At 38.0% G+C, this 118,831-nt stretch overlaps 4 protein-coding genes and 1 long non-coding RNA gene across 7 annotated transcripts; 3 read left to right on the top strand and 2 right to left on the bottom strand.

Moving 5' to 3' along the window:
• Positions 1 to 2,191: 2,191 nt before the first annotated feature.
• proca1 (protein interacting with cyclin A1) lies at positions 2,192 to 7,012 on the bottom strand. Its single transcript, XM_052107591.1, has 4 exons — positions 6,284 to 7,012; positions 6,061 to 6,193; positions 4,674 to 4,808; positions 2,192 to 4,579 (listed from the first exon to the last, which is right to left on the bottom strand). The coding sequence occupies exons 1-4, from the start codon at positions 6,810 to 6,812 to the stop codon at positions 3,040 to 3,042; spliced, it is 2,337 nt and encodes a 778-aa protein (XP_051963551.1). The 5' UTR covers positions 6,813 to 7,012; the 3' UTR covers positions 2,192 to 3,039.
• Positions 7,013 to 13,955: 6,943 nt separating this feature from the next.
• Positions 13,956 to 15,551, top strand: LOC127629892 (uncharacterized). Its single transcript, XR_007968815.1, has 3 exons — positions 13,956 to 14,093; positions 15,004 to 15,071; positions 15,426 to 15,551. It is a non-coding gene; the product is annotated as an uncharacterized LOC127629892 (long non-coding RNA).
• A 1,168-nt stretch (positions 15,552 to 16,719) lies between these two features.
• LOC127629891 (ras-related protein Rab-34-like) lies at positions 16,720 to 23,222 on the bottom strand. 2 transcript variants are annotated; one of them, XM_052107187.1, is made up of 11 exons: positions 22,958 to 23,222; positions 22,186 to 22,249; positions 21,988 to 22,079; positions 21,783 to 21,851; positions 20,531 to 20,632; positions 20,383 to 20,447; positions 19,849 to 19,900; positions 19,687 to 19,768; positions 19,469 to 19,559; positions 19,054 to 19,161; positions 16,720 to 17,380 (listed from the first exon to the last, which is right to left on the bottom strand). In XM_052107187.1, the coding sequence occupies exons 2-11, from the start codon at positions 22,237 to 22,239 to the stop codon at positions 17,313 to 17,315; spliced, it is 783 nt and encodes a 260-aa protein (XP_051963147.1). In that variant the 5' UTR covers positions 22,240 to 22,249; positions 22,958 to 23,222; the 3' UTR covers positions 16,720 to 17,312. The 2 variants fall into 2 exon arrangements, with proteins under 2 accessions (XP_051963147.1, XP_051963148.1); XM_052107188.1 differs by having other exon boundaries at positions 16,724 to 17,380; positions 21,783 to 21,848; positions 22,958 to 23,220.
• A 1,859-nt stretch (positions 23,223 to 25,081) lies between these two features.
• Positions 25,082 to 60,944, top strand: LOC127629986 (serine/threonine-protein kinase Nek8). 2 transcript variants are annotated; one of them, XM_052107341.1, is made up of 15 exons: positions 25,082 to 25,126; positions 44,947 to 45,152; positions 45,810 to 46,042; positions 46,127 to 46,258; positions 46,543 to 46,751; positions 47,031 to 47,110; positions 47,304 to 47,491; positions 47,711 to 47,858; positions 48,810 to 48,886; positions 51,885 to 52,002; positions 52,139 to 52,289; positions 53,787 to 53,950; positions 55,987 to 56,139; positions 57,024 to 57,182; positions 59,081 to 60,944. In XM_052107341.1, the coding sequence occupies exons 2-15, from the start codon at positions 45,017 to 45,019 to the stop codon at positions 59,107 to 59,109; spliced, it is 1,977 nt and encodes a 658-aa protein (XP_051963301.1). In that variant the 5' UTR covers positions 25,082 to 25,126; positions 44,947 to 45,016; the 3' UTR covers positions 59,110 to 60,944. The 2 variants fall into 2 exon arrangements, with proteins under 2 accessions (XP_051963301.1, XP_051963300.1); XM_052107340.1 differs by lacking the exon at positions 25,082 to 25,126 and adding an exon at positions 42,828 to 42,895.
• Positions 60,945 to 61,444: 500 nt separating this feature from the next.
• On the top strand, positions 61,445 to 103,670 carry LOC127629943 (TNF receptor-associated factor 4-like). Its single transcript, XM_052107265.1, has 7 exons — positions 61,445 to 61,913; positions 89,415 to 89,466; positions 95,900 to 96,004; positions 96,640 to 96,801; positions 98,173 to 98,334; positions 99,889 to 100,044; positions 101,211 to 103,670. Exons 1-7 carry the CDS (start codon positions 61,771 to 61,773, stop codon positions 101,841 to 101,843), a joined length of 1,413 nt encoding a protein of 470 aa, XP_051963225.1. The 5' UTR covers positions 61,445 to 61,770; the 3' UTR covers positions 101,844 to 103,670.
• Positions 103,671 to 118,831: the final 15,161 nt, after the last annotated feature.

Genomic DNA, 118,831 nt, shown 5'->3' with positions numbered 1-118,831 from the left:
TTTATTGTACATAGATGTAGTTTAATTTTGAAAAAAGGATCGACAGTGCAGTTATATCCATGACAATGAATGTAATTTTTATAAGTCATTATAGCCCTGATAATGACCCAGTTTGTGCATTTAAAATAACTCTAAATTTAAAACTCTACATGTTCTTTCTTCTTAAAATGTATGTGATGAAATTATCAAAAATCTTCTTACCTGTTCTAGTTTTCTTTGAAATCAAGAGTGAAAACTGTTGAATAAAGTAATGAAAGTACCGCTAGCATTGAAAGCTGTGGACAGAAAAACTTGTGTTGATTTATTTTTTACTCTATTTTATAAAAAACTACACTCACTGAGCACTTTATTTGGAGACTCACATTTTTCCCCATTCTGATGGTTGATGTGAACATTAACATCATAATGCCATGTTTACCCCAAATATATAATTGGCATCTCAACAAAAATGACCTAGCAACCAGAAGTGTTTCGAAAATGTTTTTGAGGGCAGTGAGAGAAGCATGAAGTACCCATTGTTTTGGTGTAGCAGTGTGTCAAGAGAAAATATGACTATCAACGGGAGGCACAGAATCATTATCATACCCTTCACTTTAAAACAAACATTGCTAGAAGAGTTCAATTATTCAGGACATACATACTAGACCCCCTATAGGTGTTTTTAACAAAAAATCTAGTTGTCCTTACACACACACACAAAAGTATTCGATCGAATGCACTCAAAGTGCATATATTACAATGTACCTACATTAAAGCACATCTGTATTTACAGTTGACCGTACCTTAATCTTGGAAGTAGCAATTGTGAATCTCATGAGAGTTTCACAGAATAACATATTTTACACAATAAATACATTACTCTATAGATAGATATATATTAGTGTATATATATATATTAAATGCTTAACTTTATTAATGTAAGTACTGTACATAGATAAAGACACCTGATATAATGTTGGACCTACCTACTGTAAAACTTCATATTTTCACATTGATTCTGGTGCCTCTGCAGTCTTTAGGTGACCCCTTGCATTTCTACTCAGCATGTGAACACAAATGTGCTGTTACTCAGCAAAAGCCTCTTGTTCTCATGGGAACATGAGCCCGTCCTCTTAACTCTATTTCCATGATGTAACAGCACGTAACAGTGTGAAATCAATGATGAATTGTCTTTTATACTTTGTAAGTGATACTATTGTACTGTTTTGGAATGTATATAATTTCATAATGCCTACACCCTCTGAATGCTTGATTATTATTCTTTGTCTGAGAACCGGGACACTGGTATGAGACTCCACATTGTTTTCATGTGCTTTTTCTGAAAATGCTTAGTACAGCAGGGTCATAGAGGAGGAAGTTGGTGATGCAAAATGGTGTGATGTTCAACTGAGACCAGAATATGAATAAAATTGGGAGGTCCATCATTTGAATACTGGAAATCCCATGGTAGTCACCCTTCAGTATAGACAACTAATATGTATTGCCTTTTTACTTTGAAAATCTTACATTTTCATGAGAAAGGGTTGTAGGTGATATTTCACCAGCTAAAACAAAAGCTAAAAAAAAAAAATTAAAAATTAATACATTTTTAAATATGGTTTAAGTGTTCAAATACTTTTTGGGGTCACTATTTGACTGAAGATAAATGTCAAAACCTTTGCATTAATTAATTTTGAATATTCAAAACGTGCTACTCCATATTCATTATTGTAACACTCAACACCGTGACTTAAATCATTTACATCAAATAGGGCCTATACATATTATGCTAACTGCACACACATACTTCAAACTGTTTCTGCGAAGGCACCTTCCAACAAGAGCATGTGAGGGTCAGCTGATGGAAGATTTGAGTGTTACAATACTCATTTAAAGTTGGAGGGTGTGTGAAGCACCTAAACCAGATTATCCTTAGAGAAGAATGTGACCCCCTTCTACTGTGTGCCGTAAGTCCCCTAGCAAGGGCCTTGCAAGGCCAAAGTCTCCCTGCTAGAACAAAGGCCATCCTAAATGGACTCAATGCACTGCAGATACTTGGCTTGGTTTCTTTACAGTAAGAGGAGGGAAATACCATATATAATCAGGTTACCTGTGAGTACACTAAACACACACCATTTATTAAAAACAAAGCCACATACAGTGGTGCAGAGGTATGTTTTTTTAAACCATGCTATAAGAGAACCGACACTGTTTGTGTTTTCTTTATTCAGCAATCATGTTGAGAAACACATGCTTCATAACATTAATCCGACTGTCAATCTATCATCACAGGATCTATAAAAACAGAGTAGGTTAAACATACTGCTTATTAAAACAACTTTGCTACACATCATGTGGCAACCTAAATAAATACAGACCATTAGGTTTCGGCCTGTGAAGCCTATTGAATATCCAACCTGGTGTCATAGAATCACGTTACTATACCTACATTTTTTCAAAATTATTTTTGCGTGGCTCGTTGTGCGTATTGCGGCAGTTTCATAGACAAATGAACACTAGTAGCGCTACAAAAACAATGACTTTTATGCATGCTCACGCGCATCATGAGTAAAACGGCAGATTATCAGTTCATAAACACTTACTTTTCAACCTGTTCCACATGACTTGTAAGGCCATACATTTCAATGTTTGCATTACATGAGTGACTATATTAACAAGATCAAATAGCGAGGTAGATCAACTGATACAAAAAACCGAGGAACGAATCCTGAAGGGCACGCAATTCATAGAAGAACTACAAAATGATGTGGTTGCTTTGGCAGTTGCGTATTTCATGTTACATTTGCTTTTAACGACACTATGAGTTTGGTTTAAGTATAAGGTTTAGGGTAGGGTGGTAGGTTTTGTTGACTTATATCTCAATATAAAACTAACCTTAAAAACCTCATATGTTCAGAAGAAACTTGAACTCCCTATTAGCGCCATACAGTGGACATTTTATCTCAAAACTGCTGTGATACGAGTAAGGAACCATGTGATATAATTTAACAAAAATGTCACCACAGTCATTACATTTTCATGAGATCAGGCCTGTGAATATCACTCTCGTTTAAGTTTTCCTCTCTTTTCCTTGCTTCCTCGCTCCCTGGCTCTCTTTGTGGTTCTAGGCCTGCGTGTCATTATGGATGGAGTGTTAGTCTGTACAAGAGGAAACGTTGTTGCCGTTTTTATCTCGGTATCTGTCGACTGAAGCACTGTGTCTTCCTCGATCAGAGTAGGGTGAGGTGTTGTGTCGGTAGCGTCAGTCAAAACAGTTTCATAGCAGATTCGGATTACACGCCTGTCTTTGGAAGGGTTGGAGTATCCTACTTTAGATTTCCTTCTTCCCTTAGTGTCTTTGAAACTTTGTTTGTTTTTCCTTGGAGTTAGAGTACTTGATCTTGCTGTTGCAAAGCTTTCCATTGGGTTTTCAAGACGGTCCAGCCCCAATCTCTCTAGTTCGTTGGTCGCCCCAACTGTTACCCCCCTTGTCTCAGATCCAGTAACCAATAGGGGATCATCTGTAGAGGAACTAATGATTTTCCTCTTTCTCTTTCTTCCTACTCTCTGCCTCGAACTTGGTCTTTTGGTTCTAACAATGGGTGTATTTTGTATAGCGGTAGTGGTGACCACGGGTCCCTTTTCATCCTTGTGCTCTGCACTGTTTGGCACCTCCTTTTTTACTGCTTTAATGGGACTCACTTTTGTTGACGTTGCAAGGCTAACGCCTTCTGTTGGACTGGCTGAGAGAGTCTCTCCATTCAGAGAAGGTTGGTTGACATCTGTGGAGGGAATGTTTTTTCTCTGCTTTCTCTTTCCAGCTCTTTGTCTTAGATTAGGGCTTCTATCACGTATAGTTGGGGCAATGTGAGTTGTAGGTGAGAAAGTTGCTAACTCTGTATTGTTTGCTTGTCTGTTCTCTAAAATCTCTAGCTCTTTTTCTGTACTTAATGTGGTGGCTACAACCTCCTGATTGCCATTCATTGCCCTCTGAGGTTCATCTCGCATCATCTTATTTGAAAGTGGCCCGTTACCCACAGCGTCTAACTCGCTGTTCATGAAATTGTCTTTGTTTGTGCTAAACCGATTGATCTTCGTAGGGTTATCTACAAAACTGTTCTTAGCCATGACCTCCTCTGATTGGCTGGGCGATGGTGCTGGTCCTTCGTCAACCTTTAACACTACGTCAAGTTTTTGATTTCTCGTTCTTCCTTTACCCTTTCCGCGTCTCTTCTTGTTTTCTTTTTTCCTTTTGCCAGAATTTTTCTTCCTCTTCTTCTCTGACGCCTGTGTCTCTCCTTTACTGGTATCTGTGGATGAGCTTTGTGAAGTGGAGACAGTGGCGAGCACTTTGAGGAAGTCCTCTGCAGCTGTGACCACGTTTGTAAGCGAGGGCTCCTCAGCGGTATTGGACTTAGATTCAGAGAATGTTGTCTGCGTTGTGCTCTCTGTATTCTGAGTCTTGTCCTGCTTTTCTTCGTCTGACTGTTTCTCGTTAGGAGGCGCTATTGTCAATACATCAATGACATCAATGCCCCCAAAGTCATAGGGGATTGATTCTTTAACCACTGCAATAGGTACTCTGTCATACCTCTTGCACCTTAGTGATGGAAAGAAAATGATTGCATTAATTTGGCTATGGTAGAGACTTCTGTAGCATAAGAGGATAGATTTATATAGAATTTGATACTTACACCCCATACCAGTGACGCTCAACACACTGCTCTTCAAAAGAGAACTCAAAGCAAGGCGCTTCAATCACATTAAAGAAGGCTTGTCCAACCACTCGGGATGAGGTGTCATTTACAAGTCTCAGGCATTCTTTTAACCTGTAAGGTGCAAACATACAGTATGTGCTCTTAAGCTCGAATACATATTGAGACATTGATTTTGAAAATGTCAGATTTATTAATATAATTTCAGTTTTTATAACTACAAATATTTTTTCTTGGTGTATATATCTGATTGCAGCTATAGTATATATATATTATAAAAACAGTTTAAGAAAATGTCCATTTTAGCCTATATAAAGTAGTGAAGACATGATAACATGAGTAAGAACTTTTGTTATAAGATTATGTTAAAATACACACAGAGAGAGAGAGAGAGAGAGAGAGAGAGAGAGAGAGAGAGAGAGAGAGAGGAGACTATGTAAGGGAAAGTGTATATTTTAGACTGGTCAAAATATAATTACTTTTCTTCACCATATTTGTCAGATTTTAGCTATAGCCTACTTTTTTTACCGTATTTTAAGACAAAAAAAAAAAGTCATTCTAGACTACTTTTAGTAGGGTATTTTATATATACTGTAAAATGGTCAAAAACTTTTTTAACATCAAGATTATAGGTTACAAATTTAAGTATAGGCTATTTGTAAAGGAATGTATATTTTAGGTGTATGTTTTAGATCGGTCACACTACACTACAACTACGTTTTTTTTCACCGTTTTTGTTACATTTTAGCTATAGCCTACATTTTATAAAAACAGTTTAAGATACATTTTTCCACTCTAGACTACATATAGTTGACACATGGGGTAGTTGATAAATAACATGGTCATCAAGAACTTTTTGATATCAAGATTTTAGGTTACATTTATATATAGGCTACATATGGGGAAGTATTTAAAATGTACTGTAAATTTTAGATTAGCCACCAAGTTTGTTTTCACCATTTATATCACATTTATTTTTTTTTTCGCAGTTAATAAATCATGCAGTGAGACAATTGAATTTTACAAATATTACATCTCATAATATGAGGTCATAAAATCAATTGCAATCATATTAATTGCATGTCGGCTAATTATACAGGAGATTCAAGCATTATTAAAGTAGTTTTAAAGGAAGTATCTTCACACTGTAGGGCACTGCTGTCAGCTATCGATCTAAAAAGTGGTAACCTGCAATTGATACCTTTAGGAGCTATTTCTAATTGAGCTCCCACTTATTATTATGTTTTCAGGTTGATTCAGAGATGATAAATACTATTTTTGACTTGAATTCATGAATTAATTATCAACTATTTTATTAATAGTTAATAATATTATTATTATTTTACTGAAGTTATTTCAAACTTACGCATTGTCGCAGTCGCAGTGACTGATGGAGTGCCATTTAAAGTTGGTGTATCCATAGTTGGAGGAGAATGCATGGATGACGTATGGGCAGTGGTCATGAACTCGGCAGCATTTGTCGGTCTCTGCAAATTCGCCTGGAGAAAGAAAATTCACATGCACATCAGAAAATGACTGAATGCACCTGCTACAATGCTCAATCATCATTTGCATATAAAACTACTCACCTAATTGATCATAATGATTAGCTATGTTCCCTGCACCGCACCAAAGTGTCCCAGGATACGTGAAGCCTCGTTTGGATCTGCGGAGAGTCTTCTTATTGTTTTCAGCATCCGAGTTTGACTCTTTTAGTTGTTTTATTGTCACTAGCACGTTTCTGTCGCCTTTTGATTTCATCTTCTTGCAGTTCGACTTAGCTTCGGACACCCCAGTCAAAGTCATCTTTAAATCAGAGTTAAATTTCTGCTCTCTTAAACCAAGTCTACAAACATGCATGAAGGATTTGACTTGCATTTCGTTTTGAATCACAGAGCAGTCGACCAATCCGCCCTCGGAGTCGTGCACCGAGCGGACCTCTTCAATGCCATCGGTGACCTGATGGAGATGATACTCTCCTGCAACTGAACTTTTTGCGCAGAGAGTGTTGTTGAGCATGTAAAACAGCTCTTTGCTCTCTTTTTCTGCATCTAAGAATTCGCCTTTGACAAAGTTTCTGTCTAGATAAGACAGAAAGACGAAAAGCACGGACCACATCGCGACGGAGCGGCACTTTCAGCACCACGAACGTCTCAGACAGCACCACAGCCTCTCCTGCCCGACAAGTACCGGCTTCTTTCAAAGTCTGCTGGGGGTATTAATATGTTGTCGGTCAATAATGGGAGGGGTCTGTCATTGAATTAACCCTTTCCTCCTCGAATGAACTCGAATAGCCGGTGTGGATCAGTTTCCACCTCGTTTGGTCTCTGTGCAATAATTTCCAATGCAAGAAAATCCTTTCCCAGCGCATCATATATTCCCAACTATATTTGCAAAAGGCAAATTCATCTTTCTCTTATTTGCAAGAGGCAAATGTTGCAGGGCCAACCCAGAACTGACTTTATTAAAATAGAATCAATGCTTTTTTTCTTCCTGATAATACAATCCGTTTTTTTATATATATATATATATTTATCCAGGTCCTTTTAGGCCCATCGCATCTTGTATTTAGCCTATGTATTTATTTATCTATTCAAATGTGTAATTCTACATAATGGATGTGGATAGGGTGTAATGGATATGCGTGTTTGACCGCCAGTAACCCCCATCACTCCCACACCTCGAGATTTACTTTGGTGACGCAGCAAGGAGGAGGTTCCTGTCGCGCTTTCCATAGTAACAAGAGATGGGGTGATTCTTCCGACCCAACGAGATTGGGCATTCTAATTCGACAAATAGAATGGGTAGTGACCTAATTTGGAACAGTGGGCTTTTTCTATGCAGACGGATGGAGATCTCCACGCAGTTACATTTGTTTTCATCTTTTCCTATGGTTACATTGATCTTAACTTTTGGAAACAGACAGAGCTAAGGCGCCTGTGAAGTAAAAAAAAAAAAAAATATATATATATATATATATATATATATATATATATATATATATATATATATATATATATATATATATAATAAAATAAATAAAAAAGAAAGAAAGAAAGAAAAGTGAATTAGGGTCATTTAAGGAAAGAAATGCATGCTTTTCCATATGTAAATTGATTTGCATTATAATGTGCTGCAAGCAATCAAGCAAGTCCATTCCTAAGAAAGAAAGAAAGAAAGAAAGAAAGAAAGAAAGAAAAACAATACTATAACATTAAGTTTCTCTATTTTGGATTCAGCTTTTGGAAACAGATCTTTATTAATAATTAATTGGTTTTAGCTGACAGGGGTTCAAACCACAAACTAAATAATAATAATAATAATAATACGATATGAAACTGCGAAGAGGAAAGTGTGCAAAGCCAAATGCACAAAATGTATGGTCAGCTTTCAAAGACCCCCATTGAGACCCGCAGTTTGCTTTGGCAAGAAATCGGATTGGTGGGGAGTGGAACATGCGACATTGTTGGAAAATCAGCCTGATGTATTATTCATTTAATACTACGTTTGCCAGGATGTTAATAATCATGTTCCAAATACCTGAAATGTTTGTTTATTTAATCAAAATACATTGAGAAATGTACAAATCCTTGAGGTATGACCACAAATAAAAATCTTCAGATTGTTTAGGTGCTTTTGTATTAATAAAACAATAATAAATGTAGAAAAATAAAATAGGCAAATTGCAATATATCTGCATTAAAGAGGCTGTGTTTCTTTCCTATCTTTTTGAATTGCTTTAGTTTACAGTAGCTACTGAAACTAAGATGAACTCGTTCATTGCCTCATTATTTACTATGATAATGAATTTGCCTATCTGTTATGCTCAGTAAACACAGACACTGCCCAACCAAGGGGGTGCTGGAGGACTAAGGGATGGCAACACCAAAGAAAGCACATATAGTTCTTCTGGATTAAGATATCAAACTCCATTGCAAAAAGTAGTTCATTTAAGTCACTATCAAAATACAAATGCCCATGAATTTGCGATACAATTGCATTCACACAGGCCACAAAGTAATACGTTTGCTACTTTTTTGTTAACATTAAGATCATTTATATATATATATATATATTGCATTCTTACATAACATTGAAAATAAAACACAATGTCACTCTCCAGAGTACCAAGACATTCTCTATTAAACACATCAACAGATTCTAAATGTTCCTTGTTCTAGTTGACACACTTCAGAAAATCCAATCACGGAGCACTTTATTAGGAAAACCCGTACACCTACATATTCACGCAATTATCTAATCAGCAGTGCAGTTCATAAAATCATGCAGATATGGGTCAGGAGCTTCAGTTAATGTTCACATCGACCATCAGAATGGCGAAAAATATGATCTCAGTAATTTTGACCATGACATGATTGTTAGTGCCAGACAGGCTGGTTGGAGTATTTCTGTAACTGCTGATCTCTTTGGATTTTCACACACAACAGTCTCTAGAATTTACTCAGAATGGAGCCAAAACCAAAAAACATTCAGTGAATGGCAGTTTTACAGATGGAAACTCATTGTCGATGAGAGGACAAAGGAGAATGGAAAGATTGGTTTGAGCTGACAGAAAGACTACAGCAACTCAGATAACCTCTCTGTACAACTGTAGTGAGCAGAAAAGCATCTCAGAATGCACAACACGGTGAACCCAACACAGACTACAACAGCAGAAGACCACGTCCGGCACTAATACAGTGCTCAGTGAGTGTATTTCTCTGAGTATGTGGTAGGTTTATTTTAAACTCATATATCTGTACAGCCACATACAACAAACTCTTAGCTACAAAAAGCAATTCAACATTTTCACTGTTATTGAAAAAGATACATTTCACTGAACACATCATTTGTACACAAGGGGTTATTTGAAGCAAACATAACACAAAGTAAGGCCTGAATAAACTGCACAATGCATCATATCTAATAATTATTAATTGAAGACCTGGAAAGAACAGAGAAATTCACATTTAACCTCTATTTTTCCATGAAAAAGTCCATATTGTCATTATTATCAGTGTTGATGAAAAGATTACTTGGTTCCCTTGTGACAATCTCACTGCATCTAGTTTCTGAAGAACAAAAATATTAAATTCACATTTAACCTCTATTTTTCCATGAATTTGTCCATATTGTCATTATTATCAGTGTTGATAAAAATGAACTTGGTTCCCTTGTGACAATCTCTCTCCATCTAGTTTCTGAAGATAAAAACAAATAATTATTGCTGCAGCCCCAAATAAGCCCAAAAAACAGCAACCCACGAATTCACTTCAACTTCATAAAAAAAATGTCTAAAGACGCTACTAAAGAACTTGGCATCTATGCATGCCAGATGTACCGTTACTAATTGTTAGGACCCTTGGAAGGCAGCCTAGTTTCACAGCCCTCGTTTGCTACACTCAACAACAAAAAAAGATTTATCCATTTCAATTGAATACAAATTTTCCATCTAATTGAATTGCCTAATCTTTAACTAAATTAAATGTATAAATCTTAACATTTACATTTTCTTCAATTCAATTAGATGGAAATTTGTTATTCAATTGAAATGGATAAATCTTAAAAATAGGCTAAAATATTTTTTTGAGTGTATATTTTGGAGGATACATCAGGTGTGGCTTCAATCACCCACAATGCGCACTAACTAGACCATCTCTTCTAGCACTGAATGCTGAGGAGGAGTCTACCCTACAGTCTCAGAAGGACTGGTCTAGGAAGGACAGTGCCTAATTAGGCAGCAGCCTTCCAATTGAGAAGCAACCCACGTTGCTGATCGGAACACGCACAGTGTGCGTAATGCAAATTTGGTCATTAGCACAGTCTCCGGACAGTCCGCAGGTGCGTTTCAAGGCCAAAGTACTGGCTGCTTCGGTTGTCCACATTGCTGATCGCTCCATGCACAGTATGCGTGACGCAAATTCCGTCATCAGAACAATCTGCGTGGACTGTCTGCGTGCGGCCCAGATTTCCTTGACATGCGGACAGTCCTCTTCTGTGTGCTTTGTCGGTGAATGCCCCTGCTGTTGACTGTACTAAAACAAAATCACAAAGCAGTCATAGTGAGCATGTGTTGAACGTGTTCTGATTCGCTAGCGGTCAAAAGAGTATACTTTGAAAAGCAATGTGGCTGACCGGACGCAATCCGATATGGAATGCAGAAAAAGTATTAAAAAAAGGATACCTGGCCTTCATTTCTGATTGTTCCAGGCTTTGTCAGATTGTGTGAAGCAGGGATGTGCAGAGAGTTCCTCAGGGGCAGGGGCTCAAATGTAAAAAAGGGCTGTCTATCACCACAGAGCTCATTTTAAGTAATACCAATATTACAACTATTATTAATACGTATTCTAATAATTATCACTCTGGTAGACATTGTAAACATTGTGTGGTCACAATAATGAATATGAGACTACTAACATAGCCTAATGGTATTTTATTTTACATTGATAGTAATAATTACAACAAAAAGGCATTTTTAGTGGAAATATGAATCTAATTAATCTTTAAAGGAAAATCTAAACATTATGAAATAAAAAATAATACTGTATCACCATCTGGACTGTGATAGACTATATACAAATGTACTGTAGTGACACACCTACTTTATGTCACTTCCTGTAAAGTCATTTGGCAGCAGTACTTTGTGCACATGCAGAACAAATGATGAAGGTGGGAGATGATTTTCACTGCAGCACTGCTTGCTGAACTGGCTTTTTTAGTCTCATAGTTTTAACCTTCTGTTGGGAATCATCTGTGCAAAGATGCTGATGACTTCCTCTTTGTCAGTAGGAGTGTTGCTCTCTATGATAAATCACAGCAAGTCAGACAGCCTTTCCTATCCACAAAGTCTCCTCAATCTGGACTTGACCAGCTTAAGCTTTGAGAATGAATGCTCCACAGTGGAAACTGGTTTTCACCAGATGATATAAGGCTGAGAACACAAGGTGAACCTCATGTTCTTTGAAAATCTCCTACATTACCTTGGCACTCTTCACTGGGAAACTATAGGCAGAGTGACCTCAGCAGCTGCTCTTCTTCCTCAACTCCAAAAATCTGCAGAGGATACAAGGAGCTTCCTTGGCCTCATGATCCAAAACACATGTCCATTTAGATGTATCTGTCAGTGTATGAAGTGACTTTATGCCCTTGTTAGTCTGTATCAGCATCTTTGGGTTCTGTTTCCCTTAAAACCGCCTCTGGAGCTCTTGCAAACAAACATCCAAAAATGTGTGGAAGAGTCTGACCCTGTAAAATTCCTCCAGTGTGTGTGTGTGGGTGGCTCATGATCCTCAGCTGCTGATGTTAAGCAGTGCATCAACTTTGCAGGAATTGTTCTTCTTCTTCCATGTCCAGGAATGATATCAGGAACATCAATAGCTGCTGCCTCAAAATAGCCGTGGCTCTTTCATAGATGGTCTGATTCCACAAGTACTAAATTTAGGCAGTGTGCCTGGCAATGGACATTGGGTAATGGGCACTTTTTCATTTTGTTGTTGGATTCGTGACTGAAGTCCTTTGTAGTGACCACTCATATCAGCAGCCCAATCGTAGCCTTGGCCATATATGTTTTCCACTCTGAGGTCATTCTCATTGAGAACTCTCAAGACCATTTTCTCAAGCTCCACTCCTGTTGTGGAAACTACATTGCATAAAGGAATGAAACGCTCTTTTATTACAATCGGATGCACAAATCTTACAGCAAATGATGCTTGCACTCTATGGGAGATGTCAGTGGTTCATCAAGTAAAAATAAAAATGGATGCATCTTTGATTTCACTGTGTATGACTTTTAGATTGCACAAAGCAATGGCTGATATGATGTCATTTTATGTACGATTTGAAAGGAGAGACCCTTGTGGTCGTTTCTTGGACTGCTTTTGTTCTTTGACTCAAGATGGAGCTGTAGTGTGCTGTCATATTTCGCTAGGATGTCAACTAGCTCCATAAAGTTTCCCTTAGAAGAACTGTCATTATCACCACTGAAAGCAATTCCTTGTCGTGTCAAGAACAATTTCACATCAATTAAACGAGATAACATGGATCTGTTCCTCTGTCTTTCCTGCTCTCTGTCTGCCAGCATTGTTTAGGTCAGTTCTTTCAAATGCTGTAATTAGAGCATTCCTCTTAACTGCATGCCATTATATCACACTCAACATATGACACTCACTACTACTGTGCTCTTTGATCTTTTGTTTTGCGTTCTTCCAGTTTATAACACCAGCTGTCATCCATCCACCTTGGTGTTTTTGACTTGATGTCATACTGTATTTCTCTACTAACCCTGGATCTGTTGGGTGTTTAAATTGTAAAAGTTTTTCAAATTCTGTGTTGTTTCTTTTTCATCAATCTGTGTATCTGGTGCTTCCATTTCAACTCCGTCCTAGGTCAGATTCCACCTCTTCTCTCTCTCCCGCCTCAACAGGCATTTCTGACCATTCCCTTACTTCTCTCTCTTCATCTCCATGCTCAATCTCTTCTCTCTCCCTCCTCAACCCATGCATATCTGGGTGGTCATATTTTCTTCTAAATTTCATTTTAAATAGATAAATTGAGGTTTGAATGAATGTTGATAGAGAAACTGTCCCTTTCACTGCCTCCTTCAGTTTTTCTTTAATGTTCTGCCATATCTGTTTGTTTGGCATCTTGCATTTACTGACTTTATAACATATAAAATAAAAAGGTTACTTGCAAGACTTGTGTCTGGAAATCTAGCAAACTTGCGTAGGTTACTTACCAACAAATTCCATAAAAAACATTTTTGAAAGAAAAATTATAGAAATGAATTACATCATTTTTTTCTTTTTAATAATTTGATTAAATAAAATAATTTTACGATGCTTGAAATAGTGTTCACAACATGCACAAGCACCCCTTCAGGGAAAAGCCCCCTGGTGTCACCTGATGAAGTTAATGAATAATCTAGGCAAAGGGTGCTAAAGAAGCTGAAATATATGACACTTTTGAAATGTTTTGTCACTACACAATTCCTATATTTCTATTTCTGCTAGTCCATACATTTGCTACACTATTACGGCCCAGCTACGACACTATTATTCGGAAATGTGAAAAATAGCATAGAAAATTAGATTTGATTTGAAAGTGTAGACTGTATGTTACCACACTGGCTTTGAACCATGACAGTATTTGTAAATGTTTTTCCAAGTATCTACTTGACTGGAAAACTTGATGACAGAGATTTAGATGTCAATGAATAACTGAAACACCTATTTTAATTTGTTCTTGCATTTTTATGGTCAGCCATGGCCATGACTTTAGGAACAGGGCTTTTTTGCCATTCAAAAGCAGGACAATTATGTGTTCAATCTCATACTCAAGATTACAATGGCTACTCTGGACAAGAGAAACTCATGGAAGTGCATGTTGATGTGTTAAAGCCAGGTGAGTCTGTGAATATGCTTTAATGTTTACACAAATATAATCTATGATTCATATGACAGTTTGTCATTATCTTACAAATGAACTTTGTCTAATGATGATGATGTTGAAACTATTTGCCTTTGGAAAAAGAATATTTGGAAAGTTCTGATTTAAAGGGATAGTTCACCCAAAAACTTTCATGCAACACAAATGAAAATTTGTAGAAGAATATCTAAGCTCTCTAGGTTCATACAATGCAAGTGAACAGTGACCAGACCTTTCAGGCTCCAAAAATCCCATAAAGACAGCATAAAGTAATTCATGTGATTCCAGTGGTTTAATCCATCCATGTCTTCTGAAGCGATACATTCACTTAGAAACAGATCAATATTTCAATACTTTTTTTGTTTTTGTCTTTTACAATAAATCTCTACTTTCACATTATGAGACAGGTAAAACATTTACCTGTTTCTCACCCACATCTATCATATTGTTTCCGAAGACACTGGATTCATATGGATTACTTTTATGCTGCCTTTATGTGATTTTTGGAGCTTGAAAGTTCTGGTCACCCTTCACTTGCATTTTATGGACCTACAGTGCTGAAATATTCTTCTAGAAGTCTTTGTTTTACTGAAGAAAGAAAGTCATACACATCTGGGATGGCATGAGTAAATGAGTGAGTAAATGATGAGAGAATTTTCATTTTTGGTTGAACTATCCCTTTAACAACCAGAATGGATCACCTGTTTCTGTATGTAATGTTTGCATTGTTTTCTATATTGTCAATTAGCTATTCTGTTTAATCCTTATTTACTATGTAATGAAAAAAGTTACACGTTAGTTCTGTACACTGCAGGATGACGAGTCCTGTTGCAATATGACACATCTGGTCTTAGTGACAGCAACATCATGTTATGATTTACTTCAGGTCTATGTGTACTCATAGTTGACCAGTGAATTGAGACTGGAGGAATTATGAGAGCAGCTATCAAACTGGTCAGTGAGTTGTATGCAAGTATAAAACACCCAATAAAATAAACACAAAGAGATGTTCTGAGACACCCGTCTGTTTTTCCTCTATACCAAGAATTTGATATTTAGGTTTTTTTGATCATCCCTTTAAGAAGCGCTATTAAAATAAATAATGAAACTAAGGTATGACTGGTGTTGAGTTTATTGACATTCTTGTTGCTGTAAGGTTGACACAAGTTGCTGCAAGCAACACAAAGGATTTTGACAGCTGGTTTCTGTAAAAGCTCCTGCTGTTGAATGAATAGCCACTAGGATCACTTATCAGTAGTCTTAATTAATATGATGAAATCAGTGTAATTTTTTTCTCCATTTTTGTAGGCATTGCTGCTGTGGCCATTGAGAACAGTGATGGAGGGAAGTGGCTAATGGAAAACTATAAGAATTCCCACTGCATTCCAAATAAGCTGCAGACAATCAGTACCTGGAATCTTTTAAGAACTTCAGTAGTTAAACATTTAGAAAAAAAGAAAGAAGGGGTTATTAAGGAATGTGAAATTTAAAGAGATAGTTCACCCAAAAATGAAAATTCTCTCATCATTTACTCACCCTCATGCCATCCCACATGTGTATGACTTTCTTTCTTCTGCTGAACACAAATTAAGTTTTCTTTTTTGAAGAAGAAGAATATTTCAGCTCTTGAGGTCCATATAATGCAAGTGAATGGTGGTCAGAACTTAGAAGGCCTAAAAAGCACATAAAGGCATCATAAAACTCATCCATACCACTCCTGTGGTTTAATCGATGTCTTCAGAAACCTTTTTCTTTACTGTAAATCTCCACTTTTACTTTCACATTCTTCATTTTTGTCAATTCACATTTTTCATGTATGTCAACATCTACTGGGCATGGAGGATAATTTATAGTTAAAAAAAGACTTATATATTGATCTGTTTCTCACCCACACCTATCATATCACTTCTGAAGATGACTTCTGAAGTCATGTGGATTACTTTTATAGTGCCTTTATGTGCTATTTGTACCTTGCATTGTATGGACCAACAGAGCTGAAATATTCTTCTAAAATCTTTGTGTTATGCGGAAGAAATGCATACACATCTGGGATGGCATGAGGGTCAGTAAATTATGAATTTAAATTTTTGGGTGAACTATCCCATTAAGCTGACATTGGTCCTTTAGTCATTTGCACTAAAAATGTATAACAAGAGGCTGTGACATGCATTTTTGAAACAAGAGTATGATATTGCAGAGATCAATGGATCTTTGTTTGTGGCCTTTAAATTATTTTTTCCCAATTACCCTTAACATTGTTTTAGATAAGCATTGTGTCATGACAAGTCCCAAGGACTAAATTTTAAAGTAATGCCAAATCCTCACTAAAACAAGTGCAAGTTCAGTCATATATAGTCTGTGACTGCTATGGCTGTTACACTACAACTACCACTAGAGGCCACTATCACATTTTAAAGTCAGATTTCTGTCTGTAGCACTAACTTGAAAATGCAAAATCATAATGAATGCAATTTATATGGAAAAAAAAAAACCATAAATATTTAAATCACAGTCCTAAAATTACTAATTTGATAATACTACCAGTTTATTGTGAGAGGTTTAGTTTGAACTCAAATAAATGGCTCAATTAAGACAAAGAAAAGGCATCCATCTATTTTATTAAAGTAAAAAAAAAAATGCAAATACAAAAAACTTTTCAAACAGCTGTTTTAAGTCCTAATGTAATGTCTTTAGAGCAAATACCATTTTGAAGCTATATGATGAAGTAATTATTATATAACTTCAATCTAAAGGATATCTGATAATTACTGTTTATTGCTTTTTGTGCAACTCATGGATGATCCTCTCGTGTACCTTTTACAATAACTGCCGACTGTAAATTAAGAAAGGATATATGAAACACAAAAATGTATTTTTACAATACTATAATCACTGATACAGAATACACTTGGAGTTAATGAATAAATTGTGCATAGACCTCTTGGGAAAGGGAATACCGCTTTGCCACAAAAATGAAAACCTCAAGATATGTTTTCTGTTATCCAGCAGAAATTCAGTTTGACTCTATTAAAAACAAACCACACTGCTCACTTTACATTCCTGTAGTTGAAATATTGTCCATCCTACTGTTCTCTTCCTTTAGATTCTCCCAAGTACATGTAAGTTTGCATATATGTTTTGCTTTGGTACCACTATACGTCTGTGCAAATTTCATGATTTCCACATAGTCATTCTTTACTGGCAACAGGTGGTCTGTTTCTTCTTGGAAGTTGCACACAGGTTGTTTGAGTTGCTGTTGATTTCTGTGTGGAGAAAGAAGTTAAATATTTTCTTTTTAAAGGGATAGTTCTCTGATCATTTACTCACCCTCATTCCATCCCAGATGTGACTTTCTGTCTTCTTCTTCAGAACACAAAGATTTTTAGAAACATATTTCAGGTCTGTAGGTCCATACAATGCAAGTGATGGTGAGCAAATTTGTGAAGCTCAAAAAAGCAGCATATAAGTGATCCAAAAGACTAGCATCTAGTTTAATCCATGTCTTCTGAAGTTATCCAATTGGTCATGGGTGAGAACAGACAAAAATGTAACTCCTATTTTACTATAAATATTGACATCAGCAGTCTCTTTGATGATTCTGATTTCAAGCTCAATTACACTTCTTAATGACATCTAGTGTACTGTATGTGTCAAGAATGTGTCAAGAATATTTTGGAATAGTTATATTTTGGTCTGTTTTCTCCCAAAATCAAATAGATTATTTCAGAAGATGAATTAAACCATTGGATCATGGATTACTTTTATACTACATTTATGTGATGTTTTGAGCTTCAAAGTTTTGGTCATCGTTCACTTGCATTGTTTGGACCTACAGAGCTGAGATATTCTTCTAAAAAGCTTTGTTTGTGTTCAGCAGAAGAAAGAAAGTCTTGCACATCTGGAATCGCATGAGGGTTTGGCATAAATGACCGTATGACTCAATATTACCCTTACATACAGTATTTGAATAAATATAATTTTTCACTTGGAAATATGTCACATTTTGGAAGTGAAATGTGCTGCAAGCGATTTTTTTTTTCATGCAAAATTTTTTTACTACTCCCTGAAAGATATTAATGTAGTAAGTGTACTGAGAGATCTCACTGGTCTCTGAGACAGCTCTGGATTCTGTGAACAGCAAATTAAAAAAGGGTCTGCGGGCCGCGGACAACGAAGATTTCTGCCTGTCAATCATTTTGCGCATTCTAAATAGTGTTGTATTTGCAGTGAAACATTGAGGCATAATGCCATTTTTATGCCATGTTGCTCATAGCAGTTGTCAGCTGAGGGCGCTATGTTGCTGCAGTTTGACAATCGGCCTGTGTCGGTGTCAATAAATCTAATTTGGTATCTTTGGAGTGCTGGGTTTTGGAAAGAGGGGGTGTGGCTAATCCAATGCCACATCTTTCGAACGGCTAAAATCGCTTACAGCACCTTTAATTGCATTGTGAATGCTGTTTTATGTTGTGCTTGATTCTTAGGCCAGAAACTTTATGCAAGTATGTGTATGCAGATGCAAGAGATTGGCCAAAGCATTACAGATGCGTAGTCCAGTTAAACATTCGTAATGCAAGTTTTTGTGTTACTGTGGCAGTAACAAAACTTTCAAACTCAAAGAGGCTGACAGCATTACCTTCAAAAGTCTGCGCTGTTAAACTGAATGTGTTATAATTCGGGTAAATTGCTGTAAATATATTGACTTTAAGTAATATTCTTTTTAAACTGTTGCACAGTTCACTCTAATGTCTGCCAGAGCACCCCTTGTGGCAACATTTAATGTTTGGCAACTATGCACGAAATCGAGGTTGCATAGCTAGAAGCATCTGTGCTCACATACTTGCCTAGAGAATGTTTCAGCCTTCGGACAGTAGCCCTTTTCCTTTGTTTTTGCAAAATCAGTGCAATTGTGTTGTGAGACGTCAAGCTCTCTACTTACGAACAACTTCCCCAATACGTCTGGATCCACTTTTCTCAAGTTCTGCGAGCACATTTGCCTCAAAAGTTAAAGATGCCACTCGGAAGAAAAACTCTCTCACATTCTCACCTAAAACAATAATTAAACAATGAAAATGTATTAATCAGTAGCAAAACATAAACCCTAATACTTTTTCCAATAATAATATTTACTCTTTCAGAACATTCAGTATAAGACTTTTTATACAAATACAATATCATTATTGCATGCATCAGTTGAGTAAAATGGTACATTGTTCACGTATACACGTATTGTCCCACCCTGACAATGGCAGATACATTAAGAACAGAAAAACAAATGCCATTAAAATCTCATTTTCATCCCAACAAAATGTGTTACGCCACTTCTAATGCATGCTAGTTAAGTAACAACTCACCAGACAAGGCGGAAAGAGCCCAGTATTCTGCTTTCATTTGATCTGCTATTTTAATGGCATCCTGCTCTATTAGTGCATACTGGGCAGGAGACTGAAGGAAAGCACACTGATTAACATACATATACACTGGGAGGAGACCTTGAAGGATTATGTGCATCCATTAATCATATTTTTTTTTTTTTTCATTATAATGATTTAAAATAAAAAGTATCACTTACACTCAGATCTTTCTTTGTGCCAACCAAGAAGAGTAACACACTAGTAGGATCATTCTCCTTCATTGCATCCTCCAGCCATTGCCTTTATGAGAGGATGATACATTTCATTGTCTGAAGCATTCTGTGTAATTGTTAATCAAAATGACAGGATATGTGATTTACCTTGTATGCTCCAGTGAAGCCACATCAGTCAAATCAAACACAATAATTACAGCTGCAAACAGGAAGTTTAAAAATATGGGCTCAATCACAAAATGATGAACAAAGTTTCAACAGTAATTCTTAATAGATTCAGATATTATAATAAAGATACATTATGGAATTAGGTTCTCTATCTGCATCTGAAACATAAATTTGCAAGTTCAGTGTTGAAACACTTTTGTTTTTTACATCAGACATTTCCCACCAATTTAAACCCATCACTTCAGAATGTAAAATAATTATTGTAGGCTTACCGTAGACAAGGAGAAGGCAAGAATGACATTTTTTTTTATGCATTTGACTGGCTCAATAATATTATTAGTTTTTTGTAGTAACAGTATTTACTACATGAGAAATCTTCCTTAATGTGCCTTTAATAATAATAAACTATTAATATTATCTAATAATACAATATATATGACACTATTAGTATTATTATAAAATATTATATTTTATATGTATTATTCAATATTACGTGCTGGTGAGTAACTTTACCCTGAGCTCCTCTGTAGTATGTAGAGGCAATGCACTTAAATCTCTCCTGTCCTGCTGTGTCCCACCTGGAGAGTAAAATAAATAACTTTGAATAACTGTAACCATGGCTGTGATTGCACATGTGACATGTAATGTGGGTCATACTCACAACTGTAGACTGAAGGGCACCCCAAGAACTTCAAACCTCTCCATCTCAAAGTCCACCCCAATTGTGGCCTTGTAATTCTTGTCAAACACATTTTTACAAAATCTAGGACAAAACAAAAAGACTAAATTACTATATTAAGACGAACATGAGGTGGTAAGGTTGCCCCTGTTTGCCTTACATTTTTTGATGTATGTTGTCATTAGGGTAATGAGGTGATAAAAATAAAACTATTTAAAATCTAGTTTAAAACACGCATGACAAGTACAGCATTGGCTACAAAAAATGTATTGAATGACTAAAAAAAGTCATGTTGTGTAACCAGGTAAAAGGAATTAAGTTCTTTCCTTGCACCTTGACTATGAGACTGTACATCTTCTAATTTAATCATTGATTTAAAAAAAGTTGTCAAAGAGTTTTCAAGGAAAAACATATTTTTGTGTAAAGAATATCAAGAACTTCTCTCTCAGTTAAACCACATGACCTGAACAAAATGTGCATTTTCATAAAATTCCAACATTTTTGGATTTTCTTTTTTTTAAACTTCACACTTGGTTTCAGGGTCTAAAGGTTTTTTTTTTTTCAAGAATTTCAGAGACTTACTATTTTTACCTTCTCAGGATGTTTACACCACATGACACTGACTTTAAACTAGGGCTGCATGATTATGATGAAAATCATAATCATTTCCTTTGATGTTGTTATAGCGATTATTCATTTCGTTTAATAGAATTTACATTAAAATACTTATTTTGTGTGGGGCAGTTGTCATATTCTTAGGCTATGCATCAAAACAACTTGAGAACGGTGTTCCTGAATTTCTTTAATATTTTAAATGCATGTAAAACAAAAAGTGTTAATCAAATTTTTTATAAATTGTACACGGTATAATTTAGATAGTGGGCATTACAAATATACCTTTAGATTAATTTAAACGTGTCAGTTTTGCCTCTGCATTCATGCACACAATGACTCAAATAATATGTTGTAATAGAACATTTTGGTGCAACGGTACTACACACAAATGGAAAGTTTTGCAACAGCTGTAATTGTAATCCTAATTATTTTTTCAATTAATTGTGAAGCCCTACTTTAAATTCTAAGAATTTAAGATGTGCATTCAAGTAACTGTTTTGTGTGAATTGCATTTATAATGTATATTTGAATAATTTAATAGATCTGGACAAACAATGAGTCATGTCATTGACCTATTAAACATTAATGAGTTAGTTCTGAATTCTGCAGCTTTGCTCACCTATTAATCAAGCAGGTTTTCCCCACAGCCAGATCGCCCACGACGATGACCTTAGAGATTTTAAACCTACTGATCAAACAGCAGAAAAAGTGAGGGATGAAGTACTGTTGCACGTATGTTACCAATTCAGAAAATATAAAAATGATTGTCTCAAGAACACTGATTCAGCAAAACAGGCTTGTAGGCAATAAAGTTACTATCTCACCCCACTGTACCAGTCCTCTGCTGCTGACAGGCCGTCTTCACCTTGCTGTGGAACTCATTCTCTGTCTGCAAAGCGGCACCTATGTTGAAGCACTAGAACACAAGTGAATATCAGCACTTTAGGAAACACTTGAGGAAATGATCCAGAGGAGCACTCTTACAGAACAATGGATCATAGCATTGAATGTAAAAGATGTACCTTAGGAAGCTGGCCGATTATACGGTCTTTTCGTACAGGGGGCAGCACACTCATGATAAAGTTTCTGCAGGATAACCACAAAGTTTTGAATCACAGTTTGGCATTTTTATAACATGGCACAACAGTAACTGGGAAGGAATGAGTAATGGCAGTATTTGGCTTTTAGATTTAGACTTGTGCTCGACTCATCCAAACATGCTTAAGGAGTATGAAATAATATAAAACGAGGCCTTCGCTAATGACTTTTGAGAGTTCTCAGTCACTCAAAAAAAATATTAAAATTAGTTTTGTATGTGTAACCTAATTTATTCATCTTAATTCAGTGATGTCAAATATTATTTTTTGACTTAATCATTTCGGTTACCACATGAAAAAAAAAAAAAAAAAGTGGTTTAGTTTTTACAGTGTAAAACAGCATGGAAGATGACTCACTAATCTCTATTTCGTTAATCCCTAGGTAAATCTGGGAACAAAGAAACCCCCTAAATATTATTAGCGGGGTGTTTTTCGTATTTAATCTTTTTGTCTTGTCTTGGTGCAATATTTGCAGCCTACAGCTACACACTTCAGAGTTTTGTTTATTAGCTACATTAAGAGTTTGGTGGTTCGCAGTATGATGAACATTAACATTTAAAACGTAACATTTCAAGAACAAACATAAACTAGGCTAAATCTTCATTATCTCCTTCTTAAAGGCAACAAAATCAAAGCAGTAATCGATACATTGTTACTGAAGTAGTAACACTGTTGCTACAAACAAACGTGTGCTTACCTCGGCACGGAAAGTTGTTTTTATGATTGTAAACCGCTCGTTTCCTGAGACAATGGAATTTTAAAACGTTTTTAACGGTTAATGGAAACTAAGAGAAACGGAATAGGGGAAACAAAAGGTGGTTTTAGCATTCATCCATCGCGTATGATTCCCGAGTTTCTGAGAAAACGGCAGGATACTTCGACCACGGAAGTGCTGGGAAGGGCATACAGATGGATTTGGTATTCTCCAGTAATCCCAAACCCCGGTCTCTTCCAAACCTTAGCCCACAAAGCAGTTGTAGGCTGGCTGTAATTTTGTCTCTTCTTTCTTCTTCGCACAGCATGATATTTAACCCCCTCTTTTGAAAGTAGAAAATGTTTTTACCAACAAAATATTTTCTAGGTTTATTCACATTAGTTTTACTCAAAATCAAACACTTATCTACAACCCTTCACTCTACAACCTTGGCAATACAGGTATCATAAATGTGGCGTATTTTATTTTAAGAAATAAATCATATTGCATAATAGCCTATGTTTTTATTAAATTTAAAATAAATATTTTCTCTGATGCTTCAGGATCTCTACCACACCACACTAATATTTCTCCAAAATGGCTCATTCTCTACTACAGAATTCATAATACTGTCATGTTTTCATGTGCATTTAATTTGCTTTGTCAAAAAAAATCTTGCTTACTGCATATTCATAACCAGCATGAAATAAGCAGTTCCTTTTCAAGTCAGTAACTGTGAGGCTGCATCAGTCGCTGACATTTGGGTGCTCCTCCCAGGGGTGGTTACCCTGAAAAACCCTGTTTCAGTTGTTGTTGACAGCCATGTCGCAACACATAGTTTTTAGGCGCCTCCATGTCGCCTAAGCAGCCCTCTCATTTTCCCCCAAGTTGCGAACACAGAACGAGTTGGTGCCATGACACAGGTCACTTCGGTGCCAGTTTTTACTGTTGTTGGAGACATGCCAGAGGACATTTTACAACACAAACTTAAGATCTTGGAGCGAGGCATTCATGCTGGATAGACTCTATGGAGCGGTTTCTATCACATTCCCAGTACAGCGCTTACCTTTCCCCACCATTTTATGCTGGGTTGACTTCTACAGCCACACATTTTCTGGTCACCTAGAAGATCGTTGGGCTGTGGCCCATACTGGACCTGAGGTGTTTGAAAGTGACACTTCTAAGTGTCCATTCCAGGTGGATACTCAAGAGTCATATTTTGTTGTTTTTTTGTTCAGGCACCATACTACAGGCAAGGGCCACTTCAACAATGTGCTCTATGCCTTAAAATGGTGACTTTTTGCTTATTTCTGTTACTCTTGAGGTGAGCACCCAATGCACTGATCTGTGCAGATGATACCCTCCTTCCTGCAAGAGCATTTGGATGCAGGACTCACTCTATCCATGCTCAAGGTTTACGTTGCTGCCATAGCGACCACTCATGACCTCTGAGGGCTTGTCTGTTCACCCTCTGGTCATCAGATTTATGCATGGTGAGGGACGGCTAAGACAATTTTGCACTGCTACCATCATGATCATGGACTTATCACTGGTGTTAAATGCGCTTACAGTACGTGTTCTCTATTTGAGCCCCTAGAGGTGATAAACTTACACATACTCTCTTTGAAATTCACTTTGGCATCAGTCAAACGTGTTGGGGACCTTCAGGCTTTTTCAGTCAACAACTCTTGTTTAGAGTTTGAATCAGGCCTTTCAAATGCCATTCTCAAGTCCAGAGGGGGTTATGTGGTGTGACAACTGTTTCACAAATCGCATGCCCAAAGCCAAGCTCGTTAGCTGAAGCAGCACGTGAGTCTGAACTCGACCTCCTCAGGCCTTCAGAATTTCTTCAGAATCCCTCAACAGTGCAAGTGAATAGGCATCTAAAGACAGATTGTCAGATTCATCAGCCAATCAGATTGATTTATTTGTTCTTGGTAGGTGTTATCTTTAGGATATGTTCCAGTCAAGGCCTACTAGCTGGGCTTGAGTGACACAATCACGCTTTGATGTACGTAATTCAAGAGCGAAAGATGTCTCATGAGTCGACTGTCATCACCATTGAGAAAGAGATCCTTATGGATTTAAAAACACGAGATGTTCAGCATGACTGTGTGATTGCTTAATTTATTAAACAGGAAAGGAGGACTGATTTTCACCTCAAGTAAATTGGTAAGTGCTTTTTGCATTGTTATAGCAACATCAGGAGTTTTCTAAGTGTAAGTTAGGCTGCTTGAGCATTCAGTGTCGGATCAAGATTTGAACAGTAGTGCTGCGTTCCATTCAACTCGGAAAGTCGGATTTTACAATTCCTACTAGGAAATGTGCAATGCAATGCATATTGAAATCAGAATTACAACTTGTAGGCTCATGTAGAAATTCTCAACTATAATTTCGGCAAGATGCAGGGACATGATGTCACACAAACATGTCGACACTCAGGGAGATATACAAAGTGATAAACATTCACTTTATTAAGTAATATCGATGAATGAGTTTGTTTCCACATTACATGATATTAAAGCTTGTTTAATAAACACCTGCAGAAACAGTTGTATAAAACATTAAATCTCTTTTGATAATTGTACACCTGAAGCACAAATGCTATCGCTGCTGCATTGTTTATAGGTTGGGTTGCTAGGAGACATCTCTAATGAGAGTTAAACACCTGCAAAGCTAACAGTTGCAGTTCCGAATATCGGGGAATGGAATGCATTTATGGTCAGAGATATCAAGTAGGAATATCCCACATCCAACATGAATGGAACGCAGCATAACCGTGTACCCTGACGAAATGACATTTATTGCAAGCAACATTTAAATCGCAAATATTATTTGATGTATTATAGACTTCTTTGAATGTCTGTTTGGGAGGCGTTCATTTCACAAAACAGTCATGCTGCAGTTAAAATTATTCTTGCTTGAGCATTAAGTGTCATTTCAAATTCTGTCTTTTGTGCGTCGACGTGTTTTTAAAATGTCAGTTGTTATTACTAGTTAGCTCCGACATAATGTATGATGCCCCAAAGGCATAGGGTGTCTTATTCATTGTGAAACTGTGTTTTCTTAATAGCATGAATCACACTGAAGGCTTAGACTTTAAACGCATGGCCCACCACTGCAAGTCATACAGTGTACCATGGGTGTTAAAGCTCATTCCATCAGGAGGATGATCTCCTCCTGGGCATGGGAATGTGCAAGGGGCGTGTCACTGGAAGACATATGTCTGGCTGCAGGTTAGGATTCCTCTAACACCTTTGCCAGGTTTTATAACATGCATGTATCTTCCCTCACTTCCTATATTTTCACTGAGGAAGAAGGTTGATTATCCAATGTTCACCAATGCCTTTGGCTGGGCAACTGCCCTGCTCCCCTCCTTCCCACTAATTAAGAATATGTGCTGAGACACTGGACCACTACCTGGTAAGGCTATTGTCTCTGCCTTGGCATCAAGCTATATGGTTTATTGTTCATCCACTTTCCTTCCTATTTTTCAATAGGAAGGGGTGGTTAAAGCGAAATGTTTTAACTAGCCTTGTGGCTAGTGGTCATTGCCTTATCAGTAGCACGGCATTATGGTATATGGCTCCCACAGTATCAGCTACTGGCACAGCATCTAATTTACATACTTGAAAGGTAATGTCTGGGTAACTGATGTAACCTTGGTACCCTGAATAGAGGGAACAAGATGCTGTGTAGCTGTGCCACACTACAGATTTTTCACTGTTAAGGAGAGATGTGCCCTCCTCCATTTATTCTGAAAATTATCATGGTGTGGTATGGGGCTCCAACAAATATGCCCACAATAACATAAGCATAGGATGGAGCGCCAATCGTCACCATCCAATCAAATCAATTTGATGATATAGAGTTTCAAGGTCCCCACCCCTGGGAGGAGCTCCATCTCATTCCCTCCTTTCAGGGAACCAAGGTTACATCAGTAATCAAGACAAATCTCTTGCTGGTGTTGCAAGATTGTTTCATCTCAGCCACCAGAGGTCGTTGTATATTTAAACTACCACCAGTCATGTACCACTGTTCTTCACATCTGTCATATAAATTATTTTCTCTTCTGAGCACTGTTTAGCAGGTAAGTCTATAATGCTTAACACTGAGAATTCACTTAACACATTAAGCTTGTTCCACAGCAACAATAAAAATGTGAACCACCTGACTTTGTTTAGTCATTGAGGAACTTGGTGGAGTTGTGTTTGTGTCTTCCATGTTAGTTTATGAGGGCTTCACTGTGGGGGAAGATGTCCAACCATAGCAATCTATAGAAGTAAATGAGAATCATAGTGTTCATAATTATCATGGTGGTGAGAAAAAAGCCACTATGGCCAAGCCAGGATATGTTGTGTATGATGGACCAGGTGATATGTGCATTGAGGCGGAAGCAGATGTAAGTGAAAATATTGAGGGTTTTGTTCATGTTGTAGAAATTTGAAGATTGAGTTCCGATCAGCTTCATCAGAAGTCTAATGTTGAGAGTAAAACTTTTCACCTCCACAATGATGGCAATGACTGATCCTGATACATAACGCTGTGTGTAAAGAGCAAATATACATCTGCAGAAAAAAAAAACTTTGTATGCCAGAGGTGCCAACTCAGATGTTGCACATTTCTTTTTGTACTACATGTAAAATAGTATTTTTGTATTAATTGCACAGTATGAATTGCTTTTATTAATTGGTGGTGCCTCCACTTAGTAATATAAACTATGTTGATTTACCTTACTAAGAATAGTTACATTTACTACTCAATGTATTCAATTTATATAGCACATTTAGAGAACTAACTTGTTTACTGATTAATAACATGGCAAAGTTAAATGTCATTAACCAAAAAGGATTTTGTATTTAAATGAAAGTGAGATAAAAAATTAAATAACGGTAAAGATATTTGAAGATAACAATAATGAATTAGAATAAAGTCAAATAACAATCCACTACTTCAATCTAATTTGTTCAGCAAGAATACAATAAGTAAAATAAACAAATTATTATCAATAAAACAATGTGAATTAAATTTTAGTGCTTTGATTCAAATAGTTTGAACTCCAGTGACACACTGTTTTACAACTTCATGACTGATACATTAATTAAATAAAAATTAAACATAAACAAACTGGGCCCAGACACACACTCTTTCTCTCTCACACATACAGTCTTTATTAAACCCAACGTTTCTGGCCTGTGTTGTTGCTTGAGTGCGGTGTGACTGAGAAAAACCTAAACTGGCCTCTTCACTTATAAAGCAAATAAAATCAACTTAATAGGCACTAGCATTTAGTACACTCACAACCTGAGATGTTGAAGCGTGGAGATTGTATGGTAAATGCTTACAGTTGAATCACCAGGCAACTCAGAAGGCCTCACACCACGAAGAAATTCACTGGAGCACGTGTGAACCCAAGTGCATTGCAACCAAACATTTTAACCCTTTGTGGTCTGTAAAATCTTTGTTATATGCTTAAATCTACACATTTTATAAAATTTTGGTCTAGGCAACATCAGCAAAAAAGTTGTTAAGTCTGACTTAACTTTACACAGAAAAGGTTAGTAAGCAATTTTACACACTTAAATCATGTTAACAAGCATATTGTTTACATCTTTAATGTTTTACTGATTTTATTTTAACGTTTACTGACTGACCCAATTCACTTCCATTATTAGTGCCTCAATGTAAGCCACATTTTTGCTTCTTTTTTTTTTTTTTTAAAGAAAAGCAGGGACGAGTTGAAATTCATTTTAGTGGTAATCAAAATAATATCACAAATGCTGTCGATTGAGCTTAACATGTATTGAACCCAGAATATTTCCTTTAAGGTTCACAAAACCTAATTAGCAAACTACTGTCATTTAGTTTCTTTTGTCTAACTCATGGACCCTTTTCACAGACTGTGAACCTTAAAGCTCGTTTCGGCCTTATTTAGCAGTGTAAATATAGCAAACATTTTATATATACATTTTTTCATTATTATGCTGACTTGAAAAAGCCAGTACTGTTATTGTACAGATTTAGGGTTTTACTAAAATGCTTAAACCAAAACCAAAATGATCAACTGTAACTCTCAGGGCTTTCAAGCTACATTGCTACACCTACCAAACTCAGTACAGATCTTCAGCGCTTGTACATTTGGCATCTTTCTCTCTTCTGACTGTCATAATCAACAGCTCTTTATTTTTCCTATTTTGAAAAGATGTAGAAATGTAATACTGTCTTTATATATATATTATTTTGCTGTTGGAGCAAATGAGAACACAAAAATAAAATAAAAAATAAAAATAAAAAAACAAAAATGTTGTGGTCTCCCATTCACCACTATAGTTTAATTCTGTGTTCCAAACAAGGAAATATAAAAAGGATCTATTGTAACTAAACAGTCTTCAACAATTTATTAACACATGTTTACACACTTGGCATCTCTTGGTGAACATGTGGGCACGCATTTATGGTTTTATGAGCTTGACACAAGACATGTCAATGTTTCTTAGTTTGTGATATTATCAACCATTTGGCAATTTCACCTCTGATTTTTAGCAGGCAAAATGGCTCTTGTTCCAGGGCATACCATAAGATAATGGATTCTTGTAGTTCTAGGTAGAAAATGCTTAGATTTTATGGTGTGGTGTGAAGCCATCGTTGCAGGGAGTAATATATATATATATATATATATATATATATATATATATATATATATATATATATATATATATATATTTAAAGTATTTTCAGTGATTTAGCAAAGAAACAAAAACTATAAAAATATTAATCATAGTAATAAATCCTATTTCTTCTGATGTACATGGATCACAGCAAATGCCACCATACAAATGGTTAAATGTTGTCCTAGCCAGTTAGCGTGCTCATCTGTTTACTGGACATAGTTGTTCTCTGGTTTCAGGGCCTTGCTTATATTTAAGTCTTCCAAACACAGCACATCCTTTTGGCATAGAGAAATGAAGTAAAACATCACTTACATTAGTGTTGCATGAAGTAGAAACATTACATATGCATATGCATGTCATCACTTTAATGCATTTCCCTTCTACAGAAATCACGGTCCTCATTTTTCAAATATTATAGCCTACAAGAAAATAACAGCTAGCTATGTGCTTTATAATACTAAATAACCAAATGGGGTTCTCTTTCATCATCTCGTGTTCGAGATCCACCTATGGGAAGGGCATCCGTACCTGACCTCTGCAGAAGCATCCAATTGCACCAAGTCTGGCTAGACAGACAGAAGCGCGTGTCCTATGCTCGGTAAGGTCCCGCCCCTTACCTAAGGGCATATAACAATCTGCACGCGCTGCTGCTCCTCAGTTGACATTCGCTTCTCGCGACCTCTGTTTTGTACTCAGCTCGGTTGAAATTAGAGTTTTTCACTCACCCGTCTACAGGAGGATACATCGCACAGATCAGCCTCCGCCTGACGTGATTAACCTTTTTCAGCCAACTTAGCTGTTTATTGTTTATTGCAAGCCGCCCAAGCTCGCTCTAAACTACCACCAGGCTGCCCGCCTTTCTCTCTCCTGCTCCACGCAAGGATTTTTCGGAGTTTTCGAACATTTATGGCATTTTCTAAGCCTCACGGCCTCCTCTGGGGGCAGCCTATCGCGTGCCTGCCCGGCCGCGTGCGGTGCCCTCATCGCAGCCAAGGATTCCCATCCTTTATGTGTTGTGTGCATGGGTCTCAAACATGCGGAGGAGGCTCTAGAGTTTCCGGAAAACTGTAGCCACTGCCTGGCGTTGCCTAAAAACTCCGCCGCCGGAGGCTCAAGGTCGCCGCTACCCAGTGCACCGACCTCGAACTCTCCGACTCCGATGGGGGTAACGGTGATGACGACGCTCCTGGTTTCCTCCGGGCGCGGCCTCGCTCAGCTGGGCTGATCAACACAACCCGAATTTCCTGAGGAGATTCTCTCAGTGGACCCCTCGTTCAGCCAATGAGCCGGCTGGTTCTGGTGACTACGACGATCGCGGGCCTTCTTGAAGGTTCGGAGGACGAGGATGCCATCCCGTCTTCTGTGACTCAGGCTAACGCCCCTGCAGCCCTCACCCAGTCTGTCCTCATCGAGGTTTGTGAGCGGCGGCCGCTCGCCTCAATATCGAATGGCCAGCTTTACAAAGTGCCACTGACCAAGAGAGGGACGTGTATGACGGGAAACTCCTGGGACCTCCTCCAGGCTCGAGAAAACAACTTCTCCCGTCCTTCCTGCATGCGCAAAGCATATGAGGTACTTTTGGGGGACCCGCTGGACCTAAAACACGGTCTCGCGGGCCTTGAAGTAAAGGACATGACGGCCCTTGGGATGGGTGACCCCCCGCCATCGAGCCCTCTGTCGCCAGACACCTTAATCCATCTCAAGGTGGTCTACTTGCCCCCCAAACCTGTTCTCCCGAACAAAATGGACCGGTTTTCTGCCTCTATACACCAGGCCTCTTACAAAGCCTCGGCCTTGGCCGTCAGAGCCCTCAATGTCTCCTCTCTTCTGTCTGCATACCAGGCTGAACTCCTGGTCGATATGGGGCAACAATTGGAAAAAGGGACCCCCACACCCTCTCTGTGGAAGGAGATTGTTACGGTGAATGACCTTGTTCTCCGTAATGCCCGTCAGGCCGTCCAAGCCTGCGGGCGCTCTATGGCGTTCTCAGTGGCTGGAGAACGTGCTCTTTGGCTTAACTTGTCGGGCCTCCCTGACAGTGAGAAACGGCGCATTGCGGGTGCCCCTGTAGAGCCTGGCCAGGCTCTATTTGGCCCTGCCGTCGCTTTAATGCAACAGCGTTGCGACGACAAGAGGAAGGAGGACGGCGCTAAAATTATGCCTCCCGAGGAGAGCGGCACCGCGCCAGGCACCACCAGCGCGACCACCCAACCCTCCTGCTTCAGGGCGTCCTTTCCATTACCCCGGTAAGGCAAAGCCTCGGAATAAGCCACCTCATCAGCAGGGTAACCCGCCTTCTGCTAAGCCTTGGGGTAGAATGTCTTTCACGCGGCTGCGGCCAAGAAACCCCCACTCTACCCCTCCGATTCTAAACGAAGCGGCCGGCCTGATCCATGGCCTCAGGGGCTTTGAGTCCACGTTCTCGGGCCACCAGCCCCCGGACTCTTGTTCGACCCTCCAAGTTCTCAAGAAAAGGAGGGTTTCACTCGGTGGGGTCAGCCCCCTACCAGTGGGTGCCCACCCTGTGTGTTCGGTTCAGAACCATGTGTGTTCCCCTGTTCAGCCCATATCAGGGAACTTCCATGTGCTGGAAGTGTTTACAGTGAGAAACAGTATGAGAGCAGTGTCACCACACAGCCCCTATTACATCTCTCCCACACACTCAATAAAGGCTTCGGCCCAAGTGTTTCAAAAAAGAAAAAGAACACAAAAAATCACAAAAATCCAGCACAGAGAGAGAACATCTCTCCACAACCCCTTATGTCGCCCCTATGTTGTCCACTAGATGGCGCCATTGTATTTCAAATGAGCAACTCGGGCATAAACGCAGCAATAAGCGCTTCCCGGCTCAGGTGGGCTCACTTGCGAGCCACACAACAGCTTGGCAGGCTGTGTCGGCTCCCGAGTGGGTGATTCGAACCATAACGAAAGGGTACAGGCTCCAGTTTGCCAGGAGACCTCCACCTTTCGGCGGCGTTATCTTTTCTCACACAGAAAAGAGCTGCACACATTCTGAAAGAAGAAATTTCCTCCCTCCTCGTGAAGGGGCGATTCAAGTAGTACCCGAGATCAATGCAATCAGGGGTTTTACTCCCGTTATTTCCTAGTTCCAAAGAAGGACGGCTCTCTCCGTCCTATTATGGATCTCAGAGTGTTAAACAAACATTTGAGGAAATACAATTTCAGAATGTTAACACACGGCACACTCGCGCTCAATTCATCAGAACGACTGGTTCACATCAGTCGATCTGAAAGATGCCTTTTCCACATCAATATGTACGCCCGCACAGGAAATTTCTTCGCTTTGCCTATCAGGGCATATGCTACGAATTCACAGTCCTCCCTTTCGGCCTCTCGCTGAGTCCGAGGGTGTTCTGTCTATGTCGTGAAGCGGGCTTAGCGCCGCTGAGAATAACGGGTCTCAGGATCCTAACATACATAGACGATTGGTTAATCATAGCCAATTCCAGGGAAGAGGTGGTGCAAGACACTGCGCCGTGTGCTCACGCACATCACATCACTCGGGTTCAGAGTGAATGTGAGCAAGAGCAATTTCACACCTGCCCAGAGTGTTATATTCCTGGGTCTGGAGCTGAATTCAATCTCAATCGCGTGCGCCTTTCACAAGAACGCGTTCGCTCTCTAATGAATTGTCTATCACAATTCAAGGAGGGACGAATGTGCCATATCGCAAGTGTCTCAGATTACAGGGTCTTATGGCATCAGCTATTCAAGTTTTGCCTTTGGGCCTTCTGCGTATGAGGGCATTCATGAAGTGGGTTTTATCCCTCCACTTCAGCCCATTACGCGACCTCTGCCGCTCTGTCACAGTGACGCTGCGTGCACAGCAGCCTTGCGCCACTGGAGGAGTGCAGACATGTACGCACATGGGACCCCTCTCGGGGCTGTTATGTTGCGAAAAGTGGTAACGACAGGCGGCGTCCTTAACAGGCTGGGGAGCCACTCAGGAGGGCAGGGCGGTGAGCGGTTCGGTGGCCGAGCGAACTTCGTTCAGCCCACATAAATTATCTGGAGCTCATGACCGTATGGAAAGCTCTGAATCATTTTCTTCCCCGTCTGCAGGGGCATCATGTGCTCGTTAAGCTGCGACAATACCACTGCAGTGGCACACATCAATCGCCAGGGCGGCATGCGTTCGCCCAAGCTTCATGCCCTAGCTCACAGGCTTTTGGTGTGGAGCAGGCGGCACTTCCTGTCGTTACGCGCAACCCATGTTCCAGGTGTCCTGAACAGGGGCGCGGACCTTCTGTCGAGGGGAACCCGCTCTCACGGAGACTGGCGACTCCACCCCCAGATAGTGGGCATGTTGTGGGAGAAATTCGGGAAGGCTGAACGTAGATCTCTTCAGCCTCGTGCGAAAACTCCCACTGTCTTATGTTCTTCTCGCTAAGGGACGAGGACGCCCCTCGGCGTGGACGCACTTGCCCACCCGTGGCCCAAAGTGCTGCTCTCGCGTTTCCCCCTGTGCCTGTTAATTCCTACCCTGGCCAGGGTGAGAGAGCAGGGCCTGTCCCTAATTTTGATAGCACCCAGGTGGCCCAAGGCACCATGGTTGGCAGAGATAATTCCTCTTCTGCATGCCCAACCGTGGCCCCTCCCTCTTCGCACAGACCTGCTGTCTCAGGCTGAACGGGGAAATATATCACCCACACCCGGACAGGGTGGCTCTGTGGGCTTGGCCCGTGAGAGGACAAACTTAAGCTCGATGGGGCTCCCCCACGGGTGGTTGCAACTATACAGAACGCTAGGGCTTCCTCCACAAGGTCCCTATATGACTGTAAGTGGCAAGTGTTTGAAGGGTGGTGTGATGAGCGCGGTTCAACATCATATCAGTGTTCAGTCTCTGATATTTTATGTTTTTACAAGACCTTATGGATAAAGGCAGGACTTTTTCCACTATTAAGGTCTACCTGGCAGCTATTTCCGCTTGTCATGTTGGGTTTGATGGCTTAACGGCAGGGCAGCACCCCTCATTCAGTAGATTTATGAAGGGTGCCCGCCGTTCTCTCCCAGTTACTAGAAGGACTGTCCCTGAATGGGACCTCTCCATGGTGCTGGAGGCTTTATGTCAGCCACCTTTTGAGCCCCTGGGAGGCGTTTCCTGAAAATTCTGTCTTTTAAGACAGCGTTGCTCCTGGCCTTAGCATCAGCTAAACGTGTCAGTGACCTACATGCACTCTCTGTTCATTCCTCGTGCACTAAATTCTCTCTTAGTGGAGATAAGGTTTTTCTTAAGCCTAACCCGGCCTTTATGCCGAAATGCTTCCCAGCATTCTCGTGTGAGGTAATGGAGCTTTCCGCTTTTCACCCTCCTCCTTTTTCATCTGAAGAGGATCAGAGGCTGAATGGTCTGTGTCCGGTCCGTGTCCTGCGGGCTTACTTGGATAGGACCAGTGCTTTTCGGAAGAGCAATCAGCTCTTTATCTCTTGGGCTCCTCCTCACTCGGGAATCCCATTTCTAAGCAACGCCTCTCACATTGGCTTGTGGAAGCTATAATTTTGGCTTATGAATCTTCAGGAGTGCTGCCTCCAGAAGGCATCAGAGCCCACTCAACGAGGGGCATGGCCGCCTCTTGGGCTCTGTTCAGGGGAGTTTCATTGCAGGACATCTGTTCTGCTGCCAGCTGGGCTTCTCCCCATACTTTTGTACGTTACTACCGACTGGATGTAACCAGGACCCCGGTAGCTCATTCTGTCCTGGGGGTGGGTTCTTCATAGCCCCTCCCCTGTTGGTTCCTTTTTTCTTTATATATGTAATATATTTTATATATATATATATATATATATACATATATGAAGTAGGGAAAAAGGGGTAATGGGCCGGTTGGCTGTACACATTCATGTCACCGAGCATGCATTAACATTCCTGCTGGGTGTTGTCTTTACTGGGTGCTGCTGGGCTGATATTTATGTTTGTGCCACTAACATGTTTCTTCAGCTCTGCCAGTACACAGTTCTCACTTGTGTGCTTCAGGGTTGCCATGTGTGTAATTACGGGACGTGTCAAGCACCGCCTCCTTGGGGCGACCGTTCCCTTTTCTGGCTTGCAGGACCTCACTGTGAGTGTATTGGGCAATCGGGGAGCTGTCCATGTCTCCCATAGGTGGATCTCGAACACGAGATGATGAAAGAGAACAATAGGTTACTCACGTAACCCGGTTCTCTGAAACATCGAGTGGAGAGATCCACTAAGCTTGCCCCGCTTGCTGCACGAGAGCGAATATTCTTACTGAGGAGCAGCAGCGCGTGCAGATTGTTATATGCCCTTAGGTAAGGGGCGGGACCTTACCGAGCATAGGACACGCGCTTCTGTCTGTCTAGCCAGACTTGGTGCAATTGGATGCTTCTGCAGAGGTCAGGTACGGATGCCCTTCCCATAGGTGGATCTCTCCACTCGATGTTTCAGAGAACCGGGGTTACGTGAGTAACCTATTGCTTTTCCACTGCACAGTACAGCTGGACTTGACTTGCATTTTGGGGATTTTCCACTGTGGAAAGTACCTGGTACCTGTTACTTTTTTAGTACCACCTTGGTCGAGGTTCCAAGCGAGCCAAGCCGATACTAAATGTGACGTCAAAACCCTGCAGATCACTGATTGGTCAGAGAGAATCGTCACTACCCACGTGGGATTTGCGACACGGGACATCAACCCGCTAGTTTTAAAGTTAGCAAGAGTATAATTTGATCACGCGACTTTCGTATTGTAAAAAGAAATGGCTGTGCGCAAAACCACACAGCAACGTGAAACAAAAAAGTCGTAAGTGTATCAGCTGTTGGCCACCATCAAGGGTCACAACAGCCAGAGTGGTTCAAACAGAAGAAAGTGGAAGTGGTTCGACCAAATGGACACAATCTATGGCAGTGGGAGGGAGAGTGGCCTGGTCTCGGCCACGGCATTATTGGAGTCCACGATGGAGGATGGTACGTTTTGTTAACTCTATAATCTGCTTGAAAGCTTCATTTTATTTAGTTGACCAGCTACTGCTTCCTTCTAAAACAACCAGGCCAATTTAACTGTTAAACTTGTGTAAAATCACCATGTAACAACTGCTTTATGCAGCACAATGAGCTAGTAGCTAACAGCTAGCGCTCGTGTTAATGTTTATTGTCAGTAATGTTTGTGTCACATTTAAGATGGTGTAACGACAGTAGAGATGGTGCAACTATGATGATCAGCCTACGTTGAGGCAGCTTTAACTACAGTGGAAAAGCAAAAGTTTCTGATTTCTTTCCTTTCTTGGAGAAGCACACATTTTATGAGTGAGTTGTTGAGGGGCACATCACATTCCAAAGGCACCGCTGGCATTCAAACTATGGATCTCCTCTTTTACTAGACAGCCGTTTTAACCAACTAAGCCACTGCGCCAACCTCTGCTTAGCCTGCATTGAAGCATGACTCAGAGGAGCAAAACATTCAGAAGAGAGGTCATAGGATTGTGAAACAGGCCATTGAGAGCATAAAAGATTTAACTTGAGAACTGAGTGTCGGTGGTCAGTTAGCCTTGGGGTTTGTTGGCCAAGTGTGCTTAGCAAAATGACCAACTGTAACTAGAACCCACAACATTTGAATGGTAATTGCACCACAAAGTCAGCCAGCGCCGGCCTCAACACTGTGGAGTTACACACTCTGTGGCAAGGAAAAAGACATCCTCAAGTCTCTGTAGAAATCAACCCAGGTTCAGAAGTCTCAGGCACAGTCACAACTTCCTGTGTGTAGGAGAAGACAGTGATAATAGACAGGCACCAGGATTTGGGATTTGAATCCAGAATCTCTAGTTTACAATACAGGCCACACACCCTGCCATACAAGAGTGTCTGCAAGTCATAGTACCCTTTGACTGCAGCTTAACAGCATGTTGCCCTGGGATGCTGTCCATGTGAGGATTGTTGAGGTGCACAAAATATGTATAGGCACAGCTGGGATTTGAACCCAGGATCTCCTGTTTACTATACAGGCACTTTAACAAACTAAGCCAAGGCTTTGCTTAATCTGCATGGAAGAACAACTCAGACTCTGGTTGGACTCGACCCCACTACATTTATATAGTCTCATTTTGCAATCTAAAAGACCAATCCACTGTCCATTGCACCAGCAAGCGCACCTTCATGTCTTCATCACTGTGAGGTTACTCTGTGGCAAGGAAAGAGAAACGTCATTGAGTCTCTGTAGAATGGAACACAGGTTTAGGTGCTTTCAAGACTTCTTTTCCTCAGGAGCAGCCAAAGATCATAGTCACTGCCACTCAGGCACCACTGGGATTTGAATCCAGATTCTTTTGTTTACAAGACAGACACTTTAACCAGCTATGCCAGAGTGTTGCATGTCAGAGTACCCTTTGACAGCAGCTAAGGAAAGGTTTGCAATTTGTGATTAGACTGCTACCTTTGATCAATGCAACACATTGCCCTGGGTTTAAGATTGTTGTCCATTCTTTGAAAATTATTTTGAATAAATCAAACTGGATCTAACCAGGATTGAGAGGGAAGTCAATTAATTTGTGTTTGTAGAGTTGTTTTTTTTTTTTACAAAACACGTCATTTCAAAGCAGCTTTACAGAAAAGCACACTTTAACAGAAAATGAAACTGTAATATCTATAAAGTCTTAGATCATCATTGTGTAATTGCAAAGTGTGTATAAAAATAAATAGTTAAAAAATAATTTTAGTTAGAACCCCAGTGAGAAAGCCAAAGGCAACTGTGGCAATGAACACAAAACTCAGTAAAATGTTGGTTAATGGAGAAAAATAACCTTGGGTGAAACCAGGCTCATTCTGGGGGCCATTTCCCCTCTGGCTAAACAGCATGAATATAATGGAAATATTAGTTATTTGTGTGCAGTGCAAATTTGTAAAGTAAGCGTTAAGGGCCAGTGTTTAAACAAAGATTTTGAATGAACTGTAAGATTAATGACTAATATCTTTGAAGTTCATCCTGTATTAACTGCAGAAGTTCACATAGATGCAATTGTCCTAGTTTAGTTGGCTGATGAAGGCTTTTGCTGGCAATTAATTGATAGTCTATGTATTCCATTTCAATAGTGTAGTCCAATAATGCTAACAGTATACACATACATGTTTATTTATAATCATATAAGAATTAAGAAAACTTATACACTCATACTGTTTTTTTTTGTTTCTCTGCCTCAAACTCCCCAACCCTGCACCTGTGGAGACAAGAGTGGCCTTGCACTACACCCACATCCTTGTGCTTATCTAACATGTAACTCAAACGGATAATGTGCAGGATGATTGGTCCCAGCTGCATCTTGGGGCCCAAATAGGCTGGGGAGTTTGGGGCCTCATTGCTCAATACCTGAGAGAGAATTCTCTTTATGGTTTTGAGTCCACTTGCAAGTGCGTACATTAAATACTTGTTAGAAAGACACCACAGTCTTTGAATCTTTTATTACAGAATTTCCACCACATACATAATTTTTGTTGGAATTGAGTAGAAGGAAATTCCGGCCATCCAATCTTTGATTTCATGGATACACTCTGCTAATTCAGAGAACTGTGAAATTTAGTCAGGTTTAAGGGAAATATAAAGTTGGGTATCGTCGGCATAACAGTGGAAACCTATTCCACAATTCCTGATAATATCTCCCAGGGGAAGCACATAAGGAGGAAAGCAGAGGCCCTAAAACTGATCCCTGTGGCACTCCATACTTAAATTGACAACTTAATTTGACAATTCCTCATTTACACATACAAAGTGGAAGCAGTCTGATAAATAGGTCCTGAACTATGCTAATGCAAGTCCACAAATGCCAACATAATTCTCCAGCCCATTCAAGAGAATGTTGTGATCTGTTGTGTCGAAGGCAGCAAGCACTAAGATGTAAAAGAACTAGAAGAGAAATGTAGTTGCGATCATATATGAGCAAGTGATTTGCAACTCTGATAAGTGCAGTCTCTGTACTGTGATGGGGCCTAAATCCTGACTGAAATTGTTCATATATACCATTTCTCTGCAGAAATGCACATAGTTGGGAGGACACTTCCTTTTATTTTCATCATAAATGGGAGATTTGAAATTGGTCTATAATTAGCCAATTCGCCAGGATAATATGCGGTTTGATAACTGTCATTTTAAAGTTTCTTGGGTCGTGTCCTAAGGACAGCAAGGAGTAAATAATATAAAGAAGAGGTTCTGAGATTACAGGGAATACCTCTTTTAAGATCTTAGATTGTATTGTATCTAACATATATTTGTGGCTTTTGATTTTTGTTTGAATGAAGTGTACAGTCCAGATGCACAACAACAAGAAAACAAGTACATCTGACTCTCTACTTTGAGAAACAGACTCCTAAACTGGCACTTTTAATGACAGTACATACCAAACACCAGTTTCACCTATAACATTGAAGAGAAGACTCTGGGATTTTGACACTTTAGGCAGACTTTATAAAAACAAAAGCCACATCTAAAACTGGCAAAAAAGCAGAAAATGGTAGAAGGTGCAAAAGAACTTGAGTTGAGGAAAATTGAGTGGCAAATGATTAGAAATGTGTTATGGATGAATAAATCAAAGCTTGGAGGTGTTGAGCTGTTGTTAGAAAAGCTTGGTTGGAAAAGTGCCCTACAAATCATATTACATCTTTGGGAAGTGCTGCTGAAAGCATGGGATGAAACTTTACCTGAGTAAGTTTTCATGGTACTGTACATTATTTAACATTTATTTTATAGATATACTTTTATGTTTAATGAATACATGTTTACATGTCCATTTTGTGATTGGTTAAGGGTAAAAGTGTCGGTTTCATTTAATCCACATCAGCCACTAGAGGACAGCACAGACACAGAGGAAAATGTATCCCAACAAGGGTTCTTCAAGATCTAATAAGTGCAACATTCCCACATATTGACAATGATATGAACAGTTAGAGAGAGACCTGAAAAGTGCTATAAACGGCACTATGGCACTCTGTTTTACATAATGGCCACTTTTAAATTGAGCATCCTTTCATTGTAAATTTGTATTGTTATTTTTATTCTATTTAATTGAATTATGTTCTATTTATTCTAAATGCTTTATATGAGCATATTGTACTCTTTTGTGTGTATAGCACCTGAAGTTTATAATTGTTGCTACGGTTACAAAGAGATATCACTGTGAGCATTAATAAAGTAGTTTATTTTCTTCTTATTGTGTTCTTCGTGAGATTAGCTCCTGCAGTATCACTATTCACTATCATGCCATTCTTTATCTTCATAATGCATGGAGCTGTGTAGGTGTTCGAAACCCCGGTCTTTTAACACTTCTCAAGGTTTGGTTGAGCTGAATGAAGGATAATGATGAATAATCAGTGCTTTGAAAGTTAAAGTGAACTTGAGAAAATGCCATTCATTTGCCCTCATAAGACACACATCAATTTCATAAAGAACAACATCATAAAGTAGAAATGTGCACTGGCATGGAATCATTGATATTATTCTGAATATGCCACACAGAAAACTTAAGTCTCAGTTGTTGCAAAATCTATTTGGCATATATCTACTCAGTAACCTCTGTGTTTCTCTTTGAGCTCATAGGAAATATAAGCTCACACACTGCAAAAATACACTTCTGAAAAGGTAATTTTTGTGAACTTTTCATCTATCAAGCCACTTGAAATGCTGATGTAATCAAATGTTTCTGTTAAAAATCAGTTTCTTTGCCTGAAAATTTCTGTTTATTTACTGCAATGTTTTTGAATAAATCTGTTAGGGTATGACATGAGCACGCACCCTAAATGTATTCAGATTCATAATGTAATTTAATGAATATGACTTATATTTAGCTGTTGAACGATTTATCAACAATATTTGGATTAACACAAAATTAAAGGTATAGTTTGCCCAAAAATGGTGAACTCTTTCTTCTGCAGAACACAAACGAAGATTTTAGAAAAATATTTTAGCTCTGTAGGTTCAAGCAATGCAATTAGCACAAAGTGGAGAATTTATAGTAAAAAAGGATATAAATATTGATCTTTTTCTCACTCACACCTTTCATAATGCTTCTGAAGGTATGGCCTTAACCACTGGAGTCATATGGATTCTGTTTATGCTGCCTTCAAAGTTCTGGTCACTGTTCACTTGCATTTTACGGACCTACAGAGCTGAAATATTCTTCTAAAAATCTTTGTTTGGGTTCAGCAAAAAAAACTGTTCTTTCTAGCCCTCCACTATACAATCATTCAGGCCATTTGTGCTCTTCAGTGGAAGACTAGGCTTAATTGTATGACAAATATACATAATTATGTACTATATAATCTGAAGAAAAGTTTTCTAGAGAGATTAGTAGCCAATATTACTTCTGACCTCACTACTTTGAAACTCTGCTTTGAATATGGTATTTTTCCAGAACCAGTTTGGTTGCATATTTGGTTTCTGTCAACCACATTCAGGTCTCAGTTTGAACTTTCATGTATACACTGTAAAGTCTCAGAGAGTGACAGTCAGTGGTCAGGAATGTGTTGTGTTCACTCTCACTGGAAGTCTTTGCAATTAAATAAAACAAAAATATGTGGCATAAGGGCACTGTCGAAACTCACAATGTTGGTACTCTTTATCAGATCTTCATTTGACCTCCTTTGTAATTCTTCAGCCATTAAATACCACTACTGATAATTTTTACACATTTCTGACCTGTCATGTGATCAATTTTGTGTTTGTATTAGTCTCTACATTTGTATTTGTCATTGCTCCTGGAAGGGTCACTCTTGGTGAACTTTAAGACCTGTGGCCATTTGTAGTTAACTATGATGTTTAACACTTCATTTTAAAGTGAAAAGCAGGCTTTTATACTTCCAGAAAGTTAGTATATTATGTTCATATTATTAAATAAGAAGCACAACAAAATGTCTTCTTAATTGTGCAAAAACTGCGGAGAGAGTATAATTATGATCTTCTTCAGAATTGTCCATTCGCCCTCAATTAATGAGTGCCAACTAAACATAAAAGAGAAACTTAAATTTTTCCAATATGTCAGCTATAAAGAGGCTAACTGTTTCTGTAAAATGCATGCACCCCCTTTTTTTTTTTTTTAGATCCAGTAGGCTGTTTATTGACTCTTTAGCTTAATTAGCATTTACTCTTTTAACAATTAGTCAAAAGTCAGTTCCTCTGACCCTTTGGTGCATTTTGTCCGCTCGTGAGCTCTGTAGGGGTACAGGAAGTGTTGTCTAGCAACAGGAGTCATTTAAGAAGCCAGAAAAGATGGAGAAGTACGAGAAGATTAAAGTGGTCGGCAGAGGAGCTTTCGGGTAAATAACACCACGAGCGCTTTATTGTTCATTAGTTTTGGGGGGTAAATGTTTGTTAGATGTGAACCTTTTTGTTTGCAACATGTCTTTTTTTTAGGTGCCCAATGAACTCAGCAAAAGTTTCGCAGTTTACTTGAGAGACTGTGGTAAAGAAGTTTAATCCACAGCGCTCCGCTCAGAATCACAGCGCGAGCTAGCAGAACATGAAGAGCAGCGTTCTGTTTCGCGTTTCCGCATTCCATTCAGTGTTGTTACAGTGGAACTGAGCCGTTATCTCACTTTTCAAACTACATTAGACGTTTGAAAGAAGATTTTGGTACTTTCCCTTTTTGAGGGAGAAGAATTGCTGAGCAATAGCGGGTCCTACTGTATTTAAATTCCCTGGTGAAAAAAATTATAAAAACATTAATGTTTACAGTATTCCTATCATAGTTTCTATCATAATTTGGAACCATTCCTAAAGAATTCTGATGTCCAGTAGCAAGCAAGTGTGTTACAACTGAGCTATTATACTTAGTTAAAGTGTGGGTATTATGTCAAGTTTTACTTGATTAAAAGTCAAAATATCTAACTAATACTTGAGTGAAAGTAAATAATACTAATACAGTTTACAGATTAATTGTACTTAAGTATTTCAAGGTAAAAACTACTGTTTAAAATAAAAGCTTTTAAAGGTGCACTCAGTATTTTTTTTCTCATTAAAAAAAGTTGCATTCATGTAGAAGCAATTTGGAAACATATGTATAGAATCATGAGAACTCTCAAGACATGAAGACTCTAGTCATATCAGTAACCTTATTAAAGCGATTGAGGGTCCCCTCATGGGGGCTGCCATGTTAGAATCACATGACCAGCCAAATACGATTCACTTAATCTCAGTAACCGCACTGTTATTGGACACTTTTACTCATTGATTCAATTAATCTTGGCTGACTGTGAATAGTTTATTTCTACAATAGCATGTGTAACTGAACATTATTGCTTTTGAATGATGCATCCAAGCCCCTAGGTGTCAGTGTTGAAGTTGATATGCATAAAAAATACATAATAAATACTGAGTGCACCTTTAAAACCAACGGATGAAATCAAAGGACAGTGGATATTATATAAAATTTTTTTCTCCCCTATTTGGAATGCCTAATTCCCAATGTACTCTAAGCCCTTGTGGTGGCGTAATGACACGCCTCAATCCGGGTGGTGGAGGACGAATCTCAGTTGCCTCCTCGTCTGAGACCGTCAATCTGCACATCTTATCACGTGGCTTGTTGAGCGTGTTACCGCGGAGACCTTGCGTGTGTGGAGGCTTCACATTATTCTCTGCAGAATCCATGCACAACTCACCACACACCCCACCGAGAGCAAGGACCACACATTATAGCGACCACGAGGAGGTTACCCCATGTAACTCTACCATCCCTAGCAACTGGGGTAATTTAGTGTGAATTAAACCAGCTGTAACTGCAATCTGTTTCTATAAACAAAAACATGTGACATCCCTTCAACTACATAGTCCATAAAAGCTTTTAATTATTATAATATATATATTTAATTATTTTAATTCCCTGGCTTTTTGTTTGGATCTGGTTAATGCTTGTGTTATTTTAATGTAAATTTGCTGGATCAGATATTCTAAAGGAGTTTAAATTAAATAATAATACAAAGGGCCATTTCATTTATTTAATAAGTGCACTGTACATTTGTTTATTGGTTTCTTTTTTATTACAATAAATAAAACGCAAATTTTTAAACACAAAGCTTACATTCTTCATAAAGTCATAAATATTTAAATAACTTATTTTCAGTTTCTGAAAGCAGTTGGTGATGCAAAATCATGTGTAAATATTTCTGATTAGGTGATGTTCATTAGCGTCAACCTTTGTATGATGGCATACAAATATCTCACTTTCGAATATCTCACTCTGCTGGATTAACCCTCTGAAGGGATTAGGGCATAGTGATCTTCCCTCCAGAATGGAACACACCCGTAATTCACATAAAAGAAAATATCCACACATAGACCTGTACAGACCTCGTTTCTTTATCTGTTGCAGGATAGTGCATCTTTGTCGGAGACGCACTGATGGTGCGCTGGTGATCTTGAAGGAAATCCCAGTAGAGCAGATGACGCGTGATGAACGTCTTGCAGCTCAGAATGAATGCCAAGTCCTCAAGTTACTGAACCACCCCAACATAATTGAGTATTATGAAAACTTCCTAGAGGACAAGGCACTCATGATTGCAATGGAATATGCACCAGGCACGTATTTTCTCACTTTTTGTCTATCACTAGGGGCAAAATAACTTTGGGTGAATCTTACGAAGAACTGTGGGTCTAAGTCCAAAATTAAAATTATTTTTCATTATAGTAATTCTCATTACTGTAATTAGATATGGTTTATACTGTATATTATATATAAAATAATGATATATTTTTTAATACATCATTGGTAGCTTTTTTTGGTGCCACCTTTAATTAATGCTGTCCATCCAGGCTTATTTTCATTATTGCATTACATTAATGAGTATCTAAAGACAATCCACTCTCTGAAAATAACGAGAATAACAAACTCAATGGTAAAACATCTGGACACATTACTCTAATGAGACTTGGGGGAAATGTGCTTAATATTCATGAAAATAATTTCACAATGCAAAAAATCCTAATGTTCCCAAAATAGGCTTAATTTTTATAGGGTTTTGCATCACATCGGGCTGTGATCTGTCTTTCTTGGTTTATTTTGCAATGACTGTACATTATCCTTTACCTATTTTCTTGATAGGATTCAGTGAGATTTACCCCTTTACTTTTGTGGCTAGAACTCAGAATTTTGACATGTTTTTTGACAACATTATGTAGATCAAAGCAAAAGGATTAACAGATTTGTGATCTATGGTTTCTTTGTGATTATTGTAGGTGGAACCCTGGCAGATTACATACAAAAACGCTGCAACTCTCTATTAGATGAGGATACCATATTACACTTCTTCGTACAGATCTTACTGGCCCTTTATCATGTTCACAATAAACTCATCTTACATCGGGACCTCAAAACCCAGAACATTCTCCTTGACAAGCACCAGATGATAGTAAAAATAGGTGACTTTGGAATCTCAAAAATTCTTGTCAGCAAGAGCAAAGCTTACACCGTAAGTGCCATGTAATACTGTTCAAGAATTTGAATTTCACAGCACATGATTTAGGTACAATTCAAAATCTCCTTTTTCCGACAGGTTGTGGGGACACCATGTTATATCTCCCCAGAACTGTGTGAAGGAAAGCCATACAACCAGAAGAGCGATATTTGGGCCCTAGGCTGTGTACTTTACGAGCTTGCTAGTCTCAAGAGAGCTTTTGAAGCTGCAGTAAGATACCTTTTTTAGATATTTGACCTTGTGTATTGATTTAAAATCAACAAAAGGCTAATATTATATGTGATAAGTTTGGAATAGTATACTTTTATACTACTCATATTTCTGCACCATGTTGTTTGTTTATTGTATGTATTATGCAAATCTTCTGTATGCATGGAATGCTAAGATGACGTACTACATTTGCTAAAATATGCAGTATACAACAAAGCACACTGTATGCATAGCATGGTGAAATTCAATTTTGCACAATGCTAATGTTTTTCTTCTTTTCTCAGAACCTGCCAGCCTTGGTGCTGAAGATAATGAGTGGCACCTTTGCCCCCATCTCAGATCGTTACAGCCCAGAGTTGAGGCAGCTAATTCTTAACATGCTGAATCTGGATCCGTCCAAACGACCCCAACTCAATGAGATAATGGCCCATCCCATCTGCATCAGACCACTGCTCAATCTCTACACTGACATAGGCAACGTCAAAATGCGCAGGTAGGATTTATTATTAAAGGTGCAGTGTGCATTTGTTTTTGATGTTAAAACTCTTTCTCCTTCCCCAGTCTGTTCATCCGTCCGTATGTATCTCTATCTATCTATCTATCTATCTATCTATCTATCTATCTATCTATCTATCTATCTATCTATCTATCTATCTATCTATCTATCTATCTATCTATCTGGTCTGTCTGTCTGTCTGTCTGTCTGTCTGTCTGCCTGCCTGCCTGTTTACAATATGCTCTTCTTGCTTATTTAGTTTTATTCTCTTTGCAGAATTGAAAAGCCACTATCTAATTTACAGACAGGCCCTCATGGGAGACCTGGTGGACGGGTAACCAGTACCAGAAACAGGGGTGTGATGTTATTCTTTTTATGATCTCTTATTATTATGTTGTAGTGCATAATTGAATTTGTTTTACTATAGACATTTGATTATAGTTTTTAACAATTGTTTTTATTCAGAGATAAAGGTGAACCATTGTCTAGTGTGTACAAGGCTTTTCTTTTTCCATTTGCAATTTTTTCTCATTCCCTCCACTTCACTAGGTGGGCTGTCCAGTCTAACTTCAACAAAGATGATGCACCCATTGCCTTTATCTTCTGTTTACACCTGGGGCAGTGGTTTTTCCACTCCTCTGCGTCTACCCATGTTAAACACAGCGGTTATCCAGGTGTCCCTGGGCCGCACCCAGAGGATGGGTGTCACCAAATCTGGGAGGCTCATAACTTGGGAGGTGTGTTGACGTTTTCCCATCATCTGAATTCAGTATGAATCATATTCAGTGCAGCCAACTGCATTCTCTCCAAAGGCACCTGTGTGGCTCCTTTTACTGGCTCAATATGATGAAATGAGAACAAATAATAGAACAGAACATGTTTTTCTATACAAAGCTGGATCTCAGAGTTTGTACTTGTACGGGGTGGTACTGATATATGGTTTGATTCAATGACAGGCCCCTTCGGTTGGATCTGGTGAGCCCACGTTGCCTGGTTCTGTTGAGCAGATGCAGCCCCAGTTCATCTCACGCTTCCTTGAGGGACAGTCTGGTGTCACGATAAAATCTGTCTCATGTGGTGACCTCTTTACCACCTGCTTGACAGGTTACTGGTCTTTTGCATTCCAGAATTTTCTATACGGACAGAGCATATATAGCTCATTTCAAGTTAAAACTGATATGTAAACAATAACATTACTATAACATAATAGTGAACCTTCAATGTCAGGTTTTGCAGCAGCATATCACCCTGCAGCTCTCGCCTGGTTCTATCATTGCAGTATCATTGATTTCAGGTTTACACACCTATAGAGAGCACATGAAACAAAATGAACTTAAGGGTGCTTTCACACTAGCACTTTTGTTGCGCACCTGGGATTTTCGTGGTAAATCCAAAGAGTAAAACTTTAATACTTCACATAACACAGTAATGTCTTCTCGAGTTGTTACCTAGATAAAGTGGTAAACAGCTGCCGCTTGTACTCGCATTGATGATGTAATCGGACCGTGCTTCAGATTAAAAAAATATGATGTGAGCTGTGACCAGCGGGGGCTGGGGGAGGAGGGAGGATACAAACTCATGGTTCGGTCCAAGCAATCGAACCAAGTGTGAAAGTCTGGCTACACAACTAAGCATGGTGTGATTTAAATGTTGTAGTTGTAGTTTAGGATGGATGTAAGAAGTATGTAATCACACTTTTTACCCTCCTTCTTACAGACCTCTTTAAGACCCATTTGTTCCCACTGCAACAGCTAATCTCTTGTCCCCAGGCATTGTAGCACAGCAGTATGCATTTGTCTGCTCTAAAGAAAAGGATATGCTGTTACTTTGTGTCTCTGCAGGAGAATCATTAGTCCTGTGTCACTAGCAGATACAAAGGATTTAAGGGACTCACTTCCAGCTCAATTGCTTTTTTGTACAACACTTGATGGTGAAACGATTGTTGTTTAATCCTTTGTTTTGGATTAAAACTGTTCTATTTCAGTTTGTATGATCGTTGCCTATATTCATCAGCAGCTGCATCTATAATCCACTCGATTTGCTTTCCTTTTGCAGATAGGGGTATAATCATGACGTTTGGAAGCGGAAGCAATGGTTGCCTAGGACATGGCAATTTCAATGATGTGACACAGGTAAATTGTCCAATATAGATTGATCTATAGTTTTTCAAAGCGGTTTAGTGATGCTTGTGAAGGCATTGTTACTATACATACTCAGGATTAGCCATTTGAACAAACCCATAACACGAAGCCAGAAACATACTTTACGCATGTACACGAATGCAGACGCAAGCGCTTGGCCAACGTGCGACCCTGTTGAACATGCTAACGTGCGTTCTTGCATTACTGTGGCTGTAAAAAGCCTCAGTACTTAAGGGGGACATAGAGTTATCTTCAAAACTGCATTGTTAAACTGGTTATCATTAAGAGGATAATTCACCTCTCATCGTTTACTCAGTTTCATGCCATCCCAGATTTGTTTTGCTTTCTTTCTTCTGCAGAACACAAATTAAGATTTTTAATTGAATATCTCATTTCTGTAGGTCCATACAATGCAAGTGAATGGTGGCCAGACCTTTCAAGCTCCAAAAATTACATAAAGGCAGGATGAAAGTAATCAACTCCAGAAGCTGAAAGTCTTCTGAAGCGATGCAATCACTTTGAGTGAGAAACAGATCAAAATTTCAATCAATTTTTACTGTAAATCTCCACTTTCACAATGTGAAAGTAAATGTGAAAGTGGAGATCTATAGTAAAAAAGGACTTAAATATTGATCTGTTTCTCACCCCTATTATATCACTTCTGAAGACAGAGCTTTAACCACCAAAGTTATATGGAATACTTTTATGCTGCCTTCTTATGATTTTTGGGGCTTGAAAGTTCTGGTCACCATTCACTTACGGACCTACAGAGTTGAAATATTATTCAAAAAATCTTTGGTTGTCTTCTGCAGAAGACAGATTGTCATGCACATCTAGGGCGGCATGAGGGTGAGGAAATGAGGAGAATTTTCATTTTTGGGTGAACTATCCCTTTAAGGTAAAAATACTATAGTATAGTATAAATACTATTACTACAGTTAATATTAAATACCAAATACTATAGTATATTACCTTGATTCTATACTATACTTGCTAAGCAAAACTCTCTTCAAACTGTTTCTCCACCATTATTGTAGGTCACAATAATGCCTGCAATAATGCTCCTTCCTGAAACGTTGAGAATGTAACTCTTGCACACAAAATCGACCGTTTGTGGGTCTTTCTTCAATTTTGGGCACTTTCATGACCCAGGGGCTGATTATTATTTAAACCAACTCATTTTTTCTATCTATTATATGAAAGCCTCATTAAAACTAAATTGGAAACTTTTTACCAGACCTTGATAATTTATTTATTGTACTTTTCAAATATATTTTATGCATAGATTTGACTGTTTTAGCCTTGTCCCAGACCCATACTATAGAAATCCAGTGTTATGAATGCAGGAGGAGGCAGACAAGGGGTTGGACCTATGTGCGGTTTTTATTCAACAACGGTGAGGGTAAACAGACAGCAACAAAGGAAATAACCACGATGGGTAAGACAAAACTAAAACAGGGGAACATCGAAGGAACACGGAAACTGGATGAATACAACAAGACAGGCAGGCAGGGCAGGCAAGACAACGGGATCCGGGCATCAACAAACATCAGAAAAGAGGGAACATGAACATTCAAACATCTACCAACAAGCATCAACGATCGACAATGACTGAACAAAGAACCAGGGTTTAAATACAGAAAGGAACAAACAAGGGAATGAGGGACATCTGGGGGAAACAATCAGGGAAGGAGAAACAATTAGGGGAACACCAATCATAAAAAGAAACTACAAAAGGACTACAAAAACCAAACAGGAAACAGGAACTAAACTAAACTTCAACATAAAAGCACAAAAACAGAAGACAACAGTGAACATGACATCCAGTATAAAAGTACAAATTATTACATGTTTAAAATGATAAACTATGATAAATGAAGAGTGAATTAAACATAAACTATTTCAGTATTTTTTTGTAATTTTTTTTTTATAAATTATAATAATAATAAAAAAGGGATATCTATACATTTTTGCATAATTTCCACCACTACAATTTTGCCCCTAATCCTTTTTTTATTTTCTCTCAAAAGTTAATGTTCTTTTTAACCAAGTCCACAAAATAAGACATTTTTTAATTCAAGGTAAACATCACTTAACAGAGTATTTTTATTGGTAATTTCCAATCAAGCTGTAATTTTAACAAATTATGCAAAAAGTATGAAAATCATATTTAATTAAGTTTATTTATTTATTTCCGATACATGATTCAACGTTAGCTCTGAAATTAGCCTTAGCAAGACAAAAGAGTTGGACATTTTTATTTAAAAAACGTAAAAAAAAAGAATTTCCATCTTAATTTCCACCACAGAATTAAATTAAACGCAACACAGAATTTGAGATGTACTGGGAATGTGATGGGAATTTACATGACTTTCAGAAAAAAAAGACAAATCTCCATGTAATGCATGTGTACACTGTTGGACATTAGTGATTGTGAAATTAGTGAGAATGTGACATTTTTTTAACACAACTTTACTTTCTTAAAAAGAAGAATAAACACTGTGTTTAAAGTGCCTGAAGTTGAAGAAACACCCATGTCCTCAATAATGCAAATTTCATACATCACATTGTGTGGCTTGTTGAGGAAAAGCTAGTGCTTTTCTTAACAATAAGACTTATTATTTTCACCAGGATTGCACATACTAAAACAGGTGATATAATACCATGAATTTGACACTGAAAGAAGAACTCAAGCCTTATCTAAAGATCAAAATATCACAGAGACTTGAGGGTGGGCTCTTTTGACTTGGGCCACCAAGCAACACCATAACAACCATCTCAAACAACCTTGCAACCACTTATCAGCACAATAAAACCACACAGAACACATTAGCAACCTCATAGCAACTCTCTGACATCCAATTAGAAAAAACCTAGCATTGCATGGTGAGGATTTCTTCATAAGCAAGCACCACTCAATTTTTCTTTCAAAAGTATAAACATCTAGTTGTATTTGTGTGCTTTCTCATGTCCCTGTCTTTGTATTCAGCCCAAGATAGTGGAGGCTCTCCTGGGTTATGAGTTAGTGCAAGTGTCTTGTGGAGCATCTCATGTACTGGCAGTCACCAATGAGCGAGAGGTCTTCTCCTGGGGGAGAGGAGACAGTGGTAAATGAGCACCGTCACTTGTCTCTTGAATGCTGTGTTTCTTTGGTTTAATTTGTTTTCTTGTAGACAGCAGTGCTTCCAGGCAAACCTGGCATTTGTGCTCCACCATTCTCCTCTCTCTCTCTTTGTCTGACAGGTCGGCTAGGTTTAAGCACTCAAGACAGCCATAATTCCCCACAGCAGGTGAGTTTGCCGGATGATTTTGAAGCCCAGCGAGTGCTGTGTGGGGTGGACTGCTCCATGATCACAAGCATACAGCACCAGATTCTGGCCTGTGGGAACAACAGGTACTTGAAATAGCATTCTTTAATGTCTTTTCACAGTTCATTATGAAATGCACTTTCAATAAAGCATTTAATATTTTTGGACTAGGGTCTAATCTTGCCTTCCCAGCAAATGGGGGTCCGCCAACGGCCACTTAGGTCTGCATTCGGTTAATTTTGTAATGTTTGACATTCCCAGGCCATTTTGGACATTCACCACAGGCCACCTTTTTGTCCGGGCAAAACATTCTGAAAACCATGTTCTTGGGACGTTTGCAAACATCCCTGTTTCATCCTATTAACATAATTTTGTCTTTGGTCCCTCAACCAATGTTTCACAAATTTCAGTGATTAAATGCATTAAATTGTAGGGATGTATTTTAAATGAATAAAGCTTTTTCTAGATATTTTATCATTCTTGTGCTTTTACAGAGAATGAGGGAAAATGTATCAATAGTTTCATTGTGTGAACTTGTCAAATTATAAGCACACAAAATGATTAATCATAGCTAGAGCTCTGGTGAGCTGTATATAGCTTTTCTTCTTTAAAGGAATAGTTTACCCAAAAGGAGAATTCTTCAATAATTTACTCACCCTTATGTCGTTCCAAACCCACATGACATTCTGTTTTATGCAGAACACAAAAGGAGATGTTTTAATTATTATTACAGGCCATCTTTCTTATACAAAGTCACTTAACCATGTGTACCACTGTGAATAAGCTCATGAACGTGCACAAAACGTCAAGATTTACCAAAACCTATTTTATGCCTTCAGAAGACTTGGAATATGACACAGGAGTTACATTGACTACTTTCATGATACTTTTGTGTCCTTTTTAAACTTTAAACTGAGATTCACTCCTGTTGTATTGGACCAATTTTCAGGACAAAATCTCCTATTCTATTCCTACTTACAGGTTTAAATTATATGATGCTGTAAAAACACTCACTGAGCACTTTATTAGGAACACTATGGTCCTAATAAATTGCCTGATGTGGTCTTCTGTTGTTGTAGCCCATCCACCTCAAGGTTTGTTGTTTTGATATTCTGCTCACTACGATTGTACAGAGTGGTTATCTGAGTTACCGCACGCAGCCTTTCTGTCAGCTCAAACCAATCTGGCCAATCTTTGTTGACCTCTCTCATCAACAAGGTGTTTCTGTCGTTCACTGGATTTTTTGTGTTTTTGGCTCCATTCTGAGTAAATTCATTCTTTAGCATTTAAAAAGTCTCTTATAAGAGCTTTCATCACAGGAAATGGTCTAACACTATGCTATCCAGATTTTACATAACTGATTCACACCCAGTTAGCCACACTATTGTACTCTGAATGCTACATATTCTATTGCATCCGTTATTCTTTCACTCTTATGTAACACTATGACTAAAAATTTCAATCTGATTTATTCACTCTCTTTTTTATTTTTTAATAACCCAAACAAACACTTCTGCTGGTTTGCTATAAATGAAGTAATATGATTCTCACACAAGTAAATAAAGTAACTACTTTATATGCAGATTTAATAAACTGGGCTTGGACAAGGTCTCTGGCACAGAGGAACCCCTGTCCCACTGTCAGGTGGAGGAGACCCACATGTTCCAGCCCGTCCAGTCAGCTCCTCTCAATGTTGAGAAGATTGTTTATATAGACATCGGAACAGCACACTCTGTTGCAGTCACAGGTTAGAATGTTGATGCTGGTTGTCTTATAACACTATTTACATTAGAGGTCAATGAGGGAATGGCACGAAACCTGTCAAGAACACGTCTAGGTCATATATCACCCCAAAATAAAAGAAAGAAATAAGAAATCAGATTTAGCTTGAAAATGTAGTGTATTTTAAAAGACCATTAAGCTTTTTTGCAGATAAAGATAGAAAGCATCCCGCACACCACATCTGATTCTCATTACTGTAACACAAGAAAATGAAGGCCACGTTAAGGGCTTTCACACCTAGTTCATTTGAGCACTCCAAATGGTCTCAGAGCGATAGAACAACCCAAATGTCCCTCTAAAAGGTCTCAAAAACATTTTGTGGGTTTGTAGGTCCTTTTGTGATTTGGTTGATTTGTGTGATGTGAAGGCCAAGACCACATTGCCTTTCGTTATGACTTAAGTACCTTGGGGCTTGCCATACAAACCTGTATTACACAATCGCCTGCTCGCTATTACTTAATCTAATGATTTGATTGCGATTATTGCGAACTTTAAATTCCAATCACATTTTACTGTTCAAATAAAGGAATTTTAAGTGAATATATAAATAACATGACCACGACTGCATTGTCTCATTTTTCTGTCTTGTATTATCTGAGCATTCCAAATGAACCGGTTCCAAAAGTTGATCAAAAAGGAAAGACATGTTTTAAGTATTTGGAAATATTTTAACATTTAAAATATAATTTTTCATGTCATTCTGTCCCTGTGCAATATTTAAATTTTTTAAAGACTTATAGAGAATCATATTGAACTGGGTTTGGTTTAGACTGCTGTGTATGGGAAACTACCCTAATGCACATTTGGAAACATTACCCATGTTTGTTTAGCCTTTTCCCAGACATTTAATTTTAAACTATGAACATACATGATAAAAATACAAATAATTACATATTTAGGCCCAGATATATGTCATACGAAACCGAAGAATGAATGGGTATGATGTAATTTAGAAGAAAATCGTGCCAAATAAAAGTTGTTTTTGCATTCGGAACAGCTCACCTGGGCGAACTTTTAGGAAAACTTCTAACCGGCTGCTAAACAACTTCATCCTCATATTTAAATGTTCCTCTAAATGCCTTCCCCAGCAGCGTGGCGGGTATCTGAGTGTTCGGGAACAGTATACCGTTGCTTGGCTGTTTAGAACTTCCTTTTACCCCTGATTGAAGAATGAAGAAAAACTTTTCCGGAAGTATATCGGGGCCTTTATTTTGTGAAAATTATTTCTATAAATTTGTCAAAAATTGCATCTGGTTCACAGTTGTTTCCTCACTTCCATCACACCAAACATTGATTTTTTTTAAGTATTACTGTGATTTTTATTGGCCATAATTTGCAATCAAGCTATAATTTTGCCAAATGATACACACATTTTGAAAATACGATTTACTTGTGTAAATTTAGGATACATAAAATGTTAGCTATGAAATTAGCCTTGGAAAGACAAATAAGTCAGCCGTTTTATTTGAAAAATGTAATTTCCATCAATGTCATTTCCACCACAGGAGAATTCAAGCTGTGCTGGAAATTACACTGTGGCACATGACATTCTTAAAAAAAATAATAAAAGAAAGAAATATCCTGTGATGTATGTACATATAAAAAAAATTGTGAGAGTGTGAAAAATGTTTTCAGAAATCCTAGAAATAAAAAGTTGAAGAAACACCCAAGTACATAATGGTAATATTTGTTGTACTGGCTTCTGTTTTCTGTAATACAGTAATGAGATTTTAATGACGTTTAAACGCACCGCCCAGATATATTATGGTAATTATAATTTGTCATGAAAACAATGTCTCAATGCAAAAGAAAAAAAGAAATGGTCTTTTAAATGGTCGTAATGGTCTTAAAATCAGTTTAATTTTCTTTATGTAAAATATTTTTAGATTTTGAGTTGAAATGTTTTTCGGAGATTAACCCCAGTATGGTTCAGTTTTGATTTAGTCTCATTGCTTTGGAACATACCGACTAACAGACCATAAATATGTACCATATATGCAGAGAAAGGTCAGTGTTTCACCTTTGGCAGTAACCAGCATGGGCAGCTGGGATGCAGTTCCCGCAGAACCAGTCGAGTGCCCTATCAAGTCCCAGGACTGCAGGGGATCACCATGGCCGCATGTGGGGATGCGTTCACGCTGGCAATTGGAGCAGGTAACTAAGATGTATACACACCGAAGATGTTGACCTATTCCTGATGCAAGGCAGTGCATAAATGATTAACTCTTGTATATTTTATTAATGATGTTACAATCTGTGGGTCCAATCAGTCTCTTCTGTATTTTTTTGTAAATGTATCAGTCATTTGGCAATCCTTGTTTCAATACCAATACAATATTTAGCCCGTGTATGTTCAGTGCGTTTACTTGGTAAATCTCACTTTTGCTATTCTTCTTCTGTTTATGCATTTAAAAATTGTCAAGTAAATTTTCAGCCTATGTCATGTTAAAACTTCTGCAAATTTTTGGGCCAAGGCAGTTCATTGTATTTCATGTTTGTGAAGGACATTTCTGTTTCTTTTGTATGATATATCATTTTTGGTACTGCATTGGGTCACTAAAATCTTTGTTGTGAAGCAAAACTGAACTAAAACGTAGTTAAGAAGCACTGAACTAAAACAGTTCAAAATAATGGTAATCCAGTCCAGATTAAGTTTTATACACACATACATGTGTGTGTGTGTGTGTGTGTTTAAAAAAACTACAAATCAATAGAATTAGGGCATGCAATACTTGCTTTGGATATTGTATCATAGACAAGGCTGCTGTCACGGCAGTAATATATTCAGTCACAGAATGTGTTATAGGGGGCAGGTAGGTTAATTAATGTGACATGTGAGTAAAGGTCAGCGTGTAACCCCGACTGTGTCCTACAGGCTTAGAAGACTCTGAAGACCTTTATTGTTTCATGTTGTCTTTGTTCATTCATGATTCTCACTGGACCTGACATGCAGAGAAAGACAAAGATGTAATTCAGTCTCGTTCAATGTATATGGTTCTCAGACTTGTAAGTTTATTGACTGTTCCTTCATTTTGTAGAGGGGGAGGTGTACACCTGGGGTAAAGGGGCACGCGGTCGACTTGGAAGGAAAGAAGAGGACTCTGGGATACCAAAAGCAGTGCAACTCGACGAGAGCCACCCGTTCACTGTCACATCGGTGGCCTGTTGCCATGGAAACACACTGTTGGCTGTGAAACGTAATGTGCAGCTATAACTACTTTTACAAATATCAACAGATCTTTATTGTAGACATTTTTAGTAGTTTATTTAAATCTAAATTGTCCATTGTTGATTCAAATTTTTCTGTCATTGTTCTCTTTTTAGCATTTAGAGAGATAGCTCACCAGTCATTCTTTACTCACTCACATGTTGTTCCAAACCAGAATTACTTACTTTCGTTGAACACAATAGGAGATGTTTGGCAGAATGTTAGAGACTGACAGCCTCAGTCACCTTTAACTTTCATTGTATGGGAAAAAAAAGTTGTGTAAACATTTTTCCAAATTGGGGCTGCCTATCTTTGATGTGTTTGCATTTTTGTCACACTTTGCTTAGATTCCTCAGCAGAGGATTGGTTGAGCACAGACTAGTTTTATAGTAGGTGTATTCTGTTGTATGACATCACACATGAGGCAAAAGTCATTAGGCTTAAAAGAATATTTGTGGTTACCACAAATGAATTCCAACTTGTCCATCATTTTCTTCTCTTTTTTTAAAAAAAAAAGCAAAGATCTGTGTTATAGTGGGGCATTTACAATGGAAGTGTATTGGTAAACATTAAAATACTCATATTTCAAAAGTGTAGCCAAAAGACGTAAACAATATGCGTGTTAACATGATTTTTGAAAAAGTTGCTTACTAACCTTTTCTGTAATAAATACTAAAACCCCTAAAACGACAAAAAAATTATGATTTAAACAACTTTACAGCTCAAATAATATTAACAGTTTTAACAGAAGAATAAATGCCTTCATAAAATATTAAGATTCATATTTCTGCCTTTAAACCCTCCAGAAATCTGCCCCATCCACTTCCATTGTAAGTGCCTCACTGTTACCTCGATTTTTTTTAAATCCTTTTTGAATCCCCAATTTGGAATGCCCAATTCCCACTACTTAATAGGATCTCGTGGTGGCATGGATATTCACCTCAATCCAGGTGGCGGAGGTCAAGTCTCAGTTGCATCCGCTTCTGAGACAGTCAATCTGTGCATCTTATCATGTGGCACGCTGTGCTTGACACCGCAGAGACTCACAGCATATGGAGGCTCATGCTACTCTCCGTGATCCACGCACAACTTACCACGCACCCCATCCAATTCATCCGGGACACAACTGTTTGAGCTGTTGCCATCAGGAAGGCAGTTCAGAACAGTGGCAACAAGGACAAATAGACTGAAAACAGCCTTTTTCCACAGGCTGTAAATTCCCTAAACTCCGGTAGGTCTGTTATTGGGGGGAGCACCTCCACCTGTACTGGTATAGATTGACCCCACCCATAACATACATACTAGGACTGATCTAGGATGAGATACTCATTTTGTTGCAAGTCCTGCCACATTGTGTAATGTCCCAGTATGCAAATATATGTTTAATGTTATTATTTTGTGCACTTTTCTATAGGTGTAGGCACTTTGTGTGAGCTGTTTGGAGATGATGCTACTGGACATTTCATTGTAAAAGCAATGACAATAAATTAATCAATCAATCATTGAGAGCAAGAAACACTAATTGTGACCACGAGGGGGTTACCCTATGTGACTCTACCCTCCCTAGCAACCGGGCCAATTAGGTTGCTTAGGAGACTTGGCTGAAGTCACTCAGCACACCAAGGATTCAAACTCATGACTCCAGGGGTTGTAGTCAGCGTCAATACTCGCTGAGATACCCAGGCCCCCGATTTTTGCTTCTTTTTTTTTAAAGAAAAGGATGGACGAGTCAGCATTATTTTTGTGATAATAAACATTACAGTATGCCACAAATTCTGTCGATTGAGCTTAACTTGTATTGAACCTGGAATATTCCTTTAGGTAGATTGCCAGGACTGCACAATAGCAATCTAATATTCTAATGGATCATTTCTCTCCTTTTCTCAGCATTTTTTGATGAGCCTCTTCCAAAGTGATATCGCTGCTCCAAGTTACTCAACAAACTCAAGAGAAGAAGCATCAAGTGTGAATGTATCCTGATGTGGGCTATTTGAGAATTTGCAAATGTTTGTATATGAACGTGATCAGAGCTGCATTCTTTGATTCATAAAGACATTTTTGGCTGTACCGAATGTACATAAATTCAAGTGAGCAATATCTTTCAGAGTGTGCTCTGTTGTACTCTTTTGTGTAAAGACAAATATAGACTAAATTTGGTTAAAAAATAAGATCTTTATATAGCTTTGTAAATGAAATTGGAGTATTTAGTGATGTGATCTAATGAAAACTGGAGGGTTTTCATTAGATTACATCACTTCTCTGGGCATGCACACAAATGCACAGTCACATTAATATTATAACAGCTTTTTGTGCATTTATGTGGACAAACATTAAATCTTTAAAAAAAAATACTTGAATACTGGAACATTAAAGATATCACTTAAACAATTTAAAGCATGTTATTATTATCATTATCATCATTATCCAGAATGAAATAAATGATATATAAGTCGTGTTTTAATCTCAGATGAATGCAATCAACATGCATGATTCACACAAAGCTCTTGGGTCCATCAGGCTATGATGTAATTCATGGGCAATACGTGATGATGTCATTGTCTAGTGACTTTGCTGTGCACACCATATTTAAGAACGGTGAAAGTTCCTTATGCTTTATAAAAACGAACTATTAAATTACACTAATTAGGCTAAATTGTTTTTGTTGTTGTTTGCTCTGAAGTAACGTCTGCGCCTGCACGCGTCTCTTGTGTTGCTCGCCGATAGAGGGAGTTATTTCCCTAACAAAAAACTTTTCCTAACCTTTTGTTTCCAATAATCCAGTTAACGTCTTTGTATGCACCGAACTCGAGATTAAAGAATAAATAATAATATTTAGCAGCACCAACTGTAATTTTTCACGGGAATGAAAATGAGTCTGACTTACAGTCTCTTCAATGGCATGCACCAGCTGTAGAAAGGTGCAATATCGCATCAAATTTTCACAACCATATTTTCATTAGTTTTTTTTTTTTCTGCAATTTTTTTTGGGAAATACCTTGCCATCAACTGTACATCCCGTCAAAAATAATCAATAATATTAATATATAATACATATGATGCTAATCTAAATAATGTCCATAGTCTGTTGTAAAGTTTTTCTTCTTTGTGCACTATTTACATATTTAATTATTAAAACAGCAAGAAAACACAAACCGAAAATCCACAATTAATCTACATATGCAGCTGCATTGTTATTATAATTTATAGGAATGTAACTTTTATACAATTCCAGTCTAATAGGCTATTCACAACAGTGTTATTACAGTTTGGGATTTTTTATTTAATTTGTATTTCTATTAAATATTCAATTTGTCATTCCAAATGAGTTTCGTTTTTTCAGTTTCAGTTTAGTTCGTTTTTATTTTAGTTTTAGTATTTTTATGGCTGCCAAAGCAGAATAATTTACTGGTATCATCTAAAATGTCTATGTAAATGTTGTGTTCTTTGTGTTTTTTGGAGCTTCAAAGATTTGGACCATGTTGACTTGTGTTGTATGTACCCACAGAACTGAGATTGTCTTCTAATATCTTTGTTTTCACCAGAAGAGAGAAAGTCATACACATTTGGAATGGCATGAGGGTCAGTAAATGATGTAGGATATTCATTTTTTGGGTAAACTAACTTTTTAACTTTTTGAGGTTTTAAATTGAGTGGGAAAAGCAATGGTAAAGAAAATGACAAAACATTTTGAGGTGTAATACTTGTAAATGTTACATTATGATTTATGATGTAAAAGTGCATAAGAAAGTATAAAAATGAATTCCAAATACCTTGTAAATATTTTCTAGAGAATATTTTTTTCTTCTGTCCCACTTTACCACTTAAAGTAATCTGGGATTTGGTAAAAAGAGGGTCTTCAAAGGTTCTACGTCCCAGTAGTAAGCATTTTTTCATTTTTGCTTTTAACTAAAGTAGAAGACATCCTAAGCTTTCTTCAAAGGTATGTTACGTTATGTGTGTTTGGATCATAATGAAAAGTGTCAAGAAAAGGAAAATTTCCAAAAGTGGCCCACTTTGCATATATTCACTCTAGTATTAAAATCTAAAACAAATTAATTTGAAACAATGTTTATTTTAATTGTATTTAGTTTAGGTTTTCATTATAATAACACAGACAGTATTACTGTATATACTGTAAATAAGCCTCCATGCTGATTAGGGGCCGAGAGTGAGAGATTTAAAAATGGCTCCTCCCTCATAGAAATGTGGGTGGGGCTTCATATACCTAAACAGATTGGATTCGGGCTTTGTCTTTAGGCTGCCAGTGTTGTCAAGACGGGCAGAGAGACGCGTTGTAAACGTGCATCATTGCGTTCATCAAAGAGCACGAGCGCTACATCGACAGGCTCTTCACACACAGACCGTGGCTTTAGGCTGTCATCCTGATGCTGGACTGAGCCTTGTTGCTCGAAAGAGGAAGCTGAGAAGGAACAATACCTAGAGAGCTTGTGAATCGTTGGCAAGTGAATATCAATTTTCAGACCGAGCCCGTCTTCTGTCGACAGCGCCTTACCAAGCGTCATTGCAGAGGAACACAGACGCCAGTTTCCCTCGGCGCTTATTATAACACAAAAGCAATGCCGGGCTATGACTACAAGTTCCTCGAGAAACCCAAGAGACGCTTTCAGTGTCCTCTGTGTAGCAAAGCGATGAGGGAACCCGTCCAAGTTTCCACATGTGGACACCGATTCTGCGACACCTGTCTGCAAGAATTTCTCAGGTAAGAATTCATCTTTGACAACACATTTGCGCGTGAGGAATGACGCGTGAAAACAACAGTAAAATAATGTATAGTATAGACATGACCACATTCTTCTTTCCTTTTACAGCAGTGGGGATGTTTTCTTTAAACATCAACGTGTGTAAGAAAGATAATAAACCAAGTCCTAAGTCATAGTTTCACAACATGACAGACAGTTGACGTTTTTATAGCTGCCCGTAGGCCCTCGTTTCATCTGGCTGCCAATAGGAGACAGCGAATGATGTGTATGCAAATATAATGTAAATGAAGTTAGATGTTGTAGTGTTGGGAGGTTAACGCAGATGTAATTGGTGGTAAATGCTGCACTAACCACCCTATAGATAAAAGCAATGGTGTCAGTTGTGTTTTAAGGCAAACAGTTTAAATCCGGGTATCAGAAGCAACACTTTAACACTATGACAGAAGTTCCTGCTTTACTATATCAAAACATAGGTTTTGTTGTGTCATCATGACTGGAGCAGACAGTGAAGATGTTGTCTAAACTAAAGGGAATTAAACCCCCTGTGTCTTGTAGGAGAACCTTTCCAGACGCGCGCGCGCGTGTGTGTGTGTGTTTGTTAAGGCAGCAGAGCCCTCAGCTCTGGTCCTGTCTGTCATTATAGACCCAATGCACTGCACAGGGTCCCTATCTCACAGGTGGGATTAGGAAGGGATTCCATAATTGGAATCAGGGCCAGTGTGCCAAAAGTATGGGAGAGCTTTCATTTAGCACTATTTTGTGCTGCAGTCACTTCAGAAACTTTTTTTATTATATGTATGTTCTGTAAAAATGTGCAAGATAATACAACTTCACCTTCCAGTATGAAAAGCATCAAATTATGCCAGCGTAAATGCTGGGAATTTACTGAACATGTTATTTATTGAAAACACTTTACAATAAGGTTCCACTCATTAACATTAGTTAATACATTTGGTATCATTAACTAACAATTAATGATATTTGTTTACATCGTTTATTAATCTTTGTTCACAGTTCATTAACTAATGTTCAAATATACAACATTTGATTTAAAAAATGTATTACTATATAAAACTTTTAGGCACTTGTGAAAAATGTTGCATAGTGAGGATTTCTTCTAAATTTGGTTTGACCATCTTTGCATTCAAAAAAGCAGCAATTCTCCTAGGTACACCTGGACACAGTTTTTCTTGGTTGTTGGCAGATAGGATGTTCCAAGATTCTTGGAGAATTCACCATAGGTCTTCTATCATTTTCTCAATTGCTTCTGTCTCTTCATGTAATCCAAGAGTCAGTCTGACTCAAAGTTAAGTGGTGGGCATTCTGGGGGCCATGCCATCTGTTGCAGGGCCCCCTGTTCTTCTACTTTATTCTAATCTATTTGCGAAAGGATTTCCCATTGAAACACTAAAACTGAAGTCTTAAGATAAATGTTTTTGTGAAACATATTATGTGTAAGACTTTTGCTGAAATTAGCGTTAACAAAGATGAATCAATTCTGTAAAAGTATTGTTTATTGATGGGTAACTAATGTTGTTTACTAATGTCAACAAATGGAAACTTATTGTAAAGTGTTACCAAAACGTAATATTTTATGCCATAGCTGATATTGGCAGAGCAGGGAACATGAAAGCATGAATAGATTTTTTTGAACATGCATTATCAATTCAGTTCAATTTCGCAAAGCATCCATAACAAAGGCACGGTATGATAACTGTGCAAACTTCTTTGCTGTTTTAAAATATGCCAATGATCCTATCTACTTTTTCCACATATTCAAATAGGTTATGATTCTTTCCTGCATGTTGTGGAATATAAACAGGATTTTTGTTGATGCTCTCTTGCAAGATAAGCAGTCACTTGGCAAGTTTGCATCTTGCTCAGACTCCAGTGAATGCAGGTCCAGTATAGTTGAAGAACCATGTTTTGGAGAGAGGGAGGAAGAAGGAAGCACATGATACATTTCCCCTAAGGCTCTGTGTCTTTATGTACTATTCTCCGAACTTGCTTAAAGTATTTTTCATAATAAGAAGAAGGGTCATAACATATAAGACTAAATGTAGGCAGACCAAACTTATGAGTCATCAAGCCATTAGTGTGTCACGGAGAAGAATCAACCAACCTTTTCTTTTAAAAGACTTTTGTCACTAACTAATGAGTGACTTATTTTAACACTAGTTAAAGCTACACCTACAGTAATAATTGGTACTTTATTTGCACCATAAAGATAACATATCCGTTAACAATGTAAGACTCAGAAAAGCATTCATGACTCTATCCACAGTCATTACATTTATATACTGAATACTTGACAAAATACTGTTCATTCAAGTTTTTCTTGATTTATTGGAGTGGTGGAGTAGTGGCATTGAACTTCAATAAACCAAACTGGCACTCAATTAGACATTACTTATTGAATTAATGGTCATTATCATTCAGCACATTCCAATAGTACTGCTGATTCTTATAACATACATCTGGAATTGTTGTTTGAAACATATCGTGAAGATCAGGATCACAAGACCTACATCTTGGATGGTATTAAAAAATCAAAAGAAGATATCTCGCAAGCTCACGAGGTAGTACGTGCAGGAATAGTCTGCGCTTTGGTGACAAAGTGTGAAAACTGTCACCTGTATTATCCACTGTTGTGTACAGTACATATTAAAAATGATTCCATTCGTCAATACAGTCAGCCTCTGATCAGTTCAGACCTGCCATTGCCTTGGGAAATTTTGCCATATTCATGAGAGTTTACATCTGCTGTGTTCTTGCTCAACAAAACCTAACTATGAATCACCATCTGCTGCATTTGAACCATTATCAGAAAAAGCCTCCAGCTATTTCAGCTTGAGTCTCATGCTGCATGCACACCTATAGACTCGCTCTTCTAAAACTCGGGTTCAAAATAGGTCCTGAATCATCTCAGGCAAACTTCATTCACTTAAGGTTGTCCCATGTATCTCAGCATGGCAGCAAGCTTTGACTTTGGTCTGCCGTTGGTTTATTTGCATTGTAAATGGAGTGAGTTTCTGGTGAAAGAGAAATGTGTAAGGAAGGCAGTTATCTCAGTAGGCCTAATTAGCACTGGGAGGGTCATGAGGGACAACCCTCAGGGCTTATCTCTCTGGCAATCAGCTGAGTCACATGACCATGTCACTAATGCATTATAGGCGAACCTTGAACTAAGGGCATTTGGTTCACCGCCATCACACAAAAGAAGTACTCATAATATGGGCTAACATGTCTCAAAGCACAATATAAGGGTGCACATTGTGTGATAAGCTACGGTTTTGGCCAGTTAGACGAGCCAAATATGCTCCTGGCCTTTCTCATTTGAAATGATGAAGTGCTTTATTTGTGAGATAGCAGTTATTGGTTTGTTATGCCACAAGAATTTTCATGTATTCAGGCTATTTAGCTTGGTGTGGTTTGTTAAATAAATAAAAATTCTGCACATAACACACATGCCTTCATGTACAAGTCATCCTTAATTCAATAAAAATCACACAGTGTTCATATTTGTTACAAAAATAAGTGAGCTGCCTTGCTGTCTACTGTTAGCATAGGCAGATGCCTTTTAAGGCAGCATCTAAACTGAAATAGAACCTCTTAAGCCTAGTGTACACTACACAACTCAAGCTTGTCTCCTTTGATGTTTTAAGTCGGCAACTGGTCTGTGACTAGAAATCATAGAAGAAAATGGTCTTGTTGTGTGCGCACTCCTGCAACAAGCCCTGAGAAATCTCAGATGCTACGACAGATTTCAAACCAGCTTGATATCTAGATATCTCGATGAACAAGAGACAGACAATGAGCAAAAGCCAATGAAATACAGTAAGAGTGTAAGAGGAGAACAAGGTGTTGGGAAGCAGGAGGCCAAAAATAATTATAAAATAAAATAAAACATCACCCACATCTACATTTAGTATTTTCAGCTTTCATTTCTTCACATTTTTTTCTTTGCAAATAAGAGTGAAAATGGACACGAGCCGTTCTTTCATGTTTGGTGATATGTTTTCACAAATAAACTTTGTTATCAAAAGTTTAAGATGCATTTTGGGCGATCTGTTTGAAACGGGACAACGCTAAATAAAGACAGCTATAATGTGGTCCAAACTATTTTTAGATTTTTACTCCTTCAACACATTTAGACTTTGGGCTCATAGTGCCACAGCCATCTAATAAAACAAGAGTTCAGACTTTGCCAGTTACGTGCAGATTTAAAGAGAAATAACAGATTTTTGGGGGGTGGGGGAATGAACGATTTGTAAAAATCATTTTTGAAAATGTTAAAAAGCAAATGCATGTATGAATGCATTCTTCAGTGTGTCTGATATTATATCAACATGCAGGGACAGAAAAATGAGAAACATGCACATTAGATGCTCAGTTACAGGTAACATAACTCAGAATGATTCTCTAAACGTCATGATTATTCTATTAAATGCAAGTATAATTAAGAGAAACTGTGCGCTGATTTTTAAAGCTTATCTTTTTCTTCTTTAACCTTTTTTGTGCTTTTTTATCATACTAATTGTTCATATTATTGTATATCACAGAAATAATGATTGATGCATGTCCTCATGAAATCAGAGACTCTCCTCTCGAAATCTGAACACAAGTGGTCAAAAGAGATGACCAGGTGTAATGGTGATGTGTCTGGATTGTACAAAATGCATCTTAATACCAGGTGTACACAGGGTCTCAATCGGGGATGAATGGTCATGTAATTGATACACTGCAGTCTGCGATCAGTCATGTAGTGTATGCACCAGCATGATGGACAACGAGAGTTAATTGACAAGCAATGTCTGTATCTAAAAGGTGGTTGGCTCTTTAACTTGTAAGGAGGGACATCTTTTCTACATACGTTGACTGTTAGACGTTCCAATTTCTCCCATACATTTGAATAATTCTTCTGCTAAATAGTCTCTGGTTTGACATTAGCATGTGGGTAAGCTAACAATGTAATACTCTAATAAACATAACAATGCATATCAATCTCAAAGATTGGGGATTAACACCATCTTAAAAGGCAACATAATGTTGCTGCCTACCTTTTGGGTAAGACTATTTTGCCTAAACATGCTGTCTAGGTAGGCAGCTTAGTAAATTGTGGTACCGAGCTAATATATCTAGCTTTAAACACATATGCAGTTGGACTGTTCTCTATTCTAACATTTTCTCAAAGAGATTGTGTCTTCTTAGAGAGTCTGAATAGCTGTCTTCTATAATCTCAAGTCGTCCTGCATTCTCTTGAGGGGTGATGGTCTGTAGCATGTGTACTCTGAAGCTGCAACAGAAGGATGGGTTTAACCGGGCTAGAACGAGGTAACTGGTGACAGGCAATGTTAGGAAAGAAAGATTGACTTCTTTCCCACTAGGGCCATCTGTGTAAACAGCATCTTTTTTACATTAAAGCTCAATGAATTGCCCTCTGTCCTTTGAGATACAGAGAGGAGCCTCTTTGGCCATCACAGATAGTGAGTGGTTCTCTAAGGAATTGGTGCTTTAGAGGAAGCATTGGTGCCAGGGAAGCCAGGCAGGGTAGGGCAGCTGGGAGACTGTATCCTCCTCCATTGAGGCTGATGAATGGTGACTGGGCATCCTCTTTCACTTCCTGCTCAGCCTTATCAAAGACCCTCAGATTCTCTCCCAGGTGGCACAGATCATCTAGTGTCAAGAATAAGCAGCGAATGAAACTAAAGTATCGAGTCACACTTAAGTCACAAATAATTTGACTTGAGACTCATCCGCCCACACTGTTTTTCTATATTAATATGTATTACATGGACTTCTTTAACCGTTGCGCTGCATCTCACTTTCAGCGTCGTGAGGTTCAAAAAGAACTTCAACTTTTAAAAATGAGACACCAATGTTCAAGATACCTTGTACAGAAAAGTATTACTTTTATTCCAACATAGATCAACCAATAAACAATCATAATTTCAGATCGATACAAGACATGCATTCAATTTTATCTTGCCTCCTTTACAACACTTTATATTAAGAAAATAAATATCAGTAAACAAATTTGGTTACTAATTCATATTTATTTATGCAATACAAATATAACATAAATGTCAATAACATATAAAACATTTCCCTCGTCTTGTTCCAAACCCCTATGTTGTCTTTCTTGGAAGTAAAATTTGCACGATTTTGTACAAGCCAACTCATAGGATTTAAAGCAAGGAGGCTTTCAGTCTGAATGGCCCCTTAGACTTGCCTTTGAAAGACTTGACTCTATGTCAGAAGCTTATGAACATGTCTGTGAATAAGTCATGTAGCATTTGGAAACTTCAATGCTTCAAGATTATCCATGAATCTTGATTGAGAGCTGAGCTATACCACACAATTGTGTTTTTGCCAATACATAGTGGAGAGAAAGTTAGCAACAGTGTACTATTGATTGTCTTCCTGAAATAGACTTGGCAGTTGCCGCTTCAGAAATCCCAATGTGTCCACAGCTTTTAGACAGCGGTCCAACAAATGAAATAGCCTCGGGTGCTACTCTGTCCTAATCCATAAATATGTTTCCGCAACTAATGCTGAGATAAAAATTCAACTGGGAATGTTCATATAACCTGTAAAGTAAAGTCAAATCAATCCATGTAGTGAACAAAAACATGACTTGGTACGTCTAGTATAGCGAAGCATGTGAGAATCGGTTGACCTGTGAAATTTACCACAGCTGTAATGTTTTATTAGAGCCAAGGTTACAAACAATACTATGGGAACTGGGCGTGAGTTGAAATATCTACATTTGTGCTGTTCTTCATAGGTTACAGAGTTCATAAAGGATTTCATGTGCGGTTTCTCAGCTGTTTTGGTTTGAACAAATGGAGATCAGATCCTGTATATGAATGATGTCATCGAAAGGGGACTTTGGGGAGGTCGTTATTAGAGTTATGGACCCCAGTTCCAGCTGTGAACAGGACATTATTTAGCAAAAGTTTGTATCCGTTCTACACAGCTGCAAGCAATGGTGGGAGTGTTCCCTCCTGGCATAGGGTGAGGTTGTTATTGAGAACCACTCTACATTTCATTGCATTTAAATGTTTTGCATCAACGTTTCTTTAGTTCAAAGGGCCGTAAGGGTTCTGTGTTAATTAACGTTGTAGAGAGTGTTATTAGGAGTTAAAGGACTTGTTCAGTGTAGGCGACACAAAAAGTGGGCGAGCTCTTAACATTCCTCTCTGGATTTTCTGCCCCATTCAAATGTCCATGGTCTGCAAGTGCATAGACACAATTCCTTTGTGAAAGAGTGTTGCTTCACAGTCTTCGACACTCATAGGTATTGCCATTTCACACAAAAGGGGTTCAGAAACATAGTTTGGGGAGGTTCAGGGCATGCCCAAACATGTCTATAGCTGTAGATGAATTGTATAATCATATCTTTTCTCCCGCTTGGGTTCAGACACAAAATGAAGTATTTCAGTTATGCAGTAAAGCACTTTGTCACTCACGCTAGACCTATCAGAGAAGCTTTATCAGCTGGCATACATCAGGAACAGGCATGTGTGAACTGTATGTGACAGAGTTGCATATTATAAGTGCTTGCTAGCAGGGAAGCATTGCTATTACTGTTGCTCATACTTTGTGTTAGGGATTTGAACAAACTCTAAAACCTAAAGTATTAAATTAAGGTTTGTAACTCGTCCTGCACTATTTAAGTGTGTTAATACTTTTTATGGAATCAAACTTTCAATTTTCACCTGGCAGACAATAATAAGGGCAGAAAAAAACCAAAAGACTTGCATTAAGGAAGAATCCGAGCAATATCAAGGGACCAGAATATCATATATACTGGGTGGATGGTCGCTTTTTACTTGGACAAGTAAGTAGGGATGGGAATCTAACGATCTTCCTCTTAAGAAATCCGGTTCCTTAACAGTTCTATTAACAATCATTGTAGTACTTAAAATATAGTGTGACCAGTAGGAGGGCGGGGCTGTGCCATTTTTGGCATTTTCTAAAAATAGCAGTAATTACTATGATATTTGTAATGTGTATGTTTAACTACAGGACACATAGAGTAAGGATTCATGTTTCATTTCGAGTCAGACATGATGAAATAATGATTAGTGGTTCCGAATGTTTTCATTCACCATGAAGAAACGACTGATAAGAGTCATTCATTTGGTAGGTAGCGCTGTATGTTTTGCGGTAAAGATTCAAAAGAGCCAACTTGAGTCATTCATTCGAGAATTAAATTACACTGGTTATGTTGTATTTTTCGTGCTGTAGATTAAAAAAAGAACAGGTTCAAAACAGACATTCGTTTGGAAAGTGAATTACACTGGCTACTAGGGATGGGAATCTTTAGGAATTTAACGATTCCAGTTCTGATTCCAGTTCCTCTAAACGATTCCAGTTCCCTAATGATTCCAGTAGTTCTTTTAGTACTTTTGAGGAAGAATTATTTGAAAATGGGAACTGCAATTCTTATTGGATTTACTCTCCTCTGCATTCTGGTGCCAAATGATGAGTTCCTTTTAAGATTTTCACAGAGCAGATATAACAAATCAGAAATAAATTGAATACAATTCTAGTAAAAGTTGTGTTTGCTTCTGGCAATGCTGTATGTTTCGCACTGTAGATTAGAAAACAAATGGCTCATAATAGTAATTTGTTCAGGAATCGATCTACACTTGTTATGTTGCAGGTTTCGTGCTGAAAAATAAAATAAAACGGTTTATAAGAGTAATTTGTTTGGGAAGTGGACTACACTGCTGAATGTTCTGTGCTGTAGATACAAAAATATCCGGTTCATTAGAGTCATTTGTTCAGGAATCGGACTACACTGGTAACATTGTTTGTTTCATGCTGTAGATTAAAAACAACTGGCTCATAAGAGTGTGGTAGCACAGGAAACAATGTCACAGTGTTAAACCAAAAATCAATATTCAGATTTGTCAGAGTATTGAGTCATGAAAATCATTCAAGTCCACTAATTTTCCGGCAAGTTTTGCATGGCCAAGCACAACTCAGATAATGTACAAATCAGGTGTTAATAGTATCTGCAAATTATTTATTGTTTTGATTGTACATTCTGTACATTGCACGCCTTTTTAACATTTACCTAATGATTTCAAGAGAAATGGCTCATTATACATCTTTTATGTTGGTATTTTTCATCATGAATTCAATGCTATACTTCGTAGTATGTCTTTCTAACAGACAGTTGAAGGTCACTTCATCCAGATGCAATTAGTTTCTCTCTAAATTATTCCTGTTCAATGCTGTAGTAATGTAAACCTTCATTTTTCCCTTTACTGGCTCTAAATCCCAGTCTCAAGCTGTTCTGCACACCCACATTAGTACATGTAGCCGATCCCTTGTGTGTTTTTAATTTGCTGTAACACCATCATGCCTCATCCTGTATTCGTCCAGCATGCGAACATAGTTTAATAAAAATGTATTGCATTTGCATGGTCTTTGAAGAGGGTTGGTGGGCTCAGACAGCTGAGAGAGCACTGGTGTGTGAACGCTATCTGTTGTGTAGCTGACAAGCAGGCATTTGAAGAATCTGCTTCTGAGGGGAGCAGCTGGGGTGGCCAGATCTCCAGGAAGGAGGTGTCTCACTCTCTAAAGGCACCTGTCTCAGTGAAAGGCTCTCTTGTAGAGCCCAACAGGTGTTGGCAGAGTGCTTAAGCTCTTCGGTTAAAGCGCACGCTCATTCAATGTTATTGGCTGTCAATTCCGGAGGCCAGCCGGAATTGAAGGTCACAGCCAATGGTTCCTTTACGTGAAAGAGGTCCTGTGATCGCTACCTTCCTGCCTACCCTGTGCAGATCCACTCTGTATGACGGCTCAAAGATGCCCTTTCAGATCCAGCATGGCACGTTACCCTCATCATGCTCCCCAGGCTTATTCTCAAATGTGTCACCACAACACAATCTGAGACTCCCACGTCCTGACCGATCCCAGGAAGTGACAAGAGAACACAGAAAGAGACTTCCACAAGTTCAAGGCCTCTGTGAGAGATGAGAAAGATGTTAAAAAGTTTCCTGTCTGAACTTATTAAAATTTTGGTGAATTTTTTGTTCTCTAAGATATCCATTTTTTACCTCTTGATATATAGAGCGTATCATCTAAAATGTACAATCTTGATGCATAAAGAAAACCCTAAATATATTTTATAGGGAAAGAGAGCCAAGGCTGTTGCTCAGTAGTAGAGTTGCAGGCTGTGTGGGAGAGCAAATGAGAGGATTGTGTTTCGCTAATGTTATCTTCTCTGTGTGAAGGTACTCTGCTGTGGGTTGATGTTGAGCGCTGGGGTTCTTATTAGCTATATGTGTGCTCATCCAACATCCTAACAGACATGCCTCTCCCTTATACACACACACACACACACACACACACACACTCTCTCTGGCATTAAGAGCCTCACCTTCACCCCGTTACCATGGTCACTGAAGTTCCGGGCCTAGGCATGAGTGAGGAATGCACATGCAGAATCCCTGATGAAGTGCTGATGAGTCTCCCACTCTGTTTTTCTCTAAGTCTCTTTCTGTAATCAATGAAGTAAAACACAAATTGCCTTAAAATTACATAATCCTCCTACGTCAAGAGATACCGGGTATCTTAAGTTTTTGTAGTCATGGAACTCTGAGACAGGCGGAGAAGACTTAGGAGGTGTGCTCGCAGGATGGTGGAGGTGAGTCACAGCATATTAGGTGCGTAGTCAGTGTCTCAGTGACTCAGACAGACAGCCACACAACAACCGATAATGAGGGTAGAATCTTTTATTTTCACAATGTGCTGCACCAACTTTCCAACTACTTCTACATAGCTGACTCATTGGCATAATAAAGTTTTACAGAACTCAACAGTGATGTTTTTTTTCCAGTAAGGACAGTTCAGATTTGTACGTGCCTTACCTATATTGTCTCTGTCCCACCTCAGAATTGATACAATTTATTTTTAGAATCATACTTTTGTGTTAAAATATATTTAGGATATTTGTCATTAAATGTTTACGTTTTATGTGTTTAATAAATTTTTTTATTATAAATATAATGATATATGTGGGATTTATTATTCTGTATGATATTGTAAATATCCATATTAATTAAAATATTCAAAATATGGGTTTAATTGTTGTAGTCTACTGATTGGTTAACATTGTGCAAAAAATAAATGAATAAAACAACTAAATAAAATAAAATATTTAAACAAATATTAAACATATAGATTCTGCATTTCGGTTATCAGACAAGAAAAAAAAATCGGCATCTGTTGTAAAAAATTAATTTTGGTTGAAAATGACTTTGGTTGAAAAGTCATTCTTGCAATTTCAACAACAAATCAAACAATTATTAAACTTATCAGTTTCGATAAACTTATCGGTAATTGGACACTTAAAATGATCGGTATTGGTATCTGTTGTAAAAATCAACATTGGCTGATTTTCTAAAAAGTAATTCTTGCAATTTCGACAAAACATCAAACAATTTGTAAACTTATCGGTTCAGCAAATCAGTTATCGGACACATAATCATAAAGTAATCAGTATCTGATGTAAAAATCTAAATCGGTCGATCCCTAAACAAGTCTTTTTATCAATTTCGACAAAACATCAAACGTTTATTAAATCGATTCAGTATAACAGTTATTGGACACTTAAACATAATATAATTGGCATCAAATCTGTTGTAAAAAAATCTATCAGTCATTCTCTAAAGTCATTCTTGCGATTTTGACATCTCATTAGGGATGTCAAAAGTACCGGTACTTCCATACCAAGTCGATACTAATATAAAAAAGTTATAACGATATCAGTGTTTCTGCAATAACAGAAGTACTGAGCACTGACTCAATTAGTTCCCTGCATTGTCTCATTAACATACGACTGCTTTCAAATGCTCACACGCTTATTTGAGCACATGCTCTGTTATTCCTTTTACACTGAAATGGACAATTTCTCAAATTAAAATCATGATATGTCCTAATGTGATTATTAAACCAAAAAATGATGTGATTTAATTGAATAAATATACAGTCTGCATGTGCTGCCTGCTTAAAAGTGAACGTTTGAAGCAGCTCATACGCTGAAAACCCATTTTATGGGCAGTGCACACTGTGCTTGTTGTAGTAGGTGATAGAAGAGATTGCCCATCCTCTGTGAAGTTTGCAGCGCCTGCAGACTATATATATTAAATCTCAGCATTTTGTACTTTAATAATCCACTGGGCCAATGTCTTATCCAGAGTGAAACTACCATAAAAAACATGAACAACAGAAAAGCCTTCACATCATAATAAATGCTTGATTACAAATAAAAGGTAGACACATGAAATTGAAGAAATCGTGACAAAAATATATTACTACTATTTGGTATAGTTATATTTGCTGTAATTAATGATAATAAAGTTTAAGCAATATCACTCAATCAAGAGTGATGTACGTACTATGTAGGAGCTTGTATCAATGTTTTCATTTATAATGTGATGCTCTGTTGTGCAGGAGTTTATTTGACAAAAATAAGACCAATGTTGTGTTTAACATTATGCTGTGAGGATTTATACAAAAGCACTTCATTTAATTATAAAAATACAAGGATATGTTGAAAAGTAATCCTTCTATTTACATTTGATTAAAGCTTTATGAATTTATTTGATTAGGCATTATTTTAATGATGAAATTTAATTAAACTTTAAACATGAATCAGAAAATTGAATTTTATTGTGGTGGGGTTTCTTGTGGGTTGGGATTAAGGAACAAATAAAATTAATTTCACTTGGTCCTACAAAAAAAAAAAAAAAACTTGCAGTAATATTTACTTAATTAAAAAAACACACCAAGGAAACATGCAATTGTATTAATTTATTATATATTTAACTTTGTTTAATAGGCTAAAGAATAAATAGTATATTACATATTTTTTTGTGTCGATATTGGTATTGAGAACAAAGGAATTTTACTGGTATTGGTGGCACCGACTGCTGAAAATTTTGGTATCGTGACTACCCTTTATCTCATGTATGTTAACCAGATAAATAACTTAACCTGACATATTTAAATCCGATCATTAGAACATTAATGTTCGTTACATCACAAAAATAAATAAATAAATAAATATATATATATATATATATATATATATATATATATATATATATATATATATATTGTGTTTGCATTTAATAAAACACATATATGGTCAACAAGTGCAAGAAGTAGTAAAAAATGCAGAACTGGCTCATATAGAGCAAGTGGCAGTTCCGTCAACTTGGCCAAAACACTGACCATGTGGTCAACATTACTGTTGAGCCATGCTTTTATGTGCCACATTGCTATCCAAAATTTCAACCGCATTTAGATTTTCTCACCCATTGTTTTTGAATGTTTTTGTCCCATGAGGGAACAGACATTATAATTAGATGGTGGAGCTGTGCTATAAGGGTGTGGTTGACCTTTTTCCCTGGAGTGTCTATGGAATAAAGCTAAATCAAGCCTCCCACTCAACACACAAACTAGTTTATTCTTCTGGCACCTGCTACTGTACAGCAACTCTTGCAGCATCACACAATTAAGAGCTTTGTAGGTCTTGCATGTTAACGTTAAGCTGCGGATAAAGCCTTGCCTGTGCTAGCTAACATAGTTAACACCGTCAGCCTGAAGTCAACTAATCGCTCACCAACATTATTTATTAAATGCGTCTGTAGGAAATACAGCAGGTGTAAATACTGTTGGCTCTGCACTGAAAAGGCACAGTGGCTCAAATATAGGCTGTGATATTCTGTCAGACTCGCATTAAAAGACACACATAGAATACGAATGTCGGGTTTGTGGTGGTTTGAGGGTGGAATGATGTCACGACTAGTCGAATTCAACATGACTAATGGGCTTGATTAGTCAACTATTAAAAATCAGTAGTCATGCAAACCCTAGCCTTCTTCACTAGTGCTGGATATGCATGAAGTTAATTTAGAGTTAATTCAAGCCATCTTTAGTGACACTCAATAACACTGGACTCACTAAGAGGCTTTTGTGTTGATGCTTACAATGCATTCACTCACTGGATGACAAAGTAGGTCATATCTCTGTCTATCTCTATGAATGAGGGAAATACGTACAACTATGAAGAACTGACGACAAGCTAAAAATGTTGGCTGACAAAAATAGATATCAGTATAGATACATTTTTGCTTGAGCTTTCCTTTTTAATTTCTACTGCTAAGCTCATGTGTAGGAAGGGATGTCTTTTTTCAGGGATAAATACAATAGAAAAAGGGCACCTGTCCAGCTCTGAAGAAGTGTGGCTATTGCAAGCAAATGAAAGACCTCTCAGCCTGATAAGTATTTGTTGGCAGGGATTATCTGTTCGTTCCACCTGCTGTCGTGGTAGAATGACCATGAAATGAAGCACATGACATTCAGGAAGGGTAATCCATCCATCCTCAGTCACCAACAATCAGGATAAGCTCACCACTAATTTCTGTCTGTCAAGGCCTGAGGTTGTGGCGCCAGTTTTGTCTCCAAAAATTTGAGAGGTGAAGATAAGATAACGGAAATTGTGTCTGATTGTATTACCTGTAATTACGGTACTAACACAAGTGCTGATTCACTGAGAACTTGAAGAGTAGTGTAGTGTAGAGAGAGTGTGTTAAAAGGAATCAACCAGAAACAAACAATCAGATCCTTTGATTTGCACCCTCTCTTTATAAGATCATATCTCCAATTTGTATTAGCTTTATTAATCTTTTAGGCCTAACAAAAAATTAAGAATGTTAAAACTGCCCACAAGCATTATATCTTACATCCAGAGTTTTGAATGTGCTAGAACTCTCTCAAACGTACTTTTCTTCTCAAATAAACCCTCAGAAGATTGAATTTATGAAGCTGTTGCGAGATTATCCAAGAGCCATTATCAGCTTGTTCCTAGATCTTCTCATTTGAATGAATTATGTATTCATCTTAGAATGTGCTTTGAGAGCTTACTCTTTTGCAAGCCAGGCCCGTAGTCATCTTAACACATAAACTGTTTTGAACATCTCGGCTGCCCACCAACTGAGTGGGCAAGAAGGCCTCACAGCTGAAAGATAAGCAAAAAAAAAACGCTAATCTTAAAGTCTTTTATACTTCTCTTCTAATTTCCACATCACTGAACTCGCAATCCATTCAAACTGTTAAGAGGCTTTTTAATTCAGACCATCTTTGTCTTTGTCGTCTGTATTTTTTCAGTTTGAAACACCCTCAAGGGTGACAGATGTGATGTCAAAATGTGCCCTAAATGTTCATTTTCGTAATCAAATGTATGGTACATCAGTATACCATTCAGTTTGTCATCAGGCTTTGTTTTCTAATAGAGTGAAAGCTACATGGACACCCAAAGTGTGTTTTGGCCTTTTGTCGGAGCAGACTGTTTTTTACAGCATGATTACAAGTGAAGTCACCATGTTGCTACCGAAAGTTCCAGTACCCTGACGTCGGCCACATTCTGCTGATTTACTGACAAGCGGCATCTCCCATCAGATGTTTTGCATCAGTACAGATGTTTCATGTGGTGCGACCAGTGTTGGGTGTAATCCAATTACAAAGTTATTAGTTAATGTAATGTAATTACTTTTAGTCAAAAAAGTAGTGTAAAAGTAGTGTATTCTTGTAATCAGATTAGTTACTGACATTCAATTATTTTAATTACTTTTAAGTTCATTATAGTGTTATGCTTATTTCTAATATATTATTTATGTAGAATACATGAATTATGGCCCCATAATATGTCAGTGTGAAGGAGAAATGTGAGGTGCTGAGTGTATGACTTGTGTGTAACAATGAACAATAAAGACATTATTTTGAATTTGTTGAGTGGAAAAGTGTTTTAGAAAGTAACTTAAAAGTAAATTAATTGGTAATGGACTACTTTTAAGTAATTGATAAAGTAATCTAATTACAATTTTAGATAGATAATTAGCCATTTGTTGTGGATTACTATTTTTAAGTAACTAACCCAACACGCGATTGATGCATGCGGAACCGGGATCTCGTCTCGTGTCGAAACCAGGAAGTAATTGTGAATTCCTCTTTAGTGTTTTACATCATTTACAGCTAAAACAACTCTGTTTTGGCATCCCTTGCTTGACATTTCACACTGATGTCAAGCAAGGGATGCTTGACAAGTGTTTTACATTCAAAAACACTTCCCGCTTCGAACACTGAGGGCAGTGCTTCTAATTTCACTAAACATACAGTTTAGCTCAAGACATGTCAACCTACTGTTTCAGAATTTAGAGTGAGATTAGTCTAATTTCTAATTAGAAGGTATCAGAGAGCGTTTTTAAAAAGAGCGCTATTCTAGTGTCAATGAGAGGTGTAAATGTAGCAAAATCAACGGGTTTTCAAACGAAAATGAACAATGGTGGAAAATGAAATATGGACATGGAATGGTGTGGACATATTCGAATACCAATTCTTGCACAAATTTACAAAATCATACTAACTACATGCAATATGTCTGTGTTTTATGTTTTTAAAATCAATGACCAGAAAAAATACCAAATTCAACTTGGTAAACACTTGGTAAACAGATTTGTTTGCTGCAAATCTAACACAGATAACCAACAAGTTTGGTGCAAATAATTTTTGCAGGAGAATATGATTTTCTTTTTACAGAAAACATTGTTTTTAGACGTGGCTAGGACCTTGTTTTAGATTGTGTCTAATGAAATATAGCATCTACATTGACTGAGGTCTGTACAGTGCTGAGTCAATACATTAGTGGCTTTAAGTGGTTTCTTGGCAGTGTCTCAGTAGTATGTGAAATTACAAAGAGGTGCAATAGAGTAAGTGAAAACAGGGGACACCACATCTACATAATACAGGTTTAGGATGTTTCTTATTCTCTGCTCTGTTAATCTAGGATTATAATAACACACTAGAAGAGTCCTATTGGCTGTATTTTAAAGGACCAGAATCCATGAGTCTTAAGACTCCATCATTTATCCTCAAGAGAACCACTGTTTTCTAAACTCTTAAATCTTTGGATTAACAAAAACCTGAGCCATCCATTAGATGTGCTGGTTATCCATCCTCACAGTATCTGGGATTAGTGTGACACTTCAATAATGGCTTTAATATCTTCTGTTATTTTTAGCCCTAGAATCTCCTGACCCCCTCAAAATCTTCCTCATGCCGTGTCTTACCCGATCGTAAAAGTTAGCACTGAGATGCCGATCAAAGCATATTGACGCATATGGAAAGCGTCTCTTTTCATAAAGCTGTCAGTGAAAAATAACATGCATATCTGTGGTGTCATTTGCTTAAATTCTTCAAGATTCCTATGGCGACGCTGCCTCCCCTCAAAGCATGTGCCTTCTCATGGATGAGTGTACTGCAAACATCTGCCCTTTTTAGAAGGAGCTAAAATTAGGCCTGCCATCTGTAATTAAACAACAAAATAGGCCTGTCGGAACAACTTTGTTTGCCATTCATGCCATATTTTTCATGATTGTGCGCTTGCGTGCACATATGCATGCGTGGCTATGTAGGAGGCAGGAAGATAGATGCAAACAAGAGAAAGTGACAGTACAATGAGTGGGAGACAGAGAAAGTAGCAGAAAAGAGGACTACATTCTGAGCGAACATCAAAGCAGAGGCTGCGGAACGTTCCCATCTGCATTTGACTGCAGCTTTTAGCACCTCTACACAGACCAGTGTCTCCTTCTCACATGTGTGCGAAGTCTAATGGAGAAACTCTATTTAAATAAAAGCTGTAGCCACTTAGAACGTTCACATAAGAGATCAATCTCACACCGATCCTCTTTCAAGTTGGAATCAAAGCTCAACTAGAACCATTATACTCTCTTGACACTGTGTAGAAGCAGCCAGTTTCCAGTTCTAATCACAGTTATTTTGAGTCTCATTTACACCTGGCTTTAGCATCCATCTCAGGTGATCTGATCAAAAATGGAGAGCACGAAATACAGGTGTAAACGAAGTCTAAAATGTTTTGTGATCTAGTCTCTCAAAGCACTTTCAAAGGAGGCCAGGGACGCATATGGCAACAATGCCTTTATACTTTCGATGCTAATGCGCCCTGATGTGTCACGGACAACATTGAAGGACTGCCTATTCATGAAACCATGCCATAATTTTGTCAAATCAAGGGTTTTAAACTTTGCTGGCTTGATCAACAGCTGATCAAACATGCACAAGACTTCAAGGAGCTGTTTGTCATCAGCTTAGCAGTGGTAAGAGAACCCATGTGCTTGAATGATGAGTCCCAGTGATGTTGTGTATATCGAGAACAGAAGTGGTCTAAGCACTGAGCCATGTGGTACCCCAGTAAGTAGCTGAAATGACCTTGAAAGAGCTACCTGATAGATAGAATTAGAACCAGCCAAGCTCTGTTCCTGTGATGCCCATTATAGAAAGGGTGGACAGTAGGAAAACTATCTTTGTATATTAACCAAAAATGAAAATTATGTCACCGTTTATTCACCCTCATGAGCAGTTTGGACATTCTGCTATAAAGTTCTCCATATGTGTTCCACAGAAAAAAGAAATGAATATGGGTTTGGGACACTATGATGATGAGTAAACAAAGACAGAATTATATCTTTTAATATTCCTCTCGGAGGAAGAGGGATGGGCTTGGCATTAAGGTTCAGGCAAGTCTAATGAACTGAGCTGGGATGAGAGGACGTTAGGGGACGGTAACACGTGCCATCTCCATCATGACTAATGGCAGCCGCTCGACCCAGAACAGATCAGTTAATGAGATGGAATTGATTTTCCCTTGCCTCCCACACAGATCTGTACTTAACCAGTTACATCATAAAAACACACCCCTAGTGCGCATTTCACTGAAAACCTCTAATACAGCTACATTCAAATGTTGAAATCAAAGTTAGGATGTCACTAGTGTGGCCTTTTGTAAATTTCGACAGACTTGGGGAGATAACCAGCTGTAGCCTGACAGCAGTAGCAGTTTCAGTGCAGACACTCTAGGGCAGAAGTCTCAGGGTGGGAGTGAGGGCGGAGCTATGACATGCTATTTTCAAGTTAGAATTTTGTTCATTTTCAATATAAAATACCTTTTACTAAGATACACTCTATACACATTATGATAATACACTCATTAAACACTATTAGGAACACTTTATAAAGTGCCCAATGTGCTCTTCTGCTGTTGTAGCCCATCCACCTCAATGTGTTGTGCATTCTGAGATTCTTTTCTGCTCACTACAGTTGTACAGAGAGGTTATCTGAGTTGCTGTAGTCTTTCTGTCAGCTCAAAGCAGTCTGGCCATTCTCTGTTGACCTCTCTCATCATCAAGGCATTTCCATCCACAGAACTGCCACTCACTGAATGTTTTTTGCTTTTGGCACCATTCTGATTAAATAATAGAGACTATTGTGTGTGAAAATCCCAGGAGATCAACAGTTACAGAAATACTCAAACCAGCCTGTCTGGCACCAACAATCATGCCACAGTCGAAATGTTCGACTCACGATTAAATCATAACAACAAATATAAGCATCCACAATGTTAACAGAAATCATATCAAAGCAGTTAGTGAGTAAACTACCTTACCAAACAAACAGATAATGTCTGCCATGTAAACATTCGCCCTCGAATGCTGTAGGTCGGAAACTTACTGCGGTGAAGTAAAATTTCCACCCAGAGACTGCAGCCCTAGTCCTTCTATCCTGAAACTGCAGGTGCTGCAGAGCCGCAGCTGGATACAATACTATTGGACTTGGGCACTACTAATTGAATAGTTCACCTAAAAATTTAAAATCTGCCATAATTTATGTTCCAAACTCAATGACACAATGAAAGTGACTGGTGAATGAATCTGTCAGTCCTTAACATTTTGTTCTACAAAAGAAATAACCCATTTTTGGGTGAACTATCCCTTTAACTATATTTCACCTTCCATTCAATTACTTTATTCATTCATATTTAGCCATAACTTACCTGATCTACCAATTGTTGTTGTTCCAATAATCCTAAATATAGAATTGAGGGTGCATGATAATTGTGGTTTCCATTACTGTCAGCAAGGCAAAGAACCTCACTTACTCCATTTTAGTGTGTGTGGATTTGAAGGCCTCCAAATGTTCAATCACTCATCTAGTTAGTACTGCTGAAAGCATGCTGATGGAATCTGTTCTTGATGGACACAGGCCAACAAATATTGACAGATATCTTGCAGACATTTACAATAAAGAACATTTGGGACATTTCAGTAGAGTAGAAGCAGTTGAGTTTATAACAGTTTTGGAGTACTTTATCACACGTGGGCTCTTTGAAGACTCATAAAGGAGACATCTGCCATCTTCTACCTTTATTGTTTAACGATGGGTATTTCCTCCTGGCGTCTTCAAATGTTGATGGATGTAGGATATTGCAGAGTGCTTTACATCAAAAATCTTCCTGTAAGACATTTTGAATTCAGCTGTCCCTATTCTGCCACAAACTACCAACATTTTTTACCACAGATGTGAAGTGCTCTTTGCTATTTTGTATGAATTCAAACATTTACATTCTGCTTATTGTGGAGTCATCTTTGTAGATACATCTTGTATGTAAAATTTGTCTGCATTAATTATGTTGTTATTAATATAAAGACCCAATTAAAAGGTTTGAAGAACACACTTTTCTTTCCTGTGTAAGGCATGCAGAATTTCCTGTTGAAATGGAAAGTAGGGGCTGGTCGAGAAATGCATCAAAGGTCTTATCCTTTTCTTTTCTTTTTAAATAGTAGGCTTTAGTTTAAGGCACACTGCCAAACTGTTATTCTCTACTTGCTATTCCTACTCATTTGCATATGGTATTACTGTGAGGGGATGTTCTCAATAGAGTGAGCATTTTATTGTTATTTTGTCAACTTTTAGAAGTACACAAGAATATAGATGCCTTCAAAGATAACAGACATGGATTAAAAGCCACAAAACACATATTATGATTTCATGGGGTCTTTCAAGAGTTATTATATCTGCAACATTTTTAACTCAAAACCTTTTTAAAAGCTAGATACTGATAGTAATATAACATTTGTAAAAAGGCTGAGATTTTGCTAACTTTTGTTTATGGAGGGACTGTGCGAATTAGACCACAGATGGCTTGCCTCACAAATGTCAGTGCAGAGAGTGATAAGAGAAGTGTGGAGAAAAACTAAAGGGTTTTGTGTAAGTGTGAACCCGTGTGACCCATGATGCCTCTTGTCACATAATTTCATCTCGACTGTTCAGTGCCCACCATTGTGATTTCATAGTTGTGCCAGAGATCACCACATACTTCATCTGAGCATGTCATCATAAATTAGCTGTTGATCCAGCTTCTCCATGCACAGGATTTGCACTATAAAGGTTTGTAAAAACATATCTGAATGTTTTTGTTTTTTTTATCAAGGTGCAGAATATTTGACTTTGGTATTATTAATCTAATGAGTAATGGCTGTTAAGACAGTCAGGCAAGGGTAAGTAGCAGTGAGTGAGTAACCGTTAAGTGCTCAGCCACTGCAGCGTTCTAAACCATCAGGCATGGTAGATTTATGATGGTTAAGCCCTCAAAATCTAACAATCCACAGTCACAGTGTTGCGCTGACCTGAGCCTGCAGAGGTTTGTGATCCTCACTGGCAGCTTTACTGTTTACCATGAAAGCCAAGTCTTTACTGCCCTTATAATTTGAAAATCTCCACCAAACAAATCGCTTTTTGTCACTTTCTTTTTTGACAGAGACAGTAGGATAAAGGAAATTTGGGGATGAGAGACAGGGAATAGAGCATGTCTCTTGCTGGATTTGAACCATATTTTCCTATTTAAATACCATAGCCCCAAGGTCACATCCACACAAATCCATTTTCGTTTGAAAACTCTGTTTACAGTTTCCTAACATCATCTTTTTCTAAAGTATGCCATAATAGAGAGCCTTTTCAAAAGTTTCAGCTTTTAGTAGAGGAAAACACAATTTTATTGTTGATGTGAGGCATAAACTTATCAAAATCAATAAATAAAAAAATACAAAAAAATCATTCATGTGGTTCTGACCTACTTTTCTGAAGCATAAGTGCTCATTTTTAGGACATTGCTCCAACCATCCAGCCATTAGAGCAAGTGAGAAGGAATGGAACCAGAACATATCACAGGTTGGAATCGAAGCTGCTTTTCCCACTTGAGCACCAAGGCTCAAAGTGTCTGGAGTAATTGCACTAATCACGAAGCCGTGTTTTTGACCTAACGTGGATTTTGTGCTTACTTTGCTGTCATTGTATTTTGAAAAGGGACAATTAAATGTGGGTTTTCTCTACTTTTTATTAAAAGAGACTGTAGGGGATAAGAAGTTATTGGGAAAAGAGATGGGGAATGGGATCGGGCCATGTCACAGATTGAAATCAAACCTGCTTTTCCCACTTGTGCACCAAGGTTCAAAGTGTCTTGAGCATGTGCACTAATCACTAGGCCATGGCTACTACTTAATATGGCTTTTGAAGGTGTAGGTATACAGAACACTGAAACCTGCTGCTGAGTTATGGGGATTAAGAGAACTCCCACAGAGATGAAACAAGTTTTCATGGTTTCTCCCTACAGGAAAGTCATCAGTTAGTAGTGGAATGAACAACAGAAGTCTTTGGTAAGGTCTGAGATATAGCCCAATTCTATTTCCCACTATATACATATAAACATAGAGTGCCATTTTCAAGGACATTTTTCTTCTGGCTGAATTACTGTCCTCAAATGTACTTTGGTCAATGACATGACACAAATTTCACTAATAAATTATTCATAAATACATTACAAATGCAATTCACACAAAACAGTTACTTGAATGCACCTTTACTATGATGAACATGTTTTCAATGACTGAGTTCAAAGTAATTTTGATATTTTTTTAAATTTAAATCTTATTCAAAATTCTTGAAAAAAGGCACATTTAAAAGGCACATTTGGTTCAGGTCATTTGGTGTAACGATGAGAACACTTCTTGATATTCTTAACTTTAAAATGAATGATATTTTTAAAAAAATATATATATATACATATTTTTCACCTTGAAAGATATGTTTGAAAACTTTTTTGATATTAATAATGAAGTTGTGTTCACTCTCATGTATTCAAAGTGCAAGGAAACTATTTTAATAACTTATACCTGATGGTTACACCACATGATATTATTAAAGTAATTAAATCATCTTTTTTTTTATTTTATAAAATGCAATAAATGTTTTTTCAAACAATTTGACACGTATTTGTCAATGATCCACTTACAATTCATGGCTTTTGAATGGATGGTATTAACACCTCCGTACAATTCTGAGAAAGAAATGGAGAGAAATGAGAGAAAGAGAGATATAGCTTTCATAAAGAAGACATTCAGGGTTGCTCTCAGCTCTTCCAAAGTTCCTTTTGTTGAGCATTCTCTACAACGATTGGCCACTTCCCCAGTGGCCTGCTTGTCAAAGGCTGTGTAGAAGGTGTGAGTACAGTGTTGTGACACCTGTCCTCATCTGTATCACTTTGCAAACTGATGGCTTGCTAATCTGACCTGAGGGCATGCCAGAGAATGTAAAAGGAGGTTGGGAGGCCATCGAGAATCATTGATGAGCTTGGGAGAAGCAGTGGTTTGAACACACTGGCCGTTATAGTTGACCCTAATATGCCTACAGGATATAGAAGACGACCAAACAGGATGTAGGAAGGCATGAAAGGAGAGATCAGAAGGTTGTAGCTCCTGACACTGTGGGTTAGGTGAAGGGGGACAATCATGAATATGTAAAAAGCCTGCAGGGATGGTCTATCCTGCTGTTATAGCACATGGGCCTTCCTCTCGATTTCTTTTCTATGCTGCAGAGCAGCTGTTATGCTTGCTTGTATGCTGGATGGATTTGAGGTTTTGCTTTTATTGTGAAATTTGTTTTCCTTATTGCTTGTTGGCCATTGGGGGTTTGGCTTGCAAGTGTTTACATTTTTTGAATTTCAGATATTTATTTTATCATGAAATAACAAGTAAATTAAAGTAGTTATTTACTGGAAATCGGACACTCCACCATAGCTCTAAATTGTCATTTGCTCTTACACATATTCAGTCTAGCCGTGTTTAATCGGTGTCTAGACACACAAGAACCAATGGTGTTTGGTTTCATTGACATCAAACCTGGTGCGATGAGTCTTGAATACAACATGATCACACGGGAAAATGGCATGTTGCTTCCTAATGTTAATGAACCCTGTAATCGACAACAATCTGCTGAAATACTAAAAGCGCCATCCCCATCAGATAGTTTGGCATCGATTAATATGTGATCACCTTTCCTTCTGGTGCTACTAATAGTGCAATGTGCAAGCAAACTCAGAGACACAGGCTGTGTCTCGTTTGGAAGGATAGTTGCGGAGGTTGCGTCCTTTGAAGGCTGCAGTATACCGAGTGTCCTCCTTTAAACAAGCCTCGTTTAAACGAGATGGCCTTCGTAGAACGAACGGAAATGGAATGTAACATGGTTGCTATGACAGCACGCCACTCATTAACAATCGTGAGCGCTTTGAGTGAGAAGGGAACAAAGTCCCTTTAGAAGGGAATGCATGTGGTAAGATTTATGAGAGTTATAATGATGTAAAGAGAAACTAAAGATTTTACAGGTGTACATTTAGTCTAATACTTTATTTTAATTATATATTAATACAATTATACATATTATATACTCTGCACCTGTCTACTGAAGTACTTCAACTTGGGAATTAACATTCCTTGGGTTTAAACATCAGATTTACAGGCAAATTGGTGTTATTATTTTTAGACATTTCTGTTGAAGCAAAGAATTGTGGGTTATGAGTGCCTGCCAGGTATACACCTCATGCTTCCTCCGAATTCCTGTGAAAGAAGGTCGCATTCGAAGGCTGCATTTGGAGTGTCCTACTCTCTTTTCTGAAATGAGACATATGTGGCCAACAAATGGGACCTCCGGAGGACGCATCCTTCAAAAACGAGACACAGCAACAGATTCTGGTCCCATAGGTACCAGGAAGTAATTGCGATCACATAAACAATGGTGAGTGCAATTGAGAGGTTGCATTTTTGCTCTAAAATTAAACGTTTAGGGTGAAGGGTTAATAAATACGCATTCCTGTTGACTGTATGAAATCTTTTAAAACGGAAAATACAACTCACTTTTTGGCACCTTCTGTGGACATTTCACCAGCAAACTTAAGCTCACTCGTGGCCATTCTGTACGTTCAACCACACTTCCAGCTTCAGCCACTGGGGTCAGTTTAAATTTTAGGTAGCACAAACTGGTTTTAGAAGCTGAACTTTCAACCTTCTGTCGCAGAATTCACATTGAGATCAGTCTGCAACTGTAAACGATTCCTTTAAAAAGCCATGTTAGCGGTTCCCTCATGCATGGCTTTCAAAGCCTCTTTTCCAACTTCTCAGAGCAGTGTGCGGAGAGAAGGGGCCATGCATCAAGGGTTTTGATGTGTCCCTTTCATGCCATCTTGTCTTAGCAAGTCCTCTTATAGGGAATGTCTTTGCTGATGTTGTTCTCTTCATTCTAATTCTAAGACAAAGTTGAAGCATAGCAATAAGTCTCAACAAATGAGTCAGTGCTTTAGAGTTAGTCAGAATTCAAAGAGTTCTAAGCAGATCAATGTATGGCTGACAGTTTTCTCTTCCTTTTTGGAAGAAATTGTTCTGAAAGTATCTGACAAGCCACCCTCTGTTCAACTTTGTTTTTATGGTAAGAAATGAGTGGTGCATTCCAATTTACCTTCTCTACTTTGCCTTTGGTTCATATTTGTTCATCGGTCATCAGGGCGTTTTTTTACTGGGTTGTAAATCATAGCCTAATCTTAAAAGACGATTGATCCCAATGGAACTGCATTGATGGCCTGTTAATAAAGTCCAGCCCCATGCATTTGATGACAATGCATGCGGTTCTGCTGAGTAGGCCTGCCTCTGTTGGGTAATTGATTGACTTTTTTGTTAAAGCCTGGTGTATTAATTACAGCCCCATTGACACACTGACCTTAATGGATGGGAGTGGTTGCCATCTCCTCAGGCATAAAGCCTTTTCCATCTGGCCCCTGTGTGCTGGGGACCCCAGGGTCTTTTTCCGCACACATCCGCTGCTGTGTCTGTAGTGGCCTACGTCACGTCATGTTTTGGTCCCTTTATATTAGAGGCCTTTGGGACTCAATGAAACATTGTTGCCTTGGATTTGCTAGCCGTGAACCTTGGCTACACTTTTTTTTTAAATGTGTATTTGCATGGCTAAAGGAGGGAAACATCAGAGAAAGTCCATTCATTATAGCCTTGTTTTCCCAGTCACAAGGTCTTGTGATACTGCAAAACGTAGCCTCTGGCTCGAAATGTGTTTTTATGCCCTTTATACTTCTATAATGATGCAGAAAATATTGCATTTTATTTATTTATTTATTTTTCATTTTAAACTACATAATTCATTTTTCTGCCATTGTAAAAAGATAGTTCCAGCAAAATGTCACTGTTTAATTTTGCTGTGTCTGGCTGGTTGGGACACCCAAACTAACTTACAGTTGCATATTAAAGAGATGGTTTACCCAAAAATTGTAATTATTTTTATAATTGACTCATTTACCCAAATTTTGTTCCAAACCTTTCCAAAGATATTCTTTCTTCTGTGATGAGATTTTAGGCAGAATGTCCACCATTTTAGGTGAACTAGACATAAGTATTTTAACTTCAATAAAAATCACACTTACAATTTAAGATAAATGCTTTCATTTTGTGTGTCTCACAACGTAATGTGTTTTGTAGTTTAGTACTATTTAATGACCACTTTGTTATTCAGGGAGGCCCTGTATCTCAGGCAGTAACTGGCGGTAGACGGGCCATATTAACACAACTCTTGGGACTGCTTTCACAGATGGTCCTTTGGAAGGTTTCTCTTTATGTAAATAACGGTGCTGTACAGTTGGACACAAAAGCTTACATCTCCCCATACCCCTGTCAGTGCTATCTCTTCCAGTTAATTCCATTTATTTACAACAGTGAATATTACATTGAGACATAAGCGCTCTGGACAGCCCATGCTGCAAGAGGGGCCCTGTTAATAAGGCACGACACCCCTCTCAGCTGGCGTCATCGCAGCCATGCCAAATCTCATCTTTCATTTCTTTTCCTTATGTCTCAGCATGACATCTTCTCTCGGCTCCTCTCAGCTTTGTTATAAGCACTTCATAACCAAGTTACATAATTAACATTTAAGTGAAAAATGCAGTAGTAAACAAAGAGCCTCTGTCTAGATTAGGGCACTCCTCCTTTAAGACAGGAGTTCTTTTTTCTGAAGTTGATTTTAAGAGGCGCTTACTACAATCAAATATTGATGTATCGCAATGCTTTTTCTCACTATATTGCATCGATACCTTAGGTCCATGTATCGATATTTATATTCAGCTATTTGTACTGTTATGTCATGTTCAACATTTTAATAAAGAAGAAGCAGGTCGTTGATTAATTGTCTGATGCTCAGTAAAGTTGACAATCCTCTCTTTCTTCTGTTTGCAGTGAGGGGGTCTTCAAGTGCCCTGAGGACCAGCTCCCACTGGATTATGCCAAGGTAATGGACTCAGCACTAATCTCTTATGCGATTACAATTCAGTCTTGCACAGTGATTTACATTCCTGTAACGTACAGTGGAATGGACTTAAAGGGGCCTTGCTTTTTGGCTTTACTCTCTGAGATAGTACAACTTTCCTCAATTGGTCCTGCAAGAGTGTACGAATGCTGCTGTGTCAACAATCGCACGTTACTTTTGTGAGTCAGAGTGTGGTGAGGCTCTGGTCCTGCCCCAGGCATTCACCCCCTGTCCACTTACCTCAAACCACTCGAGTAATCACACTAATGAACTACCATGGGCCACTAATGTCTCGGGAATATGAAAAGAGGGAAAAAAGAAAAGAGTGAAAGAGGAGATGGATGACTCATAGCTTAGTTCTGAATGTGACAAGATCATTTACATGCTGTCTTGCAGACTCCTGAAACTTGTTAAAGGAACAGTTAATCTCAAAATAAAACTTTTCTCAATCACTCACTCTCATGTTGTTCCAAACCTCTTTGGCATTCATTCCTCCATGGAACACAAATGAGAAGAAATAAGCTCATGAGAAAGGGAGTTTTGTGCACTGTATTTCAAGTCTTTTGATGCCATATGATAGCTTTGTGTGAGGAACAGACCAAAATGAGTTATTATTCACTTTGCCATGCATTGAGATTGGTTATAACAAGGCATGTCATAAAATATCGATATATCGATTACTGATCGGGACGTTTTTTTATCGATATATCTTTGAGGCATCAATCTATTAAAATGAGTCGATATTTAAATTAAAAGCCTAATTTACGTGCTTTCCAATTCACTCAGTTGTGCTTCTGTTGAATGCCTGGTGTAATAGAGTTTGGAACCCACATGGGGGTGATATAACATTTACTGATATAACATTTTATTTTGATAATGATTTGGGTTGAATTTAATGGAAAACTATACGAGTTATGCTTCGTGGCGCTGCAGAGTTTTGAGCCGGTGAGCCCGCTGTATGTGTGATCAGCCACAACATTAAAACCACCTGCCTAATATTGTGTAGCTCCCCCTTGTGCCGTCAAAACAGCGCCAACTCTTACCACAATTGTACAGAGCGGTTATCTGAGTTACCGTTGGAACCAGTCTGGCCATTCTCTGTTGACCTCTCTCAGAACTGCTGCTCACTGGATGTTTTTTTTTTAGGCACCATTCTGAGTAAATTCTAGAGACTGTAGTGTGTGAAAATCAGAGGAGAACAACAGTTACAGAAATACTCAAACCAAATGTGCCACTTTGTCCGTCAGATACGTCTGGTGTGTGACCCCCTTTAATTTACCAAAGTTGTGTTGGGAAATATTTTTGAAAACAAACAATGTGCAATGGACCTATTTATATCTGAAAAATGTCCGATATACTGTATGTCCATAATCGTCAGGAAAATATTCAGATTATCGATGTGTGTAAAAGGCATCGATTCCAAGCCTAGTTATGACACACGTGAGAACTAATAATGACTCACACAAAGCTATTGTATGGTTTCAGAGGACGTAGAATATGGTGCATATAATATACAGAAAAAATATCTTAGCTCAGTAGGTCCTTAAAATGCAAGTGGATGGTGATGGAACCTTTTGAAGCTCCAAAAAGAACAGACAGTCAGCATAAATGTCATTCATACGATTCCACTGGTAAAATGAATGTCTTTTAAAGGAAAATGATTGCTTTTGGTGTGAAAAATATCAATATTTAAGTACTTTCTAACTATAAATCGCTTCTGGTCAGCAGCAGTATACGCATGTGACATAATTGCGGTGGCATGTAGGGCTGCAACTAACGATTATTTTGATAGTCGACTAATCTAACGGTTATTAGAAAGATTATTCGACTATTCACAGATTATTGCAATGATCAATCATTAGCTCTTAACCGACTATTCATCTTGTGCCTCAACTTAAAAGGTTGTATTAAATGTAAATACAACAATAAAGAGGACAAAATCATCTTTTAAAAATACCTCTAAATGATGTTTACTGAATTACAAGGAAAAAAAATACTTTAATTTTTTCATAAACATTTTTTAATTCATTAAAATATTCACAGCAAAAAGTCCTATTATTATCAAGTGTTTTTGTCTTGTTTTTTATTTAAAATCTAAAAATCATATAAGAGATGATAGAAACATATCAGATATTTAGATTTGCTTTCAGAGAATGTATCTTGAGTATAAGTGCATTTTTTCATGTATATTTCTGCCAGTGCAGTACAGACTATACTTGTATTCAATACATATTCTGAAGTCTAAATATCTTATATGTTGCTTCTCAACTAAATGTATCTTGTTTTAAGGATTTTATTTTTATATTTTAAAATATTAATTATTAATAATTAAAGATATATTAAATATTATATGCAAAATGTTCTGATTTTTTTTCTTCTTCTGCAGTATAGCTCCTAAAGTAAATACGTAAGTATTTTTAGAAATTTTATTGGAAAACAAACCAAAAAGACAAAATGTTTTCTTTCTTTTTTTTTTTGCATTGTATATTGGGCATAGATTACGCTCTCTCACCTTTTTGTTCAATTCAGTCCATCTTTAAAAAAAATGTTGTTCTTAGAGCTTGAGTCTAGGATTTGCTTCACGATAAGATACACACAGTGAATCAATGTATTATGATTCGCTATGTTGTGAGCCATCACGTTATAATCTAGCTGCAGCAAGCGTGCGCAAGAAGGTTTTTAAGGGTTTATCAGCCGGGAGAAGTTTGAAATTCTATCGCTCTATTTTTCACACAACTCATATAAGTGGCTCTGACTGCACAGAAAAATGCAAGTTTTGGAGTTTGTGCTTATTTACACAACCCACTTACTTATTATTTGAACTTTTAAAAAGGATGCATTAAACATATAACTCCAGGCTGTTTAATTTTTAGATGCTCTGACAGGCAAGTTTTGCTCAAGAGGAACGCCAGATCCGGCTTCGATTTAATTCACGTCAGGACGACACTTCATCTGTATTTACATATTTTTTATTTTTGTAGTATAATTCCCTCATACTTTGCAATATCCATCACCTGAAGCTGTTTGGAAAATTTGGAGTGTGTCTGGACTGTGAGTTGTGACGTCTTCCTCTCTTCAGTCAGGTGCGAGCTGCAGTCATCATTATAGTTTAATGTGATCCCGTGTTAGTTAAAATGAGATCAAACGACTATTCGACAACGAAAATTATTCCAACAATTGTTTATTATCGACGTTGTCGATAACGTCCACTAATCCTTTCAGCCTTATCTGCATGTTCATGGGAGAACAGATGCTCATGCCACACACCCGGTAGAGCGGTGCAGTTTACGAGTAGCGGGAATGCTGTACAGAAGCTTATTTGGTTTTGGTTTCGATCTGTATTTGTGTCTGTATGTTTACTCTTAATGGTGTATTTCTCTGCTAATCCTGGATGTCTCAACCAAGAGAAAAACGCGAGATTATGTCCGAACACGCCAACACAAATGCGTCACATGACAGACCGAGAACTCCACCCTCTCGTGAATGCATTTACTATTGCTGACCGGAAGTGATGATTTATATTTAAATATTTATCTTTTTCATGCCAAAATTGATCATTTCGCTTTAGAAGACATTCATTTAACCAATGGAGTCATACGAATGACATTTTTGCTGAATGTCTGTTCTTTTTGGAGCTTCAAAGGTCGTATCACAAACCACTTGGATTTTAAGGACCTACTGAGCTAAGATATCTTTTCTATTTTTCTTCAAATGTGTTTTGCTGAAGAAAGAATTTAAATTTTGGGGTGAACTGTCCCTTTAAGTACTTACTGAAGGGGTTGAATATCAATACAGTCATTTCCCCTGTGAATATTCCCTTTCCTAAAATATTTAGGTCAAGAAATCATACCCTGCTTTTCAGAAAATCTGCTCTGTGCCACACTATAGAAGAGATTCCACCAAATCTTTAATTAAAGTATTGGCTTATTTTTCATTTCACCCTTTAGTTAATTAACCAGGTTGGGCTTGAGAAAAAAAAATTGCAAAAAAGAGTCTGCCTTCATTAAAGACTCATTTTCTCATGTTGTGCTCCAGAGACTGAGATTACGGAGTCCTCCACAGAGAATGAACGGACCTTGAATTTAACAACAGCCGCAGCAGTCAGCAAGATTCGAGAGCTACTCTAACCGCATGTTTTTCTAGTAAACCGTTCTAAGGTCTGAGTCATCTTCTCATGCAGTGTGCTTGACACGCTTCTTCGAGGGCACATGCAAGAAGTTAAACCTGTTCTGTGTTGCAAAGAGCTTTAGCGTGCTAATCCGTTGATACTGTGATTTGCATGAAGTCAGGGGGATAACTCTACTGGCTGCTGGAAAACTGTCTGGTGCTCACGAGACTTGGAGCACACATAGTATTACACAAGTAGTCTTTTTAAAATTCCTAACGGCCGCCTAGTCGCCCACAGATTACCAATCCACCTCCGCAGTGCTGATGTTTAGTACCTGTCTAGGCCTGTTTGAGGTCAGGTTCACCTCGTGTCTCTGGTCTCATTTGGTACACCTACTCTTTCAAAACATTGAAGTGAATTGGTATTTGATAGCAGCAGCCACAATCAGACACTCAAAATCTGTGTGTTTAGAGCAGCTCGACACTGTGTTAATCATGCACAAAAGCTGTGTATCTTATTTTTTTATATGTGACTTAATTATCCTATTATTAGGATATTATTAGTATTAGTATTTTTTGTTTGTTCACTGGGTTTCTATTTCTGTAGCATTGCAAGAGGTAGCCACAATGACATCTCATTGGTCCAAATTTCTGTTTCACATACTGTGTATATATAGACTGTGTATACATTTCAGCACTTTCACAATCAGCGATCGTGATGTAATGGTGGTGTAATGCCACATAGACTTAGGAATAGTAGTCCACTGTGGGGTCCACATCAGTATGAACTCGGCAAAGAGAGCGCTCAAGGTCATCTTTCAGAATCATAAAATTACAATTGGGATGTGATGCAACCATACTTGACTGCTATATCCAAATATATTAGGTTTTTGATCATGTGAGCTTCACTGCCTGCACCATTTGTAGTTGCCGCATAGCACCACTACATTTGCATAAAGTTGAACTTAGCGCAATCGTCAACTCTAATTGGAAATGAATGACTTTCTGTAGCATTGTTGTTTTAAACCGCTTTCAGTGTAAATGCCGATTTACTTGTCACTGGAGACTTGTCGCCAGATCATGCCAGATTAGAACATTGTGTTGGTGCCCTTATCTTCATTAGTGTAAATTATTAAAAAGTCACTGCCTTTCTTTTTAGATTACTCTCCCAAGGAACAATGTGTGTTTTTACTTTAGAAGATTTTACGAAAAATTTGCCACGTGATTCTGTTTTACTCATTTATTTGTTTATCTGCAAATCTATTTACAGAGATTCTCAGTCGCTGTGTAATGCAGGATGGCACATTTGGGAGAGTTTATCTTAGCATGCCTGAAAATCTGTCAATGGAAATGAATTTGTGTGTGTGTGTGTGTGTGTGTGTGTGTGTGGCTAGGGTGGGGTGAGGGGGATGGCTCCATATGGGACAACATGGGTGGCGAACAGCCGCGTATGCAGTGCTGCCTCACGTGCTTTCCGAACACAGCAGATCTGTGTGTGTATGTAAATCCTACAGGAAGGGGATTTGGGCTAATTTGGATGGAGCAACGTCTTATCCTTCATCGACTTTAGAAATTTAGTGAAGACGCAATAGCCGCTAGGTGTAGATTACATACATTAATGCATGCATACACACTAATTTCACAGGGCTCTGGTGAGGGTATCAATCTCCAATAATTTACTCATTCAACCGTATATTTGTGTATATATTAGACTAAATATTATTCTTTTGCCTGATGCATCTCTCAAAATTTGTCTTGCAGCCTTGCACATTTTCCTTTGTGTTGCATCACCTTTATGTAATTATACAAGCAATATACATTTTTTGTTTAAGTATTTTCTCCTATCCCAGTTTTATACGCAGAGATAACTACAACCAAGCCCTTCGTAGGTGGATTCCCATGAAAATTGAAAAAACTGGAGCCATCAAAAGCTTTTTTTTTAAGCATTTGTTCGATCAATTGTGTGGGTTTGTGAAAGGACTATCTGTTTGTTTGCACAATGCTAGACCAGGGGAGTGTTAAGGAACCTGTTTGACATTTTTGGAATTCAGTTTGGTGATGCCAGTGGTGCAGAAATTACAGTCTTCGCTATTAATATGTGGTTGACTATAAATTACTTGGTGGTTAACATACCAAAAGAAAAATAAATTTTATCATAGGAGAGGCCACAGGCGTATACTGTGTTGTAGTTAATAAGTGATCCATTAAGTCCAGAGCTCTGCCCTGTCCGTGATTGGTTAATATATGAATGTGTTTGTGTTTTAAGAAAGGACACAGGGTTGATTAATGTGTCCTCTGTTTATTGTAGATCTATCCTGACCCTGAGCTGGAGCAGCAGATATTGGCTCTGGCCATCCGCTGTATTCACAGTGAGGAGGGCTGCCGCTGGACCGGCCAGATGAAGCAGCTACAGGTAATACATAGTTTTTATTCATTTTATTTTATTTGTATTGTATTTCATTTCTTGCAGTTTTATTTATGGTGACAGTCTGAAAAATTACATGAAATTACAAGCAGAAGAGTTTAGGAAATGAGGCAAGCCGGATTCAATCTTGAGGCTACAATCAAATTTATCCGGATACATTTGAAGACTGCGAAGACCAATTCTAAGAATTGTGAATTTTGATTGCATTTTTTGCATATTAGTTTTGGGAACAATAGATTGACCACCATTAAGAGCAAGCATTTGAGAAGAGAAAACCTACAACAGCATTAGATTTTTGAAACTCTAAAATGAAACTCGTTCCAGTCAACCAAAATGCAAACTCAGAATGAGCTAAGAATATAAAGTCCATTTGTAAGGATGTATGTACAGATCTTCCATACAGCTAGACCTCATAAATCGGTATAATATTGTATTGTATCTTGTTATAGTTGTGCATAGCTTCTGTTTGGTCTTTTGTTCTGTAGCTTTTTTAGATTTCGTACTCCACTAGCATAGCAGCTAGTAGCTATAAGCTTTCGGCGTAGTACTACATGATTGTTTTAGTAGTGTGTTGAGTCCAAACTGTCTTACTTACCAACTCTCCCTTGATCTGTTTCTTTCAGAGCCACTTCTCCACCTGCGCATTCAACGTGATCCCCTGCCCCAATCGCTGCTCCGTCAAGCTGACTCGCCGGGACTTGCCTGAGCACCTGCAGCATGACTGCCCCAAACGCAAGGTCAAGTGCGAGTTCTGCGGAAGCGAGTTCACAGGAGAGGCCTTTGAGGTATGCCGGAAAGCTTTAACCGCCCTGCTGAAAAAAACTAAGCTGGTCTCCCAGCCTTACCAAAATGGTTTAGTTGGGCAGCCACTAGTCTCCTAGCCTGACTAAAACCCCTCTAAAACCAGCCAACAGACCAGCCTGACCAGGCTTGGTACCAGCTAGACCAGCAAACCATTTTAAGCTGGTTTAAGATCAATTTTTTTGACGTTGTAGTCAGATTATGCCAAAAACAGATTGTTATTGTTTGGAATAATATCTTATTGGATGTGATGGAACATTACCTTAGCAGTATTAGCTGTCTTGTTTGATTTTTGTGCTATAATAAGGATTACTACATCAAGGAAGGCTTGTATGCTTCACACTGTTCTGTGTGAAGCTTCTCTCAATGTGTGAACTCTTAAGAATTTGTTACTAGCAAATTGGCAGCTAGCTTGATCTTGTAGTAACACAAGATCTTCAGTTGTTCACTAATGTAGTGCCACTCCTATTTTTACACATCTAATTCAAACCTCATAGTACATAAACAAAATATTTATTCTTGTTTAATGTTTTTTATTGGAATTGTTCTTTGTGTTTCATGGGTGGACTGCAAAATTGCACAAAGAAAGTTCATGATTAAAGAACAGTTTTACTTGGGATTTAAAACTGCGGTGCTGGCAAGTTTGGTGTTTCTTTGTATGGTGACTTGTCTGTTTCTTTGTCTTCGTATAATTACAGTGCTTGCAAGGCACCACTGTTTTGTTATTTTTCAAACATTCAGGGCTGCGTTTCCCAAAAGCATTGCAAGCTTAACATGATCGTAGAGACCATTGGTGCCAATGGTTTCTATGATCAACTTAGGCATACGTTGCTTTTGGGAAATGCTGCATTGGTTAGATTCGTGTTTTTTTTTTTTTTTTGTCTTAGGGGTGCTATCTATTTGTTAGCTGTTGTAAAATTAGCATTAGCATTTTTAAGAAAAGTTTAAAAATCTCTTTGAATTATATCGATAGATATTAGTTTTGTTTTTGCCATTTGAAATGTAAACAACAGTGATGGCATCAACTTAATGTCTTGGTCTTGCTTATATTTATTTGCATACTGCATATTTGTATGTTCTCTCTTGCATCTGTTTAACAATCTATAATCACATTTATGCTGCAAAGACAGTCACATTGTACGCTAATGTTTTAGCTGACAGAAAACAAGATGCATGCTGAGTGTCATGGTAATGGCAAAGCAGCTCAGATGCAGCTGATTTCATGCCAGAACCAAAACCTAAAACATAAGCTGACCAAAAGCTTCAACAATATACTTTTCCTGCCTTGCAAAAGCATGGCATTCTAGTTTCTTCTCTCCTTCTGATGTCCCTGTTTCTTGTTTTTTGTCCCTCAGAACCACCAGGGCATCTGTCCACAGGAGAGTGTCTACTGCGAAAACAAATGTGGAGCGAGAATGATGAGGAAACTCCTGTCCCAGCACACAATGACAGAATGCCCCAAACGCACCCAACCCTGCAAGTACTGCGGCAAAGAGTTCGTCTACGACACCATCCAGGTCAGTGACCACAGAGGAACCTTAAAAGAATAGATCACCCAAAAATGAAAATTCTGTCATTATTTACTTGAAAATACTTTTTCCAAACATGTATGACTTTATAATCTGTATGATGCTTCTTCTGTAGAACATGAACATTTATTTTTCAAGAATATCCTGGCTGTGCTTTTGCATACAATGAAAGTGAATGAGGACTGTGGCTGTCAAGCTCCAAAATTATTTAAAGGATCAAAATAGTGGTCCATATGACTTTGTGCCATATTCCAAGTTTTCCGAAGTCATGCGATATATTTGTTTAAGGCACAGACCAAAACTTGATATCCACCCTAGCTCTCCTTAGCATGTTTATGACAGTTCATGAGAGCAGTTTAAATCGTTATTTGAATAGTTCTTTTCAATAAATCAGATGACGAAATTGGTCTGAATTATTTGTTCACAAATCAGACTGATCTAGTTCTTTAGTTCTCTCTCTTTTTTTTTCACCCAGTTTGGAGTGCTCAATTCCCAATGTGCTTTTAAGTCCTTGTGGTCGCGTAACGACTCGCCTCAATCCAGGTGGCGGAGGACGAATCTCAGTTGCCTCCGTGTCTGAGAACTTCAACCCGCACATCTTATCACGTAGCTTCTTGAGCGCGTTGCCACAGAGACATGGCGCGTGTGGAGGCTTCACGCCATCCATGCTCAACTCACCACGCACCACACCGAGAACAAACCACATTATAGCGACCATGAGGAGGTTATCCCATGTGACTCTACCCTCCCTAGCAACCAGGCCAGTTTGGTTGCTTAGGAGACCTGGCTGGAGTCACTCCGCACACCCTGGGATTCGAAATAGCGAACTTGAGGGGTTGTTCGAAGGGAACATTTTCAGTGAATAAAGTCAAATGACATTGGAACCACATTATGGGGGTGTAAATAATGACAGATTTTTTTTTTACAAATTTTGTTGAACTTTTCTTTTAAATAATGTATTGCCTTGACATAAACTGTAACTGCTCTATCTGTGTGATGGAAAAAGGATGTAAATGTTGTGTGTTGGTTGGGGTTTCTGTGAACAGTGGCGGCTTAGTGGCGAATTAAAGGGGTTTTGAGGTTGCACAGAGGATCTGTGACTACATAAATGCAGTCTTTCATGCTAGATTCTGGGTTTGGTGCCAGCTAGCCACAGCTTGGGCTGGCCGAGCTTCTTTTAGCAACACCTGCATTCACACATACGGTATACAGTACATACTGAAAACACTGCGATATTCAGCAAACCAGAAAAAAACACACTGCTTTCACTTCTTCTTATAAAGAAGGATTTATATTTCATGATTGTTATTGCACAATCACCTCTTTCTGTCTTTGTCACATTTGGTGCTTTTTTAAAGAAATATCATACAAGCATAAGTGATGCTGTACTGTAGTTAAGCTCATGGTGATTCAATGAATCCATGCATATTTTAGTGCTCACACCACCTATCACCCAGCTGTTATTACTCAACAAACGCTGCAGAAATTACAGCACAATCTTCAGGTCTTCATCAATGCTGACTGCCCCCTTTCATCTCACAGAACCATCAGTTCCACTGCCCTCGCTTTCCCGTGCAGTGCCCTAATCAGTGTGGAACCCCAAACATCGCCCGAGAGGATCTGGCTAACCATGTGAAGGAGAGCTGTGGCAGTGCATTGATCCTCTGCCCCTTCAAAGAGGCCGGCTGCAAACATAGAGTGAGTCCTTCTACACCTCCTGCGCTACAACTTTTTATTAAGTTCACTGCATTCAAATGCTGCTATGTGCAATTTGCCTTCAACACATGAAAAAATTGTCACTTCAGTAAGAATGTACTCTGATGTAAGTTAGAGAACTCTTTTTGAGGATGTAAATGGACATGATTTGAGATGTCTTCTCAAGGATGTTGAGGAAGCTAAGTTAAGTTACAAATATATAGTATACTTTGAGTAAGTGCATTACCCTGGGGTGCAGGCAGCACAAGCTACAACTGAACAAGGTTGCATGTTACTGGTTTCTCATCCTCACATTCATTATATAATGTAGGCCCTAGAGTAGACAACATATTTAATTTGACATGAATGAAAACAAGGCTGTGAGGATAGGATGCTATTTGATCAATGGGCATAGAACATATTTCCTCATCCTACCATTGGACTAAAAATATTGAAAAGTATACAGTAGGTTTTTAAAATTTGTCAACCTCGAACCTTAAGGTGGATAGAAGTACAGTCCATTCAATATATCATACTGTCGTGTAGGGTGTCGATCATTCAGTTGCTGAAACATTGAAAATACGTCTTTCCACAAACTGCTATTGGACTAAAAATCTTTGCAAAGCATGGCTTGTGAAAAATTTACATTACCTAGAACCATAAGGCAGTACTACATACTGGGTTTATTTTTTAGTTATTTTTATTTTCCCCTTTTCTCCCTAAGTTGCTCGGAAGTCCTCATGGTGGCATAATGACGAATCTCAGTTGCCTCCGCGTTTGAGACCGTCAATCCCGCCTCTTATCACGTGGCTTGTTGAGCACGGTACCGCATTTAGGACCTTAAGACAGCACAACATACTTGGCCTCATTGATGAAATACGAGCAAAACACACTTTTAAATTTCAAATAAATCATGCGTAAAACCATATTTACTTAAATTGTTGCATTTAGTTTACACAAGAATGGTTTTATGATCAATTTACACAGTTCATTCTGCTCGTGTTTCATGAATGAAGCCCATTGAATGGACTGTACATCTATCCTTTAAAGCCTTGTTTTCATTTACGTCAAATTAAATTTAGCTTATACACTGAATTAATTAAATTTAATTTCTTCTCCAATCAATTTCACATAAAGCTTATGTAAATGTTCTCTGCTCTGTTTTCTAGTGCCCAAAGATAGCTATTGGTCGACATCTGGAGGAGAGCACAAAGTCCCACCTCACGATGATGTGCACTCTGGTGGGGCGTCAGCGACAGGAAATCATGGATTTGAGACGAGAAATGGAGGAGCTGTCCGTCAGTCATGACGGCGTTCTTATCTGGAAGCTGACCGACTACTCACGCAAACTGCAGGAGGCCAAACTCCGCAACAACCACGAGTTCTTCAGCCCGCCCTTCTACACACACCGCTACGGCTACAAACTGCAGGTGTCTGCATTTCTAAATGGTAACGGCAGTGGGGAGGGCACACATCTGTCCATCTACATCCGCGTGCTGCCCGGCGAGTACGATAACCTGTTGGAATGGCCCTTCTCGTACAAGGTGACCTTCTCAATCTTGGACCAGAGCGACCCATCGCTGTCCAAACCTCAACATATCACAGAGACCTTCAACCCTGACCCCAACTGGAAGAACTTCCAGAAACCAAGCAGCAGCCGGAACTCGCTGGACGAGAGCACGCTGGGTTTTGGCTACCCCAAGTTCATCTCGCACGAGGAGATCAAGAAGAGGAACTACATCCGTGACAACTCCATCTTCCTCAAAGCTTCCATAGAGATCCCCCAAAAAATCATGGCTTGAGTTTAACGGGACTTAGGTGAAGATTTTTCTCGACAGGTCTTGATGGACCCTTATCAACAACTTTACTGAAAGACTCAGTGCTCATCTGACTGGTTATTTGGCTGGCTTCAGGAGCCCGTATGTCAGTGTTTGATCAGCAAAATCACTCTGAAGTGTTTTGGATTTGATTTTTAACACTTTCTTCCTTAATTTAAAGCAACAACTTTGACATTCAGTAGTGCCTAGAACATTTATTTTAATTTAAATGTTATTTTTGAAGTGTGATTTTATTTGATTTCCCTAACAGATGTCAAGTATAAAGTAAAAGATTGAAGCGGACCGTGAAAGGCTATTCACCTTTGCACTTTGAGAATGTTTGAATATTCTTCAAAGGGAACGGAGCTTTAAAACACAACAGCAGTCAGTACTGTTATGCCTGTGTTAAGAATTCAGCATACACACACTCACGCAAAACCTTCTTGACCCTTTTGTGTACACACTTTTCCCTGGTATTGGCTCTTGAAAAGAAACTCAACGATGAGGGTCAAAAGAACCTAGCTTTCCTGTTTAACTTGTTTTAAGTAAACTAACAACTAACAATGGTTGTGAACTAAATGTAGCTTAACTTCATCACCTTTTGTCACTCTACCAGTGACAAAAGTGTATGTCAGTGTATGATACTTGTTTGAATTAGACTCCAATTTTGAACGGTGTATTGTAGTACTTGATGCATTGTTTTTCAACACTCTGTTGTTCTTGGCCCACGTTCCGTTTAGGACCGATTCCAGGAATTTAATGGGTGAAGGTGCTAAAAGCTTGTTTTTTTTTCATTATTGTATGATGGAAACGAAACCTTTTGCAACTCATGCACTCGAGTCTGTATCGAAAGCCATGCTAGAGTTTGTTTACATTCAGTCTGTGGGCGTTGGGTGAGGATTGCAGGTCACATGATCTTCAAAGTGGACCACTTTTTGTACTGTTTTCTTAACCAGTGTGTCGAGGGCTTGTTACGTTTCAGCAGACGAACGGTTAAAAGTAACCAAATTTCTTTTTGTAATATGTGAAAAAAAAATGTGAGCAACACCAGTTGAATTTGTTTCATAAATGGAGGGTGTTTTGAATGTGAACTTTGGACTCACATGCGTGGTACACCCTTTCTGGGTTTTTTTGTGTTTCTTACTATTCCGGTCAATGAAAGCTGATGGATAGAAAGGTACGGGCACTTGCCACGGTCACCCCCAAAATGTGTTGGTGCCTCAGGTGCGAGGGTGTCGAGCAGCACTGGTAGCCATGGTTACCAGAAAGCAGCATGTAAAAAGGAGGAGAGTTCTTCCATGTGCCTGAGGAAGATGAGCCTTGTGCAATATGGCTGCCATTGCTCCATACAGACCAGTGGAGGACTTTGTTGATACTTATTATATATTATATGTGAATACTAATAAAAAAAAATGCAAAAGCACATTCTTCTTCACATTTAATCTCGCTACGATACCAGCAAATATTTTGCAACGATTTTGAGAAAACCTGAAAACAGAAAAAACAAATTGTTTTTTGTGTTAAGATTCTGTATTTTACAAAATACTTCAGATGTTTTCTACAACATTTTTTTGCGGAAATGAGTTTGGGGAGAGCCTGTATGTTTACATTTTATGGACCCTTATTACGTTTCACCTCTGTGGCATTTCATCGATCGTTCTGTTTGTCTGGTTTGAATTTTGCATATTATGTCTGTATTATTTCCTGTTGAAAGTATTTATTTTAAGGCGCCATGACATAAACTTGTTTAAAGAAATAGTGCGGATGTTTTTATAAGTTGATTTGATTATTGCTTGTCAAATATCACTTGAAATAAAACAATGTCTAAAAGATCAGCTCTCAATGGCGTCATCTCTCAAGTGGTGTTGGAAAAACACCTGAGCTCTCTGTTCTGGGTGCTTAACAGACAGTTTCTCTCTCGTGACCGTTTGCTCTTACTGTTTACATGGCCCACAGTCACAAATGTTTGCTAGTCCCACAGGACTCTCCCACAAGACCAACAACATAAAGCTTTTGTTGACGAAACAAACCACAATCGTTGGAGGAAGCACATATCTTAAGATTCAGACTCAAATATCCTTGCACTAACCTACTGTAGATTAAAGTAAAATGATGTCTTATATGGCCATAGAAGACCTGGAGATATCAGGGAATTTTACAATTGTGATTTATTAGCCTGGAAAAAAGTAATTGAAGTTATTCACTGAAGTCCTGGAAATTCATATCAGGAATAGTATATTTTCATTATATGAATCCGTCCATCCGTCAGTCAGTCAGTCTTGACAAACGTTATTTTTCTATTATTGTTTGGGGAAAATCCTAGTTATCATGAATGACCGAAATGTGTTGGTCCAAAGTTAGGATGACATTTTTGCTGACATCAGCATGTTGCTGCAATATATTTAGCTTTTGCTCCACTGTCTGAAATGTCTCACAGTGTCACAGCTTTTATTTTATTTGCTCTATTTCCAAGCCATCATGAAAACTGCCAAGTCTGCACTATTTTTATTGTTTTGTTTTACAACATTAAAAAGAGGGCTATATCTGATTGCTAAACTAAGTTTCCTCCACTCACATCGCCCCTGCGTGCGCTGAGAGATGAAGATTGAGGAAGTGAAACAGACACATGCTCAACTTTGATGTGGTGCCAAAGGTTTTCTGGACTCTGTATGGGTAAATAGAAGTTTGGGGAGGAAAAATAGCCATATACCAGTTCCTCACAAGTCCCCCAGAGAAGAAAAGTTGTTAGCTCAATTTGCTACTAAGACAGGACAAGCCTAAAATATCACATTCAAACTTTGCAATGAAAGCTTAAAAAACAAAACTTTGTGATTTGAAGAATGTAGATTTTGAGTCAAACTGTACCACTTAAAGGTTTCTTAATTATTTATATTTTCTTCATATTACAATAATAGTAAATCAACAGCACTGCAATGCCAAGCTACATATGGGAATTATGTATTGACCAAAAATGCCAAGCGCCAAGGCAAACCTGTCTCGACCAACTCCATGAGGTGCCAACTAGGATGCTTTTTAAACATCATTGAAGGTCGTACAAAAAATAAAAAAAAATTCTACATTTTTCTTTTTGATATATGTCACAAGCTAATTTGGAAACTTTTTACAAGGACATTATTATTTATTTGTGGTACTTTTCAAATGCCTTTTATGTAAAGATTTGATTGTTTTAGCCTTGCCTTAGAAACTTAATTCAGATTTTCAATATTAAACTAAGAATATTCCACCACACCAAACAATTTTTGCCAAACATTACATTTTTTCAAACGTTAACAAAAGTCAACAAAAGTGCCCATAAAGTGCATACTCGAGATGAACTATGAGACAAGTGACGTTTGAAGAAAACAAAGAAAAATCAAGGTACAGTAAATATCACTTGTGAGCGTAATATTTTGGTAACACTTTACCATAAGCTTCCATTCGTTAGTTAATGCATTGTGAATCATGAACTAACAATGAACTATTTATTTTTTACAGCATTTATTAATCTTGGTTCATGTTAGTGAATAGAAATGCAATCGTTCATTGTTAGTTCATGTTAGTTCATAGTGCATTAACGAATGTTAACATATACAACTTTTCATTTAAAAAATGAATTACTCTATGTTAATATTAACCAAGATAAATAAATGCATTATACTAACTGTGAAAGTCATTTTGAGAGTGTTCTGAGAAAGCTTCTCCAGCCTTATCATTTTCCACAGTTGGGCTAAACACTGAGTTATTTAAAGTTAACTGCAATAACCCAAAGCCATGTTGATGGCCCCTAAGTTTCCTGGCATAGCAAGTTCAAACAGCAGTCCTAAGCTCCTCTCGGGCAGAGCTCAGTTAAAATAGTAACGTCTAATTACACATTAGCTCACACATGTTTCCCATGCAGAGTGGAAAAGTCACGTGTGTGCTCAGCTACAGACTGCTCTTTGGTCTCAATGTCACTTACTGATGACTCTTGTGCAATATGTCAAAGCCTCTCTCTCTCTGAATGTGCAGTGATTGAACGTTGTTAATGCTTTGCTAGGTGAGGCCCTCAGCAGACTATATCAGAACTTTTAATGTGTTATGTGTGTTAGAGAGCTTTCATGAGTTTGGGGGGTGTTTACATGTTAAGTAGCATCTGTAGGCAATGAATGTTCAGCAGTGTGTGGAGAAGGACAGGGATGTCTGTTTACTGACTCACTGTTGAAAAGGTGTTTTTGACTACATTTTAGTCATAACAAATCTTGGAATGTATTTAAGGTGTTTCATTGGGCATGACAAGCTGATAGATTTGGTTTTGGCTGACTAGATCTGCTTACTCTGCTGAGACTTGCTACCAGACTGATCTCAAATGGAAATCGGAAAAAGTAGGTTGAGTTTTCTTTGGCTAAAATTGGTCTGTGCTTACCAAAATTCAAAACACTGCCCCTAGAGGCCAAAGCTATAAGGGTGTCATGAGTGAGCTCCATTTTCCAGGTGTAATGTCCATGGAGGGGCGCCAAAAGCGAGTTTTGAAGTGAGTTGTTTTCTGCTGTACAGGCTGTAATACAGTGAAGAGCACTGTAATAGGTGTTTTATAAACTGTAGCTTTAACCCAAACCCTAATCCTAAACTTTACCATCATTGAAGAAAGTGTAATGTTCCCCTCCGAACCGCACTCATTACTGTTTATGCAAAACCAATACTTCCTGGTTAGGGTTATGTCAACACGGGATCCGAACTGTGGTCTCCCACTCTGCGTGCTTCTGGTCGTGCCACAGAGGAAGGTAATCATGTCTCAGCAGAAATGTCTTTTAGGAGATGTCTATGTCAGTGAGTCGGCATAATGTGTCTTTTCCAAGGGTACCGAAACTCTTGGACACAACATGTTGACTTCCCGTGTGATCTTGTTGTTGCTACTTCTAGAACATGAACATGATCGTCGTTGCATCACGGGTAGGAAACGCCACATGAATCAAACACAGTGCACGATGATGCGGTTCAGGTGGCAGACAGAACACACAAAAGTTACCAAGGTTTTTGAATTCTTCAAGAATGAACAGAGTGACGTTGATGAGTTTGCAGGTTAGTGTGAAACTGGTGTAACTGCGCAGACTGAACGATTAGAAATGGCGACGTTTATTATGCAATATCCATATATGAAGCATTGAATGGACTTCATTCAGTGTGTTAAATCACAAAAAGACACACTTGTAAATGAAAATACATTGTGTAGGCTAAATGAAAGATACATATACACAATATATCATCCACTGATGGCTAAAGTAAATCATCTGTCCATTAAACATTATTTTGGTCAAATGTAATATAAAACGATGCTTGTTTCGCTAAGTGGCACAGCAGAAATTTGAGCAGCCTCCGGAGTCATAGCTGGTGGCGGCGGTATGCGTACCATCATTGAAAACAATTGTTTTGAATTTTAGAACGTGCCATGTCATCCACCAGACGCGTCTGGTCTGACCCGTTTAAGACATGTTGCTGCTGCATAATTAAATATGCATATATTCTCTTTGAAGCAGATCTAGACAGTTGCTGCTGGGGAGGAGGAGGGATTCACCATGATGCATGTTGTAAACACGAACAGTACTACTGTTAAAGAACTCAAGAACTTATAAACATTATCGGTGTAGCAATCAAAACCTGTTATTTAGTCGACCTAACAGTATCAATGATGTTTTAATTTTATTTGAGTTTATGTTTTTGAGTAAACATTTCCAGCATCATAATTTTTCACCAACATCTTTTTTACAACATATGTCAGAGCCGTAGCCTAGCGGGCTGTGCTCATGACATGTGGTGCTAATGCATTGCAGGTGACCTGAGTTAGAATCTCAGCTCATGAGGTCCTTTCCTGATTCCATTCCCACTCTACTTCACTAACTCTGTCATTAAAAGCAGACAAAACCATAGCTGAAAATAACTTATTTAAATTATAGTTTAATTACAAAATGTATTACAGGTACTTGTGTAATCGGTTACAACAAAAGTTTTGAGTATTCTCAACCTATCGGATTTTACAGTGCAATAAAACCAGCTTACCTGCAAAAAACAGAGACAATTTAAATATTAGTTTAAGAGAGTGTACACAAGCTCATTGGCTAACAGGTTACATGTCAAAGGACCTATCAGCTGCTCCATGCAATCGCATTGGCTTAATTGATTACATGTAGACTTATCTACCAGCCTGCTTTAGTACACATGACAAACACTGTAGAAATAAATGAGAAATTCCTAGTCCAATCAAATCAGTTTTGATCCAAAGCAGTTTACACAAAAAGTATGCCTAAAAAAAAAACAGTAAACAAGCCAAAGGCATCAACGGCAAGGAAAAAAATAGATGAGGGACAAAACTTTGGTAGGAACTAGACTAAGCTGGGCAGCCCACCTTTTCTTTAACATGATAACACGGGAAGTTGGCATGTTGCTTGCGAATGTTCCAGTACCCTGACATGTGTCCCATTATGCAGAGTCACTGAAAAGCGTCATGTCCTGTCAGTTATTTTTGCATCAGTTCAAGTGGCACGACTGTGTTTTGTCAGCAGCGTGGGAGACTGTTGAAACCAGCAAGTAACCGTTCACATAATCAGTGACTAGTGCGATTCGGAGGTTCCATTTTCCCTCTAACATTACATTTTGGTTTTGGGTTTGGGGGTAGAGTTAATCAAATATACCTTCCTCATCACTGTTTTACGGCACATAATTTACAATATAGCCAATAAGACTTTCTTTACAACTCCCTTTTGGCGGCACTCTGTGAGCATTTCACCTGGAACCTGGAGCTAACACGTGCCCTTATGTTCCAAAACACTTTCCGCTTTGGCCACTGGGGGCAGTGCTTCAATATGCGGTGAGCACATTTGGTAAGTTTATATAACTTACTGTTTCTGAATTCACTGCGAGATCAGTCTGTTTTCTTGCAGACACATAATGAAATAAATTATTGTCCATATGCCAAATGTGTACATGTAAATAAATATATGAAATTGTAGTCTTTTTATTTTGTTTTTAAATAAGATAATGATTCAATTGCAAGCATTGGAGTTCTTAATAAGGCAACTTATACAGTAGGTTGTAGCTGGCGAAAGGGGTGGTTCAGCAGCAGGTGAGATTGTAGGGGAAGTAGGGGAGAGTGGGTTATTATGAGCCTGTGGGTAAGCTGACCCACCCCGTGTATCTAGGCAACTGTACATATTTTTGTCATGTAACATTGTAAGTAGGAAATAGCCATAACTTCTATCTGGCTGTGAAGAGGGAAGCCCATGGGAAAAGGGGGAAGTATGTTTTTATGTGAAAGTGTGTTTTGCTGGCCAAGTACATCTTTAACATTGAGGCATATCATGCATAATTATGTATTTCCAGTGTATAAATACACATCATTTGATTAGCACAAGATTAGCCCTGAAGCATTAATCTAGGAGTTGTTTTTTTTTAAAAAATAAATAATACATAAATATATTACATATTAGAAATTATAGATACAAAATTATTTGTGGAATTTTATTCAGTGTATCACTGGAAAAATTCAATTGGTCAACTTACCCCTAGATGACTCATCTTTTCCACTGCCCAGAAGCAAATTACTCTAACCTGGGCCAAGTTGACCCAATTGATATATTTTTTTAAAGGCTAGTTGTGTGTGGCTTTCTGTCACAGAATCATTTTTGTAAGATCAAGTGAAATCAGACACCTTGAAATAAAGGTAGCTGTATTTATTTTTACTCTTAAGGAGACAACATTTTAAAAACGAGCTCATCTTACCCTACTGTCTCCTATGGGATACGAAGCTTGAACAGGCACTGGTTTAGGCACAGGAGGTGGTGAGCCTCATGTAGTGAAAATAAATATTATGCACCGATGAGCCAAAATATTATGACTCACTCACAGGTGAAGTGGATAATGTTAATCATCTCCTAACAAGGCCACATGTCAAGGTCTAGGTAGATTAGATGGTGATCGAACTATCAGTTCTCGTAGACAACATGTTGAATGCAGGAGAAATGTGCAGGAGTAAAGACCTGAGCGACATTTTTATGGCCTGACGACTGAGTCAGAGCATTTCTGAAACAGTAAGGGTTGTGGGGTGCTCCCGGTCAGCAGTGTTGAGTACCTACTGACAGTGGTCAGAGGAGGGACAAACAGCAAACCTGTCCACTGTAGAGAGTGCCTACAATGGGCACACGAGCGTCGGAACTGGACCTTGGAGCAGTGGAAGAAGGTCACCTAGTCTGATGAGTCCCATTTTCTTTTACATCACTTGGACGACCGTGTACGTGTGTGCCATTTACTTGGGTTAAGCGATGGCACCAGGATGCACTGTGGGAAGACAACAAACCAGTGGAGGAAGTGTGAGGCTCTGGGCAATGATCTGCTGGGAAACCCTGGGTCCGGCCATTCATGTGGATGTCAATTTGACACATGCCACCTATATAGTTGCACACAAGGTAAACCCCTTCATGGCAATGGTATTCCATGATAGCCTCTTTCAGCAGGATAATGCTTTGGTGAAACCAATCAACCAAAAAGTCCAATCCACAGCAGCTCCATCTCACAATTTACAGGGCATGAAGGATCTTTTGCTAAAGTTTGGTGCCAGATACAACAGGACACCTTCAGGGGTCTTGAAGAGACCAAGCCTTGGCGGGTTGGCACTGTTTTGGGACCAACCGCATAATAGGTCATAATGTTTTGTCACATCAGTTTATATAGTAACTATATAATGTTTAGATGTATATTTGAACCACATAATCATCACAAAATGAATTTCTTAGGAAAATAGTGCCATTAGTGTCTAAATAGGTTCTGCCTACATTGTGTGGAACAAATTATACTAAATAATATTTTAATTAAACGATAAAACTGAAAAGGTTTCTGTGAAGGTTTTAGCTTTAGGGGTAAAAGAAAATATCTTTAGTTCAATAATAAAAAAAATTGATAGAATTTAATGGAAAGTCTTCGCCATGAGAAAAATAAAGAAACGTGTCATATTTACTGAGCCTTTCACATTTATGTTTTGCTTCTCTCCAATGCAACAGACATTTTGTAGACACACATTTCAGGCTCTATAAAGTTATACAGGGGATGACTGAGTTCTGACGTGAAGCCTGCTCATGAACGCTGTAATGAGCCCGTACTCATCTTAGTTACAGAAATGTTTTCATTGGATCACGGTGTAATGTGTACATTAACATATGATTAGTGTTTGATCTCCTTCCAAAAATACTTTTTAGAGAAAGCCGGACTTTGGCATTGTCCTTGAATGCTAAAACTAGAAGTTCAAAGGATGTTTGAAGTCCTGTCATGCGGCAATAGCAGGGGGTCAAGGGCTCTTTCTATTTAATCTCCAATACATCATGAAAAGTATAAGCAAGCACTGGTAGAGGTGTGTTTCTAAAAAAAAAAAGATCTGAATTACAGCGCTCTTACCATGTCCAGGTATCAAATCCTAATGATTGGCAACCACATCAAGCAAGATTTTCGAAGGCCAGATTACCAGAATTTGAATTCGTTTTTTACACACAGCTTTCAAATCATTTCAGAAGGCTATGAATATAGCACACAAGTCATATGCATGACTTTTATGATTCTTAAATGCTGCTTGGCTGCACCTGGTCCCCATCCACATCCCCTATATGGAAAAGAGCAGCTCAAACATTCTGCTAAACTTCTCCTTTTGTGTTCCACAGACAAAAGAAAGTCATATAAGTTTGGAATGACATGATGGTGAGTAAATTATGACAAAATTATATATTATTGGGTGAACTACTCCTTTAAACTGTGGGAGAATTAATGCTGTTGTTCAGTATGAGAGGCAACTTGCTTACATTTTATTCTAATTATGTTACATTTGTTATGTATGACATGTTTGACGTAAAACCCCTGACAAAACAAGTAAAACTATAATATCCACTTAATCCAATGGCCATGACTCACTTTGAATGTCTCTGTCTCTCCCCGATAAGAATAGACATTGACTCGTGATGCTTTAGCCACAGACAACAGCATGAATGCGCACTAGTGTACAATGATGCAAAACAGCTTTTGTAAAGCTGAATTTGTACACAGGCATTCTGAGTGCAGACATAATTTCTTCCTCACTAATTCTGCGTCAGTCATCCTTTCTGCTCTGCGTGGAGGGCACTTTATCTGGGTTCAAGAGACAGGATGGCATTATCAAAGCCTGTGGGCATGAGTTTCATCCCCTCAAATGCTGAATGCTGGTGATGGGTGAGATGCATCACTGAGCTCTCATTTTAGATTACCAAATAAATTGAATTGCGGTGCTTCAGCATTTAATGTTTGTGCTGCTCTCAAGGGAAGTGTGTTCCCTGCTACCTTTCCTGTAAATTAACTTGAACCCATGGAAAATTAGCCCTCTCTGACGTATGATGAATGTGCCTTTTCATGGTAAATAGAGAGGTGTTTCTCCAAGGCCAGGAAACTGTCGGTCAGAGCCTGTGTTGCTCTCGGGGTAGTAAGGAGATGGAAAAAGTTATGGCTCAACATGAGGATGAGAGACAAAGGACAGGTTGTTCAAAGATTTAGCTGAGGATTAGTTCCCCCTAAAAGTGCTAATTCTGTCATCATTTACTCAAGATCAGATCAGATTGGAAGTGGCAACTGCAGCCCGTTCTTGCCATTTTTATATGCAACATACCGTACATCAGAAGGTCAATGAAAAGACTGTGGTGGTCCATGGGTGTGGGGCTTAAACTAGCTTTTTGTAAGCTTTACAATATGGATCAACATCTCATTAAGTTGATGTTAGCAAAATAAGTTCAATTATTTATGTGCAGTTCTATTGTTTTAGTAATCTGTATTATATATTTAACAAGTCTAGAATGCTGCATGGCTAAGCACATTTGTCACTTATTGTACCCCACAACTTTACAAATAATACAGAGATTACCATAATAAAACAAAACTAAAAGAATACTTCATAAAAAAAATCTTCGATGCTTTGTACAGAGCTCCAATCACGTTTTTATTCAAAACTGTATTTGTGTTGTAGTGGTTCTAAATATAGCATTCAAATATAGAAATTATTCTTTTGGAATACAATTTTTTTTTTGGCTTTGAGTGCATTGTGGTTGTGACTGAGAGGCCTTTAATTTTTCCCGTCGGGAAAGGATATACACAGTGTTACCGTACTGAGCAGAGAGGACGGCAGACTTCAAAAACCTGATAAAAGTACGTGGCCGACACAATAGCTCAGGTCTGATAAAAAGCATGACCATGTTGCTGACTGCAATGTGACGTCCATGTCAATTAGATTATATATTTGAGCATTTTAGTGTATAATTGCACTTAAAGCCACAGATTGGAGATTGCAATAAAAGGTTTGTTCTTAAAGGGACAGTTCACCCAAAAATGTAAATGCTCTCATGATTTTCTCGCCCTCATGCCATCCCAGATGTTTATGACTTTCTTTCTTCTGCTGAACACAAACAAAGATTTTTGTAGGTCCATACAATGCAAGTGAAGGGTGACCAACACTTTGAAACTCAAACAAGCACATAAAGGCAGCATAAAAGTAATCAATAAGACTCCAGTGGTTAAATCCATGTCTCCAGAAGTGATCAAAACAGTTTTGGGTGAGAACAGACCAAAATGTAACTCCTTTTTCACTGTACATCTTGACAACAGTCTCCTTGGCAAGCTTGATCTCAAGCTCGAATACACTTTCTAGCACCATATAGTGCTCTGCGCATGCATTAAGCTCTAGGAAGTGAAATCATGGTGGTGTCTAGAAACTCTACTGTGAAAAAAGAGTTACATTTTGTTTTGTTCGCACCCAAAATCGATTGTATCGGTTCAGGAGACATTCATTAAACCACTAGTGTAGTATGGATTACTTTTATGCTGACTTTGTGTTTTTTTGGAGCTTTAAAGTTCTGGTCACCATTCACTTTCATTGTATGGACCTACAGAGCTGAGATATTCTTTTAAAATTCTTCATTGTGCTCTGCAGATGAAAAAGTTAATGAGAGAATTGTTATTTTGGGGTGAACTATTCATTTAAATAAGATAAGCTGATTGCAACTCAAATACATTTTGATATTTATTTTATGAGGCCTAAATGAGTGTCAATGTTTCTCACTCTTCTAAATCACAAAATGCTGCTGTCAAGATTTCGTCAGAATTCATGCCATGTGCAGCCGATTTAAGCATCACTGCGCAAGGTGTCATTAATTTTTTTTGTCTGACCTTGCACAGTCAGATCTGATCATCATAATTCATCAAGGGCAAAGGTCAAGCTCAACCCTGAAGCGCTCACGTCAAGACTGTGATATGCTGCAGCAATCGCACCACAGCTTCACTGCTAAACTCTGCTAATCCTATTACACCCACTTTCAGCATAACCAAAACATCTCCATTAAATCTCTCTTTTGCGGCACCTTTCCACGCTGCCAACAAGAGAGATTTGTCCTCACCAGCTGTCAGAGGAGGCTTGAAGTAAAATTCTGCAATTCAATAAAACAATTAAAGGAATTTTCTGGATTCAAAACAAGATAAGCTGACAAGATAACACCTCTGACATGCTGTTGATTCCCACAGACAAAACATTTAGCTCATAATTAAAAAAAAAATTGTTTCCAGTAATGCACTTACATTTGAAGTATATGGGGCAAGGCATTTTGGAGGGGTTAAAAGCAGAATTGTGCCACACATATTCATTTTTAAGTGCTTGTTAAAGCTGTGCAGCTGTCTGCAATGGGACTATTTTCTGGTAGGATGAACATCTGGTTTGCATTACAGATGTAGTAGATGTAGTGCATTGTTCTCTATGTAAAATTACTTAATGGATAGTTACTTACAGTTGTTACTGGCTATACAACATGGTCAAACAAGAGTTGAAGGATGTAACTTTGCGCAGACAAGCTCGGTAAGCTATTTTATCACTCTAGACTCATGCTAAAATATCTAATTTGTCGATCTTGTAGCTATAATTTAAATATATATATATTTGAATGTTTATTCTGATCCAATGCCCTGCTCAATAGACTTCCTTTTTAAGTCCATTACTGTAAATGCAATTTTTGCTTGTTTTTACAAACTGAATGATGAGTCAAATTGATTTCCTTTGGTAATTGATGTCACGTTACGGATGCTGTCAATTGAGCTAAAGTTGTACTGAACCTGAAATTTCCATTTAAGAAGCTTGTGCAAATGTTTGGCTCATTTTCTAGGTCTCTCCTTCGACATTTGAAAAGTATTTTTGTTGCAATGTTGAATTTTGAATGAATCTAATCAATTCTACATTATTTTAAATCAGTTTTAAATTTGTATTAAACACCTCAGATTTGTATATGTGCCATATGTCTCTTCTCTCAGTGATTATAAAAGCTCACAGATTTAGTTATTCAAAGGGAGGCAAAAACAAACTGTGAACTATGGAAAATCCATAGCAGATTGTCAGTGGAAGATTATCCGCGAACACTTCACAGCTGACCTCTCCATGCCTCGAACGTTATTCCCATCATGGCCATTTACTGGAGAGCAGTTTTAATGTGACCGTCAACACTTTTGCTGTATTTAGAGTGAAACAGCTGAGCATGCACAGCCTCAAAGGATTCTGTTTAATTTCTGGACATTTGTTACAGCATTGACTGTTTATCACTGGACATGTCTGTGTGGGAATATTCAGCTCCTCCCTCTGTTGTGTCAAGCTATTCTCTGTGCTGATGCTCACACTGTGTGCTCCAGACATCTGTGTCAGGCATATTGTTATCTTCATTTGTTTTAAAACAATTGAGGAAAATCAGGCTTAAGAAATTAGGTTATAAACATTAAAAATTATAAAGGCATGCAATACACCAGGCTATAGAGGACAACAGTACCCACCCACTTTTTCAGTCCTATTTTTTTCTTCATTTATAAAAAAAAAAATAATAATAATAATTATAATATATTTATATATATATATATATATATATATATATATATATATATATATATATATATATACATATTTTTTTTTAGGGTTTAATAAAACTCTTCATAAAATAGTTCTAAGCCATGAACCAAACCAAGCAGCTCCGAGGTGAATCACTACATAACACACTTTGATTTAAAGTCTGAGAAAAAGACGATAGTACAAGACTGTGTACTTAAAGTCTTTCATGAGGAAATGAACTACAATCCCAAGAAGCTTTGCAAATGACACAAATTATTCTATAACTATAAACTATTGATTCAAATTTGTTGATTTTAAGTATAGAAATAATATATATTTAAGTTTATTCCAAAATATTCAGATATGTACAAATATATACAGTACATATAGTTTGAGAGTGCAATGAGACCGATTACAGGGATGAGGGTGGTCACTGCAGAGATCTTTTGAGATGCTATGTTGGCAGCAATTCTCTGATTGGTGAATTTGTCGCTGTTGAATTATGGGTGGTGTAGTTTTTCACCAAGAATTTAGCTATTGATCTAGATTTGTTTAACCCTCCAATTCTGTTAAAGAAGGGCCGCTTCATTTACTGTTCATGGTCATTTTTGACCGGAAACAGTACAAGTGTTTTTAAGAAATAAAAAGACTTCTTCCCTGAAGACAATAAAATGATGCACTTCTTCTTGGGATTTTATATTTTTTAGATGTTATTTATATATACATTTCAATATACAAATATAAGTAACTTCAAAACAGTAAAATCCTACTCTTTTTTTAAGTTGAAACATGAAGAAAATATGAGAATGTGTCATGTATTGGGTGCAGAAAGCTGCCATCTGGTGATAAAGAAAGTTATGACAATAATAGCCAGTAGATGGCTCCAGTGTTCAATGCAGACACCTACTGTGTGGCAATTCTACATCTATCTATCTGTCCGTCCGTCCGTCCGTCCGACATTATAATTTGTCAAAGATTAGCCGTTTTGAAGAAGTCAGCTTTTGCAATAATGTCAAATTATGCTTATAGTCAAACCTGAACTGGTGTCACAAAGAGAAGACATAGAATAATAATTTTGTTATTTTGTGACCAATCATTTATTTCAAACATTAAAATGTATTTTAATTTAAGTAAATTAATAATGATGTCAAGAAAATGAACAGTAATAAACAGTAATAAACATTAATGGACGGTGAAAATTGTGTTTGCTCAGATAAAGGAAACTTTATTGAAACATTCTAAAATGACCGAACAGTATTTAAATGAAGGTTTAAATGAAGTTGAAATAATTTAGATACCATCGATTAACATTTAAAAAAAAAAGATTTTTGCTTTTTTTTTAAAGAAAAAGAGGAACGAGATGAAATGAATATTTGTGGTAATCAATGTTATGCCACAAATGCTGTAGAGTGAGCTTAACTTGTATTGAACCCGGGACATTCCTTTAAATGTTTATAATTGATCAAATAAATAAAACCATTTGCTTATAAATGCAATATAAATGAATAGGATTTGCACTTGGTGCACACTGTAGACCTTTGACCTTACATTTTTGACCGGAATGAAAGCGAGATATCTTACAGTCAATAGCATGTGCTGTATAAAGCTGTTTTAAGGTCCTAGATCACTGATCTTTATAAATACAGAATTGTTTTGCAGAGATATTTTGTGAATGTTTCATCAGCTGAACGATTAACACTAATTTATACAACAGTACAACGCATTAAAGAGACTGTATGACTATCCCTTACAGGCTTGTTTTCATTACCAACTAAAACTAATGATGGTTGTACTTTGAAAAAGCTTCTAGTGAATAGCAAACTCAAAATTTTGGAGTGTGCAATTGTGAATGTTTACATGGGTTGCCATTTTGTGCATTATTTAAGCAGACTGTGTTTGTCTATTGTTGTTCAAATCAAATTTCATGATTAATTTATACTGAAATCCACATAATTTTCCAGGTTGTTGTTTTTTTTTTTTATGAAAAGCAACAGCAGAAAACAAAAGAATAAATCCTTAAATAAAGGTGAAGTAACAATGACATTATAGCACAGGCAACTGCACAGGTAATTTACAGTAAACCCGGTGTTACTATTTCCCTCACAAGAACTGAATCAATGTAAACACAGTTAGGTAACTTCCCACACAAAAATGTTCTGCACATTAGTCCATGGGAAATCTTTCCGTTATGAGAGGTGAGAAGAGCCGTTCCTGCCTTACGTTAAAGATACGACGAGTCACAGTTGAGAGTGTGTGATGTTATGACTGTCTATACCTCTGAATGTGGACTGGGAGAAAACCTGAAAACACTGAAAGGTAGAGAGGAGTGGTTGCCAGGGTGAGGAGACTCTTTTTCATCATGCTGAGCTCTGATTGGGCAGCTACTTGTCTGAGGGAAAGGAATCCTGCCAATTGGAAACAATCAATGGTTTGTTGCCGTGGCTAAGTCGTTCCAGCACCAAGCTGACATTTGTTGGCAAAAGGTTTGCCCCATAGGTTTAAAACGAATACACTCAATTAAAAATGTAGGCTCTTTATTATGTGAAGTATGTTTACAGTAGGTAAGCTACAAGGGTCTAAGAAGCTTTTGGAAAATAGCAGTTCTTTTGCCTAAGAGAGCCTCACATTCTAGATCTTGAGCATGTAAACAAAGGGGGAATTACTGTTCAAATTACAACATTTTTGTTCAATTAATCATACTTTTGACTTTAAAAGGCATGTCTCTCTCCTACTGTGATATGCATTATGAAAAAGAAATTAAAACTGCACTGCACTGGTTTTAAAATATTTACAGATGCATCCAACATCAGCATAATTGATTTACAAGGTCTCTATCAAATCTAAATGTAGTTATAGCTCATTAAAATATACACATGAAACATAAGTGCATGGCAAAGTAAACCACAATGCACTTCAGTTACAAGTGTGGAATACTGGCTCTATTTACATATTTTATTGAACTGAGGCCACATGACAGACAAACCCTGCCTCATTTAAAAAAACGAGCATAATATAATAGTCTCCTTTGATTTAGTACCATTTGATGTCACATGACTGCTGCTTTGGCTGCTGTGTACTGCTTGTT

The sequence above is a fragment of the Xyrauchen texanus genome, chromosome 36 (assembly GCF_025860055.1).
Source record: "Xyrauchen texanus isolate HMW12.3.18 chromosome 36, RBS_HiC_50CHRs, whole genome shotgun sequence".
NCBI lineage: Eukaryota > Metazoa > Chordata > Actinopteri > Cypriniformes > Catostomidae > Xyrauchen > Xyrauchen texanus.
The sequence above is the reverse complement of the archived record's forward strand: the minus strand, read 5'-3'. Positions and strand labels throughout refer to the sequence as shown.

Coding starts and splice junctions, on each gene's coding strand:
- LOC127629891 (XM_052107187.1), bottom strand. CDS start 22,239: ATGAGTGTGCTGCCCCCTGTACGAAAAGACCGTATAATCGGCCAGCTT. Junction 19,769..19,848: donor GCTTCACTGGAGCATACAAG/GTAAATCACATA, acceptor CCTCTCATAAAG/GCAATGGCTGGAGGATGCAA. Junction 19,162..19,468: donor GGCTCTTTCCGCCTTGTCTG/GTGAGTTGTTAC, acceptor TTATTGTTTTAG/GTGAGAATGTGAGAGAGTTT.
- LOC127629943 (XM_052107265.1), top strand. CDS start 61,771: ATGCCGGGCTATGACTACAAGTTCCTCGAGAAACCCAAGAGACGCTTT. Junction 89,467..95,899: donor TCCCACTGGATTATGCCAAG/GTAATGGACTCA, acceptor TGTTTATTGTAG/ATCTATCCTGACCCTGAGCT. Junction 100,045..101,210: donor AGGCCGGCTGCAAACATAGA/GTGAGTCCTTCT, acceptor TCTGTTTTCTAG/TGCCCAAAGATAGCTATTGG.
- LOC127629986 (XM_052107340.1), top strand. CDS start 42,849: ATGGAGAAGTACGAGAAGATTAAAGTGGTCGGCAGAGGAGCTTTCGG. Junction 46,259..46,542: donor AGAGAGCTTTTGAAGCTGCA/GTAAGATACCTT, acceptor TTCTTTTCTCAG/AACCTGCCAGCCTTGGTGCT. Junction 57,183..59,080: donor CACACTGTTGGCTGTGAAAC/GTAATGTGCAGC, acceptor TCCTTTTCTCAG/CATTTTTTGATGAGCCTCTT.
- proca1 (XM_052107591.1), bottom strand. CDS start 6,812: ATGTGGTCCGTGCTTTTCGTCTTTCTGTCTTATCTAGACAGAAACTTT. Junction 6,194..6,283: donor TAATCATTATGATCAATTAG/GTGAGTAGTTTT, acceptor TTCTTTCTCCAG/GCGAATTTGCAGAGACCGAC. Junction 4,809..6,060: donor CACTGCGACTGCGACAATGC/GTAAGTTTGAAA, acceptor TGCACCTTACAG/GTTAAAAGAATGCCTGAGAC.